Source organism: Colletotrichum fructicola, assembly GCF_000319635.2.
Source record: "Colletotrichum fructicola Nara gc5 chromosome Unknown KSG_Nara_v1_contig05, whole genome shotgun sequence".
NCBI lineage: Eukaryota > Fungi > Ascomycota > Sordariomycetes > Glomerellales > Glomerellaceae > Colletotrichum > Colletotrichum fructicola.
In genome coordinates this window covers 5,333,247-5,461,344 of record NW_027094055.1, presented here as the reverse complement: position 1 = coordinate 5,461,344, position 128,098 = coordinate 5,333,247, and the positions used below count along the sequence as shown (strand labels likewise).

Here is a 128,098-nt window from a genome sequence, read left to right as displayed (position 1 = left end):
CCATCTTCCCATTTCCACATTCACACTTCACCACACCATTCCACCACCACCATATCACCACCTTCACCACACCATCTTCACCATCTTCACCATATTCACCACCTCCACCATCTTCACCACCTCCACCACCTTCACCACACCACCTCCACCACATCCACCACCTTCACCACACCATCTTCACCATCTTCACCATATTCACCACCTCCACCATCTTCACCACCTCCACCACCTCCACCACATCCACCACCTTCACCACCTTCACCACACCACCTCCACCACCTTCACCACACCACCTCCACCACCTTCACCACACCACCTTCACCACCTTCACCACACCACCTTCACCTCTCCTTCCACCCCCGTCCACAACCCCCTTCATCCTGCATCTGCACGCCCTCTGTAAACATCGCCCGATATAAACCCCATCTACCTACTGCCCTCTCTATCCCCCATCTACACACCCGTCTACTGGCCCCTATCTACCCCTAACCTTTTCCTCTTCTCTGTCCCTAACCTTGTCCTTTCACCTATCCCTAACCCTTTGCTTTTGTCTCTCTCTAACCTTCTTCCTTCATCTACCCCTAACTATCTCCTTCTGCTCTCTGCTCTATATCGAACCTTCCACCTCCACTTTCTCTCCATCTCTTCCCTCCACATTTCACCCTAAACTTCTAATTCAATTACTTTGCCCTGTTCTTTCTCCTTCCTTTTGCTTACCCCTCACCCCCTCCCAACTCTTCTATCCTTTAACCTCTCTTGATTTCTTCTCTCTTCTTTTTCCTTTTCTTTTTCTCTTCCTGTTTTCTTTTTTTGCTCTTGAACTGCTGTTCCAATTTCCTAAATTTTCGTAAATAACAAAACCACCCCTATCCCTGAAATATATATTTCCCATCTTCATCTTCAATTATAACTATCCCCTCTGCTCTGGCCCTAACCTTTTCCTTTCACCCGTCCCTAACCTTGTTCTTTTCTCTATCCCTAACCTTTTCCTTTCCTCTGTCCCTAACCCTCTCCCTCTGTTGTAACCCTGACCTTTTATCTCTCTCCGACCTTCGTCTTAACCCTACCCCTAACTATCCCCTTCCGCTCTATATCCAATCTTTTTTCTTGAATCTATCCCAACCCCTCCCCTCTTGCTATAACCTTAACCTCTTATCTCTACTCTCTCTCTATCTCTTCTGTCTATATTCCATGTAAACTGTCCATTGAATCATTTCGCCTCCTTTCTTCTTATCTATTTTGCTTGCTTCTTTCTTCCTCATAACTCTTCTATCTGTTAATTTGTTCTTGCTTTTGTTTGCTGCTTCTCTTCTTTCCTTTTGACTGCTATTTCTATCTTCTATTGCTTTATTTATTTCCTTCTTCTGCGCCTCTCTTTATCCTCCTTGAACTGAACCTCTTCTGAAACCTTTCCTTTCTATTGATTCTAAATAACCTTTATCTAAATTATCCCTAAATACTCCTGTTCTTTCTTTAATATTTCCTGTATATGTAAATATTACTGTTCTCTCTGCTCTATCTCTAACCTTTTTCTTTCTATCCATTTCTAACCCTTTTCCCCTATCTATCTCTATTCTACTTCTCTCCCCTTTATATTCAATTATAACCGTCTCTTTCTACTCTCTCCCTTTACTCTCCTAACCTTAACTTTCTATCTCTTATTTTCCTTATCTATCTCTAATCTTTCCCTCCACTCTATCCCTTCTCCGTTCCTCTACTCTTTAACCCTAACCCTTTGTTGCAATTTTCCTTCTCTGTCTCTATCCCCATCTGTTCCTGACTACTTCCTCTTGCTCTAACCTTAACCCTTTTTCTTTTTTATCTATTTCTGCCTGCTCCTCTCATAATAACTCTAACCTCATTTAAACTTTCCCTTGAACTTTTCTGTCTATATTAAATGTGAAATTGCAAACAAATAACGTAACCTGCTGAATAACTTATTTCTCTTACTCACCTCTTTATTTTAACTTCTCTATTTATTGATCTTTTTTGTTCCTTGCCTCTCTCTACTTTATTTCCTCTGTTCTAAAATTCCTTCTGGCTGGTAACTCTGAAACCCTCTTTTCTTATCTTTTATTCTCTCCCCCCCCCCCCCTTCGCTATTTTTGCTACTCCTATCTTCTTATGGTTCTGATCTGCGGACTTCTTTATCTTTTAACGCATTCTATATAACCTCTATTGTTAAAATCCTTTTATTTACTGTCGGATTTCTTTTCCTCTATTGCTACCTCTTAACCCTAACTTTTTCTCTTTGAATCTTTTGCTTATTTTACCTTATTACTCTACTTTTCCTTTTTTTATTGCTGCTTTGGTCCTTCTGATTCCCTCTGTTATTTTTCTTTCTTTATCTGTCTTTCGATATGAACCTATATGATCTCAAAATGCCTTGTACCTTTACTTATCTATCCTACTACTCTGATTATACACTATGTGCTATGGTATTATGGACACTTCTTAATACATAAACTATATCGTCTTTACTACTTATATCTCTAATGTAACCTGCTACTTACTAATTATTCTCATAATAACTATAATAACTTTGGAATATATATCGAAAACCATCTTGTATACTGCTATTGTTCTATCTTGACGTACTCTCTGGCTTGATATTACTTCCTCTGAACTTAATGTTGAATCATATTAAACTGGTTCTGTTTTTTTCTCTTGTTAATATGGCCTTACTAATGGATGATATGTCTATATATATGTTCTATATAACTTCGAACCTTTTAACTATTTCTTTCTTACTATTTCCTCTTATTACTCTTTTATACTATTCTGCCTTTGGCTTTAAACTGACGTTCCTTTTGCATTTCCTGGATGGTTATTATTGTTTTGGGGTCTATACCCTTATCATTGTATTATTTCATATCTAACCCTTGATTCTAATTAACCCTAATATATAACCCTAACTTTGGACGGTTAACTCCATCTGTTTTATCTTACCTTGCTACTTATACCATGTTTTTTATATGTGTGAATATCCCCCCTCTTCGCTTGTTGTTGTTCATATACCTCTGGCCTCATGCTATTTGATGCATCGTCTGTGTCTACTTTAAACCTCTTATCCTTACTTTTATGTTTCTTTTCCTTCATCTCTCTCTTTTCGTTTTGTTGGTTTTTTTCTTTCTCTTTTTTTTTTCTTCCTCCCGCATACCCTATGTACTACCCTATCCTCTTTAAAACTATTTGGTATAAATGCTTTATTCTCTCCCTTCTCCTTAATGGGTACGAACTAAATGCTATTTCACTTTGGGCAAATGCTTTGAACTTGACTGTGCACTATATTGCCCTGTTACTAACCTTAACCTTAATCTCTCTGCACTATCCCTAACCCTTTTCTTTCATCTGTCCCTAACTGTCTCCTTCTACTCTGACCCTAACCCTTTCCTTCCGTCCCTAACTATCTCTTTTTTGCTCTGACCCTACCCTTTTTCTTTCATTTATCCCTACCCCTCTCCCTCTACTATTATCCTAACCCTTTCGTCTCTACGTTTTCTTATCTAATCCTAACCTTGCTCTTTCCTCTGTCCCTAACCTTTTTCTTTTACCTGTCCCTAACCCTTTAAAATCTATCTGTCCCTAACTGTGTCTTTGTCCTCTGACCCTACCCCTTTCCTTTTGTCTATCCCTAACCTTTCTCTTTGATCTGTCCCCAACTTTTTTCTTTTATTTAACCTTAACCCTAAAAACTTTTGTATAACCCTACCCTTTTTGTCTTGTATAACCTTAACCTTTTGTCTTTACTTTCTCTCTTACCCCTCTATATATATAACTTGAACTTGTAAATAAATGTAAATTAATATGTTTCCCTCCTTCTCTATAAACTACTTTGCCTTCCTATCTCCCCGTCTTAACTATCCTATTTACTAATTTATCTTTATTTCTTTTCTTCTTATATTCTATATCACTCCTTACCCTAAACATACCTTATTATGCTTACCTCTTTTGTTTACTGTGGAATTGTGTTCCTTCTATTGCTACCTTTATTGTCTTACTGCCTCTCTTCTTACTTTCTACTTACTTCACCCTATTCCTATTATTCTGCCTTTCTTTTCTGACTAACTTGTTATCTGACCTTAAAACTAACCTGAAACCCTGACCCTTACGTCTATATATGATATATATATATATATATGTGTGTGTATTGGTTTACCTTCTCTACTGCTCCTCTGGACCTTTTGTACTATATCACTCTGGGTCTAAAATCCCTGGTCTCCTTACCTACTTACTATTTCTTTCTATATTATACCTCTTACTTTTCCTCTAACTCTCTCCTTCTGGCTGCTTCTTGACTGCTTATTCCCTCTGTTACTATCCCCTCTTTAACTCCCCTATAATATTAACCCTTATGGTGGTAAAATGCCTTATGCCCCATTGCATCTATCCTACTACTGTGATTGTGTGTAACCCTTGATGGCATTACGAATCACTTCTTGATACATGACCTGTATGTTATTTGCTGCTTGAACCCTGTAATAAAACCTGCATTCTGCTTATGTTTTATTGATTTATACTATAACCTTGAAATATATAAACCCTGATTATATCTTGAACTATACTCCTGTTATCTTATATTGACCTCCTCCACCCCGCTTGACTTTGCTTTCTCTTAACTCTGTATGTAACTATATATGAACCGGCTCTTGTGTTTGTATTATGGATATTGCCTTACTAATGAATAAAACGTCTATCTATCTTATGTATCACTACGAACCTAAAAATTACATCTTTGTTATTGTTCTTCTTTTCTTTATTCTGGGATGCTTATCTCCTTTTGGCCCCCTGTTGAATATCCCTATTATATTTCCCGAATGATTATCATTACCTTGGCGTCTGTGTTGATACCCTTGTCGTTATTTATTCCATATGTAATCCTTAATCCTAACCATCTTTAACGAACAACTCTCACTTCGGACGGTTATCTCAATCTATCTTACCTTAACCTACTTATATTACGCTCTATTCCTGTATGAATGTTCCCTCTCTTTGCTCCTTTTTATTTACATGCCTCTGGCTTCGTATTGATATACCGTCTATATTTGCTTAAAACCTTCCATCTTTACCTTTGTGCTTTCGCTTCCCCCCCCTTTTCCCCCTTTTTTCTTTTCTCTTCTTCTCATCAATTGTTTATTTCTTCTTTTATTATTCTTATACCTTCTATATCACTCTAACCTCTTTAAAACTATTTGGTATATATACTATATCCTCTTCCTCCTCTGTGATGTGTACGAACTGAATGTTGTTTCACCTTGTGGAAATGCTTCTAACCTGACTGTTTACTGTATTAACCTGTTACGTATGTATACCTTGTTTTCCTGCTCTTTTGACTTGACCTCCCCGCCCTTTCCCTGCCCTTTTTCTTTCAACTGTTACTAATCTTTTCCCTCCATCTATCCCGAACCTGTTTGTTTGATTTTATCTCTAACCCTAACTCTGTCCGCCCCTGCCTATTTCATTCTATGTGTCCCTAACCTTTTATTTCTCATCTATCCCTTACCTGTATTTCTATCTTCTTTCTCTATCCCTAACCTTTTCCCTTCATCTGTCCCTAACCTTTTCCTTTCATCTGTCCCTAACCCTTTGCTTTTATCTACCCCTAACTATCTCCTTCTGCTCTATATCTTACCTTTTTCTTACATCTATCTCCACCCCTGTCCCCCCTGCCACCAACCTGACCTTTTATCTCTACTTTCTCCTCATCCCTCCTGCCTATATCGAACCTGAACTTGTCATTTAATCCCTTTTCCTCCTTCTTTGTTCCTTTTTTTGCTTATCCTTATCCCTTTCCCCCTCTCAACTCCTCCACCTATTAACCTGTTTTTCTTTCTTCTTTTCTTTTTGATTTTATTTTTCCCTTTTCCTTTTTTTTGCTTTCCTTAACTCCTATCCCTATCTTCTAAACCATAAAACCGCCCCTCTCTCTGAAATATACTCCCTAACCCTAACACCTGCCTCTCTTGCTTCCATCCTATTCTCCTACTCTTATATGTCTTATGCGTTTTGCTGTGTAATTATGTCTGCGTAAACTATACTATTTACTTTGTCATTTTAACCACTTTATTTCTTCTCAACCTTTGCCCTCTTCCTTACTCTTTCCCTTATGTTCATTCTTAACCATCTTTATCCCTCTGGATTGACGCTAAATACGTCTGTTCTATCCTTAACGTTTTCTTCATATCTAACCCTAACTATCCCCTCTGCTCTATCCCTAACCTTTTCCCTTCATCTGTCCCTAACCTTGTTCTTTTCTCCGTCCTTAACCCTGTCCCTCTATTATAACCCTGACCTTCTATCTCTTTCTTCTGCATCTATCCCTAACCCTTTGCTTTTATCTTTCTTGAACCTTTGTCTTATCTCTACTTTTTCTCTAACTCTTCTGTCCATATTTGACGTGAACTTATCATGTAATCACTTTGCTTCCTTCTTTGTTTATTATTTTGCTTCCTTCCTTCCTCCTCTTAACTCTTCTACCTGTTAACCTGTTTTCGTTCTGCTTTTGTTTCTTTCTTTTCCTCTTCCTTTTTGACTGCTATTTCTATTTTCTATTGCTTTGTTTGTTTTGAACTTTTGCTCTTCTCCTTATGCTCCTTTGACTGAACCTCTTCCTTACTCTTTCCCTTATATTTATTATGAATCACCTTTCTCTGAATGAACGCCAAATACTTCTGTTCTATCTTTACCATTTCCTTCGTACTTGATCACTACTATTTCCTCTGCTCTATTTTAACCTTTTCCTTTTTCTTTTTTCTATCTAACCCTAAACCTTTTCCCTCTACCTATCCCGAATCCCTCTTCTCTTTATATTTAATTATAACTCTTTCCTTCTGCTCTCTCCCTCTACGCTTATAACCCTAACCTTTTGTTTCCAATCTTTCTCGTCTATCCCTGACCTCTCCTCTTATCTGTTCCTGACGACCTCTATCTGGATTAACGCTAAATACTTCTCTTCCATCTGTAACGTTTTCTTTCCATTTCATTCTCACCGTTCCCTCCGCTCTATCTCTACCCTTTTCCTCCTATCTATCCCTAACCTTTCCCCCCTATTTATCCCCTCTCCTGTCCTCTTTATATTGAACTGTGACTGTTTCCTTCTGCTCTCACCCTTAACCCCAAAAAAACCCTAACCTTTTGTCTCTCATCTTTCTTATGAATCCCTATCCTTTCTCTCTGCCCTATCCCTAACCTTTCTTCCCCATTTGTCCCTTCCCTATACTCCTCTCCTCTTCATCTTGAATTATAATCCTAACCCTTCTGCTCCCTCACTCTATTTTTATAACCCGGACCTTTTGTTTCTAATCTTCCTTGTCTATCCCTAACCCTTCCCTCTTATCTGTTCCTGACTACCTCCTCCTGCTCTGACCTTAACCCTTTTCTTTTATCTATTTCTACCTACTCCTACAATAATAACTCTAAACTTCCATTCCTGTCCGTGTTAAATGTGAACTTACGAATAAATAACTTAACCTGCTATATGACTTGTTTCTCTCGCTTACCTCCTCGTCTTAACTTCTCTGTTTATTCGTCTTACTTGTTCCCTACCTCTCTCTACTTTATTTCCTCTGTTCTAAAATTCCTCCTAAATGGTGACTATGTAACCTTCCTTTATCATCCTTCATTCTCTTCCCCCTCCTCGCCATTTCTGCTAACCCTATCTTAATATGGTCTTGACCTGCGGACTCCCTTATCTTCTGACTTATTCTACATAACCTCTATTGTCTTTATCCCTTCATTTCCTGTTGAATTCCCTTTCCTCTATTACTACCTCCCTTCTCTTACACTTTCTCTTTGACCTTTTGACCTACTTTACCCCATCACTCTAACCTTTCCTTTAACCCTGATTTATTATCTAACCCTAAAAATTGCAAACTACACTTCTACTCTAACCCTAAATTAATATCTTTGCTCTTCTTCCCTGCTTGATCTCTCCTTCAACCCTAAACCTCTTGCCCTCCCTCTTCTTCTCTTTTTTCTTGCTGCTCTTCTACTCCTTATTCCCTCTGTGACTTTTCTTTCTTTGACTCTCTTTTCATATTGAACTATATGATCTCAAAATGCCTTATACTTTGACCTGTCTATCCTACTACTCTGATTATACACCATGTGCCATGGGCTTGTGGGCACGTTTTAATATTTAAACTATATTGTCTTTGTCACCTATATCTATAATATAACCTGCTGCTTGCTTATTCTTCTTGTAATAACTATAATAATCTTGAAATATGCATGGAAAATCATCTTATATACTGCTATTGTCCTATCTTAACGTCCTCTCTGGATTGATATTGCTTCTACTGAACCGTATGTTGAATGATGTATAAACTGATTCTGTTCTTTCTCTTCTGAATATGGCCTTACTAATGAATGAAACATCTATGTATGTCTTATATAACTGCGAACCCTTTAACTATATCCTTCTTACTATCTCCTCTCGTTTCTCTATTATGCTACTCTGCTTTTGGCCATATATCGACGTTCCTTTTGCATTTCCTGAATGATTACCATTATCTTGGCGTCTGTACCCTCATTATGTTACAATTTTACGTATAACCCTAAAATCTAACTATCTTTAATGTATAACCCTAACTTCGGATGCTTATCTCTATTTATCTTACCTTAATCCTACTTATACGTTTTATATATGTGTGAATGTTCCCTCTCTTTGCTCCCTCTTTTTTATATGCCTCTGGCCTCGTGCTGTTTGATATATTGTCTGTATCTACTTTGAACCTCCCGTTCTTACTTTTATGTCTTTTTTCCTTTCTCTTTTTCTTTTTGTTTTGTTGTTTTTTCATCTTTTTAATTTTTATTTTGATACCTTATATATCTCCCTGTCCTCTTCAAAACTATCTGGTATACATGCTTTGTTTTCTCGCTTCTCTGTGATGTGTACGAACTGAACGCTACTTCACCTTGCGCAAATCCTTCGAACCTGACTATGCACTGTGTTGCCCTGTGGTGTATGTATACCTTATTCTCCTGCTGTTTTGGTTGACCTCTCTGCGCTGTCCCTGACCCTTTACTACCACCTGCCCCTGACCCTTTCCTCCTATCGATCCCTAACCTTTTTATTTTGTTTGGTTCCTAACCCTTCCCCTCCGTCTTCCCCCCCACCCATCTCTGCTTATCTATCCCTAACCCTTCCATTCTTCTCTTCCTCCCCCTTGCTTACCCTGGGTCCCCTCTATCACTCTTTGCTATCTCCTTTATCCCCTCTCCTGTTATATAAACCTTTCCTGTGTAAAAACGTCTCATACTCTGTTTTCTATTCTGCTTCCCTACTACACTTCTCTACTCCTTCCTCTCTAACTATAATACTCTCTTCTATCCTTTAACCTGTTTTGATTTCTTCTCTCTTCTTTTTCCTTTTCTTTTTCTGTTCCTGTTTTCTTTTTTTGCTCTTGAACTGCTGTTCCAATTTCGTAAATTTTCGTAAATAACCAAACCACCCCTATCTCTGAAATATATTCCCTATCTTCATCTTCAATCATGACTATTCCCTCTGCTCTGGCCGTAACCTTTTCCTTTCACCTGTCCCTAACCTTGTTCTTTTATTCTATCCCTAACCCTTTCCTTTCATCTATCCCTAACCCTTTCCTTTCATCTATCCCTAACCTTCTTCTTTTCTCTATCCCTAACCTTTTCCTGTTCCCCTGTCCCTAACCCTTCTCTTGCTCCCTCTGACCCTAACCCTTTCCTGTTGCTCTCTCTCTATCCTCTCTTACTCCTGATTATCTGCCCTCTTAAAACGCCTTTACTATCTACCTGCCGTCCTTTCTCTATCTAAATTCCTGTTTTTGTATTTTCCCTTGTCTCTGCTTTGCTCCTGCTTTGTCTATATCCCTCTAACTCTTGCTTTGTTACTAACCTCTTTGCTATATACTACCCCTAACTCTTTTTTCTCTTCCTTCTTCTTTCTCTCTCTTGCTCATCCTTTATTCCATCCGTATTTTTCTCCTCCTAATCCTTTCCCTTGGACCTCTACTTTAATTCTCGTTCGTCCTTTGTATTGTAAACTACGCCCTTCTAAACCTTACCTCTTCCTTTTTACTATCTCTTCCCTTTTATATCTTCACGCCTTCTCTTATCCTTAACTTATACTTACGCTTTATCTTACTATATTTTTATCTACCTCTTTTAAACTTTAACTTGTTGATTATTTTTACTCCCTTTATTCCCTGACCCTTTCGTCCCTATGTACTGAAATATTCTCCTTGCCATGAACTCCTTATTCTATAATCTCCTCTATCTACTTATCATCAACCTCTCTCCTATCCTTTTTGCTCCTTTAATTAAACTTATTCCTTGCTTCTAACGTCCTTATAATTCTAAATACTTATAACCCTGACTATATCTTTCTATTACTATTTTATTCTTGCCCCTTTCCCTTACTTACCTCTTTCTTCTATTTATCCCTAACCTTTTGCCTTTATCTGTCCCTAACCCTTTCCTTTTCTCTATCCCCAACACTCTTCCTTTCTCTATCCCCAACACTCTTCCTTTCTCTATCCCAAACACTCTTCCTTTCTCTATCCCCAACACTCTTCCTTTCTCTATCCCTAACCCTTTCCTTTTCTCTATCCCTAACCCTTTCCTTTTCTCTGTCCCTTGCCTCGCAATATTTACTCTCCTCTTCTATCTCTCCCTATCTATCCCCTTTAATCGTACTACTTCTCTGCTCTATTCTCTCCTGCTACTTATCTCTATCTTCCTTATACTTATACTTTTGCCGAACTATCTTCCTAACTATTTCTTATTTTATTACCTGCTATACTCCTACTTACCTGAACCTTAAATACCTACCTCCTTCTCCCTAACCTCTCTCTCATCTTTATTCTCCTCTACCCTTGTTACTTACTTGTTCTAACCTGTCCTGTTCCTCTACTTCTTCTTAACCCTTATCGTACCTCTCTAAATCTAAACTCTTCTATCTCCTCCTCGATTTTTACTGGCTTTTGCTGTACTACTCCTCTATTTATAAACTTTGTGGAACGGCTTATCTTTATGTATATGCTTATGACCCTATCTAAATGATTGTCTTTTTGTTTCCTATTGTTTTTGTTGCTATCTTACTCTCTCTTGTCTACCTCTATTTGATATCTACTTCTTATATCTCTTACCCCTTTTTCTTTTGCCTTTCCTTCTCTTTCTTTTCTCTTCCTATCTTATGTCTCTTTTATCCAATCTTGACCTTAAACTTTGGACGTCTGCTTTAATTCTCTATTTTGCTTTATAATATAAACTATATGCTCCTATACTTAACCCTACAATTTGCTGTTATATCCTCCCTTTTATATCTCCCTCTTTTCTCTACTCTTTAACTTATGCCTATATTTGATTTTCGCCATGTTACTATGTACCTCTTCTACACGATGTATTTATGCTATTCTATTAATGCTTAACCCTTATCCCTAACTTATTTATCTTATTTATATCCTGTATTTCCTGGCGTTTTCGTTTATATGTACTGAAATATTTCTGTTGCTACTACTTGTTTACTTTGAACTCTCCTTCCTCTACTTATTTTAAACTTCTACTTTATTCCTATGCTTTATTAACTAAATCTCTTCCCTACTATATATATCCTTATAATTCTAAACACCTTTTATCTGAATTACGTCCTTATGGTGCTCCCCTATACTTAAACGTTTCCTCTAATCTATTCCTAATTTGCTTCTTTTACCTGTCCCTAACTTATTCCTCTATCTATCCCTATCCTTTTTTTCTTTTTACCCCTACTCTTTTCTCTTATTTATCCCTACTTCTAACTATCTATTCTTTTCTTTTATCTATCCTTAACCTTAAAATATTGATCCTCTTTAACTTTATATCTTCTTAACTTTGTAATTCTTTCCTTTATGCCTCTATAACTTACAACTTATACTGTCTTTTGATTATCTTGTAACCCTTTTCTTACTAATCTAACCCTCTCTTACTCTCTTTTCCTGTTTCTCCTTCTTATATGTATGCCTTCTTCTATCTAACTGCCTGGCCTGTTTTCTCTTGCCTTCTCCTCTTATAACCCCTCTGTTATCCTTATTATTCTCTACTCCTCTCCCTTTATTATCTTATCCTTCCTACCTATGTTACCCCTCTTGTTATATAAACCCTTATACCTCCTCTTATATAATTGCTGGCTTATGCTGTATTGCTCCTTTATTACCTCTACTACTAATACCTCTTTTCTTCCCTACTCTCTCTATTAAATTAATTCTTTCCTTATTATTATAACTTTTAACGCCCTGCTTTATCGACTATCTACTGCTATATTGTAAATCCTCTTCTAAATAACTAACTAATATATAACCTGATTCCCCTGTACTCCTGCCTACTGGTAAAATGTGTCCTGCTACCCCTTCTTGCCATGCCCCTGACCTTATGATAAAATGGTTGTCTTTGGAACCTTATTCGGCTTGTTCTGTGTTAATTTATCTGGTGCTTACTATTCTTCTATATCTTGGTGTTATTTAATCTGTATATATTATGAACTTGGAATTTTGTATAATGCTGACTATCTACTTGTATTTGTCGTCCTGTTTACCCCCTTATCTTCATCTATATCCTTATATGCCTTTACAATTCTATTTGAATTGGAACTTTTGACTCTGGCTTTGGACTGGAATCTCTCTCTCTCTTACTTATGCCTGCTTATACTGACTACCTTACTTTATTAATATAAACACCCCTCTTGTTTTTCCTTTACTTTATCCTTAACTTTTATTCCTACTCTATTTTTAACTTTTTCTCCACTCTAACTCTTACTTTTATTTCTGCTCTGTTCCCAACTTTCTATTTCTACCCTATCCTTAACCCTTTTTCCTCTCACCTTTATTTCTACTCTATCCCAAACCCTTTTCTTTTAACCTATCCCTAACCCTCTTCTTTATTCTAACCCTTACCTTTATTTCTGCTCTAACCCTAACCTTTTTCTTTTAACTTATCCCTTACCTTTTCTCTATTCTATCCTCAACTTTTATTTCTGCTCTATTTCTAACTTTCTTTTAACCTATCCCTAACCCTTTTCTTCATTCTAACCCTCACCTTTATTTCTGCTTTATCTCTGACCCTTTTCTTTTAACCTATCCTTTATCCTTTTCTCTACTCTAATCCTGCCCTTTATTTCTGCTCTATCCCTAACTCTTATTCCTGCTCTATCCCTCACCCCTTTTTTTTACTCTATCCTAACTTCTAATCCTGCTCTATCTCTAACCCTTTCCCTATAATATATCCCAAACTTTACTTTTGACCTATCTCTAATACTTGCCTTTATTCTAACTCTCACTTTAATTCCTGCTTTATCCCTAACCCTTTCCTTTTGACCTATCCCTAACCTTAACTCTGTACGATCTCTGACTTGCTTATGCTCTCCCTCTGTGGGCTGCTATATGAACCTTCCTCCTTCTTTCTTACCTAACTCTGTTTACTTATTATTCCTCCTTGTTATCCTGTCTGTATATGTTTCCTTTCTCCTTCTAACTCCTTTCTTCCCTTTCCTACTCTATTATATACATTAACCATCTACCTTATGAATCTGCTATCTTTGGTTTGTTACTTATTAACTTCTCCTCTCTTACTTACTCTTCTAACCTTTTGGTTTATAACCTTTCTCGTCGTACTTTCTTGTTGTTTTGTGAATAACTTATAACTCTTTTTTACTATCTTACTCCCTTATCTCTTTCTCTCTATTTACTCTTTAATCTTCTTTACTATGACTCCTATACTCTTATGAACTCGCCTCTACGGACGAACACCTTACTACTCGGCCCTTTTGTTATACTATGCTACTATGCTATCTAATCTAAAACTGGTCCTGTTATCTTCAACTCTGTATCTGTCTATATTATGCTTATATTCCTATGTTCCCTTTTCGCTCCTATCCTTGCCCTCTTTACTTTTGTCTCTTTCTCTGCTCTTTATATTCCTCCCTTCTTCCCTATCCCTTCTCTCCTCTCTATGCTTTACCCTTCTTGCCTCTACTTTCCTCTGCTCCTTGGATCCCCCCTTTCTTGTTGCTTGCTAATTGTATATCCCCTCTATTATCTGTTTCTCTACTCTATCTCCTACGTTTTCTCTACTCTATCCCTCCTAAACTTTACTTTATTGCTGACTTCTATTTCTGCCCTATTCTTAACCCTTCTCTTTGCTGTATTCCTGACTTTGATTCCTACTCTGACCTTAATCCTTCTCTTTAACCTATCTCTGACCCTTACTGTGTACTATCCCTGGCTCCCCTATACTCTACCTCTATGGGCTGCTAAATCAATCTCCCTCCTTCTCTTTTACTGAAATCTGTTTCTTTACTCTTCCCCCCTTGGTCTTCCATCTGTTTGTTTTCTATTTCTCTCTATCTACCTTCTTTCTACCTCCCTTTATCTTTAACTACTGTCTGCTGTATAATTCTGCTATCTTTGGTATGTGATTCTTTAATTCCCCCTCTCTTGCTGACCTTGCTACCCCTTCTTGGCTGTAATTTTTCTCGGCGTACTCTGCTCTCTGTCTATAATAAATCTTTTACTCTTTCCTATTATCTTAATACTATTCTCTTTCCCTCTGCTTGCCCCCTAATCTGCTTTATTATAACTCCTATACTCTTACTAATTCGCCTTTGTTAACTGACCTCTTACTGTTCTGCCCTTTTGTTCTGCTACGCTATCTAACCTAAAACTGGCCCTGAAATCTTTAACACTACATCTGCATTATATTTACGCTCTTACATCCCCTTTTTACTTCTGTTTTTTCCCTTCTCTCCGGCCCCTTTCTCTGCTCTTTCCATCCTTCCACTGTTGCCTATACCTTTTGCTGCTCCTTGTATTCCCCTCTTCTTGCTCCTTGCTTATTATTCATCCCCTCTGTTACTCTTTGTCATCTTCCACCTCCTGCTCTCTTGTGCTATTAAATCTTTCTGTGTGAAAAAACATCTGATGCTCTGTTTTCTATTATCCTTTACTACTATACTTCCCTACTCCCTACCCTAAACTGTCGTACTCCTATGTACGGCCCCTACTCGCCCCGCCTTGCCCTGCCTGATCACCCCTCTGCTACGCCCTCTACTGCCCTCTGCCACAACTGACTCGTCAACCGGCACAACTTGCTTGACTGCACCCCTCCCCATTGGATCATCTGCCCTAACCACTCGTCGTCGTCCTCGGTGTTGTCACGGGCGTCGTCGTCCTCGGTGTTGTCACGGGCGTCGTCGTCCTCGGTGTTGTCACGGGCGTCGTTGTCCTTGGTGTTATTGCGGCGCTCGTCGCCCCTGGTGTTATCACGGCTCGCCTCGCCCGCCGCCCTGCCCCTTACAACCACGTCGTCCGCCCATAAAAATGCGCTCTTCCGGTCCGTCTGATGGATGATGCCTCCTACCTGCTGCCAAAACGGCAACACCAACCATAAATACCACACCAACAACTCGCCGACCTCGCGCGGCAAATACCGGTGTATCACCTTGGCCGTCCCCGTCTGGCGGTAATTCTTGTGGTACGACGTGACGAAACACATCATGCCGTCGTGTGCGAACACGTTCCTGACCCCGCCGTTGGCCGTGTTGCTGTGTCTGATGCCTGCTAACTCGGGCGCCCGCGCCGGCTGCCCTGCCACCATGTGCATCAACATCCACAACCGCTCCCGGAACGATTCCAACGCTTGTCTGTATGCCTGCACCGTCCTCTCGCGGTACGGGTGGTGACTATTGCTGTGGTTGGACGTGGCCTCCTCCGCCTCTCCTGCTGCTGCCACTGCCGCCGCCGCCGCCGCCGTCCCTCGCGTCGGGTCTAACCACGCCCGCCGCCGTGCCTCCGACTCTGCGATGCGCCGTGCGATCCACCCCTTCCCCTTGCCCACCCACGCCTCGTTGCGGTCATCGTGTAAAAACGAATACCCCGGCCGGTCCTGGCTGTGGTCGTCGTGCATGCTCTCCCACCTGATGGCGGGCAACGCTGCTGCCAACGCTGATCGGCCTCCATACCCATCGCCATGCTCATCGCCGTGCTCATTATCCCTGTCCCCATCCCCATCCACCACCGCCAACTGCGCCAACAACGACCGCGCCTCCTGCGCTAACCCGTGGAACATCTCGGCCAACTCGCACACCCGCACCTGCACCCGTCGGAACGATATCCGGTCGCCGCTCCAATCCACCATCCCCGGCGCCACCGTGTTGAACCGGATGTGCATCCCGTACGTCCGCGCATCGTAAATCCAATTCATCGCCCTGGGCTCGTCGTCCGGCCGCCCGGGCATCCGCGTCATGAACCGCCGCACCTTGTCGCGCACCAAATGGAACACGCTGCTGGCCTCCTCGTACGCCGCCTCGGCCCCTTTGGTCGCCGTCAACTCCGCCACCTCGTCCTGCCGCTCCAACCACGCCTGGTACACGACGAACATCTTGGCCACCTTGATCACGGCCGAATAATTCGTCGTGTACTCCGTTGCCTGGTGCCAACCGCCGTCCTCGCGGATGCCCAACACCGCCAACGCGCCGATCATCGCGCTCTCCTTCTGGCTCTGCTTGTACGGGTCCTCGATGATGGCGATGATGGCGTCCAAACACATCCTCTCGACCTCCTCCGCCTGCGCGGCCTGCCTGCTGCCGACGTCCGCCTCGACACGGCTGGTGAACGCATCCCACAACGACCCCTGCCGCATGGTGAACCGATACGGCGGCCGCTCGCGCTCCGGCCACTCGTCCATGCGGAACCATATGCTCACCATCTTGCGCCAAACCTCCTTATACCGCTGCCACGTGTCGTCCTCCATGCGGTTGTCGAACGGCCGCACTGGCTTCTGGCTGATCTCCTTCCGCTCCGCCTCGAACAACACGTCGTGCCCGACCTTGTGCGGTGCTGCTGTTGCGCGTGCCTTGTCGGCGACGCTGTTGAACACGGCCCACACGAACCGGAACGTCTCCTCGCCATCCTCAATTGGTCGCGTGGCCTCCTGTAACTGCGTCTTGTTCAACCCTTCCAAATCCCTCGTCCACCCGGCGCGGTACAACCACCCGTTCGGCTCCAACTTTTCGTCTACTATACTAACCTCCTCGCGCGCGTCGGCCTCGAACCGCTTCTCTTGGTTCTCGTGCAACGCGACAAACCACGCCGTGTTATCCGTCCCCAGCTCTGGTGGCTCGCTTTGAACGGCCATCCCTAACCCCCGCCCGACCTCGAACCACCGGCTCCCGGCGCGCGATGGGAAAAACCGCTGGCACGGCACCCCCGTCGTCCACGGTAAATCCCTTGCTACCGTGGCCCTCTTACGCACATTGCCCCCCTTCTGCCAATCATTGTGTCATCCGTGCTCGGCCCGGCAATGCCTTTGGATGACTTGTGGCCGCCGGCACATATACGGACACTCTGCGCATCGTATGCCGTCCGCCTTCGGTGCCGCAATGTGTGGGATGGGTGGCGTGCTTGGGTCTGGATACTGTAATGTGGCTAAATCGGCTTGGGTGCGGACAATCCTTGGGATACTGCGGATGGCCTCTGCGATATGGGATCTGCTGGCGACGGGGATCTCTCGGTGATGTATCCTCAAATGTGACAATACTTCATCGGCAACCACGGCAAACTGGCGTACCCTACAAATCGCAACGGCATACTGGGGATTATGGACGAACGGCTCCATCCCAATGACTTGTGCTGGGGGATGAATAATGATGAATCTATTCTGCTGTTAATGGCTTGTTAAATGGCTTCCTCCTATGCTAAATACTAACATTACCTGCCTCCTGAAACTATTTACTTCTAACCTGTCTCTGCATCCTGCCCCCTTGAATCATCTTCTCCTGCTGGGTGGTGTGTTATCTGATTCGCTGGATGGCGCGCTCTTCCCAACTCGATGGGTCCGTGCGCGCCCAATCACCAACAACATCCCAATTTCCTCCTCATACGAAACCGACCTGTTCCTCCTTTTACATGCATCGAGTACCTTTGAAAATATACCTCTGACTGGATCTACATTATGGCTTTTGATGCATCCTACTTTCGTTTATTTTGGGGCTGAAAATCACTATGAACTCTACTACCCTATTTTCAATGAACCCTACCCTATGCCTTTGCGGACCCACTTTAATTTGGCTGGCCGTCTTGATGTGTCAGAAAGTCCGGGATGGAATTCGGAAGTTCGCCGTGGATAACCGCTGTGGCGGTGGCCCTGATCCCCTGGGATTAAGGACAAGTTTGGCATGATGACCTTGAGAGATATTTGCCATAAAAGCGACCCTGAGAGGTATTAAGCAGAGTTTTTCCAGTCTGGACAAACCCTGATAGCTAGGGTAACTAAGCCCTACCTTGGGACATAAAAGAAGTCCTAGAAGATCCTCGGTTGAAGAAGAGGAGAAGATTTTTCATAAGACAATACACATCACTTTTCTGGTCCTATGACTTGGTGCACGATTCGACAATTAACAGTCTGAAGAGCCTCAACCCGATCGCCAGTGCGTCCATCGGAACGGACGAAACGAACGCCAAGTCACGAATAAGGGCTTCTGTCATCTAACAGGACCCAATACACTGGACACTTGTGTACAACGTCTACTTCCTGTTATAAGTACCTCACAATGGCTTTAGACTCAAAGAAGCTAAGTCTCGATGGACCTGACGACTGGGTCCTTTGGATCGATCAACTACGATCAAAGTCACAGCTGTATAACCTTTGGCAATACTTGAATCCCGAATCAAAGCCTCAAGGTAACCTTGCTACACGACTACGCCCACCTCGCGAACCAAATATTACCGACTTCTCGATAACGGCACAAGCGAGGAATCGGAGAGCACAAGCCCAAGAAGAGGAGGGAGTAGACACTCCTGACTTAGCCTCAGAAGCATCGCTAGATATCCCAGAGACCATTCGAGACTTATCCAGTGCTGACGCAGCTATATATAATCACCAGTGGACTGAGTACAACAATAAGGCTAAACAACATGAGATCCTGATTAAGAATCTTGCGACAGTTCAGACGTGGATTCAGACCACAGTTTCAGAATCCCTTCTTCGAAGCTGCTGTACTGCGGACAAACCTATTGACGTCTGGATATCGAACCTCAAGGACAGAGTGGGCATCAGTAGTGTCGACCGGCTGAGAGCCGCCCACGTCCAGTATCAACAGACCCTCACACAACCTCTTAGAAAGAGACTCTCAACAAGGAAGGAGGTTGAGGATTGGGTGACTCAATGGGACCAAGCCATCCACGAAGCGAAAGAAGCTGAGGTAGCAGGAGTTACTCAGTCAGCTATATGGTTTCCTGAACTTATATCAGCCCTTCGCCAGAGCCCTATCTGCACTTGGGCTGATTCCTTTGAAGTTCTGAAGATATCTGACGCTGATAAGGGGACTCTGACGCCTGGCGAAGTTATCTCAGCCATCCGGACCCATCTCCGCGCGACAAATGAGGTCGCCACCACCAAAGGAAAGATCGGAAGAGGAGTCTTTGGCCCTACGACAGAGCTGAAAAGCCAGCAAGAGGAAGGCCCCCGTCGGGGGAGTAGCTCCCGAGGAAGAGCAAGGGGACGGGGCCAAGATCGAAAGAGACCCTACGAGGGAGACCAAGACTCTCGATACAACCAACTCTGTGAAGCGTGCAGAGGTCGACACCCACTAAGCCGTTGCTACTACGCCTTTCCAGAAAAGAGGTACCAAGGATTTATCCCTAATAGTATCCTCGAAGAAGCAGTTGCCCTAAAGATGAAGGGTGACCCAGACCTTATTGATCGAATAAGGAAGTGTAAGGTCAATGACGAGAGCAATTGACTACATGGAAGATGCCGAGGAAAGTCGTTATTTCCTCCTGCAGCCTTTCATGTGGGCGATGAAAAGTACCCCTTGATCAACTCAGCTATTCTGGATTCCGGAGCCACAATTCACATCTTCAACAACCCCTCGCGATTCCACAACCTAGTTGGAGCTGCTACTGGAGACTACCTGTGGGCTGGAACCCAGCCAGTCCCTATTGAGGGCTATGGAACTGTCGACATATACCCATCCGCCAACAACAACTCTAGCACTCGAATACGACTATACAACGTGGCTCTATGTCGCCAGATGGCGAGCAACCTGGTCTCATACAGCCAGCTACGAAAGAGAGGAATATGGTGGGACTCAAGCCCTGGGAATAACTGCATGAGGAAATCAGACTACACCTTCTTATGCAATATCCAAGAATCCTACGGTCAACAAGTACTTGAGTATCGAGAGCCAACTTCATATGCAGGTTCTTTCAACATCACAACTGAGAATCCGCCACAGCCAGCTAAAAGAAACCGGTATACATCAACAACCCGCCGGAAACCAATAAGTGGTGATGCCCTCCTTTGGCACCGAAGACTCGGCCATCCGGGGCCTCAAGTACTCCGCCACTTAGCGAACGCGGCAAGAGGAGTCAGACTGCAAGGAGCTCATAATCCTATCACCACTGTCGACTGCGATGCGTGTGGAACAGCGAAAGCCTACCGAGTAGTCCGACGCGCCCCTCGAGAGTCAGTCAAGAGGGCCAAGTGTGGAGAACGAATAGCCATAGACTTCCACGACTTCAACCAAGGGTACCGGGGCTACGTCTCGGCCCTGCTATTCACAGACCGGCCCTCAGGATACTCATGGGACTACTACCTCATAGACCGAACGACTACAACACTAAAAACGGCAATCAACGAATTCCTCGCTCTCATGAAGACTCAGTATGAGATTACAGTGAAAACTCTTGAGTGCGATGGAGAGCTGCCACGCCACCCCCAGATTGAGGATGTGTTACGCGAAATTGGCATGATCCTAGAGGTCTCAGCGCCAAATACCCAGGCGCAAAATGGGGGAGCGGAAAGAGTAGGAGGGGTCATCAAAACAAAAGCAAGAGCTATGAGAGGTGGTGCGAAGCTACCGGAATACCTCTGGCCTGAGACTACCGCCGCCGCCACCTATCTCAACAACCGGACGCCGACAGCGGCGAGGGGGTGGAAGTCGCCCTACGAGTTATTCCATGAAGCCTTTAGAGAGGACGAATCAAGAGTTCCTGACTTATCCCACCTTCGCTCTTATGGGTGCAAGGCATATAGCATGACGACAGACGCACAACTACACTGCAACCGTCGGAGGAAGCTCTCACCGCGCGCCTGGATTGGTTACCTGGTCGGGTACTCCTCAAGCAACTCCTACAGAATCTGGAACCCAATCAACAGCCAAGTCTTCACAACCCGGGATGTTATCTTCAACGAATCAGAACACTTTAATGGTAATATAGCATCACTGAAGGATGACTTACTACAGCTAGATCTCGAAGAAATCCAAGCTACAATTGCTCGCTTAGTCTCTGAATCTCAAAGGCTAGAGCCACTACCACAAGATGCGGACGAGGAAGCTGATGAGATCGAGGAGGGCGCAGCAGCGCCTCAAGAAGTCATCGCTGCAGCAGCTAAGAATACAGAACCACTCCCTCAGGGACACCCTGAAGGCGAGTATCAATATACCCAAGCTAAGTTTTCGCTCTTACCTACTCCTCCACAGTCCCCACCAGCTGCGTTTTTCGCCCAGCTCAAGGAGGTCGAAGAGAGGGGGTGGGAATATATTGATAATAGATACGAGAAGATATCTCGCGCTCCGCCTCAACGCGTGACGCCGCGAACCTCGTTCAAAGCCGCCTTCCTTGCAGGAGCAACCAAAAGAATCAAGAGACAACCTCTGATGTTGCGGTCGTGGCCTGGCCAGCCCGATACGGCTCCAGAGAGTACAAAAGAAAATACAGGGTTGACGTCGTTGAGAAAGACTCCCAGTCCAATATTGGATGGAGAGGCATGCCGAATTGGCGCCCACTGGAAGAGTCTGCCTCCGCTCCCCGCGTCTCACGATAGGTTGAAGGATCATCCTTGCGGTAAAGAATTTAGAGAGGCTGAAATAAGCCACCTCGACGGTCATAAAAAGACTAGATCGTGGGAAGAAGTCCTACGAAGGAGCGCAAAGGGTCACAAGATCCTAGGATGCCATTGGGTATACACCTACAAGCTTGATAAGCACGGCAGGCTCATGAAATACAAAGCGCGCCTTGTTATTCGAGGAGACCAACAACCACGAGACGTACGGGAGACGTACGCAGCAACTCTCGCCGGAGCTTCGTTTAGGACTCTGGTGGCTATAGCTAACCGATTCGACCTCAAGTTACTACAATACGACGCAGTTAACGCCTTCGTGCATGCTGATATCGATGAGGAAGTATATATGGAGATGCCGCCAGGACACCGCAAGAATGGATATATCCTGCGCCTAAGAAAGGCACTCTATGGCTTACGCCGCTCTCCTCTCCTTTGGCAAAGACATCTTGAGGAAGGACTCCGCCGTTTGAGATTCACCCGAGTAAAAGGAGAAAACTGCTGTTGGAAGAAGGGGAAGATTATGTTCTTCTTCTATGTTGACGACTGCGTCTTCGCCTTCCCTGAATCTCTTCATGAAGAAGCAAATTCGCTAATCAAACAACTGCAGTCAAAATACCACCTTGAGGGTGGAAAAGAGCTTCATTGGTTTCTTGGAATCGAAGTTTTACGGGATCGAAAAAGCCGTCGGCTCTGGCTCTCACAGTCGGTTTACATTGAAAAGCTCGCGAAATTATTGAAGCATGACGACCCTGCCTGTGATGAATATACAGGAAAAGGATACCTTATTCCTATGAGCCCCGAAGAGCTTCTCCCTTATGAGGGAGAGGCCACGCTCACAGAAGTCAACCTATACCAACGAAAGATCGGTTCAATCCTGTACGCAGCAGTAATGACGAGACCTGATGTCGCCTTCGCCGCAAGCAGACTTGCTCGGTTCAACCAAAATCCAGGGCCTAAACACCACAAGGCGGCAAGTCGAGTGATACGATACCTTCTAGAGACTCAGCACCTCTGCCTTGAATATGGTTCAGACCCAGGGTCAGACTCGGAAGGCCTACAGGTGGCGTCAGACGCCAGCTTCGCGGACAACTCCCTGGACAGGAAGAGCTCCCAAGCGTTCGCTATGAAGGTATTCGGTGGGCTGACAATGTGGAGAGCAAATAAGCAAGCAACGGTTACAACTTCAACAACAGAAGCAGAGCTTCTTGCACTATCCCAAGCAGCTCGCGAGGGACTCTTCATGAGCCGACTTCTTTCCTCCCTGCACATCGATCTCCCCTTAGAGAGAGGAGCCAATGCCTCCTACGGAGACGAGGAACCCCTCAGGCCTACGGTCACAATACAATGCGATAACCTGCAGACTATTGGCCTTGTGACGAAGGAGTTAGTACAACTACAAACGAGGCTACGTCACGTGGATATACATAACCACTGGCTTCGTCAGGAAGTAGAAGAACGACGAATACGGGTTATATACACTCCTTCGACAGAACTTATGGCCGATGGATTCACAAAGGCACTCCCTCTACAGCCCTTTCAGCGTTTTCGAACCCAAATCGGCCTCGTGGATAAATCAGAGGCCCTGGCCGCAAGTCGTCAGAAAGACCTTGAAGAGAACTCAGAGGTCTGGAAGAAGCTGGCTCAGGAAATTGACGTATGGGCTATGGAGGAACACGATGTAAACAATCAGGCTCAAGAACGGAAAGAGTAACACACGATTACCTACAAACTGAAGAGCTCTGATGGAAGCGAAGGACTATGGATTTGGACGATTCAGACTTCAGGGGGTGACCGGACATGAAGATAGGCTACAGCGGACGCTATAGCCTAAGGGGGTGTGTCAGAAAGTCCGGGATGGAATTCGGAAGTTCGCCGTGGATAACCGCTGTGGCGGTGGCCCTGATCCCCTGGGATTAAGGACAAGTTTGGCATGATGACCTTGAGAGATATTTGCCATAAAAGCGACCCTGAGAGGTATTAAGCAGAGTTTTTCCAGTCTGGACAAACCCTGATAGCTAGGGTAACTAAGCCCTACCTTGGGACATAAAAGAAGTCCTAGAAGATCCTCGGTTGAAGAAGAGGAGAAGATTTTTCATAAGACAATACACATCACTTTTCTGGTCCTATGACTTGGTGCACGATTCGACATGATGAACCCGACATCAGTTCATCGTGGACGTGATGTCAGTTCATCGTGGACGTGATGTCAGTCTGGGTATTGAAACGACTGCAAATCGGCCTGGCTGCGGATGATGCCGGGAATATCGCCGACTAATCCGGCGACCTTGCTCCTGGCCTTGGCGGTGATTGACCGATGGTGATTGCGTAAATGTGCTGTGACTTCGTTGGCTACGACTGCATACTTACATAACGTGCATATCAAAATGGAATACTGCGTGTCGTGAACGAATGGCTCCATCTTTGGCTATATGTATTGGTTACTTTCTTCTATCTACTGTTTCTGACTGATTCCTCCTGTCCTCTCTTTATAAACTCACCTTCCTGCCCCTTAATTCCATATACTTTCTCCTTGATCTACTTTCCTCCCTGCTTACGTTCCATCGCTCGGTCGGGCTTTCTGGCCTGGCTGGTGGCCCTGTTATGTGATTGGCTGGTTAATGCGGGGATCGGGACGACATCACAAAAATATCTACTACCCTATTTCCCTATTTCTGGACTCAAATGGCGAAACAAAACACTGAAAACTGAGTTCCCGTAATAACCCGGTTTGTGGCTTCAATTGCATGCTACTTTTGTCTATTTTACTCTGGGGAATCTCTACGGCTTTGTACCCCCTCTACGTGCCGGCTTTGACCCCCCCTCTCTCTGGCCCCACTTTCAATTCTGGTGGTGGCCACAACGGCTTTGACTTCAAGCCATCGCCCACGTAATGGCAGGGTTAGGGTTAGGGTCAGGGTTCCCTTTCGGAACGCGTCGAGATTTCAATTGAAGGTGGAGACACTGAAGTCAATCCCGGCCAATCAGAGGACCCAGGGAACGCGTCGAGATTTCCAAGTCGGGCAGGGGGTGACGGGTGGGGCTCCGGACAAGTCGGGCCAATGGCTGTACACGGACGGCCGTATCTCGACGCGTTCCGGCATGGAATAACTGAGTAGGGTTAGGGTTTCATTTTGGAATGCGTCGAGATTTCAATTGATGGTGGAGACACTCAAGTCAATGCCAGCCAATCAGAGACCCTAGGGAACGCGTCGAGATTTCCAAGTCGGGCAGGGGGTGACGGGTGGGGCTCCGGACGGGTCGGGCCAATGGCTGTACACGGATGGCCGTATCTCGACGCGTTCCGGCGTGGAATAACTGAGTAGGGTTAGGGTTAGGGTCAGGGTTCTCTTTCGGAACCCGTCGAGATTTCAATTGAAGGTGGAGACACTGAAGTCAATGCCGGCCAATCAGAGGACCCAGGGAACGCGTCGAGATTTCCAAGTCGGGCAGGGGGTGGCAAGCGGGGCTCCGGACAAGTCGGGCCAATGGCTGTACACGGATGGCCGTATCTCGACGCGTTCCGGCATGAAATTAACTGAGTAGTAACTATGTCTAATCGGCTTATGATGGAAATAACACTTTATGTTGTTGTTCTTTTCCTCAGCTTTATAACTAACTTTATTGATTCGCCTCCTGATTCGAGTGCTAAGTACACAGCTTACTTACTGCTCCTTTGCTTAGCCTCCTGCCAAAAACCTATGATAAACCCGCTAGCTAAATGACCCTCGCATCTTTAGATACAGAGACACTGCCACCTGCTGCGGCTCGAAGGCGCAAAAAAACAAGAATCACCAAAGAAGGGCGAAACATACAACACCGGGCATTCGCCGGTCGTCACCGACCCGACTACTACTCCAGCCCTCACTGGCTTGTCTATGGGAGAGCGGACGGGATCCCGAATTCTCCAGTAGGTATGGTCGTATGTGGCAGAAGGGCGGCCGGGCTGGCTCTTAATCCTAACACTACCCCATCCCGTCAACTAACTCCTCGCCTTAGGTCAAGGACTTTGAGAAATAGTTATGCGCTAGAATTACTTCAGTATGCAGTTGTAGTCGCTATAAGCCTTAGCATCTTTTTGCTTTTCTACATGCTCAAGCTCTACGACCAGTCCATCCAGCTCCTGAGGGTTCTCTATATACACAGAGCCAAGCAGCGTGGTGGTTATTTAGTGTTCTGCATCCTCGCGAAAACAAACCCCACGGTAGCTGTCAGCGCCTCCGCTAACAGCTCGTGTCGTGGAAATCCTACCACCAATAACTAACTATCTAGCCCCTTTCCTATGAGATTGGCAGACTCAAGACTAAACTCAAAGCGTTAGTTTATGTCTCTAAAGGAGCGTAGTGAGATTGCTTATAGTATAGTCCAAAACCCCAAGTCGTAAGGTTAGCCCGTCCAGGAACGGGGAGGAGCTGTGTGTTACGACCCGTTATGCATGGATAACAGTTAACCGCGACCCACTCGGGCGTCGGGCGGCTAGGACAGGACATTTGTACTCTGCAGGATCACGGGAACAACAGGGACTCACTCAGGAACGGAAGAACTATGGTATAGGTCACGTGATGATAAGGAATGAGCATAGATAAGGGACCCACAATGAGCGCTCAGTGGAGACTAGAATGAGCGCTCATCCCACTCTAGAATGAGCGCTCATAGTGACAAGGGGCACAGCGCTCATGAACAAGCAGAACTGTTCATATAAGACTTATATATATAGTATGACCCTGAGCCTGGCTCATGGTCAGACTTCCATAGCTCTTCAGCAATCAACTTAGTATTCATCCTCAGGATACTCTCAGCTTACCTTCACTGCGAATTACTTGTTGAGTCTAAGACTGATCACCTTAGCCTCTGAAGATCTGATCTACTGTTAGCCTACGACCTATGACCCAGACCACGACCAAGTGTACTGTTATTACGTCTCAATCTCCAGCTTCTGTTAGCAGACCCTACTGTCGGATAGCTGACCGTAACACTGTGATGGCTCTGGCAACTGGTGCCCTTCATCTCGACTCATCTGAGATTGCAGTGAACAAGCCGAACCTTGACCTGTACCCTAAGAGGCACCAGGGAAGGCGTTTAGGGTTAGGGTTAGGCAGGGGGTGATAGGTGGGACAGGACGAGTTAGACCAACAGTTATACACCGACAGTCGTAGAAGATCCAGGTGGGGTCGTTAGCTTTCCTTTTGTTTCCTTTTTTTCCCTCCTTTTTTTTTTCCCCCTTCCCTCTTTTGCGCTGTGCGGTGAGTGTGGTTGACGTCGTCCGCGACCGGCTGCCCCGCCCCGACCGGTCGTACCACCCCGCTCGGTGCCGCCGCCGCGGCCGCGTAATCTCGGCCATACCCACTTCGGAAGCATGCGACAACGTCGTCCATAAGCATGCGCTACACAACTGAGACGCGGTGCGCCTCGCTTGCTCTGTGACCCGTCGGGCCCCCTCGCCGAGCTGGACGTACGTCGAAAAGGCCAAGTATAACAACGGTGAGAGATAGAATCCCCAGTCGAGGGCCTATCAGCTTAATCGGTCGAGCACTCCTCTAGCTAAGGAGAAGATCCGGGTTCGAGTCCCGGGTGGGCCTCTTTTTTGCCCTGATCTCAAATATCCAATCCGTTTTGTCATAGGCCTCTCCGTTGGCAAGAAATCCCTTGTTTTAGGGTTTATTTCGTTTATACTCTCAGTTCTAAGCCATCAGAGTGCGATACCTTACGTATACTTGGAAACATGTTCATGAAATTTCCTCTCCTGCAAGGAACCGCCTAGCCTCACATTACATACTATATCTTGGTCTCTCGTATCTCCAATCCCCGTTTATACTCTCCTTCCTCAGGACAATAGTCCTGTTGGCAAGATACACACAACCTTTCGACACGACAGTCGACGTGTCCCCCGCGTGATGGCTCAGCAAGAGAGGCTGGTGGAGAAACGCATCACCTGGACGAAGGTAAGGTGGTCTTCGCTGTGGTCCTGGTTGTATTCATGTGCCTACCCAGCATAGGTATTCCGATCTGACCCCAACGCCTGAGATGAGACGAAAGCCGAGGCTAGAGGTATAGGTGATGGCTATGAAAACCACTGCGGACCCTCCTCCCCTCCTAGACCTTCTCTCTTTATATTTTGTCCCAGTGATTAACTTGGGGCTATGCATCCTTAAGGCTTTAGGTTGTAATGCGCTTAAGCGGTCACCTGGCTCCCATCGGATTCGCCCACCGAAATTGGAAGAAAACCCAAAGCATCTGCATCTCCTACTCAATTCCCATCATCTCCCTTCCCTTCCTTTATGCGCCTATTTATTGTATTTGTATAACCCTATCGATCCTTGATGATGCTCGCGCAACGCTCCGTCCAGATGCTGTCCTGGCTGTTGAAGACCACGCCGATAAAGTCGTCTGGCCGTTTCATGGCCGACCGTAGCTCTCGGAATGTCTGGAGGAGGTCCTCTTGAGGCCGCAGCTGCAGGTCTGTGTTTCGGGGGCTGTCGCGGTTGCTTTTTGAGGTGACCCAACCCAGCTCACGCAACATCCGGTTGCTGCACCCCTTATGCTCTACAGCGCCATTAGCATCATAAGCCTCACACCATCCCTGCGTTATACTGTACCAATCTTCTTCGTCATCTCGGCTACATCATAGGCCGTCCCACTTGAACCCTTCTTCCAGGGGAAAGAGGCGGGGTACAGGAACCACATCATCCTCGTGACCATGACGAGGGCCAGCTGGGCCGGGTCCTTCCTCTTGGCTGCGGTCCCGAATTCGCGCGACCCAGGCGCAACCTCTGGCGTTTCCGATGAGGAGCAAACGGTCAATGTGATCATCAGCATCAGGCAACAGAGGGGGTCGTCGATGTTGTTAGAGAGGCAGTTTATCGCCAGCTGATAGTGGTCTAGAACCCGTAGGTCGCCCTTGTTAGAGAAGATCGCCTTAGCCTTGAGAAAACCGTCCGTGATGAGGCTGGGGACGTCGGTGAAGGGGAAGCCGCAGCCGAAGCTGATGGTTCTGCGCGTCTGCCTGAGCGCCCGGTCGTGCGCAGCTTTCTCGTGCTTGATTTGAGCTTCCTGCGCCGCGCGCCTCAGGGAGCCTGGCGGACCGGTTACTACTACGTGCGCGACCTCTCGACCGCGCAGGCTGACGACGGTGGTTGACGTTAAGCGGCCCTTGACGGCGTCAGGCACCCACTCAACACCGGCCGCGAGGAGTCGGCCAGCTATCACGGAGACCCACTCATCAGGCTTGAGTCCGTTGCTAGCCTGGTTGCCGCTAGTTATGGCCGCCTGCAGATGGTCCGGCCATGTCGCGTTGACTGGCGCGGATGCTGCCCGCCCCTTCTCGGTAGAGATAACGCGGAGAAGCTCAGTAGCAAAGTCATGCCTGGTGCGCGTCCTCGACAAGGTTATTTTTATGCGCGAGCCGCCCGAGGTGAGACCGTCAGTTAGCCGCTGTAGCGCGATATGGGTGAAGGCGTCTGGCGCCGCTTCCCACGCCTCAACAGCCGACTTACACGCCTCTTTCTGCTCCAAGGTGATAGGTATGCTACTAGTGTCGCTACTACCTTCTTGCAGCCTGCGCCGTAGTTGGTTAGCTATGAAGAGCTTCGTCTGGGGGATCCACATCTCCCGCAGGAGTTCCGTCACATATTCTGTCACAGCTGCATGGCTCTTGAATGCGTCCCGGCCTAGCTGGCTGAACCAGATCTCGGTCTCCCGGTGGGAGGCAAGGCGGTCGCCGTAGTGGTGCTGTAGCTCGCTAATATGGAGCAGTATAAGCCTTCCCGTCTTCGCGGAGCGGGGCCACCGGCTGGTGTCCATGAAGCAGGTCGCTGCCCCGGCTGGACCGAGGTCTAGTACGGCTGGGTCGATATAGGGCCACGCCCCAGCTAGAAGGCTGTCGATGGTGCCTAGCGGCCGGAGCACCGTCTTCGGCAGGTGGCGCTCATGCCCGGTGAAGATATACCCACCAAGCCGGTCAAGTACTGCAACAGCCTCAGAGTGTGCGAGGTCTAGGCCGCGCTCGCCGCCAGCAACGTAACGCCGTTCCATCTCACAGATAGCAAGCTCAAACAGGCGGCAGTAGGCCGACATGATACGGGGGAAGATTCCGACTGGTATAGACCGAAAGATATGGACATACGACTCATGCTCTGTGAGGAAGAAGCGCATGAGTTGGAAAATGGGGCGAATGACGTTCTCGAATGTGCGCTCAACGCTGTCCATATGTCGTATGTTGAGTGATACGACCTGCTCCATCCGGTATGCTACCTCATCCTTCTCGATAGCGATGTCCAGCTGCCTGCGCTCTCGCGCAAACGGCTTAGACTCTTCGGGCTGCTCAGGCGTGAGGTCGCCACGGATACGACGTAGTAGCCTCTCCCGCCTGTCTCTTGTGTACGACATGGCGGATGTGTGTGACGTTGGGGCTGTTAGCGCTGCTGTCGCGTACCCCTTTGTCGCGAGGAGGGCGCTGGCGCTATGGCGCACGCTTCTCTTGATGTTGGAGTAGCCCTGGAAGTAGCCGAACGAAAGCACGTCTGCGCCCTCATTGCGGTCGCTCATATTCCCCTGTAGAGCGGTGTAGAGCGAGTTAAGGAAGGCGGGCGGCTGGCTGGAAGAGAAGTTTCCATACGTGGGGTGGAAGGCCTGCGGGTAGAAGGTGTAGTCGCGGTTCCCAGGGTACTCTCGCGCCACCATGTTCCGGTCGGCGAGGAGGCAGCGCGTCTGTGAGCCGCCCGACTCGCTATTGATACAGACTGCGAGGGCGTAAGATATAGCACTGATACTGCTGAGATCAAAGCGGGCGTTGAGCTCCACGATCATGCTCTGTAGGTCCCTGCTCTCTCTGAGCATCTGCTGGTACTCCCAGCCTTCCACTGTATCGCTATGTGTACTTTGTCCCTCGTTAAGAGAGAGCTCTTCGACCTCCTGCCGAGAATTTCCATCTCTGAGGCCCTCCTCCTCGGCATCTTGCTCGGCGTCCTCCACCCCCTCCTCCTCCTCCTCCTCCTCCTCATAGGGTATATGTCTCTCGCGCGGCAGGTCGTAGATAGTATCGCTGACCTGGATCTCGATATTCGCGCCGTAGTCATACGCGTGAAAGGCCGGCTCGTGGCGTCGCCAGAATGAATTGGGATTGTGGGTGCTAGCCCAGGCGGCCCAACCGTCCATGAACTGCTGCTGGAAGACCTGCCACTTAGCCGAGCTTATGCGCTGGGTACTCTTTGTCCCCAACCGCCAGCAGGCCTCAACCCCCTCGCCAAGCAGTTGCGGCGACTGGAAGACGCCCACGATGTATGCGGCCAGCTCGCGGGCTAACCCGGCCGGCATCCCGCTCTTGTCCAAGGCTGTTGGTCTCTCGCGTGGGGCCCCGCCCCTGGAGGTCGGCTCGTGCGCCACGGGGTGCATGACGACGAACCAGACCTCTCGGGTACCAGCCTTAGCGACCCTGAACGTGCGCCCGGTGATATCGAACGGGATGCCGCCGATATGCTTTGCGCTGTAGGGCGCTGCGTATGACTCGAGAGAGAACTCGATGTTGTTGAAGACGGGCCCGTCGCTTTTCGTGATGGGGCTGCGTGGCTTGCCGACGATGCTGAAGAAGTCAAGGAAGAACTGCGGGAAGAAGGCGTCCGTGGCCTTCGCTGGCGCGCTACCTCCATCGCGAGACCCAAAGTCAATCGTGTGCTTCTCCTGTAGCATCTTGATAGCATCGGCTGGCTCGAAATCACTTCGGAGGACCTTTTCGATAAAGCGTCTGGCTGAGGAGAGGGGTGAGAGGCGTCAGCATATTCTTCTCACTCCTAGTTTAATTCCTTCCGTATATACACCTCGCAACCGGTGGTGCCCTGAGGAGTGGTCCACAGCCCAACGGTGGCCGTTCCGCCCATTATCGCCTTCATCCTCATGTTGGCGGGTTGAGTCCTGGTTGCGGGCGAAGGGACCGTTACCGTCCAGGCTAGAGGTATCCTCTGTATCGGCTAGGCCATCACTATCTACTAGCGACTCGGTGATAACATCTCCCTTATAGGTTAAAGACATCTTAGTGTAGCTGCGGTGGGATGCTAGGTGTTACTGTTCACGGTCTTGGGTGTGCGTAATGTATGTGTGTGCTAGGTGAGGTCTCTTGTACTATACTCTCTGGGGATTCTATGTAGGACTACCTATATATCCTCTACTAGGAGATTACTTACTAACCACTTATCCAGTAGGGTATTGAATACTGCTTGTTGTCCTGCTCCCCATGTAACTCTCCCCCACTATAAGTCCAGGAGGGCAGATATGCAGCATGGGCCGCCTGTGTTTTATCGGGGAGAGTGGAGGAATCCTCTTGCCCTCTTACGAGACGAAAGCCCTATTAAGACGGCTTAATATCCTGTCAATAAAAACAAAACCTCGAATTGGCCTGACAGTGGTCTGCCTAAGAATGTACGGTCTGCACAAATGCCCTCCCGGGCGTGAAGCTGATGATGACGACCTCAGTAAGGGATAGACTGGGGCACACCTAGAATTTGGGGGCCCACTTAGTGTGAAACTAGACAACCTTCTTTGTATGTGCCCGCCGGGCGCAGGTATTTGCTGAGGCACAGGTATTTGCTGAGGCATCTTCTATTGGCTACGTTTCAAACGGGCTGGCTTGCAGCGTTCTTCAGATCAACTTTCCCAAACGAATTGTCTATGTAAGGTATGCAAGGGATCCCCAGGCCTGCAGACGCGACCACGACTGCTACTATACTGCTCTGGCTGGTTTCCTAGCTCTAGGCCCCAGCTTCCAGCGTGGAACTGGTTTCTGGCTGGCGGTGGTCGCTGGCCCCTTGGGCGAAGGCAGAGGGCGCCGCTGTTGATGTGACGGCGGCGGCGAGGAAGGGGGGGAGGGGGAGGAGGGAATACTGTTGCGGCGCCTGGGCTGTGAAACATCTCGAGCATCGTCGTCGTCATCATCATCATTGTTATTGTTGTTGCTGCTGCTCTGTTGGCGCTGGCGCGCAGACTGCTTAGTGGTGATGGCGGGCGCGTCCTGTGTCGGCTGGTCCTCGTCGCCAGGGCAGTCCAGCGCTGCTGCAGATCCGTTGGAGGGCGTGAGGTAGGCGTTTACGAGCTCCTCCACCTTCTGCTGGGTAGCTTGTCTAGCGGCGACGTCCTGCTGGCCGGCGAGCTTGAACAGATTGGCGCAGAACCCCTGCACGAGGGTAGAGGCCTTGGCCTGGCGCTCGCTTCTCCTTGTTGCGCACTCCGTCGTCCACAACGGGCGTAGCGTGTAGCCCTCCCTGTCGGTTGACTGACGCACCATCTTCAGCAGACGCGCCCACGCCACGTGCTTGAAGCGCTGCCCGTATAAGCCGTCTTCGCTGTCCTGCCCCTCATCGCCTATCGCGTCATCATCCAGGAGTGGGAGCAGCTCCAGCGCCCGGAACTCGGCTAGGTTGTCCCGTACGAAGTCCAGAATACGTCGCTGGAGCTGTACTGCTGCGATCGCGGGGAAGGCCCCGGGAGCCCAGCCCCTATGGGAGGCGAGCTCGTCCAGCGCTATCGACAGGTGCTCCCGGAGGAGGGGCTTATTCCTATCCTTGGGCCTGACGTCGTCGACGGCTGCAGCTTGCTCTGGACTGATCCAGCAGATCACGTGGCAGAGCACACGGACGGCTGTCTGGATCTCCGTCTTCTTGCAGTGGAGGATACGCCTTAGGTCGGGGAACGTAAGCACCAGCGAGTTTGTGATGGCATCATGGACGAGGTGGTAGGTGTGATCGTCCATGTTCGCGAGGAACCCGTCGACCCGTGTACGTGCTTCAAGCACCGCCTGCTGCTGTCCGGACGTGTAGAATACGCTCGTGATATTAGGGGCGGCTTGGCAAGTTGAGAGCCTGTCCCAGTCGGCGGGCGTGATGTAGACCTGCTCGTCCGCCGGTAGGTCGGCTAAAACGCTGAGAACCTCGTTGAGGGCATCAATCCAGTACTCGTCGATGCGGAGGCTGGCAATCCACTCAAAGTATGAGATATTGAAGGTGTCTAATCCCAGCCTTGTGCAGCACCACTGCGTTGTGACAGGCCGCCATCTCTGGTGGTTCCACAACGTAACGAGCCTCCGCGTTGGGAAATGCTTCTCGCCGCCGAGGCGGAGTGCCTCGACGACGTGCTGGTCTACGGCGGCGTCCTCCCCGCCTAGCTGTCCGTCTGCCTGCCCTCCTATGCAGGCGATGGACGCAAGCTGCGTCCAGATCTGCCCGTGATTGTCGGGCAGGCTTGGGTCGCGCCTGTTGACGCGGAGCTTGACGTTCAGGTCGCGCGGCAGGCGGTCTTTGGGTTTCCATGTCGTCCGTTAGCCTCTTGTGAACACGGGCTCATGCTTTGTGCTTGGGGGCTATACCTTTGTCGTACAGCTCGCACGCCCACCATAGGTCGGAGCCTGGTGCGCCCGTCTCCTTGACGTACTCGCGTAGCGCCTGGATACGGTGCTGGCCGGCCATGACCTCGACCTTGCCCCCGCTCACTTCGGCCCAGTGTAAAAAGGAGAGCTCGCAAGGACTATCGTTATCATCGTTGTCGTCCTCTCCGTCGTCCTCCTCTCGCCCCTCTATGTCGCCACCGTCCTGCTGCATAAGGCCGACTGCCTCAGCGCTGCAGAGGACGGTGATCCGGTTCTCCGGCGCCCGCCGTTCCAGCCCGCCGCTCCTGAATGCGTGTAACAGCTCCTGGACGTGGGCTGCGTTAATGGGGCGGTTCCGGCCGACGCTCCAGGCTGTGTCCAGCACGTCGATGGGCATCCTGGCAACGGCGAGGAGGAAAGGTCGCGCCCGTTCTCGCGCGGACGATGTTTCTGTAAAGGGGGAGCTGATCTCATTTTCTCTCCTGGCCCGGACCCGCCTCCTCAGCCCTGATGCTGATGGCGCTGTTGCTGCTTTCTTATTATCGCCCTCATCACACTTCCTCTTCCGCTTCTCGCTGAGCACTCTGGCCATTGCGGTGATGTGTATTTTTCAACTGCCGCCCGATAGCCTGTGCTGGCCGTTCCTATTGTTTCTTCGTTAATTTTCTTGTCTTTCTTGCCCCTGGGGGCTTAGGGATAGGTGGTTAAAGGGGTGGGAGTGCTCCTGATCAGATGAGATGTGTGCACAAATGAGACGGGAAGATAGGATGATGGATGCTTGGAAGGGGTGTGTATTTGGCAGGGCGGCTGGATGCGATTGGTCTGAGGCTACTATAGTACACTAATCTTCTATGTTTTTATGTGCTGGGTGGGGGACGGCTATGCAGCAGAGGGAGCTGACTCACCCCACCACAGCTAGCGTGTTCTCGTCCAGCAGCAGCAGCAGCAGCAGCGGCGGCATAACTATAGGTCATGCCGTAAGGTAATAAATAGATCAGGCGTCGAAATACACCCATGATAGGGGGTGCTATGAACACTTATACGCACTATTAGTCGCCCTCTGGATAAATAGCTGTCCTACCCCCATAATCGCACGTCTTTCATACTCAGGATTGGCGCCCTTAACTGGCTGGGTCACTGGCTGTGCTAGCTCCTGGGACGCCCTAGGTATCTGACGAGTGTAGGGCAGTAAGGACAAGCTATGCCTGCCTATACTGCGTGTGCTCCCTCCTGTTTTCTGGTTGAGGAACTAGTCTGGGGAGAGATGTTGAACATGGGGTCTGTTGTAAGGTTGGAAATACACTCCTTAGAGCTGAGGTATCATGGCCCAACCCATGCATGACTACAACTAGAAAGAGAAGTCGTAGTGATCCGGCTACTTGTTTATACATAATGATATGTAGATATATTTAACCTGCAGTATAGCGCGTCTTATGTTGACCTTTGCTCCGAGGTCTTGTCTAGGTGGCGGTGTTGATGATCGTGCTCTGCGGAACAATAACATCCTAACGTTGTGATAAAATTCCTTGGAAAAAATGTTGCCTGTTTATATGATGGCCTGTTTTGCCTGTTTGAGTTCTAGATCACTTTGATCGCTCCTATCTAAACTATCCCATCTGCCCTTATCCTAGGTAGAACGTTATGCGCAGGGCTATTTGCGATTTGCTTCCCCAAACTCATAATTTCAGAGTGATCTGCTCGGCCGGTTGGATACTCAACTGGCTATTACATAATCAACGGCTGTCGGGCCCTGGGCTATTCCGATGGAGTGGGTCGGGACCAACAGGGCCCCGGACCTACCTGAGGTCCTCCCTTGGCTCTCCCTTGCCCATTAACGATGAATTTGCGCTGTCTGAGTTGCACATCTTGCTGTATACCACAAGCAAACATGCTTCCTGTTACCCTTTACAAATGTCTATATACTGACTGAGGCTTTGCGCGCATGTCTGCTCACTGGTGCCCTGATATACTCTTTATCTGGGACGATGGAGTTTGTGATAGTTTGTCCTATGGTTAGCTGGCCTTCTTGTCTTGCCCCTACTTGACGCGTTGGGCCCCTACTTGACGCGTTGGTCTCACTCTTAACGCGACATCATACACTAGTCCGCTTCCGGCCAGGGTCTTACTTCTCGCGGACAAACACGCCTAGACCAAACGCGTGGATAGCTAAGGCTATCCAACCCTCTTCTATCTCCTACGCGTCCCCCGTTTTCTCTACCCTCGATCTCCTCTTCCTCTATTCATCTGTTCATCTATCTATCGGTGAATATATTTATTGCTACTCCTACTGAGGCTGTTTATATGTATGGTGCTCCCTGTTGGCCAGCTCTATATGCTTATTGGGATTGGCGTTCTGTGCTCTATACTATCCTCCTACTTCTAGGGATTTTGCTATCTTTCGAGCGATTGTATCCCTCCTTTTGAGATAGACAGGACCGGGCTAAGCAGCAACTCATACAGGCTCTGGGAGAGCTATGCAGGTGGGCACATCTATAACTTGAGCGTCTGCGAGGGCTAACGGTGGGACTGGCCTGCTAGGCGTCTGGATATCGATGCTAGGGAAGATGTAGGTAAGTAAAGGCACAGACTCTTTTACGCTTTCCAGGCGGAAGCTTTCGAACGGAGCTTTTTGGGAGGCTATCAAGCTTCCTAACATCGGCTGGTTGATGCCCCCGAGGGCATGGCATGGCACTGGTTCCTCTATTAACTTCGCTAGCCTAGCTCACTACTTCTACTACTACTACTACTACTATCTATCAATCTAACTATCCTATCTACATACCTTATGTAGCTATATATGTGTTATGCGCTGTCCCTTGCTTGTCCCCTCCCTACATGCTCCTGTAGCCCTGCTCTACATGCCACCTTCTGCCTGCCTGCCTGCCTGCCTGCCTGCTATCCATGAACGTCCCTAAGCCTCTCCGACCTACTACCTTGCGTATCTACCTCTGTGTTGCTTCGTTGAGATGTAATACATATCCCCATTTTTTTTTTTTTTTTTTTTTTTTTTTTTTTTTTTTTTTTTTTTTGGTTTTGGCTAACCCTACCCTGGCCCGACCCGTGCCGTGGGGCCGCGCTACCTGAGCCTGGCTCATGGTCAGACTTCCACAGTTCTTCAGCAATCAACTTAGTATTCATCCTCACGGATACTCTCAGCTTACCTTCACTGCGAATTACTTGTTGAGCCTAAGACTGATCACCTTAGCCTCTGACGACCGATCTACTATAAGCCTACGACCTACTACCCAGACCACGACCTCAGTGTACTGTTATAACGTGTCAATCCCCAGCTTCTGTTAGCAGACCCTACTGTCGGATAGCTGACCGTAACAGCATAGCATTCAGCAGGTGCGATGCGATAGGTATTATTATGATACCCTCACTAAAGAAGTGCAGCTCTGCCTGACGTTTGGGCTTTGGATTGCTGACTTGTATGCGGCTTGCAAAAGAGGACGTCGTTAGAGGGCTTGGCTAGTTCACGGGACAAGAAGCGGGAGGATCCGGCTTATGCACTCTAACGGTCTTGGCAAATCAGCGGGACCAATTTGAGATAAAAGCACCTTCCGCATTCAGGATCGCCCTAGAAGATGCTTGCAACATTATTGGAAGCCCTACGGCTTTCCGAAGGCCAAGAAAACCTTCGCAAGTTACAGACCTTGAGCGTTTTGATTGAAGGAGCCTCAAGTGTAGGAAAATTCCGCGTGAAATGCGCGGATTATTTCAGAGCAGTGGCCAGCCTGAGACTGCTTCGCGCTGTTTCAGCCAGGCAAGTAACCTATCTTAAGAGAAATCCGGATGCTCAATCGGTTCGGCAATTGAAGGTAGAGACATGTGGGAAAAAGGCCCTTCGATCCCAACGATTGGCAGCCAGTCGGGAGGGCTTCGCCTCCGAGTGACCCTGCCCGCGCAATCCGTGAACTGCAACCCTTCTTGAGGGATTTGAGCCAAGATGTTGGGAATATCGTATATCCAGAAGTCGCTGGAGCGACGATCCTCTTGGCGTGAACAATAAAAGAACAAGCGATTGTGCGGCGAATCAAGGCAAGAATGAAACGAACGGGCGAGCGTATTTCCAGCGACACAGCACGGGGGCGAGCTCGCAGATAAGCACTGGCCAGGCGCAAGATTGGTGCTTTATCACCCCAACGAGTCGGAAGAGTCTATTGCCGTTCCCAAGCAGGAGCTCCGCCGCCGCATTGACGAACGGCGGCTCTTTCGGACGACTTGGGTGGCGGGCGGGTTAATAATTATCACCCTCTCGCCTTGCCTTCGGCTGGCCGGGATCGGAGCCACTGCAGCACGGGCCATTATGGATCTCCATCTGTCGGTAGATGGCCGAAGGGTGCGTGAATCCATCAACTAATGGCAATCTGTCAATCTCCAAACGTCAATGCCTGGACCGGAGCAGAGGGGATGTACGTGTGAGATATATACTGATTCTTATTCGCTGCCCCGGGCTGCAAGTTTGTCTCTCTCCATGGGGAAAATCATGAAGCGGATGCTCCACGGGGAAAAACGCATCCCCGGCCAGGGTAGCCGCCCCATTTGAGGCTCGGTGGAGCCTCAACTTTTTCAAGGGGACGCCCTGAATGCAGAGTGCCGGATATGACGACGACCATCTTTCAAGGACTGCAATAGTCTTGCAGACTGCGGCCTCCAGAATCTGATCTGCTCTATCTGTCTTGCTGCATTGTCAACAATATGCCTCATGCTCCCCAGTCCTCCACTCCGCAAACCCCGAAGTGGTTGCTCCAGACTATGGGGCAATGAAGATTCGAGCTATGGGGTTGCTCCACCTGAGAGAAAATACTTAGTGATGACCGGAGCCTCGACCTGTTCACATTTTCCTTCCCTCCTCATCCTCGAGAAGCCCATTTCTCGACCATCACCCATTTCCGTCGCTTGACATTCCATTCAGCTTTTGTGTCGCTGCTATGGGTATCCTCACCGTTGTTGAAGAGCGGCCAACGCCACCGTCGGTTTACAACTGGCGCATCTATGTGCTCGCCATCATCGCGTCCTGTGGATCTTGCATGATCGGATACACCAGCGCATTTATCGGAACAACGGTAGCTCTCGACTCTTTCAAGGACGAGTTCGGACTCAACGACATCTCCAGCGCGGCAAGAAACCTTATCAGCGAGAACATCGTTTCTCTGTTTGTTGCAGGTGCTTTCTTTGGAGCCCTCCTCACATACTGTCTCAGCTACTTTATCGGTCGCAAGTGGTGCTTAGCGATTGGCGCCACCACGTTTTCGCTCGGTGCTGGACTTACCTGCGGTGCTACTGGTAACACTGGCTTGGGAATCTTGTACGCTGGACGCGTTTTTTCTGGACTTGGAACTGGCGTCGCGTCGGTGAGTCCGCCTCAGATACCGCTCAGTATGAATGTCCAGTCGTTGACGATAAACTTCGCAGAACATCATCCCTATTTACATCTCCGAATTGTCGCCTCCTGCTATCCGTGGTCGTCTCGTTGGTCTTTACGAACTTGGGTGGCAGATTGGTGGTCTTGTAGGGTTTTGGATCAACGTAAGTAACGAACGAAAACTTCATATGGGAAAATGCCCCCCTAACACATGGCGTAGTTCGGTGTCGAAGCCCACGTCCCCCCTGGCCGAACTCAATGGATCATACCCTTCGCCGTTCAACTTATTCCATCCGGTCTGCTGTTGATTGGCTCTTGCTGGATTCGAGAGTCCCCGAGATGGCTCTTTCTCAAGGACTATCGCAAGCAGGCGATGGACAACCTCTGCTGGATTCGCCAATTGGAACCGAACGACATCTACATCCAGGAGGAGATTGCTGCTATTGACAAGATCTATGAGCTTCAGAAGTCCACTGTGGGACTTGGCTTCTGGCAGCCTTTCCAGGCACTTGGTCAACGCCCTAACCTTCAGTGGAGACTGTTTTTGGGTTGTATGCTCTTCTTCTGGCAGAACGGATCCGGAATCAATGCGATCAACTACTATTCTCCCACCATCTTCTCAGTAAGTCTTGTCTCTTGGCCATTTCCTGGGAGGTTGCGTTGCTGACTGTCGTTCGCCAGAGCATTGGCATTGATTCGAATACTGTGAATTTGATGACGGGCATTTTCGGTGTCATCAAGGCTGTCATGACCTTCGTCTGGCTGTTGTTCCTGGTTGATCAGCTTGGAAGACGTAAGCTTCTACTGATTGGTGCCATCACCGGCTCCATCTGCATGTGGGTCATTGGCGCGTATGTCTGCGTCGTCGAGCCGACGAAGAACCCTCAGGATCACTTGACCGGCAGTGGCTATGCTGCTATCGTCTTCTTCTACCTCTGGACTGCAGTCTATACCCCGACATGGAACGGCACCCCTTGGGTCATCAATTCCGTGAGTCAACCCTTCCAGAGTCTCTCAACCATTGGCTAACATTCTATACAGGAATTCTTCGACCCCAACTTTCGTTCTTTGGCAGGCGGCGCCACCACGGCAAGCAATTGGCTGTTCAACTTTCTCGTATCGAGGTTCACGGAGCAGATGTTTGCGGCTATGGGCTATGGCGTGTACTTCTTCTTCGCGTCGCTCTCCTTCTTGGCATTTTTCTTCGCCTTTTTCCTTATTCCAGAGACCAGTGGTGTTCCGCTTGAGAAGGTTGACCGCCTCTTCGAGATCAAGCCTGTATGGAAGGCGAACGAGACGTTGATGGCTCAGTTGAGAGAAGAGGAGGTGCAGTTCCGCACAGACGCCAAGGGCGAGGCTACGCACAAGGAGGTTGCTAACGGCAACAAGTCTGAGTCTGACTCAGCTTAGGTCCTGATGAACGCGCACAGTAAATAGAAGCCAATGATTTTGGAAACGCGGAATTCAAAACGAATTAATAATCGGTATTCGAACGGAACGAACACATACATTACCTTGAATTCAGTGTACGTTAATGACACCTGAAGCTTTTCGAAAGTCTTAGCATAAGATTTGCATTTCGTCACCTATCCTAGTGACTTCCCACTTTTTGCATCACATCCTTTGCTCAAACCCGTCCTAGGTTGATTGAATCCTGTGAAAATTATCCACCATTGGTCAGGCTGATTGAAATCCCGGTGGAGCATAATCTGCATACGTTGATGTTTTGACTGGGTTGTGGTGCTTGGGTGGCGATGCCGTCAGTCCAATCTGGTCACTTTATCTTGATGCAGTATACTCAAAGGCAATTCATTTAGCACCTGCTTTCAGAAGCATCAGACTCTGGGAAACTCCTCACGGAGGAACTTAGGACGCAATTGCTTTCTTATCTCGTTTGCCATGTTCAACTACCCAGCAAACTATTTGGCGTTGCGTGTGAACTGTAACTTGCTGGACGACTATCGCGTGATGAAGGCAACACCGCCGGCAGGCGTAATCTTTGAATAGGCGTTCCGACAAGCTGCATGCAACTTCGCATGTTTGATTCAACGCCAACAGAATAGCTCTCTACCGAATTGGCTTCATCAAAACCATGAGAGGCAGCTTCTCCCAGAGAATGTACGTCTTCTGCTTCGTCCAGTTCGTGCTTTCGGCACAAAGAGATAGATTAAAATGCCACAATGTCCTCGCCAAGATGTACCGCATTTCATGCCAAGCCAGACTATCATGTATTAATACTTTGATTGAGCAGCGGGACTTGTACATAGCTGTTAACTGAAAGGGACTTACTTCATTCCGATGCAGTTCCGGGGCCCAAGGGAAAAGGGCTGCACGACATCTTTGGCGTTTGGCTCAAACTCTGGTCCAGGCAGCCATCTCTCTGGAACGAAAGCCCCAGGGTCTTTGAAATTACGCGAGGAGTGATTGGCGGCAAATTGAGGCACAGACACACGAGTCTGCAAGTTTTAATTAGCGTGATAAACACGGAAGCAAGGTTGTGTTCTGCTCACCCTGGCCGGGACCCAATGTCCAGCAACGGTGCCACCGCCTTCGGGAACCTCCCGCCAAACCCCGACTGGTACAGGAGGATACCACCTGAGTGCCTCATTAAGTACGGCTGTCAGATAGGTCATTTTGGAAAGCCTCTGAATCGTCAACTCTTTCTCTGACTCAACCTGCCGAATCTCTGTAACTAGACGAGCAAGCTTGTTCGGATTCTTGAGAAGTAAATATGTGACGCCGCTTAGGATGGTTGCTGTAGTCTCGGATCCCGCCACCATGAACAAAGACGAGTTTGTATACATGTCGCGTTTGGTGATCTGTCTGCTGCCAGGTTGGCTCAGAACCAAGTTCCAAATGTCTGCATCCTCCTTTGTTGTTTTGATGCGGCGATCCACACGTTCAATAGCGTGTGCGAAGTGCAGCTCCGAGGCTTTCTTGAGGTGGTGAGGTGTAACCATTTGCACCAAATTACCGAGCCATGGCCATTCACGGCCAATCTGGGCAATCGCGTTGGCCTTGAGATTTCCAAAGATGTTACCGACCCATTCCGAATAGCTCGAGCTAGCTAAAAGCCCAAGTGGTTCGCCGAAGGCCAATTCGGCCATGATGTCGAATGTTGTGAGATTGTACAACTTGACCATATCGAACATCGTTTGTGGGTTCGTTTTGATGTCTCTCAAGATACTCTCAATTAGCTGGTCGACATACTTCGAGATGAGCGGGCTTTGCGCTTGAAGGCTTCTTTCTGAAAATGCAGGCGAGAACACTTTTCGAAGCTGACTGTGCTCCGCGTCGGGTATTGTTGTCAATAGATTTCGGTGTCCATTTGGATCCGGTCCGTACACAAGTCTGTCTTTTGGAAAGCTCCTCTTCCCACCAGTCTTATGGGAGTATATGTCTTTCCACGCCTGGCCATCGATAAAGCTCAACCTGGTAGCTCCCACGCGAACCACGCTCCCATATGTGTTGTGCAGAGAAACGAGCCACGGAACCATGTCTCCACTTGTCTGTATTGCCATGAACGGTATGTCGGAGCAAGCAGCGTATTTGGGCCCCGGGAAATGTGCAAGTGGGTGGAAAACCGCGTTGTAGGTGGCATATAACATGCCCAGTCCTACAAGCTGCATTACAGAAGATTGCCGTAAGCAAGTATTATAGCGATATGTCTCAGCAGGCACGTACCAAAAAGGTGATGAAAATGACTATTTCTCTTGAAGGCAGTTGAAACACGCTGTGATGGAGGGAGCTTGTAAGAGTTTGCCACGCACTCCCTCCAACGTTGTTTGTGTCTAATGGCATCATGCTCCTGGAAAAAGATTTTGTTGAATGCTGGTTTCTCGTTTGAGTAAGATGTGTGACGTGCCTTTGGGGAATCTGTGAGTCATGGAGGTCTTTATGTGGATGAAGAGCGTGAGTTGTGCTGAGGTTTTCAGTGATCTAAGGCGTGTTGAGATGAGAGAACTTCTTCAGTCGGAGTTCCCGTCATCCGAATGGAGGATCGGAGCGGACAATAAATTTGAAGACACCGAGCCGGGATCACGGGTTGAAATTGAACTCCCCGAATGAGAAGACTCCCCGACAAGCAAGACAGTAGACAGGCAGCTGTTTGTGGAAACCAAGGTTTAGCTTAGGGATCTAAATAGGACGCTTTCTTGTCGATCAATTAGCTGCAAACAAGCCTTCTCAAGGAAGGGGGTGATTCGCAGGTATCACCTATCGGCTGATAGGTTTCCCGCGGGACTAGACAAGGATCACGAAGCTGTTATGAGAGCTATCGCTTGGAGCATTTGAAAATGAATTGCATCACACTTCGTAGGAATCTGTGCTCTTTACTAATATTATGGCGTATTTGCAGGCTCTAGGTCTTTGCCGTGTGATCTGCTTTGAGGCTCAGTTATGGGAGTTAAGAATGCCCAATTCGAGGTGATTGTGTCCATAAACGGCAGCTCCCCGTCTTCAATATTAGTAGCAACCCCGTTGTCAACCCCCAGCGGGTACGCCCATTCCTGAGGTTCAGAGGGCGCTGGGATTTCAGAGTTTGTAACGATGAATGGGAAGTCCTCATCTCCGATGTTATCATTCAATCGAGTTTGTGCTCGCAGCTTAACGATGTACTCGGGGTCTTCGGAAGATAACCCGGAGGTGGAGTGAAAATCTCGTCTTTTCGCCCACGCCGTCAGCACAGCCTGGCCGAGAACTAAGCAAGATCTTTCGGAGGCCTCCAAAAGTCCAGGGCGAAATCGGTAAATAGTCGCAATGTTTTCCCATGCTCGGTCCCCCATATAGTGATCAACTCTCTGCCCGAGAAGTACAACCACGTAGAGCAGGATGTCGTACTGGAAGTTAAAATCCGCGAACCAACTAAACCCATTGCCCTGAGAGTGCTCATATAGAGATGCGATATGCTCCAGGAATGCGGCAGCCCCCAAGAATGCACCCTCCGCCTCATGAACACCCTCGGCTTCTGGTCTGGATCTGTCATTAAGCCCCCTCATCAACTGGCCTTTCTGCACAATGAGTCCTGCTCCTAAAGCTTGAGCAAGAACATGAGCTTGCCCCGCGTGTGTATTACATCGATACTCCAGAATATGTTGCAAGCCTTCTTCAAGAATATCGAACTGGGTAAGATAGTAGCCCATTTGCTGATTCCTCGAATTGACGAACAGAGGGGGATGAACAGCCAGACTGTTGAGCTCCGCGGCCATTTTGACGGGCTCTAGGCCCGGCGTGTCCACAAGAAACTTCGTCAACTTATTTCTGATCAAGCAAATCACCATCTCTGATGGGCCATCGCGATCCAAAGTCGGCAGAGTTGCTGTCGGGAAGATATCGGCATCATTCAAGTTACTTGGCTCTTGAACATCCCAATCTCGCGGAAGCAAGGAATGCCCAAAGCCAGAGAAAAGCGCAAACTTCGAATCAAGTGACACAAGTTGCCACCATATCCTTCGCCGCATCTCGGTTTCAAAGGGCCCAAGACCAAGAGCGCGCCCATCTCGATGAAGACCCATTTTCTGAGCGATCCGAATGACAGTGCCACTTAGAACCCATGAACTATGGCGATCGTCTTTCGCCTGCAAAGAGTACTGCTCCACCGGTCAACGAACGAAATCTAAGTGCAGGACGGAGCATACCATGTACAGGCAAAGCGTTTGCAACACTACCAAATCGTCTGTTCGCATGAAGTCCAGACGTCGAAGAGCTTGCTGTGTGGCTCCAGAAAAGGTCACTGTGGCTGATTCTTTGGATATTCCCAAAGACTTGTCGCATTCGTCCTCAGTCATTGAAATTACTGCCATCAGGAAGATGGAAAGCATAAGCGACATGATGTTGGATGATAGACCACGATGGCCGTTGGTGGCCTCGACGACAAAAGGCTGAAAGCTTGGCACATGAATCACCTTTGTGAATGGATTCACACGGTCTAGAAAGGTCTGCCAAAGCTTGAACACAACGGCCGGACTTGGCCAAGCATGTGCTGTGCTTGTGCTAATGTTTTCTCCGTCAAGAATGAGATCAGAGTTTGACATTGAGGGCTTGGGATACAGGGCGTTGTTGCACTCTTTTTCGTCCAAGTTTATCAACTCATGCATCGCTCGCAGCTATTTCATCGACTTCAGTAATCATGCACCTTGATGTCAACCGAGACCTTCTTACCTCATCATTCACCATACCTATCAGGTAGTTATCCATGAATGTGACTTTTCCATTTGGATTCTCTACCAACTTTCCATCCGTAGTCCATTTGGATACATGTGATGGCTCCGTCGGAGTGTGGGAGTGTGCACTTTGAGGCGTGCCGTTTTCTCTTCCAGAATCATTACGACGATTATTAGAATTGTTCAAAAGCTCTTCACATCGTGCTAAGCGGGCTTTGAGAGCTTGATTGTACGGTCTCCTCCCTCGAGCAGGAGCTGGTGTCCCTGGGACACACGGAGTGGAGGACTGCAATATTTAGTTTATGCGTATCTTTATTCTGAGACGAGTTGCTGGATCGGTACTCATCCATACTTTGATGCAATTGTTGCATGGAAGATCTCGGTTGCATTTGATTTTTCGTCTTTGACAAGTCACACATGCAATCAGGCGTATGCCTGTGTTCGTTCGGTGGTCGTCGGGGGAAAACGACTCCGATTCCGAAGGCCCCGATAGGAATGAAGCCATATCCGTAGTACTTGTCGTCAGGCGTTTGCTCGAGAGTTGTGCTTACGTCAATTCAACAGAGCGATGAGGCAGGATTGATGCTTGACAAGGTAAAAGGTACTCCATTCAAGGTCGCGAAAATGAATGTCGGTCGGTTCTGTACGTGCGATTGTCCGAAATGGAGCATATAAGGGTTTCGGGATTGAAAGTTTCTCCGACGCTCCGCGAATAATTCTCCTGGCACCAAATGGATCATCCGACACCTAGCGCCAGACGATGCACTGCAGGCGGGAAAGCTGAGGCCTTTTGAGGCTTGGACTATGTCCGACTTTGACGGCCATAACATTTTTCATCTGATCTGCATCTGAGACACCGTGTGGTATTGCAGATAAAAAAGCATATGGAATCTGCACTACAAGAGACTCTTTCTTTCCTTCTAACTTTTCATCTTCGCAGTTTGCCGCCTGAAGGCGCAACTTGTTGACTGTCGTATGACTCTCACGGGGAATCATTCAAGGGCCAGGATAGCTCACTACAAGAGACTTCACGATTGTCAAGTTGCACGTAAGTCTGCGCAGACCTGTACGAATTGACTCAGATGTATTACGGTGTCTTGATGTCGAAAGGTAGAGGAATAGAGAAATGGGAAGCTAAGGAACACTTGGCAGGCTCCAAAGTATATCCCAGGCGCGATCCTCTGGGTCAAGGATATCAGACGAGCTTCCCCATAGTCCGAAAGGAGCTAGACTCCTGTCCAGTGGCAGAGAAAGCCAGTCCCCTGATGGGAAGCAAAGATCGTTGGTTGTTGTACCACTGAGGGCTCCCACCTCGCCATCGTTCCACTCTACAAATGATGGAAATGATGAAAAGTCTCTTGGATTGGTACAGGGGGCCATTCCTTGACGAAACCTTATGACGTATGCCTCTAGAAGCGATCCATACCTCAAGGCAATATGCATATCGTCCAACGTACCAGTCTTAAAGACACTTATGCTCGTTTCCAGAACGACTAGTGATGCCTGCAGTTCTGTTACCCTTGTCCCCAAGCTAAGTGCCTTCAGTAAAAGTATTGAAGCAGTGATGACGCGCAAAAATATGCGCACAGGGCAAAACCGAAGCGTTCCAGATTCATAAAACCTGTTCATAGAGGTAAGGATTTCGCATGAACCATCAATGACTTCTTTAATGAACTCCGATTCGACAGCATTGACAGGCATATTTAAAATGGCTGCGTTTGCCTGTGCTGATACCGGCCTAACGCCGCCTAATGCACGGTCGATGACCCCTTGGATCCCCAGAGAATTCATGAAGATGCGTGTGTAATTGTACTCAATCAAGAGCTCTTCTTGATAGTGTGCTGGAAGAACTGAGTTTCAAATGGTCAGGCCAGGTAGGGTTGAACTGAAGAGTGGCACAGCGAACTTACTAGCTGGTTCTATGTATGTATACTTCCAAGTACGGAGTTGATGCCTGAAGCGACGCACGATCGTTGTATAGCGACCATTCCTGAGTAGTTCTCTTGTTCCCATTGGTGATGGAAACAACATGTCATTCACTGTTCGCGATATATTTGTCAAATCTAGCCAAGACGACAAAATGCTGGAATCGTCGCCAAGACGATGTTGTTGAGAGAGCACGGGGGTATATTCCGCCGGTATCATCGAAGCGCAGCCGAGTCGGTTTGAGTGTTGTTCTACCAGAATGTAAAGCAGTTGGCAGAGAGACTCCGGGCGTAGCCCAAAATCTGTGGGGGTTGTAGTAGCGTGTTCCGGCTCGCTCATGTTGAATAACCCTAACTCTAGAGACAGGGACTGCGCGCAACCAAGAAGCATCCAGGACATGCGGTCTGATGTTTTAGCGGGAGCAACAATATCTCGGAACCATTTTACATTGATCTCGTCCGTTTTGTCCGCTCGGTTACTGTGTTCAGTGTCTCTCGGGTCGTCTTCGGTCAGCAGCAATGACGAGTCCCATCCATCGGCACCTGGTGGAAAGTGTATAGCTCGTGAGTGCCACTCTACCATCAGAAGCAATGCCTCAATGGAGCCTATTGTACGAGTCTTAGCCTTTGATCTTTTTTCCTGGCCGAATATTATCCTCAGGATGAGGTGTTGGCAATGCTCCCACAGTCTTTGGTGGATCAAAGTGCTTCTTGCAATTCCGCCTGTTCCTGGAAGCACATGGTATCTTGAAGAAATCAAGAGTATCACGCAGCAAAGAAGTGGCTCCTGAGTAATTAGGTTAAAGTGCGCGTCATGGCTCGGGTTGAAGTTTCTCGAGACTAGTGACAGTGGCGCCAAATGTTTGAAGAATCTCCACCATGATCAGTTCGTGCTGCCAAATCATGTCATAGGGGCCTTACAGGTCCATGTAAGTAACCGCTTCTTCAGATGAAAACCATCCCATTTTCGTAAAACGGAATGCATTCCACATTCTGAGCGTCTTGGAAGATGGCACGGGAAGTTCGTTAGCCTTTGCTGCTACAGAAGGTGCTTTTTTCGGGGTGGATAGATCGATCACTGTCTGCGGGGCTGTATTAATAGTGGAAAGTTCGGCCGGCGAGTCCCCGTTCCTATTTTCAAGAGCAGCTTGAAATAGTAACTTCAGCGCATCGTTCCCATTGGAGACAAGCGTTCTCATCAATGTTCCGTTCAAATCTCCAGTAACATCGTCTTCTCTTTGCTCGTTATCATTGTCAAGTCCAACTGCGTCAGGTCGAAGAGCTTCAAACATTGACTGGGAATTGTCCGACTCTCCATCTGCTGGCGACGTTGTATTGGCGTATGGTGCAGGCCAGTTGCCGCTGGCGACACCATTGACAGCTGGTTCACTGACCACTTCTGAGGCAGCTTGCGAACCGCCATCCTTCATGTTGAGGTGGGCGGAATGGGGTAATTCTTCATATATTATCAGTGTGGTTCTCATGATGTTCGACAATGCCAGAAAAAAAAAGATTACCTTTGTCTTTCATTGTGCTCGATCCAAGTTCACATGGAATCCGAATTTCATCATCGGCACGACTGGAATGGGACCTCTCCGCAGGAAAGACGCATTCCCTTAGTTCTCTTTTGCATCGCAAACAAGATTTCCCAGGCCCGTCAGTGATGCATCGAATCTTCTTCCTGCGGCAAAGTTTGCACGCCTTGTAAGTACGGCGGAAATTTCGAATCGGCCTTTCGTTCTCGGCGGGAGAGACGGATGCCATAGCCTGTAATGAGCCGTCAATGATAGAGATGGATCTTGCTTGTTGGGTGTGATGTCGATGAAAGCGAGAATCCGGGGATGGAAAGTGACGGCAAGACTGATTGCACCGAGATCGTGCCGGGTTTGTGTACGAGCCGTGACTTTCCGGTGGAATGGCCGGAAAGCCACGGAGAGCAGTGGAGAAATGTCCCGCGGTGGACAACTCGGTTAGTCTATGTTCATGGCCCGCGCCATTCCCGGGGTTAGAAACACAATTCTAGAGGGTATGATTGGTTGTCTTAGCCATTTGCGGGGCTCGCACCGCCCCATTGCCGTTAAGATCCATATCGAGATCCATGCTCGTGTGTCAATTAACACCTTAATAAGCCAGCTCGGCTTTGGCGGTCAAATCTTGAGTACTTGGGGATTGACTTATTGGCAAGTGCTGATTGTTGAAAACGGCCTCCTAATCGGGAATGACGCAACTTCCACTAATGCCATCGTATCTACGAGATAGACAGCCCTTGCAGCACCAGCTAGCCCAGCTACCTAACCACCTACGAAGGCAGCCACTCGTACTCTCAAGTTAGGTAACGAAAGCTGCGATGCTTGTCCCCAACCTCTGTCACATCGATCACAGTGTTTTCGTCCACTGGACCGAATTCAAGGTCCCTCTTGTGATTCTCATATTCCAAAGCGAAATGCAACCCTATAGCTGCAATGCCTGTTATGCCCGTCAACCCGCAACCAATTGCTGTTCCTTTGGTGTAGAACGGGCTGTCCAACAGGTTAGCTTTATGACACTCATGCGCAACATAACCTTGAAAGAGCTACTGACCCATCAGAAGTCGGAAAGACCACACTGCTCATGAATGAAGAACATTGCCCAAGTGTTGCTAGGATTGCGAGGCCTGCGCCCTTTTTTGAGTCACCGCCCTGGTTGTTCAACAACCATGTGATATTGATGCACATGGCGGGGAAAACTCCACAAGAGGCGAGAAATACACCGGTGTATCGTGCCGCAATTTTTGATTCATCTCGAATTAGAACCAGAATGAGATAGCCGGCAGTAGCCATGACGCTTCCACCACTGACGATAAATCCACGCATGCCGTAACGGTCGCTAGCCCAAGCTGCTGCAACACAACAAACAAAGGCTGCCAAATACGGCGGAGCTGTCAGACCTTGCGCTGTGACAGACGAATAGCCCATATCGCGGACAATAGTTGGGAGAAAGTTTGACAATGCAGCAAATGAGTAGTTGTTGCAAAAGTGAATCAGCGTATGCACGTAGTTTTGGTAATCAGTCATTCCTGCAAACACTTGGTCCCATCTGATGGCAGACTTTTTTGTGTTGTCTCGTTGTTGCAGTCTCTCTACAGCGAAGGTTTTGTCCGCTTCCGATAAGAAATTTGCTGAACCAGGTGAGTCGGCTAGATAGAACCAAGTAACTGCACCGAAGGCAATCGTTGGCGCTCCCTCTGGTTTCGTTAGGTCAGTATTCTTATTGTTAGGATGGAAACTTGCCGATAATGAATAGATATCGCCAAGGCTCCAGAGACCCGCGAATCTGTGTGATTCCAAAGGCAAGGGCAGACGCGAAGCAATTTGCCAGGGGCGACATTCCAATCAGGAGAGATACTCTGAATCCCAGTTCGCGCCGCTTGTAAAACATGGACAGAAAGTACGGGGCGCCGGCGCCGAAAGCTGCCTCAAACAGGCCGAGAAAAGCACGCGAGGCTGCCAGAGACCCGAGATTATGCGCAGCACCTGAAGACATTGCCGCAGTGCCCCAGCTAATAGTTTCATAGGCATCAGCGATATCCCCCAATGATTGAAAAGATGTTGAGGGGCAACCCACAGAATGCATAGCACTGCCACGTACTTGCTGGCAGGGAGTATTTTCCAGAGGAGATTGGTCCATTCAAACACGACGTAGGCGATATAAAATGAGTTTAGAACCCAAGCCCACTCAGAATCAGAAAGCTTTAAGTCAGATTTGGCTCCGGCGGCTTTTGCGTTACCGATGTTGCCACGGTCAAGGTAGGAGAGGATGTAAAGGCAGCACACAATTGGAAGGAGATGTCGGTCAAACTAAGAACTCCAGTCAGATTATTTCGGTCTGCGGTGTATTGGGTCAACGTACTGATCTTCGAATGCGAATGTCGGTCTGCTCCGATATTGCTGCGTTATCTTGCACGGCTGGCATGTCAACATCCTCGACTTGCTTCGCCTTGACTGATAATTTATCTTCGGATACGGCTTGCGCCATCGCTTGCCGTAAGACGCAGACTCTAACTGTTCTTAGTAAAGTAATGCAAGGTACACAAAACGAACTGGCTCTTGTAAAGCCTGTGAATGGAGAAATGAATAATGGGCCATGCAAATATGTTCTATTCCACAAGGAAAGCCACTGCTTTATACGTGTATGATATCCGCACTTCTCCGATCGCAACTTCGATCTGCAGCTCCCTCACTCAATGCAAGTGAATGCGGGGAATAGACTTATCAAGTGGAGGCTTGGGGAACATTTACCCCAGATTCTCTGATTGATCTACACCAACCCTGGTCGCACGTTTCCCTGAAGTCAACCGTGCGTCCTAGCTTATCCGTTCCTTTCCGTTTAGTGTTCCGGATAGTCAAGGAACACAAACAACATCTCAAAGCCTTACGTATCGTTCATGGCAGTTATAAATGGACACGTAGGTTTTCGAAAATGGACCGAACTTGGCTTCTAATAAGGCAAACAATTTACAATCCCAAAGACATACGCAAGAGAAGCAACTCAACCGCATCTCCTTTATCATGTCGAAATCAATTGTCAACAGCTTCCCCTACCCCTTCAAATTCAACCCTCCGGTTGTGGAGAAGAAGGGAAAACCAGGGCAGACGGAGAACTTGACTACGACGCTTGTGAATGTTCGAGGGAAGATACCCTCAATCCAGGCTTCTCGCTTGCGGACAATGATGCTAGAAGCACACAACAATTGCGACAAAATTCTGGCCCATGCGTGCACTTACGATGGTCTCTCATCTCGCCTAGTCGAAGAAGCAGGCTTTCCCATGGTCTTCTTGGCTGGTTATGCGGTTGCCAGCGCCTACGGGCTTCCCGACACCGGTTACATTGCCATGTCGGAAATGTGCGACAAGATTGGAGAGACTGTGCGTCAGGTCTCTGTGCCAGTAATGGCTGATGGTGATACTGGCTACGGAAGTCCGCTGAACGTCAGGCGAACAGTCGAGAGCTTTGCTGAGGCTGGGGCTGCCGGCGTGATGATTGAAGACCAGACTTGGCCTAAGCGTACGATATGCTCACCATTTCTTGTGGCTCTCTTCTCACTTTGACACGAACAGGTTGCGGCCATACGAAGGGCAAGTCCGTTGTGTCACGAGGCGAGGCGTACGCTCGAATTCAGGCGGCATGTGATGCCCGTGATCAGGGCAAAGATATTTTCGTTCTTGCCCGAACCGATGCTTTAGTCGTTGGATGGGATGAGGCATTGACGCGAGCTAAAGAGTTCAAGAGAATTGGAGTCGACGCCGTCTTCGTCGAGGCCCTACCCGACCGAGACGCTATGCGCAGGTGCGTTGAAATACTGCAACTCCCTACGTTTGCAAACAGTAAGTGAACCACACTCTGTATCAAGATGCAAGATCTCTAATGTGAAGCAGTAATCGAAGGTGGAAAGACTGAAAACTTGTCAGCAAAAGATCTGGCTGAACTCGGGTTTTGTGCCGTGGCATATCCTTGGACCCTCGTCGCTGCGAAGTTGAAAAGTGTGCGTGAGACGCTCGAAAGCTTGAAAAGAAGCATGACAGTCGGTGCACCACCTATGATTCTGTCTTTTGACGAAGTCTGTGAGGGTGTAGGTTTCAAGAAATACTGGGAACTGGAAGATCGGTATAAATATGATGACGATGGGCCGATCAACGTTAACGTATCTTCGCCCTGAGGGAGAGCGAGAGTCAAGCTTTCATTGGTGACAAGGAGGGGAGCAGAGTACAATTTGACAGTGATATTCTTTTTCAATTGACCTCTTTGTCGTAACGCTTTGCAGTCATTTAATCTATCACCGTTCCGGCGCTTTGAAACCCACCAGTGCTAAAACCGCGATTGCCTCTACAAGGCTCGTCCAGAAACATGCTCCCAATTCGGAACGGTCGACAGGATATCTAACCTGGGGCCACAGCACCGCAGCACATGCTAAGACATGTGGGTGACGCTGGCCTTCTCCCCCTCCTTTTTTCCGTTCGTATCTATGACGACCGGACCAGCTGCGAGATCCTCCGCCTTTGGGTACGCAACCTTATGCACGGTGTACCAAGGTCGATTGAACAGGCTTTCCATGGACTCTAGAGATCTTCCAGAGGTTTCCGGCATGGCAAGATATACGTAGACAAGGGAAACAGAGCAGATGACCGCAAAGAATATAAAGGCACCATAGCGCTCGGTAGCGGCCAGAAGTGATGGCATAGCTCGCGAGCAGCCAAAGTAAAAGGCCCAGTGAAAAGCCATGAGAACAGATACGCATAGAGATCTGATACGGATCGGAAAGACTTCTGCACTGACGAGGTAAGGGATGGAAAACCATCCTATAGACCACGCGATGGCATGCAAGTAGATTGCCGCGATGGCAGCTTCGCTTGCTCGCCTGGCTGCTGGGTCTGCAGAAATGTCTCCAGGGTCTCGTCCATTAGTCACTTTGAGATAGACGCCCACAAAAAGAAGGGTCGTGATCTGGAGACATATTCCAGTAAGAAGGGACCGCCTCCTGCCGATGAAATCGATGACGAATACTGAAAAGACCAAGACTGAGACGAATTTGAGAATCGCATAGACTCCAGTAGCAAGAAGACGACCTTCCTCGCCTTGGATGCCTAAATATCCAAAAATGGACGGACTATATTGAGTACTGGATTTCGTCATGGGTCAGGACTGGCGTACGTTCTTGGGGTCGTGATACTCACATTGCGTTTGCTCCGCTCCATTGGGAAAATAAATGCGCCAGAAACATTAAGATGAATCGTCGTCTATTAGGAATGTCGGCCCACATCTCCTTTGCTAAATCAAGTATCGAAGCGCCTGATACAATCTCCAATTCGTGATTCAGTTGGGCCTCCATTGCTCGGAATTCGTCTTGCACGTAGGGATGATCGGCTGGAAGTTGTCGAAAGTCACAAAGGACCTTGAGAGCTTCTGTTGATTTTCGGCGAGACAGCAGGAAACGGGCAGACTCGGGAGTGAAGAATGTTCCCAGACCCCACATTATCGCAGGCGCGATCTGGAGGGCGGTTGGCAGCTGCCATTGGATTTGGGAACCTGAATAGTGTTTCGTGATGCCGTAGTTAAAGAAGAAGCCGAACACAACTCCCAGCTGCTGACAGCAGGTGTATTGAAGAGTCAAGAGACCGCGTATCGACCGAGGGGCAATCTACACTATCGATCAGTTTGCGAAACACGGTGCCTTGAGATAGCTCGCGTCCCTACCTCGGAAATGTACACGGGAGGCAGCACCGTTGTAGCACCTATTCCTACACCAGAGATGATTCTCGAGAAGTATAGACCCGTCATATTTCCACTAGAGAATGTTTGCCCCAAGATTCCGGCAATGTATATCAATGTGAAGATTTGCATTGTTAGCCGACGGCCCAACTTCTCAGTGAGGCTTACGCAGGCCAAACAACCAAGGACAGCACCAGCCGTCGCGATAGCCACAATCCAGCCTTTTGTATTCGAATACTCGCTTTCAGATTGATCACCTATCCCAAATCGAGTTTTGAAGACGGACATTGTGACCAGGGATGCGATATTGCCTGTGGCGAGAGGCTCATTAGCTGGATACATGCGTACACCGATGTATTTTCGGTACACACCTTCGTCGAATCCTTTCGCGACCCCTGAGAAGCTCCATATCCAGGTGCAGACAAACAAGTATCGATTGAATATCTCTCTGGGGCTGTTTCGTACAGCAGCTGTTGTGGCACTGATGAGGGACATTTTGAGCAGCTTGATGAGCTACACTAGGTGAGAAATACTGGTAAACCAGAGCTTGGTTATTAACATTAGTGATAAGCACAATCGCTTCCTGATATCTTTGTCCACCCTTGTCATAATTTCACAACCTTCCCCGGACCCCGCGAGCTGCTGCGTCCCGGATTCGGGGGATACTACGCGGAAATCCTAGGCAGCTCACCATTTAGGGGGTATGATTCGGAATTGCGCCGAAGGTCAGGCCCGGGTCCTGTCCGACGACACTAATTACCGGAGGATTTCCGTCCCTGCCGATCCCACATACTTAGCGAGGATCTTATGAGAGAACTTGTCCATGAAATTTTGACTATCTGTGATTTCGGATTGGCTCCTTGACGAAGTCTTTAAACCTTTGATTGCGCCTACTGCCAGTTGCCAGTTGGACAACATCGCATAAACATTCACATACGTTTCTCGCAATGAACTTCTATCCCGTGCCACCGATCATACAGGCCGAACTTTACGTTCGGATTCCAGACGATATGCGTTGCCTTGGAAAAGACACCGAGTGGCGCGGTGGCTTTGCGCGACAATTCCAACATATTTTTCTCGAGGGACCAGTCGTCGATAATCTTGGCAACCTTTATATCGTGGATGTTCCCTACGGTCGAATCCTTAGGATTGACCCGGGGAAGACCATTACCGTTGTCGCGACATGGGACGGTGAACCCAATGGGCTTGCTGCAACTCATGACGGTCACTTGGTCATTGCAGACTACAAGCAGGTACGCAGAATTCACCGCGCCGATTCGCAACATCTTAGCCTTACCAAGTTGATCGTGTTCAGGGAATCCTCTCCTTCGATCCATCCAATCAGAAGATCAAACCACTGATCACCCGGCGTCATCTCGAGCGATTCAAGGGCCCAAATGACTTGATTGTTGATTCTCGAGGAAGTATTTACTTCACTGACCAAGGCCAAACCGGTATGACAGATCCAACTGGCAAAGTGTACAGGTTGTTGGCTGGCGGAAAACTGGAGACAATTGTTGAGAACGGCGTGTCGCCAAATGGACTCGTTCTCTCGCCCGACGAAAAGTTTTTGTTCGTTGCGATGACAAGATCTAACCAGGTTTGGCGTCTCCCTCTTCATTCTGATGGGACAACAACCAAAGCTGGTGTGTTTTTTCAGTCGTTCGGGAACGCGGGTCCAGATGGACTAGCAATTGACGAAGAGGGGAGCCTCTTCATCTGTCATCCCAGTCTAGGATCCATCTTCGTCGTAGATTCGAATGGCATCCCCAAAGCACGCATAGTCAGTGGGACGAGTGGCATCAACTTGACGAACTGCTGCTTTGGCGGGCCAGAGAACAAAACCGTTTTTATCACAGACAGCCTGGAAGGAAATGTGCAAAAGGTCAACTGGCATTGCCGTGGCGCAAGATCACAGCCAAGACTCAGGACGTAGTAGACCTGCCAAAAGTGCGCCTGGGCAAAAGAGAACTTCACCCCCAAGCGAGAATTTTGCTTTCTCCCAAGCAAATATCATATTGACGTTGCAATGCGTAAATGTGCATCGTATGCTTACATTTCATTACTCACGCGGCACCAAATCTCCAACTGGACGCAATCACACACTTCCGTTCGTCGGCATCGTCGGCAATTCCGAACAGGTGTTCTCGTTTGCATCGCGGCGCAGTGTTGATGATGAGATACGACTTTGTCGAGACACCCACGGAGACATCATTTGCCGCCAACATCCCTGAAGATTGGCACCATCATCCTCGATTGACTGTCACCTGCATCCCTGAGCCATGTGGTGAATAGCCAATCGCAAAAGCGTAGAAAAGACAAAGTTAAAGTTAGCCAATTGGATCATCATTTTAGCTGAAACATCAGACTCAATTTCAGGTCAAAATGTTGGGATGAAACGGAGCTGGGTCTCTGCAGTATGTGAGCATGTTTGCGGAAAGCCTTGGTTTAAAACAGCATGTGTAACATGCGCGTGCGCGCATAGCCATCACCATTTGTAGCGTCAGAGGCAAAGAGAGAGCACGGTTAGTACAGCAGGCCGAATAAAATCATAGAGTTTCCCCCCAGAATACATTCATTTCAGCTGCTTATTGCACCTTCAGACCATCTCATGAGCTGCATGCAACTTCGCACCCAGTATGGCTTCAACTCCCGAATATCAGCCCTTCCTGAAATACTCGGACGACCCGGCGGCCGAGGAGACCAGTCCTCCACAGCATCCCGTTAAACGCCGTACGACAGTACTATCCCACGTGCTGGTCTTCGTTGCGACATCTTTAGTATGGGGTTTCGTCGTTTTTCTCATCGTCCCTTCACCAATGCCGACAAGCTCGACGCAAGTCTCGGCATCGACTCACCCCACGATACTGGAGAATCACCTTGCCGGCATACGGCACAACGTCACATCGGGCAAGCGTCTTATAAATTGCGGCAACTCGACCGAAGAAGCAAAAGCCCAAGGATGCAAATATGACATCTTGCTCAACCACTGGGTCCCCGGACCTTGTTTTGACAAGGAATCGGTTGACGAATATCGCGATGACAATAGCTGGGGCGCATTCTCTGATATAAACATGACGCACCGCCTGACTATTGACGAAATGTCAAACCGAGACTTTTACTGGACGTCGATTCGCGATCACATTAACCATTGCGCTATCATGTGGAGGCGGCAATTCTACGTTCTCTTCGACGAAAGGCGTGCCATGGATACCGTCGTCACAAGTCCAGGGCACACCGAGCACTGCTCCCAATACTTGATGGACGTCACAGAAGGAATGTTTAAGGAGCCGACGAAGACAATGAGGGGGTTTGCTGGTTGTTGGATTAAGGATTGAGACATTCCGATCAAGCAGTCTAGGATATGTTAGGGTGACTTTGCAATTCGAGCTTCGTTTAGGAATAACACTGCTGTGCTACGTTCCGCGGTGCTGTAACTCTCTCCGCTGGTATGGCCTTCGACTCTGCGCACGGTAGTTCCGAGGGGACTGGGCCTGCTAGCCAGAGCCCCGGCGGACGCTTGGCGACAGCGATTCCCGCAATGAGATGGATACAGGTCCTGAAAAGGCGCCGTCTTCGGTAAGCGAAAAGTGAGACTAATTAACGCGTTGGAAGCCACGAGTTCCAACGTCCAATCAGAATCGCGGTAGATGCCCCTGGAGAAAGCGATCTTGCAGCAGCGACATGTCTGTCAGGAGATCCGCGCGAGACGCAACCTGCGCGGGATGATCCCCACCCATACACTGAGCGGGGTGGGGCAGAAGACTCTGGTCAAAATAGCCGAACCAAGCCGATTCCTCCACTTTGACACACCTCGTCGGAGTCAGTCCGAAAGTCATGCCGCAATCAATGGCTTAACATATGAGGGGATCACAAGTGACATACCGTGCAGTGGTCTTCTCATTGAAGGTCATGACCAAAATGAACCCCGCTCCAGATCGACTGCCCCGGCTTCCCGCCTGTCAGTTGTGTTATCAGAAGAAAATCAAAGTATGACTCCCTAAACTTCAAGAGGGTACCTAGCCACAGGTACTGCAGAAGTGATTTCATAATTCACCTAGGGCGGGCAGCTAATGTCAATCTTTCAAGTGCGACAGTACAAGGCCAGCATGCACCCCTTGTTCAAGAACGGGTAACGACTGCATCGTGCTTAACTCTGGTGGCGAAGAAACACTCTCTCGAGCGTAAGAGTTGGCCCGCCCCTCGGGCCCTCCTTGTTTTGGCGATAACATGATATCTAACGGCTATTTATAGAGAGATTGATCGTTTAGAGCAGCGTGACAAAGAATTATCTCAAACGTTACATACTTTTCATGTCGATGAAGCCTCAACAAGCAATACCACTGACCAGCCCACCGCGGAGGCCGGTCCGACGGTCAACTCGATTGAGAACTCTACTGTCTCACACGGTGAGGGACTAGGGTAAGTCCATACCTTAATCATGATTTCTTTCTCGGAAGGTTTCTAAAAAGCTTGAGATTTATGGCTTCGCTGTTCACCGATCCAGATTTGAGAAGAAATAATATCGAACTACTTCAACTGCTGGCAAGAGTCCCAGGCGCCCCTGAGCCTGCAATTCAACCTTGCGGTCTTCCTTCTAATGAAGATGGCGAGTTCCTGTTCGAAAAGTAGTATGCCAGTCATTTCAAGCAATACATTGAACCACTGTTCCTGACACAATGACGCAGCCTGAGTTGGTCTCACGTGCAGAGCCCTTTTCTTCGTCGAGACGAGGTCAAGTCTCTCTCAGGCCGGGTCTTTTTACTCGTGCCGGCTGATCAACCCGCTTCAAATCACGATTTGTTTCGCGCATTCATGATTCTCGCAGTGGGCGCGGTATTCCCATTCAAAAACGGTACTCATAGCCAGCACCCGGAAGGATACTACCTCGCCGCTTTGCAACACATGGGGTCGGACTTTCTTACACGAGGCTTGGCCTCTATCCAAGACCTTCTTTTGATATGCCGATTTGGTATATACCATCGTATAGGTACGTCTGGTTCCAATGCGTATTGTCGCCACACTCTGTGCTCACGCCGTTGTTTGAAGGCACGTCAATCTGGGACGTGATTCGGCTTTGTGGTCGTCTATGCATCGAACAAGGCCTACACCTCAACGAAAATCCCTCTTCGAACTTCATGCAGGCCCAAATGGAACGACGAGTATTCTGGCAGTTTTACATGATCGACAGATATAGTTCTACATTACTTGGAAAACCCTTCGGTATCGATGACCGCGACATTGAGACCAGCTTTCCAGCAGATGCAAATGACGAGGATCTCGTTACTGCAAATCAATCTTCAAGAGATTTTGCTGCTTTTCGGCTGTCGCATATCACGCTTGAGACGACAGAGATGACCGTTTTTTTTACCTCCGTGCGCTTGCGACAGATCTCGTCCAGAATCCACACCGAGTTCTCTAAGCTTGCGCGCAACTACTTCGAGTCTTCGCAGAGTCATTTTGCTCCCGGATATATATACACAACTCTGAGCCGCCTGATGCAGGAGCTACAGCATTGGAGAGATGATTCTCCGGTCTTTCAACAGCCAAAATGTCTTTATGAGTCGCAGAGTTGGTATGATCTATTGCTAGCCAGGGAGGAGCTTTACCTTGTCCGACGAGCCATTGACCTCGTGCCCAAACGAGACAGAAAGACACCTCGTCATATCTGCATTTTATGCCTCAGGACTGCACTTCGAACCATTTGGATCTATTCAACACTGTGTCACCAGCGCCCACTCATCACACACACACGCAGCTATTTTCATATGATGTTTACGGCTGGTCTATCTGTACTGTTTTGTGTTTCAACGGCAACAAAGCTAGAGAAAGAAGACATCTCAGATGCCACAGCCGGTCTGTTTCAATGTGAAGAGACATTGAGGGACATGGCCGAGCAGCTACCAAGTGCAAGACAATATGCTGCTGTTTTCGAAGCTCTTCGGCGCGATACCACGCGGAAACTGAACAAACTTCTCGACACATTACAATCAGACAACGCATCCCAGAACATAGGGCCAGATAACGTTACCCCAGCTTTCCGACCATCATCATTGGATAGACCATCAAATGCTTTGAGAGTCCCAGACTACTTGTTTCTCGGCTCGCGGGGCTCCTCGCAATCCAACATTCTGGGCGCGAATCTCGATGCGACACTTCAAGAAGACAACTTTGGAGGAAGCATTACAAATAATGTCGCGTTTTCGTTCCCCATGGAGAGGGTTGTCCCAGGGGACACTGCAATATCACTCAGTAGTGTGAGAGACAGTCAAGCGGCGCTGGGGGTATCAGATGACTTCTCGCCAAGGAGCGATCTCTTTGACTGGGCATTCCTGAATGATGAGACTCTGTGGAACATGGAGTCTGTCTTGGGAGAATATGTGTATGGAGACCCAGATAGACACATCGGAGCTCTGGATGCTTTCGATTTTCAATAGTAGTGTATAAAATAGCTTCCCAAAGTTTACCTCGTCTGGACTTGCCTTCCTGTTTGCTCTTAGATTCATCTCACGTGGATACACAACATCTAACTCTAAGCACGTTCTAGGAATACCACTTAGGCACAGCATCATGAATGACACGTCATGCCGCACTTCTTATTACGATGGATGTTGAAAAAAAAGGATCATCATTAATGAGAGGATTTAGATACTGAATTCAATCACCTTATAGTTCTTTCTAGAATCGACTTCTGGCATAGTCTAACAACTTCGTGGCTGCTGCCATGCCTGTTTGGACTTGAGTCTCTCTGGTTGCTGCCCCAATATGTGGCGTGCTGAGCGCACCAACGTCCCACAATGTACCGTACCTCTCTTTGCTAGGAGGCTCTTCCTCATGACAGTCCAATCCAGCTCCCCAAATGAGTCCTTCTGCAAGGGCACATTCTAGTTCACTTTCGTTAATAATACCTCCCCGAGCTGTGTTGATAACTATGGCTGTATTTTTCATGATTTTGAACTGTTCGTAACCAAGAAGATGTCTGGTAGCGGGTGTCAACGGCATGTGAACCGTTACAACGTCGGAAGTTGATAAGACCTCCGATGCTGACTCGGCGCGGGAATGAGGAATTTCATTCCAGGCGTCAAGAGGCAAATAGGGGTCGTAAGCCACAATGTCCGCCTCGAACGCTCCGCGAAAGATTTGAGCAACAGCCCTTCCAATGTTGCCCATGCCAAGTATGCCGATCGTCTTCCGGTGTAGGATAATCCCTGAGCACGTCTCCTTGGGCACAAGAATGCCCGCATTTTGCTTTCCTGCGATGCTTCCCACTTGTCTTGCCACGGCTGTCGTCAAAGCTAAAACCATTTCACCCACCGCACGCGCGTTGACACCGGGGGTGTTGAAGATTTTAATGCCTCGCGCAGAACAAGCATCACCATCGATCTTGTCAATTCCGACACCTTGCTTTCCGATGGCAAGAAGATGTGGGCAAGCAGCGATATCTTCGGCCGTGAGGCGTGAGGATCGCATGAGAAGGAACCGAACATTTTCCTTCCACTTGGCATGTTCAGGTTGTCCAGGTAGAATTGCGTTGAAATTTTCTTTACAAAAGCTGATGACCTCGGGTTGGAACGAATCCAACACGTAAACTGTCGGCTTGGAGCGGGAAAGCACGCCCGTGCTTGAATCAGATATAATTCCCGGGGCCATGTTGAGAAATGAATTGCGAGGAGGAACAGGTGAGATAGCCTAGCGACCGCTGGTCAAAGATGAATCCGGGGTTTGTTCCTCCCTTGGTTCTGGCCTTCGTGTTGCGGTCGATGAAGTTGCCTTTAAACCTGAGGACTTTTGGCTTCGTTTCGTGAAAATGGCGCTGTGGAAATCAACGGTCACACAGCTGGGGCGAAGGTGGCCGGTCGCCTTTGATACCTGACGGATCCACCCGGAAGGCCCCCGATATTATCGGACGGCCTCCGGCGCTGCTGTCTACCTCTGCCTAGCCTCACTCTGATGACGGAATGCCACCGAAAATCCCCCTTGTGAATTGTTTCGGTCATGTATGATTTGGACGCGGTTTCGGAGGGCCGAAAAATGTGCGGAGGTGCCGAAACTGTTACAGAATCTCTCGGCATGAGTCCGGGCATCATGGCGCGACCAGCAAATAAAAATTCATATAACAATACCTCTATCATACGCCGTTGAAGATGCTTGTACACAGAGCATTTATCAGCATAATCATCAATATTCAAAATTTCCTCTTCCAAAATGGCCGTTTCAATCCCCCATTCGCTCAAAGAAAAACTCCTCCGTAACGAGGTGGCATCAACTCTTAGCGTCAAACTAGTCAAGTCGGTAGAGCTTCCTATGATGGCTAAGACCGCAGGATTTGACGGAGTTCTCATCGATATGGAGCATTCCTCATTCGACCTCGAGACGACCTCCCAGTTATGCATTGCCGCGCTGTATGCTGGCATCTCGCCCATCGTACGCGCTCCGAGCAAAGATCCTTTCTTCGTCTCTAGAATTTTGGATGGTGGCGCACTTGGTGTCATTGTGCCGCACATTCGCAGTGTTCAGGATGCACGCGACGTTGTTGCCGCTGCCAAGTTCCAGCCCATCGGCACGCGATCGTCAACCAACGGGCTTCCTCATTACCAATTCCGCACGATTCCCGCCAAGGTCTCCAACCCGGTCACAAACGACGCAACTTTGGTCATTCCAATGATTGAGACTCTTGAAGCACTAGAGTTGGTTGATGAGATCGCAGGGGTAGAGGGCGTAGACTCTCTGCTCATTGGTACCAACGATCTGACGGCTGAGATGGGTATTCCGGGTGACTACGAAAACCCTAGACTCACAGAGGCCTATAAGCGAACAATTGAGGCTTGCAACAAGCACGGAAAATGGGTCGGAGTTGGAGGTCTTCACTCACGAATGGATTTGGTCGAGAAGTTCTGCCAAATGGGAGCCCGCTGGGTAATGGCTGCGACTGATGGCCCATTGCTCACCGCCGGTGCCACGAAGAGAGCTGCTGAGATGGCTAGTCTGAGCGTTAGGGCGACTTCAGCTACGAATGGCAAGTCATAAATTGTCAGTGACCATCGATCCGATGCTGTTGTTTAGCACAGAACACTGTCACTGCAGGGTGCCATAAAGCATGGTATGATGGGATGTAAGCGGTTCCAGATTTCCTCGCGGTAGATGTCTCATTCATCATTCAGAGATTTGAAATGTTGGCATGCAATCTTCAATATCTCAACTTCATACGCGACTTGTTATGATAAGATCGCATTATCTTTTATTTTTCCTTCCCGTGACTCTGACTCCATTTCGGTTTGCCCGCGCTTGCAGGGCCGGGGCAACTTCGTGGGATGTATCCGTAGGTGTGACCTATCAGGTCCTTCCCAGGTTCCCCATGGAGGCTTGGCGTCAATCCCCGCGAGTGTTGTGACTAATTACGTAATAAGTTCACTCCTGGTGTGTGGGGAAAAGGGACATCGGCAAACAATCGGAGGTGCGAGGTCCTGGGCACCGCAAATTCCCCATCACAGTTGATTGCCAGGGCCGATGTTCTGTCGACGGACCACCTACTCTGCTTGAGTCATCCATTGGTCGGCATACCCTTCATCTGTGTCAATACCTGGTGTTAGGAGAAAGACGGCCGGGCCATGAGTTCGGCTTCATCTACAGGTGCGCGGGAAGCTTCGAACGCGAGGGAATCCCTCGAGCCGCCTCCAACGACCGCCCAAACCCGACCGCAAGCTTGCGAGAGATGCTGGAAGAGAAAGCAAAAGGTATATGGCCCCCGTGTCTGCACTTGACCATTAAAAGCTAGCATTAGCTGACAATAATCAGTGTGATCGCCGTCTGCCGGCATGCAACTCATGTAGCGTGCTAGGGGTAGAATGCATCCCACGAAATCAAGATTTCAACACCATATCCGAGCTCTCGCATACTTCTGTTGTTGGGTATCACATTCTGTTCCCCTATCTACTAACATGTCTGCTAACAGACCTCAGCTACGTAGCATCATTGAAGAGGCGGGTTGCTGATCTTGAAGAAGAATCTTTTTCTAGAAAACGCTCGCGCACATACAGTTGTCGAGCTGATTCAACTCTGGATCAGTCTTCTGATCATGATAATGGCGCAAGATCTCGGGATGCTACATCAGTCCTGTCGAGTCAGGCCATGCATCCTGCTGGCAGCAATGGACACGACAACGACGATTCATCAGTGAGGGCCACTATGGGAGCAATCGGCTTCTTATCACGCAGCGCTATGGCCGAACCTCGAGATAATTCGGATGATCTACCAAGAAAGTTCTCTTTGGCCGAAGTGGTCTCCGGGGCGCTAGCTATCGATGGGCGCGACCCGTCCACGGCCATTCCAGCACCCCAATCGCCTGGTATTACCAACCACCTCGCTTCCGTGAGCCAAGTTTCAACGCTTGAACATGTTCGGAAGTTTCTCGAATGGTCCGCCCTGTTGCCCTATCTTGACGAGGACATATTTCTCCGGCAATGTGAGAGTATAATGGCTAGCAGAGCGCAACCTCAACCTGCACAGAACTCCCAATCATTGCATAATTTCAATGTTCACATGGCCTGCGCCATTGGAATTCTGCTCTCTCCAAGTTCGACTCATCTCTCACTACTTAGTGCAGGCCTTCATTCTACGGCAATCAAGGAGTTACCCTCCGTCCTGCGTACGGAAATGGCCCTCGAGCACATACACTGCATGATAATGCTTCTTATCTACTCTTTGTTCAACTCCTCTGGTGGTTCTGCCTGGCATCTTCTGGGTCTGGCAGTGAAGACGTGCATCTCCCTTGGCCTTCACCGGGAGCCAGATGCCCACTCCAACTTGACGATATCAGAGGCCACCAGACGGCGATGGCTATTCTGGACTGTTTACTACTTTGACCGGTATGGTACTTTGCTTGTGATTCACATTCTGTTCTGGGACTAAGCTTAGCTCTAGGATGATTAGTCTTGTGATGGACCGCCCCGTTAGTATTCAGGATGACGACATCTCAGTTCGGGTGAGTAGAGCACCTAAAGAGCAAAATACAATGTCAGTCGTTCTGAAGCTGACAAAAACAATACAGCTCCCAATTGAAGATGGCCATGTGCCCGGATCAGCGGATATATCGTCTAAGAGGTTGCCTATCAGTCGCTACCTCATACTGTATTCACAATTAATCTCGAGCATCCGAGCAGGAAGAAAGGACGATGTTCTGCTCACTTATAGTAACATTATCCATTGGAGAGACCTGCCTCCCAATGGAGATCGTCATTCGTCATCTAATCAGCAGCTTCCGGACCTTTTTCATCAATTGTCTTGTCGAGCTTTGGTACATCTCACCTCGTCAACGCCTCCAACACATGAGAGTATCGGTCCATTGCTTGGCAGCACTCAAGATCTTGATTTGGACACTATTAATACATCTCGGCAATTTGTCAATCGATGTTACGACCTATTTACCCAAGGCACTTTCATTTGCAATTTCATTGATGCATACGACGTCTTTCAAGCTGCCGTTACTTTCGCCTGTCTCAACTGGCGTATTGGCCGGGAGAATTCTGCAGGGCGTCGACTCGCTGAAGTGACGGAAATAATCAACAAGTCTTCGACGCTTGTAACGATTGCGGCATCAAGATTCCCTGCACTTGCAGCTTTTCAGCGGGTCTTGCTAGGTCTCTCCACGCGTATGATGGATAGTCACAATGCGATATCCAGTGTGAGACATCTATTGCTCTCTTCAGTCCCTTGCCAATCACCCGTCTGCTAACATGTCTGAAGACCAACTCTTGGGTGAACTTCCCGCATATTGTTCCACGTCGATCTCAACAACTCATTCGATGCACATTTTCTTAATCAGGGGAAACGCCCTGTACTGATGCCCCCTCAGGCTTTTCTATCCTCCGGCTGCAAATTGGAGTTTGCATCGCCCACGTTGCCAATAAGTTTTGGTTAACTGAAAGCTGGGTGAGTTGAGCAAAAGGCCAGGTCCCCCAAGCCTCTCTTTTCGCCAGTCAACCCCAATCCACCCAGGTGCCGAGATGCCCGGGCGGAAAATCTATTCAACATACACCAAACTTCCACAATATACTTTCTCTCGCTCCTCTGAATTCAAGGATTTGGTCTCTCTCTCACTGAAAAGCCGAAGCCTGAACACATGTTCCTGCCTGTTGGTTTCCCATCGTGGCACGAGGATGATTGATGAACGAGCAGACTCTCTAGGGTTGCTTTAACCGGAGTGATTTTCTTTGGCCAGTTTCAAGTATCTGAGGACGTTGTAGTGATGCATCTTCCTCCTAGATCAAGATAACAGTTTGTGGGCGGCAGTGTCACATAATGGAGGCCAGATTCAAAAGGTGGGTGTGTATCAATACAGATGTCGGTGAGCAAACATCAGGCCATGGGGGTCAATTTTCGGCCATTGAATTGAGTAGTTCCCCATTGGCAGTCTTGGCGTGACATTTACCTCAAGCGCTTACCCACTTACGGTATTGGTTGCCAATGCGGACCAAGTCCGAGCAGAGTCTCTGCCTTCCGGAGGCCTTCCGATAGTGGCAGTAGCTAACCCCAGACAACCCGCAACAAATACATGATCGTTGGATTCGCGGGGAAACGGGGTCTCAATGCGGGGAAACTGGAGCTTTGTGGCTGTAAAATTGGCCATCATGCTTTTCCGAGTTGAGCTCGTGGTCACCTCGTGGTCAGGTCGTTCGAAGTCTCAGTCATGACAACCTGAAGTACAAAAGGGTCTCGACCGTTTTTAAAGAGTGCCTTTTCCAAACGTTTCCTACTTCCTACCTCATTCCCAACTCATCTTACTTCAACTCACAGACATACCTCGGCAAACATGACGCTTTCTCGTAACTCGACACGCGGCTCAGTCGATGTCAAGGTTGGGATCGAGTGGGAAGAAAATGCCCCAGCCCGCGACCCTCTACTGGAGCGGTACGACCTCATCAGGAATAAGACCCCTGAAGAACTCAAAGCACTCGACAAAGCCGTTCGAAAACGTCTTGATTGGAAATTCCTACCCATGGTTTGTGCCATGCTCATGATGAAGTGAGTTTCGGACCCCGGGTCTGCTCCATCTCAAGCCTATTTGTCGACAGAGAAGTCATTACTAACCATGTCAAGTTACTTGGACCGGATCAACGTATCGAATGCGCGACTAGCCGGCATGCAAGATGATCTTCACATGTCCGACACCATGTGGTCCGCCGGCATTTCCCTTTTTTACGTCGGATACATCATCTCGCAGGTTCCCGCAAATGTCATCATTGCGAAAGGCAAGCCGCGAATCTTGCTTCCATGCTGTATGCTCGGGTGGTCTGTCACCACCTTATGTATGCCTGCTGTCACTGCCGGCTGGGGATTCCTCTTGTGTCGCTTTATCGTAGGGCTAACAGAGGGTCCGTTTGTCCCAGCTGTTTCTCTCATGACGTCGTCATGGTACACGAAGCACGAGTCTCCCCTCCGTATGGGAATTTGGCACGCTGGAAACACCATTTCGCAGGCTATTTCGGGCCTTCTGGCTGCCGGTATCCTCCAGAATATGGACGACATAGCTGGAATGTCAGCATGGCAATGGTTTCTGCTACTTGAAGGTCAGTTGCTGTGCATATGGTGATGTTGTCTTTTCTGACACCGGTCCAGGTATTGTTAGTATCACGATTGGTCTAGTCAGCTTCTGGTTTATCCCCAACTTTCCCGAGTCAACTGGCATCTATTTCCTCACTGCTGAGGAGTCACAAATGGCTCAATACAGACAAACTGTGTCGGCTGGCGGTCGAGCTGAAGATGACGAGGGAGATTACTGGGGAGGGGTGTGGATGGCACTCAAAGACCCGTTCACGTACCTTTTCTCTGCTATCCACTTTTTTCTCATCATTGCGCAGTCTTACAAAGACTTCTTCCCTTCGGTCGGTTATATCTATCCATACTTATAAAACCTTGACTTGCACGTTTACTTACATGTTCTTTAGATTCTCGCCACTCTTGGGTTTGGGGACACCACCACGTATCTCATTCAAGCGCCGCCTCCAATCATTGCCTTTCTTGTAACTCTGGCAGTTTCCTGGTCATCTGGGAGAATGCTTGAGCATGGCTACCACATCATAGTGCCAATTCTGTTGACATTGGTTGCATGTGTTGTAATGATCACAACGTTGAACGTTGGGGCCAGATATTTCTGCATGATCTTGTTGGTCACTGGCCCATTTGTCGGCCTTAATGTAAGTGTTACGGACTGTTCCCTGCGCGTTTAAGTGTCTGTTACTGACCACAATAGCTTCAAATATCTTGGGAAACAACTGTTGTGCCACGACCACGGACCAAGAGGGCTGCTCTGATCGCTATTGCCAACTGTGTCTCGTCTGTCTCTCACTGGTTCACCCCGTACTTTTTCCTTCGAAACCAGGAGCCATATTATCAGACGGGAGGCGGCGCAATCATTGTTGGGTGTGGTTTGACAGTAATCTTTGTCCTCGTTACTAAGTGGTACTGTCGGAAGAAGAACAAAGAGTTGGATGAGCATGAAAGAGTCTCCGGCGAATCCAATGGATGGAGGTTTGCATCTTGAGAATTGTCTGTGGCTGTAAAATTGTTATTACTCTCAACCTATTCGTACTGAACTGCCATGCCAAGACTACTATACCTACACATGTCCCCTAGATCAAGACCTACTGTTTCAAAATACGTCATCCCTCTCCTCATCCAGTTCCAGTGGCTAGTATCTTGGATTGGTTCGTGCATATAGACTTCGGTGCCGGTATACTTTAGCTGAGCTGAGATGACGGATAGGACATTTCATTGATTTTGATTCTGGGGAAGAACAGCACGCTACTAGTGTACTAGAACGACATTCCTTCCACCAAAGGTTCCTCCTTGGGAAATTCACCCAGAAATCAAATTGCTATCGAAGCCCCATTCCGAAGTTGACCTAAATTTAAGAAACTTTTGTTCTGGTGTTTCCTACTGGATACGTGTGGTAATATGCGGCGGGTCTGGATTCGATCAATTGACAATTGTCCATGGATGGGCACACGGGCGAATAAGGTGGAATTTTGTGGAAAGGTCTGCGTATTTAAACAGCCTTCCCAAGAGATATCAAGTCTTGAGGTTCTACAAGGTGTATTGATATAGCGGGCTCTTTTCCCCCATTCCGTCTAGTTGTTCTTGAGAGTACCTCTCCCTGACTTCGTGCTGAGACAACTTGGACTTCTTGTTGTTCAATCTCCACAGTAGAAATTCCAAAAGAACAGCGGATATTAGACCTAAACAGATAATACCGAGCGAAGTGCCATATCCTGTGGGATACTTCGGGCCCTCCTTGTCCAGGAAGACATTGGTTCCAATGAGGCCTAATACTCATTAGCAGATGCAGGATGAATCCAGCGAGCGATTGCGCACTTTCACTTACTGCCCAAATTACCAGCGGCAAGCAGCCAAGCTATACCAATGGACCGTTTCCACGAGAGAGCGAGGTTATTTCCTATCCAGGCAGTTATGCCAGGCAGAAGCGGATATATGCCGATCTGTGCCAATATGACACTGACATACATGGCTGGGACATTATTGGCTACATCCGAAGAGAAGTGAAACAAGATTCCAAGTGCCACTGCTGAGATAGTCATCGGTCCAATGATGAAAGGCATCCGCCAAGAGAATCGGTCTGAAAATCTGCCTGTGAGCCATGCCGATATGCCACCGCAGAAATACGGTGGAATCGTCAACAGCTGCGCTTTTTCCGTAGAAAAGCCAAGCTGCTTAATAATTTGAGGCATTGTGAATTTGAACGCGACGTTCGGCATAGAGTTAGCCCAAGCAAGAAGGATGCCAAGTCCTATCTTCCAGTCGACAAGAGTGTCCAAAAGTAGTCGCCAAGAGAGCTTGTCACCTTCCTGGGTACCAGATCGAACGCCAGACAGACGAAGACGTACATCGATGAATCTTTTATCGTCCTCGTTAAGCCATTTCGCCTTCTCTGGATTGTCGAGAATAAGGAAGGGCATTGCGGCACCTGCAGCGATCGTCACTGCACCTTCAAGGAGGAATATCCACCTCCAGCCCTCAATGCCGCGAACACCATCCATTCTGGCTATTGCAAAGGCTAGAAGTCCGCTCAACGCACCCGAAAATGCCGATGCAGTATAGAAGATGGCGAGACGCTGTTGCAGCTCGTGTCGGGGATACCACGTGCTCACAATGTATACAGCGCCTGGGAAGAAACCTGCCTATTCGCCATGAACTTCTATCAGCACTTTCTCATCTCGGCATAGCATCTAGAAAGGGACTAACCCACCTCGCAAAGACCAAGACAGACCCGGCAGATCACCATCCCTTGAAAGTCTTTCACAACTCCCATGAGAGTCATTACAGTTCCCCATGAAAGAACGAGGGCGGATAGCCACATGCTGGGACGGACCTTTTTGAGTATGATATTCGAAGGAATTTCTAGTCAAGGAAATTGATTAGCTTCAATGGGTACTGGGTCTATCACTTAATAATGCATGCAGCCCACCAAAGATGATGTATGGAACGAAGAAAATGGTGCTCGCGATATTGTATTGGTTGCCTGTTAGCCCCAGATCTTTATCCATGCCCTCAATCTTCGCATTGCCGATGTTTCCTCGGTCAATATGAGAGAGAAGGTATAGAATACCCATGATTGGAATCAAGCGATAATCAATCTAGGTGGTACCCTTCTTAGTAACACAAACAAGTCAAAAGTCTTTGCGCACTTGATGTGGCAAACGGCGAGTTGTGAATCCAGCTCAACTGACCTTTTTGACAATCTTTCTACCTTTCTTTCCCTCATAGATTCTCATAAGTTCTCTATCCTCTGACGATAGACTTGCATATGGGTCGGAGCTTGAACCTGACTCCAGGTGTTTAACGTCCATTTTGGCCATTTCACGGTTGCGGATTTCCGATTGTTGTACCATGTTTTCAAATAGGAAAAATCAAAAGGCGTAAATCGCATGGAGGATCCGAATTTGATGAGCTTGATTCCGGGGGGAAGGGGGCATTTCACATTTTTAAAACTGGATATCCCTTGTCACGAGTTGGTGAGCCGGGCGGGATCCTTGTTGTTGCTCGTTCGAATCTGCTGACCCTCAGCTTGTACCAAGATCATGCATCCTTTCCCTTTTGATCCTCCCCGCATTCTATGTCAGACAAGCGGGAGAGGGCGCCGATAATTCCTTCGTCTGTGAATCGAAACATCCAGCCCGCTGACTAGACTTTAGCCGTTCCCGGCAGGCTCGATGCAGGTGTTCGGCTAGAATTCCCTCGGGGCCTTTCCGACGACGGGGCGACTCCGGTGTCACGCTGGAAAGCTTCGGGGCGAGTCCAGATCCACCAAAGACCACCTTCTACAAGCGACTGGTACACACCGATGGTGAAAAAACGCACGTTGTCAGCCGAGGGGGCTAAGTACTCCTCCATATGTAGATGCTGGGTGCTTCTCGCTGTATTTTATTAAGTTGGGCGAGAGACGTTGTGCTGAACCCCTGCAGAGTTGTTCCAGCACACCGAGTGTAACACGTCTATGCCTTACGAGTGCAATCTCTTCACCTGTCAGTTTCTCTGGGGCAACTTTCAACGGCCAGCTTCAAAATGACGACGATTGATTTTCCACCGTTTAAAGATCTTCCTCTTGATAAGAATGGACCACGCGGCAATGCGTGGGGTCGTTGGGGCCCCGACGATCAGCTAGGCACTCTCAATCTACTCACAGACGACATTGTCGCCAGTGCAGCCAAGGAAAACATCATTACCGGCCAACGGATTTCTCTGAAGTACGTCACAGGCTTGAATCAACACCATTGGTTATTTGCTGAGTTAAGTGGGTTTGAAGCTGGTCTATGACTGGCGCCTCGTACCCCAAGTTTTCCCGGAAGCTTCTCGAGTTGCACACCATTACTTGCCGGAGGGCAATCCGTTCGCAATTGACTCTCCCATAATGAATCTAGTCTCAGCGTTCCCTGTTAATGTTCCTTAAGGCGCAATGTACTACAACAGGCAAGTGAGAAGACGTTGAGATGTGATACACGGTTGTGAACGAAGGTGAGTCAGCGGGTCAAATTGCGGTGTGTCCAGCTAAAACTCAAAGTTTCAGCGCACCTTGATACCTATAAATAATTGGTTCCTCACTGATTGAGTTTAGCGTCAGCGGGAATTGCTCCCTGTGAATCATCGATTGGCCATCAGCGTCACCCCTGCGTTAGACTGGCCCACTCTCAGTCGGGACGGAATATCGGAAAATGCACAGGAGGCGTTCATGAGCTTGAATCCGATGACAGCAGACTAGGCAATAACCATAGCAAACATGTCTGTCATTTTGATTTTGATGTAAGCTTGCGGGAGAACAGCGGATTTTGTGCGCAGTACTGGGCTTCTACCTCTGAGTAGACGATGAGTCACGCCCATTCACTGTAGGTTTGCTTACAGTCACTGAGATTCGATTCCGCGCTCACTCGCAATGTCCGATGAGGGATTGGTCTAGACCTCATCAAAGAGGAAATGTATATGCTTGCTTGTTCCACTTAAAGTGCCCAAAGTTCATGTCCTATCGACAATAATATGAACATCATATCGCTCATTTGGAGAATTGCGCAAACTAATTTTATTCCTGAGGCCCACATCTACCAGCCTTCTCGTTGATGGCGCAGCGTCTCTCACCATTTCCAGCTGTCATACATTAGCCCACTGACTTCGAGAGGGGGGTATACGGCTGAAGGTGCATACAACCTGGACAAAAGAGACGCCTTCCAGTTCCGTCATTTAAACATGCCAGACAATCTGAGTCTTTCGCACAAAGGCCTTCGGAAGGACGTTAACATTAGATTCCATACGTTTTAGGAACCAATTACTTACCACCCACACTACCCTGCCCCAATGCGACTGTTCCGAAGAGGAGGAGGGACAGGGAAACCGGGACAATCGAGAACTTCATGGTCAAATGTGTTGAATGATTTATGATACTAATAGTACAGAAAGAGGCAGAAACAACCAGCGACTCCCTACGTATTTATAGGTGCGCATGATGGCTGTAAGCGACGTTGTTCAACACAGCCAATACAGCCTGAGAATATGAATTGTAGGGCGTACGGATACGGCTATTTTGGAACCATGGCCAGCGAATAAGGTTTTGTCTGACACGTTGCGTACAACCGAACACAGTGCCCGTACTTGTGACGCTGATGAAACTCACTTCGGCGTCTTTGTAGCGACTTGGTAAGGACTTAGGTCTGATATGATCATCGGCTTCATGAACTCGCGATACCACCATATTTCTACTCATGTGAAGTCATAGAATGGATACTTATGAACTGGGTTTTCTTTTGTACAGAACCTATTCAATAAATACAAGGGCATAAACTACTTCAGGCTCGACGCGACATCTTCAGATCATTGAGCAAAAGAGACCTGATACGGCGCATCATAACGATTGAAGTACCGGCCAACGTCACAATCAGCTCCAGGGGGCAGGATGATCTCCAAGTGATCGTTCTTCGACTCTTCTATCCTGGCTCTAATCCGGACCTTGCCCTGGTTCTTGAAGTTGTACGTGATGTCGTCGTCGCAGTCACCCTCGGGATCGCACGAGTCTCTCTTGGCCTGCATCTTGACCATGATCGTGTTGCCGTTCCACACGAACGGGGTGGTGGCACCGACATCGTCGGGGGCGTTGAGGTTTTTGTTGTTCGCGAAAGGGCCGTTGTAGAAGCCGTTGCGCTCGCACTCGGCGGCTGCGGAGGCCATGCCGAGGACTGCCAAGAACGAGAGCGAAAGCGAGAGCTGCATTTTATGGTCGTGAATTTTGAAACGGATTTGACTTGGGAAGACCTATACGTTACAAGAGCATGTTAATACACATAGACCACTGCTTAGTTGTCATATGGCATCGGCGCACACTCACAAGAAACGAGAGGAATGAACGTAGTTCGGATGAAAGACTGAAGGTAGAGACCGATGGGTGAGTAGGGGAGCAGAATGCACAGCTGCTACTTGAGGGCACTTTATACTCGAAGTTGCTCCTGCGGCCTCGCATCGTGAATATTCCTCAATTCCGTAAAAGTAAGCTTCATTTCCGAAAGAAGCTTGGTTCGTCTCGTTCTATGAAGCTTATTAGACTCTTCCAGTCCCCAATTCAGGGCTGAGATCGTCTCATCAGGTAAGGTTCGCGCGCAAAGCCTCTCTGGATGGTGCATACTTTGGCGCCAGATTTCGCATAGATTGGACTCGACTCGTCAGATCAGACGGAGAATTACTCTGGAATGTGCCGAGCTGATTAGTATTGCAATCCGGCAAGCTGGGGCTCAATCAGAGTTCAGGAAAGTTGCCGACTGTGGACAAAAGCAGAAAGGTTGTGCCGAGAATCATGACTCAAGCCAGCTGCGAAATCATTGGGAGAAGTTGTCGTTCGTCTACTCTGTGAACCGTGCCGTCTCGGGTCGAGATTGCCATGGGCAGACGTCTTATACCATGGGCGGTACGCAGCTTTGGCACCTGTCAATACGAAGCCCCGTTTCAGATATTGGGCGCAGGCTTTTGATTCTACCTCCGCAAGCCCCTATGGGGCTTTGCCCCGGATAGTTCGCCGATCAACTTTGAATGAACTTCGATACATGAGTGCCTGGACAAGCCCTCCCGAGCTTGGTGCAAGGGGAGAGAACGCAGATGCAATCATGGAGCTCACTCACACCTGACAGTTCAATAAGGTGAGTCGTCCAGAAGACATGCTAATAATAAATTGCTACGGATCTCCAGAAAGCAATGCGAAAGCAGAATTTGCCTCACATATAACTCCGGAAGAAGGGTATTTTGCATGTCAAATACAAAAGGAATGAAGCAGTCGAGTTTTACGATCCTCCCCCTTAATGCTGAGTGAGAGCTTTTCACTGGATCGCCGGCGCCATCGTAAGAACGACGTAATGCACGGCAGACTTGTCATCCTTCAGCGGTGTCCAGTGCGTCATAAACTTTTCATCTCCCCGAAAGAGCGCACTGCGCCGAGTCTGCAGCCGGATCTCCATCGAGATTGGTGACCCAGAGCGGATAGCGCTGCGGACTCGGGCCTTGTAGTCGGATTGGTGGTTTACCATGTTTTGCTTGAAGAAGCGGAAGATTTCCTGGCCGGTAACTAGGCCGATGGTGTTGTTGGCGGGGTGAAGCATCTCCATCACGCCCTCAGAGTAGAACCTGATGATGAAGGAATCGTAGCTCAAAACCAAGTACTAGTTTATGAACGTCAGTTGTGATGATTGTTAAGTAGAATCAATATATCTTACCTTTGAGTACGCAGTGTAAAACTCTTTCATCTGCGCATTCAGACTTTGACCTTCCATGCGGTGCAGGAGCTTGTTTTCCATTCCTGCTTCGGCAGTGACCGTAGTCGGCCCGTTATTACTGTCCACACGTACTCCCAGGGCTTTGAGGAATGCTTTCCGCGCAGAAGGCATAGAGCTGGCTCGGTGAATGGGCGGTACGTTCGCTTTAGTTTCGTCTTGGGTATCGTCATTGGTCGAGGTTGAAAGTACTCTCATGACGTCCACGTTACTGTGTATGGTTGTGGAGCAGTTGATCTGGCCACCAATGAAGAAGGCTAGCTTGCCTGCCTCATTGTAGAGAGGAGCTGCAGATTAAATGTTAGCCTCTAATAGAAATTTCAGAGCGTTCGCGAGATTCTTTACTATCGCCGCCTGGTAGAATGAGCTCAAGAGAATACTTACCGACATAGAGCAAATTCCAGAAAGGATCGCCATTCTTCTTGTAGTTTAAAATGAGCTCGACAGACTCCTTCCGCTCATCGATGGCATTTTTCAGTCGACGAATTGGCACCCGATCTGTGTGTGCTCCTTGCAGAAATCTACAGTTTCGCGGGATGATTTCGGGGCGCGTGTATCCTGTGACCTTGACAAAGCCGTCCGAGGCAAATACGATCGGGTTGTCTGCAACTCTGTTCACGCGCAACGTTAGCTTCGTAAATCTGACTGCTACTGCAGAGTAAACTTACGATGGGTTTGTCAAACAGAAGCAGTCGCCGAGTCCCTGATATGTGTGTCGGTTTGTAGCCAAAGCCCTTGTCGCGTTGAGCGCCATTTGATAGCGCACGAAACGGGGATAAATGTCCAAGAAAACATCTTGCTCGACACTCTCCTGAAGATCAGAGAATAAAGATTCCATCGACGGGAGCGTCTTGGTCATAAGTGACTTCATCTCGACGTGGACCTGCTTCCTCATTTCGCCGTTGACATTGATCTGCTTCGACGAGCTCTCGGAGAGGTAATCCTTGTGAATTGATGTCATGATGCCCGCGAGATCATTCAGGGTCGTATGGTACTGCTCAACCTGCAGTTTCAATGACGTCAGTGATCGCGTCCAAGCCACGGCTCAAGATACGATAGTTGCTTACCTTTTTCAGAAATTCGACACTTTCGCTGCAGAATCGAGCTTCGGCGAACTTTAGCAGTTGGTGGGAAGTTGTAGGGTTGTGTAAAACAACCTGGAAGATTCCAGGGCCAAAGAAATCAACGGTGCGGTTCGATCCGGAGCCATTGCTAGTGACGCTATGCTTGGATGTGGATTGCCGCGAAATGGAGATTGAATCGTCGCTCATGGCCCGCCTATCACCCGTCCCTGGTCTGTAATCCGGCGTGAGCCTCGCCGCCAGCCCATTCTTTACGCTGTAGTCTTGATCCTGATCGTCGTCCATGTTGTACACTTTGTATGTCGTGCGGCGTGAGCGTGGGGGATCGGGACGTCTCTGGCTGATTGGCGGTGGCTCCGCATCCTGGTACAAGCGATGCTGATCGAGAACAGGTGTCCGCAGCTCCCGTTTGTGCGCCGCGAGTGATGCGCCGGCGCGCGAAACGGGTGGAGGCTGGGAAGATTGACGAGACGACTGCCTCGAGGTTACGGGTCTGCTGCTGCGGCTGTGCCGGTGGTGCGATGCCGGTGGTCTGGATGAATCTCGAGACTTGTCTTCTATCGGCAAGTGGATGGCAGTAACTGGAGTTGCCACTACAGCATCGCGCACCTCGTCCCGAATTTCGTCGTGATAGTTGCGGTCGCTGAAGTCTTCGTCGTCCTCCTCGTCAGATTCGTCGTAGATGATTCTCCTATGAGGTCGGCCGATGGGCGGAGGTGTTGCTGAGCGAGCAGCTCGCGGTGAGGAGTGAGCCGCCCCTCGGGGAGATTTAGATGAGTAATAGTCGCCCTCTCCAGCCTGCGCCAGAATTCTTCTTGCGGCCTCGATGTCTTCAGCGCGAGGGGGCCGTTGAGGAATGTTATAATCTCGACGAGACGCGATCCGACCGCTGCTGTCAATGCTGCCTCGATCGGGGCGAGACGAGCCTCGAGCAGGAACGGCGACGATATCCCTATCGGGCCTTGAATGGGAGAAATCGGGGGGCATGAGGTCGCCCCGAGACAAAGGACGGGCGGGAGGGTTAAACTCCATGCTGTCTCGCCCCGGGCGGGAAGCTTCCCTTCCACCTGGCCCTTCCACTGTTATGTCCGTATCCCTTTCGGAGTGGCTTCCGACAGCTCCCACCATGATGCTAGACTCGGACAGAGAACGGCCTCGCTGGGGTCTTCGACGGGCCTCGTCCTCGCTCTCATCTTCGGATTCGTTACCAAACGCAAGCCGTGCTGCGTGAATGGCCCCGTTGTCTACCCGTGGTAAGACCTTCGCGAACAACTCGTCGTCGACGGTCCCGGTGGGAATAGACTTCGCCGCGTTGCCGTTCCCGGCGACGAGAAGGTGGGCAGCGTCGTCATCTACATCGTACCCGGGCGCCATGGCTGAGATGAAAAAAAGAAAGCCTTTCGCGCCGGGCCCAACAAAGCAATTCCGCGTATAAACCAATTGTGTAAAAAGAGTGCTCGAGGGTCCAGCTCACCAATGAGAGCGAAACCTTGCTTGGGTGAGTTTGGCGCGCGATTGTCTCACCCCGCGGCCATGTGAGTGGTGGCAGTAGTTTTTTTTCAGAGGAAAAAGAAAGGAGCTCTTCCGGGAAACGAGGGGAAAAGGGAAAGCGGCGCGCCCGTCGTCTTCTTGAAAGATCGGAGCAAGCCGCGGCCAGGATTTGATATCTCCATTTGACATGCACGCTCGAGCGTTGCTCGTCTGTTAGTACACGGCCGGCACTTGGCAGGGAGCAGGGGAATGCTCGCCACAGAGAGAGGGGTTGGACCCATCGAAACCTGTTTTCTCCTGCTGGAGTGAGGGCAGTGGTGATAGTCTTGCTGCTGTGACTGGTTGGGAGAGTGGCTGAAGATGGGACGACAGAGCACTGGTCATCGGTCGAAGATCCCTCCTAGCTTGTGCTCGGACCGCGGACGGGCAGATGTGCAGCCGGGAGGAGCTTGCAAAGTAGGGTGACATTTGTCTCCGGAACTTGGATCCGTCAGAGGCCTGGGAATCTGGTATCTAGATGTTTTGCATGAAGAATTTGCTGATTGTCGTGGGAACCCCCCACCACCCGGGACGACGCTGGAAGCTCATCTTCGCTGCGCTAATTTGTCACGATATGCTGTTTGACTCGCTTGCCCGTCTTTATTTTGGCCGTTTGAGGAGCTGCTCGAGACCCTTAAAGCTGTCACAGGAGTGGAGTTGCTCGGAAATGGCCTCCAACGCCCACATCAGCTCCATATTGCGTCAACAGGGATCCTAGGATCATCGATAGCCGAGGCGCGTGGCTTTTGTTTTTCTCCCAAGTCAATGACCGTTATGGTTGATGCATCGTGCCGCCAGAGTCAAAGCCATACCAAGACTGCATATGCGCCCAGTTATCACTGGCACCGTTACAGGCACGATGGACACCCAGCATGCGCATGATTTGCGATTGGAAGGAAGCCGTGATGTTGCAGTTGTTACTTTCGGCACACTTCGAAGTCTGTTGGATGCGACCGTGAGATCGCCGATTCGCTTTCGGCCATGAGTTAGCAATGCATCCTTGGCTTTAACGAGTTGCATGGTGGTGAGGAGCAGCCCGTCTTCCGACTTGTTGGAGAGAACCCTTTTTGACTCCACTCAACTGCTTTGCGAAGACCTCGGTCCTCCCAGAAGCCAGGGGAAGAAACATTCATATTGTTTCCAGCCGTATCAATAGCGAAGCGAATTAAGGGCCACAGGCATACCCTTCTCGGTGAATGTCGCGATTTTTGCAGCGCCAACCTTCGACGTCCGAGCGTTGTTCTGAACTCGCTGTCAAGGAGATGAATGGATGACGCGGAGTTTGTCAATGTAACCCTGCGCCACATGGGTGCGGCCAGACCACGGTGCTACCATGACGACACAATGGAAGGGCTCGAGCGTTTCTATCGGTATGAGGAGATTTGGGGGCCCATGACTTTGCCTCCTTTCTCGTAAACGAAAAGGGGTGTGGGTGTGTCTGCTAAACATTTCTACACAGCTCACAGAGCTTCGACCACTCCACCGCCATTGATGTTCTTCAGCTCCCATCCCGACTGGCGTCAAGCAGATCTCCAGCCCCGACTCAAGAGGCGTTCGTCTCAAGTTGAAGCTTACTTTTACCGCCGCCATACATACTTTTCTCGCATGGCAAAAGGTGGGCAAAGCTCACCCGGAGTCCTGGTGTCTGGGAAGTGGGCCAGAGCTCCATTTTTCTCCCTGTCAAAGTTCCGAAAATAGTGACCACACCATGTTCAAGTGCCGTCCATCACTGGGCTGGCCGGCGCCGGTAGCAGTTAGCATGCAACCTGCCGAGATCTAGAAAGTGAAAAGTGACTGATAAGGCATAGGGTCTTGAGCTATCATTTGACAGAAAGTTTGTTTGCGCGACATCTCTTATTCGCAACTGCAGATGTTAACGGCCGCTCCAGCTTGAGATGCGAGTACGATGAGCACCCTCAAATATGGGGTTTCACATGAAATTGTCGCGAATGACATTGGCACGCTATGATCACGCGAGCAGTTCCTGTAGTTTGGTTGAAGCCGTGTTTCTTATCTTTATGTGCGGAGCTGTGACGTGCATGCACCCTGTGCGTTGGGTTGAACCCACGAGTCCCACGGCTCATCGATCTGCGGGTGAGAATGCTTATCGTGATCGGTCATCCACAACCGTGCTCAACGTTCCTGAGGGCATCGATCGACGGGGTAAGCGCCACATCAGGATGATGCATGGAGTGGATACCAAGTGTCTGCGTGTGAGCGGTCGTGGGTGCTATGGGTCTTGGGCTGCCAGATAAGTAGCTGATGTCTCTCCTGATTAGTCCTGAGTGGCTACCTGCGAGCTATGTCACTTACAACAAATCCTGGCAGACTGATGAATTGTATTAGTCCTGGATAGAGAAGATCTCTCGTCTCAGCTTGCTCTTTGCGTGATGCTAATGATGTGGACAGAATCCAAGATCTAGGTCACCAGCGATACCTCACGAACCAAGGCTCTGCTCTGTGCATTCGTAGATGAACTATTTTTTGATCTAGAACATCGGCTGCACAGTCACCTAATTTAGTTTTGTAGAAATGGCTATCAATTTCTAGAAAGAGGTGGGTCATGATAGCGTGTGATACATATGTGTAGTGAGGCTTTTTCTGGCAACCGCCGTTTACCATACTTTACAAGCATACCATGACCGCTATTACTTGATGCTGTCTTTTTCAGCACATATACATCTTCAGACACTCTCCTATAGAATATTAAACTTTCTGCGGTTTCCAGCCTACCAGTGCTACTCTGGCAGCAATAAATAATACTACACCGACAGCACAGCACACTCCACCAAAGATCTTGGTGTTTTGGAACGATCCGCGACTGCTGCTGATGATGGCGCCACCAATTGGCGAGCCGGTCAAAGCAGCAATAGAAGCAACAGCATACGCAGCACCGGTACGGACCCCTATATCCTGAATGGGCGAGATGTGCGCGACGAGCACGGGTGTCAAGCCAATACCGGCTCCGGATGCTACTCCGAACAGGGCCGCAAAGGTGATGTCTGCGGCGTTTCCGGTCGCAGGCAGCCAAAAGGCCAGGATCAGAATCATGGTCAAGAAGCTCATTGTGATCATCATGTTGAAGTGGCCAACCTTGTCAGCGAGGGCGTTGGGTACTGTGCGTCCGATGATACTGCGAGTAACGAGTCAGCAACGATGGATAACAGTCCGCACAACGGCGGGAGTTTCTTACCTGGCGCCGTTCAGGATGGGGACGAGGTATTGTGACAAGCCCTCCGACATGCCGCCTGCGCGAGCCTCTACCACGATGAAGGTGATGGGAATGAACATGCCCCCTTGATAGAGTTAGCTTGAGAGCCATGATGCGTCGCTTCCGGAGAAGGCTTACAGTAGAAGAAGTAAACTGCTGCAGTAAGCAGTGAGAAGGGCAGTTCCCGGAAAGGTTGAAAGAAAGCCATGACGCGAAACGGGCGTTTGGTTGGCGAGATGCGTGAGCGAACGGTGAAGTTGGCCCAGATCAGCAGAGCCAGAATGAGAAAGGCACAGACCCTCATAGACCAGCCGAAGCCGATCTGCGGGATGAGATGAATCAGCATGATGGGAAAGATGACGCCTCCGAGGGACGAGCCGCAGACCGTGAGCCCAATGGCGGCGCCACGTTTCTTGAAGAACCATGTCGTAACCTGCATGGAATGAAATGATTCTGTCAGCCGCGTGTCACCCACGTGGAAGGTTTGAACGAGCTTGAGATGTGTTGACTTACACAGGTAAACGCAGGATAGAACACCATGGAAGCGCCAATTGCAGAGCAGATAGCTTGGCTGAGCAAGATTTGGTAATACGTTTTTGAGATGCTGACCATCATCAGGCCGAAGACGTGGAAGAACGTGCCAATGGCAAGGGGAAGCGCCGGTCCATAGTCGTCAATCACTTTGCCGACGAACAGGCCGCTAAAGATCATGAAGAAGACTGCCCATGATGAGAGTGATTAGCACTTTTCGGAAACATTTTCATGACAGAATAAGGAGATAACAAGAGACGAGACATGATAATTGAAGACAAGCGCGGGGCCGATCTTACTTTGCAGTGCAGGGATCCATGCGATATCTGACGGCGTGTAGTCGCGCAATTGATTTTCCTGGTAATAATCTTGGAAAATGCCGACGCAATTCACCCATCCAAAGGAAACAAAAAGGCATGCCGAGGCGCCAGAGACAGTCAGCCAAGCCTTGGCACCGCCCTCTGGGAACGCTGATTTATCGAACCCTGCCGGGCTCGCAGGACTCTTGACGGCCTCCGCCTCGCCATCGCTGGCAGGCGGCGCTTGACGCGCGAATTCCTCCTTCTTTTCTGTGTCGGACATCTTTACTCCGATGTTGTGCGACGCTGTCGATGATGGTTTGACGAATGATCGATCCGATGATGCGGTGTTTGTGGCCGGCGACGGGAGAAAGGGAGAGGAGGTGGGAGAATGGGACTTCTTCAGGACCGGCGGTCCAGCAAACAAAACAAAAGTCCCAAAGCAGTCAGACGGATGTAAGAAATTACGGACTTTGGTTAACCGCGAGATAAGCGCGAAATGGATTGGTCAGAGAAAGAAAGCTGATCTATTGGCGCAGTGTGCCGTAAGCAAAGACGCCCGGTGGCTTGATGACATTGTCTCACCAACCCTTAGTGCGGTCCAACACCCGTGGGCAGCGCCGGCGCCTTGATCTTTTGTGATCCGACCTCCGAGGCCGAGGGACCGGGTGCCGGCCTCGGTCTATTGCGGCGGCCGAAGTCACAGGTTTGGCTCGATGAGGCCGAATAGCAGCTTCGGTCCTTGTGTTGCCATGACCGTCCTGCAACAGAGCATTCCCCAGAGAGACTGCCAAGACAGCCCCGTACCGTCCTACTGACGTGTCTCGCGCAATGACTGGTACACGATACATCGTGGCAATTTCGAGAATATTGTGAAATTCTCACTTGGACGCGGATAACGGGACTTGATTAGAGGGGAACGGGTGGGAAGACACGTCGATAGATAGGGCCGTCGGTATATCACTATTGATTGCCTCATTCCCAATTCGACCGTACTTTACTTCTCTTTGCTGGCCATTATCGGACATACCTGAATTTTCATAGAATGGTACAATTCAATTGTTGCCCTCACGCAACCAACGCGTCCATCCGCTGACACCAATACTCCACAGAGCCTTTGTTCTCATAGGAACCTTTTTCCCGCGTGAAAGGCTCCGGTCGGACTGCCAGATCGATACCAAGTTTCTTTACATTCTGTATCTCTTCAGCTGTCAGCATTCGCTCGTCCATCTGACGAAGCACCTCATCCATTCTGTCGATCCAATGTAACCGATAGAACTCCGCCAAAGAGCAGCCCAACTCTTCCCATCTCCTATCAAGCTCAACCATGAGAACCTCGAAGGATTCAAGATCCCCTTCGTCTTCTTCCAAGATTTCAAGAATTTCCTCATCGTCGTGTTCTTGGAAGCCATCGCAACAGCAGGTATGCCGAAGGGGCAGCATGGCAAAGGTGCACGCCCGCAGCCATGTTTGCTTAATGTGCCGCGGGAAATCAAAAGCTGCAGCCGCCAACGGAGCATCTACAATTGCAGATGTCTCTTGGATCAAAGGTCGGCATCAACACGCCATAGCGTTCCAAGAAGCGGTGCAGCAAGTGGAAGGAGCTGTTGTCCTTCGCAAAGTTACTACAAGACCCAACTAATCTCAGCACATGATGTGCTGCAGAGTATCTGGTCACGCAATTGGATACTTGTCTCTGTAGGCTTGCACCACGTTGCATGAACCAAAATTCAATGGACGCTTCCAAATTCCAATCAGAACACCACAAGGTGTTACAGGGGTACTTTACGGCTAAAGGGGCCAAACCGTTGATGTCCGGGAGATCGATGTCGCCGAATCCCTTGGCATAGAGGGAGTCTGCTAGTTCACAGGCACCAATGGAATACCCGCTGATTTTTGCATAGCCCAGAATGTGATAGACAGACGCACCCTTGCGCCATATCTTGTCACTCGGCTCGTTGGATGTGACCCCCAAGTGCCACTCTGTGGCGTGCAAGTCCGTTCGACAACGGGGATGAACATTAACGCCTTTCGCATCGAGTGCTTCCAAGACTTGCCTGGTGTAGTAGTCGAGAACCGTCTTTTTCTTGAGGTCCATCCGATCGATTTGATCGCAGGTTAAGTGCATGAGTCCCAGATGTTTCAGCTCTTCCCTGCGAATTTTGAGCTCGTCTATGATCAGGTCTCTTGCCTTGGCCGAAGCGCCTAGCATTGCATTTACCCAGTTGTCATGCAAATTGAATTGGAGTGAAGAGTGCTTTCCGGCTTTCACGAGTAGATCAACGGCGTTTGCGCATGGGCAGTCATCCGAACAGCCCTGCGGGCTGTAGCCTATGCATGTCTTCCCACTCCAGCTGAGAGCGCTGCTAAGTAAAGTGGACTGACTTTGATCGAGTAGCTGGAGGCTGGCAAGGCCATAGTGTTCGACCATGATCTGTAGGCCTTCAGGCCATCCCACAAGATAATTCAGCATCTTCTGGCCGAATGGGTCCATCTCGGACAACTCTGACATGTTGGTATCTTTCTTGAGGCTGTCGAGCAGCATTGTTTTGTTTTGCCGGACGATGGCTCCCATGAGGTGGCCTTCGTAGGCTGCAACTGATTAGGCCCTGTCGAATAATCAGGTCTTTAGTCGGGATACTTACCTTTCCTCATCTTCAAAGATATAGCAGACGCCCTTCTGAAAGCTTGCATTGCTTCTGCGTCGCAGTTTTGAGGGGGCATTTTCGCATCTTGTAGAATCAGCGGAGTTACGCTATCATCCGGCAAAAGGATATCGAGCGCGCCCACGTTCTGCGCAAGAGTGTCCAAAGGTGTAGATGAGAGGTAGATGTACAAATGAAACGGGTATCTGTAGATCAATATTAGCATTCTGGCTTCTGGTAGGGCACTAAGAAACGCACGATCCATGCTGGTCTGGTCGGTCCCGTGGAACTCCAGCATCAACCAAAAACGCAAATACCCTGTTTCTATACCCTTGCCAAGTTCTATTGGCCGCTATGCGAGACATGGCTCCCAGAAGACTGCAACCATAGTTATCAATTTCAAGGGGAGACGATGTTTTGGCCATGAACGTAGCCTGCAGTGTCTTCAAGCCGCATTGAATCAGACCACTGCACTCTTCTTCACTCCACTCCCGATGAAAGAATGCGTCTTCCAACAGGCGAATGACATTCAGAGCCGGGCTTTTCTGGCGGACGGGATAGTATGTAAAGGATGGCGATATGCCAAAGCCCCCCGCACCGAAGGTGGCGGACATCGAGAACGTGATAGCGGCAGGAAGAATGGCTTTCAGGGTACTTGTCGAGATACCGATAGACCATGTATCATTCAACGTCGTGCATACGCTAGCGAAAGAGCACCAGGACGCATGAACGTTGCCAATTAGGCTTTCTTGCTCCCAGAACGCCAATCCAATCCGTTGTCTCCTCTGTCTGCATACTTGGCGTGGCTTGCAGGTGCATTGGAATCCAGGATAGGAACGGCTTCGCGAGAACGGACGGTCGGAATCGTTTGCTGCATCAGCCGCCGCATTTCCACTGTCAACTTCTGCAACATCGCAGAAGTTCTTCAAAACGGCTGGTTTGGAGATCAATCGTGGCAGGACCGCCCTGCCATCGGAACATGAAGACATCAAGGACGTTAACATCATTTTCAATTCTTTGAGATCTTCTAGGACCAGCGTCGTCTCCTGTTGACTTGAGGCCACAGGCAGATTCGCTGTTTTTTTTTCGATGTTGTTCAAGGTCGAATTCAAAATCATTCCGTTTGAGTATTTCTTCTGGGCAGACGGCTGAACAGCCAGATGCATTTGAGAAACTCCCCGTGACAATGAGTCGAGGCCAATTTTCAGCCCTTGTAACTCTTCACCATGAGCGATGGAAAGCTTCCTATACATACGATTAGAAACCGATCAGAGCCAAACTGTAGGCACTCAAAGTGTCACATACAACTGGACCTGTAGCAGGGCCGCCTGAAGAGCTCTGTTGGCGGCATCCAACTGCGCGTTGAGTCGATAGAGATGATCTTTCTGAAAAGGATACAGAAGCTTCGTTTTCTGTTTCTTTGCCCTCTTCATGACCGGATTAGGGGAGTTGGCATTATTCCCGGCGCGTATCTTTTCAACAAAGTTGCCGAGGATGGAAAGTTCGACCTCCGCTGTCGTCATCGCCTCTCTAACAGCGGTGATATTCACGCCGGTAAGTTGATACTGAAGTGACTTGATCTGTTGCAACAAAGAGTTCATAGACTTGCAACATCTCGTTGTGTACTCCATGTCTTCTTTGCGGCACTGGACTCCATCGAGATAATTGCTGATGCTGGCGCCGACTTGAAGCCCTAGGGACACCACCCCAAGGACTGTTCCCAAGACATCAGCCATGCTCGGCGTGTTCGCGTTTCCCTCTGTTGTTACGGTTATTTAGACGAAGGTCGGTTCTCAATGAAGAATAGAAGTCAAAATCAGAAGACCAGGCGATCAAGAAGTTTGCAGACGACTTTCACAGAATGAAGTCGAGATGTCGGAGAGGTCGAGGGAAGGGCTTGGGCATGACGAAGACCGGTGAGATAAAAGCCTGCGCGACCTCTCGAAATCAGGCTGTCAGATACACCTTGACATGGCCTGGGTCCAGTATCACAACCCCTGGATGTTTGCTACCCCCAGAACCAGTCTAGCGTACCAAGTATCCGGCATTCTTTATCAACTTAACAAGACCAAACCTACTTTCTGTTGCGAAGCTTGGTGTAGCTTACGTGCTAAAAGTCTTCAATACCACGCTTGCAAACATTCAGGGGCTCTATCATACACGTTCACCACGCCAGCCTGCGGCACAGCTCACAGCCGCAGAATGAGGTCATCCAAACCCGCATTACCTCTTTCGGCTTATTAGTCCCCCTTTCAATTAAATGAGAAGACCGGAAGTCTAGTAATTGAGTATTTCGAACGTTTCCCGGCAACAATCATCAAAGGCTAACCACCATTCTCCAGCACAAGACCTCGTACAAAGACTGGCCTTCACAGAGTCTGGAGCGCGACCTGCATTAAGCAGGATTGAATGGAGGGCATGCGAGTGAGAACACTATCAATTATTGAATTCATCTATCTTGTCCTATAGATAAGGGTGTCAACCCCAGTTGGTTGCGTCTGAGAGGACAGTTGAAAGGTTGAAAGGAAGTCGTGGTGCATATGCAAGTGAAGCAGACCCAACGCCATTTATATGCCATGTGATTTTTATCTGATGCTCATGAAGTCGTACTGCATTTACTGGCTGCCGACGTAGTTCTCGCTGGTAGCGTCGCCGACGGTGATGGTGACGTTGTAGTTGGTGAGAGTGGTGCTGGAAGAGGCACCGTACAGGCTGTAGACGCCGGCGGAGACGACGTACGTGCCAGCGGCGAGCTCGGCAGGGATGGTCACGGTCTCGGTGATGTTGTCAAGAACATTGGACTTCTCTGTTGGGCACAAGATTAGAACAAATTCGGTGGCTTCCGCGGGGTCCGTGGGGAGGCTTACCAGGTCCGAGGTAGAAAGAGCCGATGACAGTGGAGAGGGTGCCGGGGTAGGCAGAGGCCTCGGGGGCGATGCCGAAGGCGATGGCAACGTCCTGGACGGACTGGATGTAGTTCTCGGTCTCGATGATAGCGTTGACCTGGTCGCCGGCCTTGACGGTCTCGGGGAAGGCAATGCCGTAGATGCGGGCGTTGGCCAGGGCAAAGAGGGAGGCGGCGGCGGCGATGGAAGCGCGGAACTGCATTTTGAATGGTTTGTAGGGGGGTTGGTGATCAAGGTAGGTGGATTGTTGTGGTTGGTTCAGGAGTTCAGATGAGTTGGAAGTCTAGATGCGTGTTGGTGTGGACAGGAAGAGATGGGATGGAGAGGATTTGGCCGATCTTTAAGTATTCCATCATAACATCGAATGAACATGGAGACTCAACCCCAGCCGCCTCCATATCTCCACGGAAATTTTCGCATCACCCGACGTCAGGTTCCCAGCACTCAGCCAACATGTCGGTAGGGCGGCGCACATCATCTGGGCATGACATCGTTGGGTCCCCTCAATCCTCCCCCGTGCTAGCCGAGCGAGCGGCTCCCGACTTCAGCGGGGTGGCGCTGCGGCTCATGTCGCCATCGGAACGTTTCCTGGGTCACTTGGAAGGCTTTAGGAGTTGAGCGCAGCCTGCAGGACCCCTAGAGAGTTTCCTAATTCGCCTATTCTTAGCAGTTTCCGCCAATTTAGCGGGCTCTTGGTTCTTCCCGGGGAACATTGCATAGTTGAACCACGTCAGTCCCGGAAAAGGGGGCGGGAAAAGAGGGAATTCGGTCGGTCGGGGGAAGCGTGCCGCTGACACGCGCGGGAAAAGCGACGGGGGCTGAGGCCCAAAGGTGGCACTAATCAAACTTTGGCCTACTTTCCCCGAGTGTTTTAGTGCCGATCCGGCCGATCTTTATAAATAAAAACGACTTGTTTTTGACAAGCTCTCGTATTGCCCCGAGGGAAGAAGGGAGCTTCGCTGCGTGGCGTTGCTTTTTTCTTCGCTTCGATTCGAGTAGACGGCGCTGGACCGGGCTGTCCTTACCGCCTACCAACGGTAACGTTTCAATGGGCCAAACAGAACAAACACGTCAGAGTCAGACAACTGACTAGCATACAAACATTGATATCTGTGCTGGCATAGTGCTGTTCCTCCTTATGTGGAGAGGACCAGCATGGCGCAATGAAGTGCTGAAGCTGAGAAATTCGGGTAAGATGCGCCGCTTTTTAGGGGTCTAACCAACCGGCTGTCGGCAGTGATCCGGTGTGCACAACTGTCCGCTGCATGTCGCTGGGAGCAGAAGCTCTGCTTGACGATCTTCTCGTATTTGCGGGGCCAATGGTACCTGTCCAGCGTACTGCCCAATATAGTCAGGTTAGTATCTGACGCTCACATCTACAGATTAGTCACCTTGCCAGAGTGGTTAATGGGCTGGCCTGCTATTATCTGCTATCAAGCCAGTGTCTTCGGACGCGCAGGTTCGAATCCTGTGGGTGACGTTTTCTTTTGCATTTTCTTTTCATACCACTCACTTCATTATGTTTTTTTTGTCCTCAATTCACACTGCCTCTCCACACCGCTTGCATGAGCATTGAGCATTCAGATTTATCCACGAGTCATTTGCAAAGCTGTACGCATAACGGGCGATGCGAAGATATTGTATTAGATTATTTTTCATTACTGTTTCTATAGCAGCACAGCTCTACCGAGATTCAACGCTACTTCCTGTTGCTGGTATTGATGCCTAGCTAGACGCGTCCTGTATTGCACGCTCACGTCAATGAGCCACCAACATGGCATTGGTTTCGCACATCCTTTGACGCCGTCGCATCTTTTCTTCCCCTCCAACGCACAAGCTTCGTGGCTTGGCACACTAGATCGGCCCGTGGACGCACGTCAGATGCCCCTACCATTGCGCCGCCCGAACAACGGCGGAGAATGAGACACCCCAAGCTGATCCTCGAAAGAATACGAGGATTTGCCTCTTGGATTGACGAATGCATTGAAAGTTCTTACTCTGCACTTCAATCAACTGCTTCTCATCACGCCTTTCGGCATGCGGCCTTTGGGTCGCGTGTAAAGCTTGCGTTGAGGCGCAGAGCCAATTCACAAAAATTCTTGTACATCTTGAGTGGTGCGATTGCCTGGGGGCACGTGCCAACTCGTAGACCTGCGATCAAGTCCATGCCTTCCAAGCCGAAGCTCTCGATTGCCTTGTAACTGCGGTGTTCGATTCGACCTTTAGAGCACAATAAATGGCAAGAAGATTTGATCGAGAAGAATCGTTAGGTTGGTGACGTAGTCCGTATTGTTTCGGAGGTTCACTAGCTCAAGGGTCACTAAAGGACTAAGCCCAGCAAGGCGGCTTAGCTGGTGATCGCGGACTTCCCATCGGATCCGACCTCAGACAATGATCATGCTAAGAATAGAAGAAGCCTGGGGAGACACAACTTGATGCAGGGATTTGATGGCATCAGAGACAAAAACGGCAATTACCAGAATGAGATCGATCTGCATTTCCTCAAGTCCCAACACAGCTTCCCGTGAGTTGACACTCGGCACCCATGTTTTTCTTCAATTCTTTGTTCAGCTTTTGACGAACATCTCGTATTCGTCGGCTGAAGACTGACTGCATGGTTGATCCAGGAGTTTCCTCCCACTGCACTCCGTAAGTAATGCACCCGAGCTCCATGGCCGTTGCGACCTCGAAAAGTTTAACAACAATAACATCGCTACTATTGTGCAGCGCACCCTTTTATTTCTGCGCAAAAGTCTAGCAAGGCTTGTGACTGAGTGGCTGTTGGTGCGCAAAGTCTTCTTCAACCCAATCGGCTTCCCCTTCGAGATCCTGAATCGTCTCTCCGGCTTTCACCGAGGTGGAGAATACCACCGAGTATCTGTTACCGGGTTAAATGCTCCACAATCTCGGTGGGCCACTAATGGCCAGAACGTTGCACTCGGTGAGGTGAGCACACCGAGACAACAGAGGCTACGAGCAGGAAATTGAGACGATGGGCTTCAAAAACTTCTGCTCTCTTCCAAGATGACTCGCGTTCTCTTTCCAGTACTATGAGAAACAAAGATGATTGAGTATTATCCAAGAGGTCTTCTGCCCTCAAGCAGTTTGAGTGTCTCGAGAGTTTGGAAATCCGCATTCCTCGTCACGAAAGATGCATAAATCAGCAACAAAAATGATTCATCGACGTCAGAAAACATCCGAACATCCATAATCTCAATATGTGATTACAAGTGCAGGACCTATCATATCGCTTAGTTCAACGCGTCTGAAGCTGGCAGTTGATTCGCTCAACTCCACAGTCTAGGATTTGCCAAGAACGATCCTTCGTCCATCATGAGGTTAATTCGTAAAGCCTGATCCGTCATAGGGAGTCGGAGTATGTGCATATAGTAAGAGAAGTCCGAGAGATAAGCCGTCCATGAGAATCCTACCGGTCAATTGTGTTCCACGAATGATCTCAACATACTTACTTTGTCGTTCCACAGTCGGTTGCCGATTGCAAGTTGGAATAGAGCAATCTGAGACCCCCTTTCACAAATTTGAATATTCGTTGGAAGCAATGGTCCGGTTAGTCCAAATCATGCTTACTGTTATCCTAGGAATACTCCCTAGTTACTCGCGCGTACGACCACTCGCCCGGGGATAGCTTCGCGATCGACACTCACATCTAGCAACGGATGTAACCTCCGCCTGTGAGACGCAGAATGCCAAGGCCTCTGACGTGTTGATTTTAGCTTCTATTGCGCCAGTATTGGTTATGAGAAGCCTGTATAGATGTTGGAAGATGACGATTCGTGGACTTGTCGTGACAAGCACGGTAATTCGAAACCCACCAATGTGGAATCAACCTCGCACTTTGAAGGCTTGTTCTCCGGCGAACATGAATGGTCGTATGTGACAATGGGACAACGATACCCATCCCGTAGCTTTGAAGTATATAAGATAGGTCAATGCTATTCATCGTGTTTGCATTCATCAGCACATTTGAGAAACATATCAGCTTTTATCATTCCTGAGTCGCAACAGAAATCTTCACTTACACAACTGTAAGCGCACATGCCAAAAATTCATCCTTGGACTCAAAGACTTTATGAATGCACTCTGAGCTAACCGACAAAATCTCGTAGCCTTTCGACAACCACCATGAAGTTCTTCGCCGTCGCCGCTATCACTTTCGCGTCTGTTGCCGTCACCGCTCCTGCGCCTGAAGGGCAGACTACGTCCATCAAGCTAAGCAAAGACTACGTCGACGCCATCATTGCCGCCTACCCTGACGTTCACAAGCGCGATTGCAGCTTCGACTTTAGCTGTGGCTGCATCTTTTGCACCTAAGGGAGATCGTCTAAGGAGAGCTGAGAGTTAGGCTGGACGTTTACTCGGTTGACCTGTCGGCCGTCAATGCAGTCGTGTACAACCTCAACACCCTGCGGCGCGCATCAATAGCTTGGATTATTTGAATGTAATACATCCATCAGTCTGGTGATACTGTGAATGTTGTGCAATGTTGGGAGTATGAGATTTATCGGCGAGTCACGCATGAGGCTACAGTATTGATGGTGACATCCGTTTGTATCATGATTAATTACTTGGCTAAAAAGAGTCCTCAAGTTTGTGAACAAAAAAAGGTTCCCCATTTAGTCGTGATGTTCCCGTATTCCGCTGTTGCAAAATCCGAGCGGCCTGTTTCACGGGACCATGATTCGTGACCGTTAATCATCGGGACCTTCCGCTGAAGTACTTCTGCCCTAGCCCGGACATGCACTGCCCCTCCTCGGCGCCGGCCGATCGAGACCCAGAAAATCTCGGAGCACGCTACGGCGGGAGCACCCGCCCGGAAGCGGATCATCCGGATCAGCTTCGGAAGGTTTTGCCGCACTGGGCTGCCGAGAGCAAGAGCCGCCGGAAACAAGGCTCCGGCCTGTGCATCTGAGTTCACGCTCTGGACTTGCGGTCGACAATCGGACGTCCAATACTTGCAGAGGATATGCGCAATGCCACCGCATGCCGCAATCATGATGAAATTCGCGTTGCAGGACACGCACATGCTGCATGACGTCACGAATACACCATAGACATGATCACTATCGAACTGAGGTTTTCCAGAGACCAAAAACAGAAAAGGAATCGCAAAGACACGAAGTCCGGCGGTGAGCAAGTCTAGACGAACATCGACAGACCCAACCGTGGAACTAAACCCAAGGATCCCGCTTAGCGAGCGACATTGCAATCTCGCTCACAGTGAACAATGGCAACCAAGTCGGAAACGAACCCCGCCGCCGGCGACCCGATTACCACTAAGAACCAGGTCCTGCAAGCCGGCGCCTCGGCCGTCCAGGTCTGCTTTTGCCTGCCGATGCGACATATGGATAGTGAACTCCATCGTGCTAACCGGACAACCAGGACTTTGCGCCGCTGAAGAACGTCTGCGCGCACCTCAACGCGTTCCACGCCTACGCATCGGACCCGTCCCGGGTGGTTGAGGCGAACCACTATTGCGGACATTTGAACGACGATGTCCGACAGTGCATCCTCTACGACAGCCCCGAGCCCCACGCGCGCATCATTGGCATCGAGTACATGATTTCACCGAAATTGTACGAGACGCTGGACCCGGAGGAGCGGAAGCTGTGGCATAGCCATGTGTACGAGGTCAAGTCGGGGATGCTCATCATGCCCCAGCCGTCGTTGCCCGATGCGCTGTGGGAGGCGGCGGAGAACAAGGAGATGGAGGAAATCGTTCGCGTCTACGGCAAGGTCTATCACCTCTGGCAGGTTGACAAGGGCCATCAGCTGCCTCTAGGAGAGCCGCAACTCATGACCAGCTTCACGGCGGAGGGGCAGTTGGACTTTGAGAAGTACGTCAGTGATAGAGACCGGCGGTTCAAGACGGATTATAAAGAAAAGCAGGAGGCGCGGAAGCATATTGTCTCGCCGTCGGTCCATCCCGACGCTGACCAAGCCTGGAAGAAGGCACAGCAGTAGAAGGGGGAGCCGAGGGGGCTGAGGTGCAGAGAGTCAAACACTAATGAGGTTAGATGCGACAGCCGCTGGGCTGGGTTGCAGTACTGGCTGGAAATAGGCAATCTGCGAGGTTGATGCATCGTGCCGCCGAGAAAGGGGACCAGCCGCTCCTAAATCCCCGATCATAATCATCATTGGTCCAGGCGTCGACTTTTTGGCATAAGGTTGCAAGCGGGTCGAACAGGAGAACGGCGACGCGAACGCTCGGCGGGGTTGGAGGGGAGGGGAGCATAGCAATTTTGGGCAGGTAATTAAGAACTAAAGTTTTACAGTTGCGGAGGGCAGCGCGAGACGAGATTGAAATCCATGTGAACACGGAGGACGGGGGCGCCGGTCGCGAGACTGAGAGAGAGAGCGTTCGAGTTTACGTGTGTGGACCAATATCATGAAGAAACTGGCCAAGTGACGACACCACAGCGAATGGCTGTCTTGCAAAGGACGCAAAGAACCCCGAGCTATCTCCTTTTTTGCGACCCTAGTGGCTCGATGTCGATGCTTCAGATTCGTCTCGAAACGTCCAAAATCCACCCACGAGCGATGCAGCCCACCCACTTGAGGCTGCCGGTGATCGAATGACACCTGCTCTAACTGTGGGCCGAGGTGAAACGTGAAGGGTAGATCCTGGTATTAGGATCCCTGCGCTGCCGGGGGGAGGCGCTCTCCTTGCAGCAATCTTGTGGATCTCGCGCTTCTCCTTTCCGTCGCGGAGAATTTTTATTTGGGGATGGTGGTTGTCTTGGTGGTGGTTTTGGTAGTTTGTGTGAGTGTGCGTGAGGTGGCAGCCGTGTTGGAGACGCGGGCGGGAATTATGACCGGAATTTAGCAGCCATGGAAACCAAACTGTATGATCATGACAAAAGCGTAATGGCAAGGCAAGCAGGAGTGAAGTCCGCCAAGTGGCCAAGCAGTGTGCATCATCCGAGTGACGGACGGCCTTCCATGCAAGGTACCATACAACGCTCTTTTAGTCCGTCCGGCGGTCAGGTACCCGTTAATCTATGTATATTGCATCCGTTACCTTATGTCGAATACGGGGATTCGTGTGGGCAAGATAGATTGCTCCCCGGACCCCCGAGGAGATTGGCTTTACTATCGGTAGGGCCGCTGCTGATGATTGACGCTGATTGACGGCGACTCTCCACGCTGATGCGCTGCTGAAGCAGGTTGCTCGTTCTTGGCTTCTGGAGTTCACGGTCGCAACACCACACATAATCCCCGAGTCGGTCATCGGTAAGTGGTTCCCGATCGTCATAAACATCGACAATTGACAGCTTCTTGGAGGAGGCTCAGCTGGAGCTGGGCGGGATTGGGAACTGGGACTAGCGGCTCGCATCTTCTTGCCCTCGTCGTCTGGTCGAAATCTTTAAAACAAGACCAGCCACGATCTGGATGGATCTGGGCGGCATCTCCATCCGTCGCCTGTGTGGCTTCTTTTGGGCTAAACAGGCGACCCCTTCGGCCGGTCTCCGAGCGTCGGTCTCACCCTTGAGGGCGGGACGAAAAGGTGACTGCGTAGGGGAAAAGAGAGAGAAAGGAAGAGCAAGAGTGAGTGTGTGAGAGAGTCAGCAACACCAGACGAGTCCACGTTCTGTCCGTCCTACCCGCAGCCGCAGCCGGGACGCCACGATGCCTGCCTGCTTGCTGTCAACGTCAGGATTTCAGGAATGGGACGAAAAAGAATGGGAGGAATCTTCCAGCCCCGGCTTGCTGTTCGCTCTCGCCCTGCTTTCCACTCTCTCTTCGCTCGCCCTCGGCCGCCGCCATCGTCGCGCGCTTTGGGCTTTGCCTCTTGGCACGTGTATCACACCTCGAGTCTGTGACCCCCTTTTGGCCGAGAAGAGACGGGTCGACCCTGGGACAACAGACGACCTCGCAGCGGTGCACCCAGAAAAAGCAATGGGCCGCAGCCATCTCGCAGGAGGAGGGCAAAGAAGGTTCCTCTTTCGCAGGCATTATGACGGTGTAGTAAGCTTCATTATCCTCGCTCGCTGCCGCCCCCCTTCGTCCCCTTTTGGGCGCCTGGTGGTGGTCTGGCTGCGTTTTGGAGGGGCGCTGACATGCCCTGGCTCCGTTGTCAAATTGCTTACTAGGGCATCTGGTAATGCTCTGTGAAACACGCTCGCCTCTTCAGAACCAACCCCTCAGCGCCTAATCGTCCGACCTCCCGTCTGTCTCGGCCCTGCCAAACACGGCTAGACGCCGTTTGTGAAAACTCGCCGTTGACTCGCGGGCAACCGACTTGACCATCCCGGACGAGAGCGGACAAGGGCGGACTTGCATGGGCTAGAAGGGTGGGAGGCAGGGGTCTTGTGTATGTTAACAGACAGGGATCCTTCGCCAAACTCCAAGATCCACCAACACCACCACCACCAGAGGCAGACTCAACCACCCAACATCCACATCCAACGCACTCCCAGAGCCTCCTCCACGTCCTGAATGCGCTGCCATATTGGCCATACTATGGTAATGCCCCCCATATGCCACCCGAATGCCTCGCTACCGGCCGCTGACAAGGCCTCGACCAACACGCGAACTGCACCATGCTCACCCTGACCAACCCCTGCCTCGCCTCACCCTTCCCCTTCCCTCCCCTTCCAGTGCCTATTCCCAGGCTTCCCTCCATCTGCCAAGAGAGGACTGGTTCAGGGTCAGGTCGCGACTCCGCCCAGCACCACAGCCTTGCGACAGGAGGTGTTGCAGATGATCTGAGCAGATCAGCGTACATCATTGATGGTGGGCGTTTGACTACGTTTACGTCGTTTCGGCCCTCGTCCGCGACGTTATGTATAAGATGACCTTCGCGGCGTCGTCTCGTCTTTTAGGTTTCTCCCTCTTCCTCCCTCACCCACACAATCAATATCATTCACTTGTGCCTTCGCTCTCCCAGCGGGTTTCGCTCTTCTTTTCTTCTCTTCTCTTCTTCCTTCACTTCGTTCCTTTAATCGTGCTGGGCACATTGAACTTAGTCTCTGCGAGACAAGATGCTTTCTTTCAAGGATATCATTATCGGCGCGTCCATGCTGGCGGTGGTTCGCGGCCACGCGGCTATCATTAATGCTCAGGGCGATGCCGGTGGTCCTGCTTCTGTTGGTTTCAAGGGTAAGTGAGCTGGAAAACAAACAAATCAGTTGGTGATGGCTTCAAAATGAGATTTCATCATCGGGGGATTCACTGGGCTTTATCGTGGAACTCATTTCACTGACTCCAAATTTCAGTCGACCCCAACCTTGCCCGCAACTGCACGACCATCAACCCCTGCCAGCAGGACGCCACCCTGATCCGCGATGCCGAGATCAAGGCCAACACCGTGAACGAGTGCGGACGTACTGAGATTTCCGGCAACATCGATGTCGGCGAGAACACCGAGAACGCCCTGGCTGCCGGCGCCGTTACACAGGTCAAGCCTGGCTCCAAGGTCACCGTCACCATCCACCAGGTGAACGCCGACGGTGCCGGCCCCTTCGCCTGCGACCTGGACCCTACCGGCAACTCCCTCGGTGCCACCGGCCAGACTCCTCTCGAGGTCACCAACAACGTCCCCGGAACCAACGGCTTCTCCCAGGCCAAGGCCCAGCAGTTCAACATCACCGTCACGATGCCCAACGACCTCAAGTGCACCGGCGCCTCCACCGGAAACGTCTGCACCGTCCGCTGCCGTAACAACGCCGTCGCCGGCCCCTTCGGTGGCTGCTTCGCCGTCCAGCAATCCGATGTCACCCCCACCCAGAACACCCCCCAGAACATCAAGACCGCCCAGGACCTCGAGGGTGTCCTCGCCAAGCAGCAGCAGAACGCCGCCGACCTCCCGGCCGCCATTAAGGCTAACCAGATTGACGGCACCAAACAGGGCCAGGACAACATCGCTGCTGCCAACAAGCTTCTGGGTGTCCCTGAGGTTGTGACCAAGGAGTTCCCCGCCACCAACACCGGCCCATCTGTCGACGGCACTGCCGGCGCCGGAGGCAACGCCAACGCTGGAACTGGAAACGCGAACACCGGCAACACCGGTAACACTGGCAACACTGGCAACAACAACGCCAACACCGGAGGCAACGCGAACGCCGGCGGCAACGGACGCCAGAGGGGCAAGAACCGCGGTGGAAAGCGCGCCGCCAGACAGAAGCGTGAGGAGAACAGCGGACTGAGATGGGCCAAGCGCTACGTCGTGCCCGGAGCCGACTTCCAGCCTGAGGTTGCCCCATGAAGAGCGAGAGGGCTGAGTCCGCAGCAGACAAGAAGACTCCAATTAGAAGTTTCAGCTTCTACCTAGAGCGCGTTGCTTTCCCTCCTTCCTCCTTCATCTGTGCCTCTCTCAGCGTTGACGTTGTGTGGTTCCCGACGACTCCCCCCCCTCCTCCCTAATCAGTCTCCCACCTCCTTGTTTTGCACACAATATCAACACATCCGGAACTCAAATTTGTCAAAGGAAAGCATTCTTGTGCTTGTTGGAGCGGTTTGCAACTACAAACTCTTTTTTCTCTATTGTGTGTAAAATTATAAAAAAATTTCATAGCAATGATTTGATGTCAAATCTTCGTTGTGCCTGGTTCTATTCTGAGATATGTGTGTGAACTTTGCTGCTGTGTGAGAGTTGGACTCACTTCTCATGTGCAGATTTCACTGTGAGTTTGCTCAGCACAGATGAATGAGATGTGAGTTGAGTGGGCAAATGCGAGAGCGATTGGGGTGTGCAGCTCTGCATCTCATCCTCGGAGCCGGTAAAGGTGGCCGAGCTGCTCTCAGGTACAATTCCGAGGGCACCATAATCCCACTTATGGTGCCCCCCAAGAGTTGCCTGCCCACCACCAAAAAAGCATTTTTGACCGTTCCTGGGCGGATTTTGAAACCTGGGTGGTGGAGTCGTTGGTTTTTCCCTCCCGTCTGCCTCTCCTCTGAGCTGGTTATTTCCCTTGGTCCGCGTTAGGAGTGCCCGTGCTGAAACGCACGGATTCTATGGATAGCAAGCGAGGTCAGACGGAAAACGAGCCACGCTCGTACGATTTGAGCCGTGCAAATGGGATGCTACTTAGCACGGCTCCGTCTCACAGTGCAAAGGCCACGCGGAGTTGTGCGTGGAGGGGCTTCGGTTTTGGTCATATCCGCTTCACTTTGGTATTTCCTGTTGTTGAAGAATAAGTAACTCTGTGGTGGCGACTGCTTCAACGAGTTGCATCGGCCGCGGGCAGTCTTTCGCGAGTCGCATTGCCTTTGAGTTTCAAAGAGGGGAAGGTTTTCGCGGCCTCCGACATGCGACTTGCTTTTCTCCCACTCTTCCGCTGAGAAAGAAGCAATCATGACATGCCTTGGCCACGCTATCTCCGTGGTATAAAATCAGACTTCTGCCCACCTTGATTGATCAGCCGTACAGCAACTGCCCCCCGTTAGGTCCCTGATTTGGGGCGTGAGGAGACAAACCCTCCTGCGACGTTTCTCCAAGGTTTTGCAATGGCCCCGGTGGTGCTAAGCCCTACAGGTGGACATCAAGCTCCGTTCAGGTTCTCTTGGCTTCAACTGCAGGTGCGAAAGAAGATCCAGGTCCTGCGTTAGCTCATTGGAGGGACATGGACAATCCTGTAACTCGTTTTCAGGAACAGCAACACAAGTGACCTATCAGAAGCCCCAAAGGGCTCTTATCATTGATGCCATAGCTGAAAAGTCTCCAGTCTTTTTTTCCCTCTTGAGTTGCTGTGAAGGGCTGGGAGAAAAGTAAGTTGGCACACCAGCCCACAATTCTCTTGGAAGTTCAGTTGTACCTTGCAGAAAAGGGAAAGTCAATGACGTTCTCCTCCACACCAACATAAACGGGCAACCTCTACGGACATGTACTCAGTCGTCATTTTTCAAAACGCAGTCTTCAGGAAGATCAATCACTTTATCGCCTCGCGCATTGCGCGGCTGGTATCATTGAGAAAATATCCGGTCGCGCTGGAGCTATCCGCGACTATGCCTTCTCGAATGTTCGGGCGTGGCTCGGCGTCTGGTGTTCAAGTCAAAGTTTCAAGTGTTTCGACGACAGACGTGGGGGACCCGGGTGAGGCGAGGAGAGCGAGAGCGGGAGAGGCTGACTGACCTCGGTGTGCCGAGAACGAGACATCAGATGCGCCGGCACATCCCAGCGATCATGTGAGTCAGGTACGTGTATGATGTACTCTTAACCTTACATCATCACTTTCTTTCTTAAAAGCCCTTCGCGTTTGATCGCTGTACTCTGTTGCTGTTTTGCGTTTTTACTCGCCTTTTGGCTTTAAACTCTCGATGCGCTCGCTGCATGTTCAAACGAGTTCAGGCACGAAACAAACGACATCAGTTTTGGGTTTGAGGTCGCAGTTCTGACAAGAAACTGACAAAGGGCGATAAGGGGCGAAGATGAGTCTGACAAGCTTAACATTGTAGCTTATTGCTATAGTCCCATGAATCCCCGCCTGTCTTGACTTCAAATCTTGAGCCTGCGACGATGAGCTTGCAAGTGCATGCAGTGCTCGTGGTGGGCTCGTGGGAAAAGCGAGGAAATGCGGGCGCTGTGCATCCATATTTGACTCCAGACTAGGCGGCAACTCTCTTGTGCTCAGGTATAACATCGATGCCTAGTCTGGCCGCTTCTGACAAGATGTCAACCGATAAAACCTGTCCATATTTGGGACCACTTCTGCAAGTTTATACTTCAGTTATCGGCTTCATCGATCAATCTTCCGCCAGCGTGCGGCTGCTTCCGCCGTTTGGTTCGCGATGACCCCACTTGGCAGTCCGGTTGACGGAGTTGCGGCACGATGAAAGCGGGACGGATATAAACAAGACAAAGTGCTCATGGACTCTCCACACCCACCGCCTTCTGCTTCATTAGCGCGAAGTCTCTGGAGTAGGGATTGAGAACAACGAACGTTCTCTTAGCAGTACGTCGTACTTTTGTGCTCAAACCGTTATACTTTACAGTGAAAATAACAAGACCCGTATAGCTAACGATCGGAGGCCGGAGAAACCTTTATAGGGGGCGTTCTAGGTACTAACTTAAAGAAGCTCCGTATCCCCCGGATAACCTCCACTTTACCCGATTAGGTTAGCTATTTTTGTCCGTTTTCTGTTGTTTTTTATCGATAGTATGAGTACGTTAATTTTTACGAAAAAAACGCGATTTCTCAATCCCTACTCTGGAGGCCCCGAGTTGCGGCTTTGGGCCAAGTTCAAGGTCCGGGAATACACTCAAGATTTTCCCACTTCCGCTTCCTTATGGCCGAGCGCTTCGCACATGACGGCATCATCTCCGAACGTCTCGCAGTACCGTTCAACTCGAACTAGCGGTACTCGGCTCGGAGGCCAAGCGCCGCCAAGGCAGCCGCAAAGCTTGACTGCTCACGCCGAGTGAAGGAATTGATGAAAAAAGATTGCTTGCGCAGATGGCGCGTATATGAAGGCGATCATTGACGTTCGCAGACGACGGCGCGCTACCCTCCGCGAATTTGGTGCGCGTGCTAGGGGTTTTGTCTACCAGAAAGGGGCCTTTTGCGGCAGATTGATATTAAGGTCTACTTTTTGCAGATTCGGGGTAGCATTGACTACGTAAGTGCGGATATTGCCTCTGAGCCTCAGCCGGGACAAGCCCGAGATCGGGGTAAATCACGACGGCTTCGGCTCAATGGCTCCGATAGGTGGACTGGTTTCTCACGGTCCGCCATTCCGTACGATGCTCCGTGGATCCACGGCCCCACCGCCGGCATCACAAGCCGGGAGAGCATGGGCGGCAGGCATTGCCCGAGTTGGAATAGGGGGCCAAAAAGTAAAATAGACTAAGGGGCATAAGGGGTAAGAAGGGAATAAACAGCAGCGAATGCAAGACTTAACTCTGTTTTCTTGCATAACGCAGGCAATCCAAGGTTAAAACCTAAGCCATTTTTTTGCGTTAGATGCAAGGAACAGAGTGAGGAGATTGGACCCTGCAGTAGTTGAACACTTTAACCGGAGCCACAGCCACATGGCTATGAAAAAAGTCCCCGGTACTCTGTATTTTAAAACATCCCACGTGCTTGTCCGTGGCGCCATTGCTAGTACTGTTCAACACCACGATGGGTCAATTTTGTTATGAGAAAGATTGAGGCAAAAATATTAAAAGTGACGGGCGGTAGTGTCGGCGAGGAGTTGTGTTGTCAGATCTGACGGGTGGTCTAATGCACTCGAGTTGCGGCAACTCACACTTCGCCTAACGGCCTACATTGCCATCGTGCAGACCAGTGCCGCAGGTAAGGTGGTTGAGTTGGTCATCTGAGGCCGTCACATCCGCATCTGTGGCTTCGGTACTGCGCTGCAAGTGCCGCGCACTCCGGATTCTGCAGGGGACGAATAGATTACCCAACCAATCGCAAAGAGCCACGGCCACGCCAGCGGAGGGCGGTGGGAGTTCTTCCGTCCAGGCGCCCCTTGCAGGAACCCCAACTTGGCTTTGCGGAGTAGACGCACGATGTCACCTCACTCTAAGAGGCGGCAACAGGTGCTTCTCTGAGCTGTGAGCTCGCTCATACCACCTCCAATCCCCGCATCACCAGCTCGCCGGTCCTGAGGTAATTAATCAATTTGTTGCGGCCGGCTTGCCGTCAGACATAGTGACAGAGCCAAGGTTGTCGCCCTACAAGACAAGCCTTCACAAGCCTTCGCCCAGAAAGTGCCCAGCTCTACCAAAGTCCTGGTCTCAGACCATGTTCGTCCAATATGGGACCGCCTCCTCTTGGAAGAGCGGGAAGACATCCGATCTTTTTTGGCGCCTTGGTCCCACCGGGACATCGCCTCTCCAATGAATCAGAGCCACCCGGATGAGTGTTCCCAATTGAAAGCATCACCACTCACTTAGAGGAACCTGACAAGCCCCTGGCCGGAGATTAGAGTGTTCGGGGGGACATGCGAGAGAGAGCGAGGGGGCTCAGTCCAACAGCACAGCGCCCATCTCATGATAGTTTAACCTTGAATGGCACTTCGAAACAGTTTTCGAGAGTCTATATAAGCTGGCCGAGGCCATCCCCTCAATTAAAGGTTTGCTCCCCTCCTCATCCCAAGCCACTCGGACATTCTTTTCTGGCCCTGCCATTCACTCTTTTTCTTCAGACCGTCTGAATATTTCCACTCTTTTTCTATTCTCCTCGTCCCGTCTTTATCGACTGAACTCCCAACCTTTTGCCGCTTAAACCAAAACCACCATGTTGACCAAGGTTTCCGCCATCGCGGCCCTAGCGGCTGCTGTCCGCGCGCAGCAGGTCTGCACCCTCAACACTGAGACCAAGCCTGCCCTCACCTGGTCCACTTGCGCTGCCGGAGGCTCCTGCACCACCAACAACGGAGCCATCACCGTCGATGCCAACTGGCGCTGGACTCACCAGACCAGCGGCAGCACAAACTGCTACACCGGCAACAAGTGGGATACCTCCATCTGCAGCACTGGCGAGGACTGTGCCTCCAAGTGCTGTCTCGATGGCGCCGACTACTCCGGTACCTACGGTGCTAGCACCACGGGCAACTCCCTCAGCCTCAAGTTCGTCCAGCAGGGTCCTTACAGCAAGAACATCGGTTCTCGCATGTACCTCATGGACAGCGCTGGCGAGAAGTACGAGATGTTCAAGCTTCTCGGCCAGGAGTTCACCTTTGATGTCGACGTCTCCAACCTTGGTGTAAGTTCAACACACCCCGCTACAATGAGTATAAAACTGATTAGGATTTCAGTGCGGCCTGAACGGCGCCCTCTACTTCGTCTCCATGGACGCGGACGGTGGTGTCGCCAAGTTCCCCACCAACAAGGCCGGCGCCAAGTACGGCACCGGATACTGCGACTCCCAGTGCCCCCGCGACCTCAAGTTCATCGACGGCAAGGCCAACGTCGAGGGCTGGACGCCGTCCTCCAACGACGCCAACGCCGGCGTCGGCAACATGGGCTCCTGCTGCTCCGAGATGGACATCTGGGAGGCCAACTCCGTCTCCACCGCCTACACCCCGCACCCCTGCGAGACCATCGGCCAGAAGAGCTGCTCCGGCGACGCTTGCGGCGGAACCTACAGCACTACCCGCTACGCCGGTCAGTGCGACCCCGACGGCTGCGACTTCAACAGCTACCGCATGGGCAACACCTCCTTCTACGGCAAGGGCTCCCAGTTCGCCATCGATACCTCCAAGAAGATCACCGTCGTCACCCAGTTCGTCGAGTCCGGCGGCGCCCTCACCGACATCAAGCGCTTCTACGTCCAGGACGGCAAGGTCTTTGCCAACTCCAAGTCTGACATCGCCGGCGTCGACGGCAACTCCATCACCCCCGGCTTCTGCACTGCTCAGAAGAAGGCTTTCGGCGACGAGGATGTCTTCACCCAGAAGGGCGGTCTTCCTCAGATGGGCAAGGCTCTTTCTGAGGGTATGGTTCTGGTCATGTCTGTCTGGGATGACGTGAGTTGCAAAACCCACCATTTGTTTATGAGGAAGAAACACTTGGCTAACATGTTTCTTACAGCACCACTCCAACATGCTCTGGCTCGACTCCACCTACCCCACCGACAAGACCGGCCTCGGCACCGCTCGCGGCACTTGCAGCACCAGCTCCGGTGTCCCCGCCGACGTCGAGTCCCAGGCCCCCGACTCCACCGTCATCTTCTCCAACATCAAGGTCGGCCCCATCGGCTCCACCTTCAACTCTGCCGGCACTGCTGTTAGTATCCCTGTGCATCCCTTTCCTTCTTTCAACTGATGCTGACACTCATTCAAACAGTAATAAGCCATTTTTCGACTCCCGTGGCCACCGGTCTAAGCTCAGTGACCCGCGCGTGGAAGGTGGCTGAACGGCTAAGGGCACACTTTCTTGACCATTCTGGTGTAAATGATTTCTCCTGTACATACACAGATGTCTTCGGCTTCTCGGATGCAACGAAGAGTCACCGAATAAAATTCTCTGCTAGTCTTTTGGACTGGCCTCTTTCGATAATAATCATTGTTCGCGTGATATGACAGCGGTGGTCTGTGTAAGCTGCAGGCTTCGTATAATTAAACATATGTAAACATCACCGTTTATTGGGCTACCGTATTGCTCGTAAGCAATGTAAATTGAAGATCATCTACACCTACGGAGGTGATTCAAACGGCAGAAACCTTTCGCAAGAGCCTGACCATCTCTTTGAGAACCACCGTTGCGGGTACCTGAGAAGAGTTGACGACTCAGAGTCTTAGACAGTGCTACCAGTCGAATAGCATCTACTCATCCATTGACACAGCGACCACGGAGAGCGTTACTGGAGATTTCTGAGACCTAGCGCCGATGAAAGTCAACTGATATGCCAAATGCATGCATGTAGGATCGCACTGCAAGAAGCAATACGGGAAGAGTTTATATATGTACATGACTTAGGGGCTACCACGTGATTTCTTCGCTTGAACTGCATGATAACCCACACTGAAATAGAGACAAATCCTACCAGTAATGACCAGAGATTCACAGTTCTTCTGCCAAGAGTCCAGTAAAAACAACCACTTTCCTCGACTCGAAGCAGCCTGCAAAATGAGGACACGCACAGCAAGGACACGCACAGCAAGAGCTGTCTCTTTCAACGCGTCACCCTTGGTTGGAATATAACCCGACGGCGACCTGAAGAAAACTTCAAGTCTGGTGTGACGTCGCTTGACAAGTTGATAGATGTATTGGTCAATTAACACGGGCATGAAGTGAAGCCTATGTATAAGCTATCGTATCCACCATCAAAACTTGCCGATGTAAACGTGCCACATTCTCACCTTCGGTTAAGAAAATGGACAATAAATGTATTGTTTGTTTACATCCAGCCATTAGTGACGCAAATCAGACTTCAAATGAGCCCGGCTATGTACCGGTGTGAGCACAGCAGTCATTGTGTGAGAGTTGATGACCAAGCTTACCACAGTGGGCATGTGACTGCGTGCTTCATAAGCCATGGCTCAATGCACTCAGAGCAGAAGATGTGACCGCATGGTAGCTGAGCTACCACAGTTCCAGCAGCAAAGTCATCTAGGCAGACTGAGCACGTCGTCGCTGTGGCGAGCTGGGCGGCTGTATCAAGCTTGCTGTGAGCAAGTTTGGCCAACGGAGGTCTGGTTGGCGCGGGAATTGTGCGGGACCGAGTGAGCGGTATTGAGACTGGAAGCCGGTACTGGTTCTGGGGCATCCTTTGTGGCGTGGATGTCGGCAGGAATGGGCGGCGATGAATGATCACCTTCTTCCAGGCAAACATATACAGGCCCAGGCCGATCAACAACGCAAAGGCGACGCAGAGGGCGGCTGCGACAGCACCGGGTTGCTTGGAAGGCTCCCAGGCCTCTGATGACTGGCTTGAGGCTGCATCCGGAGTGCCTGTCGGACTCATATGGAGAATGGCATGAGAAGCGTGGAGGAGAGGGAGGCAAAGACGAAGTGAAGTGCTGGATCAGGATTTTCGTCCCAAAGCCACGATTCCTGGCCCTATTTTAAAGCTCAACGACCAGAGTACAAAAGTGCCCATGGATACGTATTACCGAACGCATTCACCGACTTGTTTTCCATGTGATGTCTCGGCTGAGGGATTAACAATCATGATGCTCGGTTTGCCATATCTGGTGTTGATGACCAGGCGTCAGATTTCTTGGCAAACGATTGGTACGGCGTTGCTATTATCTGGGGGACTCTGCGCCCGTTTCCCATGGGGAAATTGGAGTTTGTAGGTAATTTTAACGTAATGAATGTCCTTTGCGTCCGAAAGGGAGAAAGGGCGCATCCCCCTTTTTGTATGAGGCATTTTCTCTTGGCATTCTCCCCCGTCGCTTCAGGGCTCGTGTAAGTGACGTTCTGGAAGAGGCCGCCTGCACAAGACGAAATTGCAAGAGCTTCAGCATATAAAAATTTGAATTGAAATTTTGGATTGTCGGTGAAACAGATACTGTTGCATTGCATCTTCTTTGCATCCCTTGTTTTGCCCCTGCGTGCATCGCCTTTCTCGTCACTTGACGTCGAGCTGTTGTACGGCCTATTTCTCATCATTGCCATGGAAGACTCCAAGAAAATGACAGAAGACACTCGCCCTGGCGGGAGTCACAACGCTCATATATCTTTTCGCGGTGACGAGGAGACGGGACATCAAAGTCGAGGAAGACCGGCCAACAACCAGAGTTCCGGCCGTCCGCGATCAGCACACTCAGCTGCTAGCTCCATGTCCAGGCGCCGACGACAAAGCACTTCGGAAAACTTTGGTATCCAAATCGGCTATCGAACTCTTTCAATTCATGTCTCCGAGTCCCAGCACGCTGCTGCCAATGCAGAGCCTGACCTCAAGGCGGCCAAGGAAGGCGACGATGAGTACTTTGCTGAGCTCAACTTCCATACCCTTCCTGGTGCTCAGGTCTGCCAGCAACTCGGCGTTTCGCCAGATCAAGGACTTCCTGAAGACGAAGCGTCTACTCGTCTTCAGAAGAACGGACCCAATACCCTCCCAGAGCCTAAGACAAACTACCTCAAGAAACTCTTCGTCTACGTCTTTGGTGGCTTTTGCTCCGTTCTCTGGATCGGCGCTATCATCTTTTTCATCTGCTGGAAACCCCTGAGCGATCCTCCCTCCGCCCAGAATCTTGCCATGGCTGTCTTGATCCTTATCGTCATCTTTCTCCAGGCTGGCTTCTCCGCCTTTCAAGACTGGTCCACTCAGAAGACCATGAAGTCCATCACCAACCTCCTTCCCTCCGAGACACTCGTCATGCGGAATGGTTCCGTCAAGCGAATGAACGCATCGGAGCTTGTCGAGGGCGACATCGTTCACCTGCGTACCGGCAGCAAGGTCCCAGCTGATCTTCGACTTCTTTCCCACTCAGGCGACATCCGTTTCGATCGAGGCGTCCTCACCGGCGAATCCGACGAGGTCGAAGGCGCCATCGACTCGACCGACCCAAACTTTCTCGAGAGTCGTAATATTGCATTGATGGGCACAACCGTCGTAAACGGCCACGGCATCGGTGTTGTGATCTTGACTGGTGCTCAATCGGTCATGGGAAGAGTTGCTCGAGCTACAACAGACGTCGGAGAGAAGGTCACACTGATTCAAAAGGAGATTTGGAGATTCGTTCGAATCATCGTCGTTCTCACAGTCATCCTGGCGCTCCTGATCTTTGTGGCCTGGATCGCTTGGCTGAAGCGTGATCACCCTTCGTACATGAACCTGGTTCAAATGTTGAACAATGTTATGGGCTGCGTCGTCGCCTTTATCCCCGAGGGCATGCCGGTGGCTGTCGCATTGACACTCATGATGGTCGTCCGAAGGATGAAGGCGGTCAACATCCTCCCCAAGGGTCTCTCTACTGTTGAAACTTTGGGTTGCGTCAATGTCATATGCTCTGATAAGACTGGGACGTTGACACAGAATCAGATGACTGTCAACTCTGTCGCGTTCGTGGACCAGCTCCTCAGTTCACCTGACGTTGTGCACCAAGCTCTCAACACGGAGAAGCCCGATGCGATCTTTTCTATGCTACAGAAAGCTTCCCTCCTATGCAATGACGCATCATTCGGAGCAGATTCGATGCATCTACCCCCTCGGGAGAGAATAGCCGAGGGCAACGCCACGGACGTAGCTGTCCTCAAGTTTGCTGCCTCAGCCCGAGACGGGGACGCGATCGTGTCGAATTTCCCACGAGTGTTCTCCATTCCATTCAACTCCAAGAACAAGTGGATGCTTACACTGGTCCACGAAGGTGCCGCGGAGAAGGGCAACTATTTCCGCATGTTTGTCAAAGGGGCACCTGACGTTTTGTTGCCAGCCTGTTCCAGCTTCTGGTCGGGGAGAACACAATCAACCGAGGCCCTTGGCGCAAATGCCAAGACGTCATTCAAAGAAATTCAGGACAAGCTTTCTCGCAACGCTGAGAGAGTTGTGGTCATCTGCGAGAAAGTCTTGGAGACTGTTCATTTTCCTGGAACCAATGCCTTCAGCGACGAAGTTGCGATGAAAGCTTTGGAGAACCTCACTGTTGTGGGCATTCTGGGTATCATCGACCCTCCCCGGACGGAGGCCGCCTCCACCGTCGCCAACTGCCGGCGTGCTGGGGCGAGATTCTTCATGGTCACTGGTGACTACGGCATTACTGCCGCCGCCATAGCCCACAACATTGGCATTTTCACCACATCGGAGCCCGACACCTTCGACACCATCAGGAGGGGCATGACGCCCACAGCCGAAGAGCTTCGACGTGAGCGCCTTGCTGGAAACGGCCGCAGTCTCCTTCTCGAGGGAGCTTCCATCGCTCGTCTGATGGCACAAGACTGGGACATTGTCTGCGAGTACGACGAGATTGTCTTCTCGCGCACGACTCCTGAGCAGAAGCTGCGCATCGTCAATGAGTTTCGCGACCGTGAGAATGTGGTTGCGGTGACTGGTGACGGTGTCAATGATGCTCCGGCACTTCGGGCTGCTGATGTCGGCGTAGCTGTCGTCACAGGCAGTGATGTTGCGATTGAGGCAGCGGATCTTGTTCTCATGGATCAGTTTGACTCCATCGTCGAAGCCATTCGTCTCGGACGTCTCGTCTTTCAGAATCTGCAGAAGGTCATTGCGTATCTTCTTCCTGCAGGCAGCTGGTCTGAGATCTGGCCGGTGCTCGTTAACGTCTTCTTTGGAGTTCCTCTACCGTTGAGCGTCTTTCTCATGATAGTCATCTGCGTCTTCACCGACCTGTTCCTCTCTCTGTCGCTCATCATGGAGAAGCAAGAGTTTGATTTGCTTTCTCTACCCCCTCGCAATGCCAAGCGTGATCACCTCATCAATCTCAAGATCTACGCGCAAGCATACCTCTTCACGGGATTCATGGAGACGGTCTGCGCGCATTCAATGTTCTTCTTCTACATGTGGAAGTACGCCGGCTTCCCAATTCATGAGCTTTTCTTCTTGTTTGAAGGCTATGCTGAAGGCTACCATGGGTACACCCTCGATGAGCTCACCAACTTCAATGCAACCGGCCAGTGCGTCTACTTTGTCACGTTGTTGTTCCTCCAGTGGGGCAATATCCTCGCGGTTCGCAACCGGAGACTCAGTATCGTTCAGGCAGATCCGATCACCAAGGAGAGACGAAACCCGTGGCTTATTGCGAGCGCTATCATCAGTCTCGCGATCGCGATTTTCGTTACCGAAGTTCCCGGGATTCAGAAGCTTTTCGGCACAGCTTCCGTTCCAATTGAATTCTGGCTTATTCCCGTGCCTTTGGCGTTGGGCATCTTGTTCATGGACGAGATTCGAAAGCTGGCTGTAGGACTATTCCCACGAGGTCCGATTGCTAGAGTTGCGTGGTGAGCGATGACTCGGAATACAATCGCAGAGAAACAGGTTGCCTAGACACGTGAGCGGCCAGACTAGAATTCAATATTAATGTTAAAAAGTCTGAAGCCGGCTTCGATATTTTGAACATGATGGTGTGCTGCATGCCCATCATTACGCTCGTAAGACCCTTAGAGAGACCTGGCTCAGAGCTCACTATTCCGTCGGCTGCCCCTGAGCCTGAGTGTGTTACAGATACCGACTGAGCCAGACCAAACTTTCGGTTTCCCCGGCCCCACAATGATCAGCACACCAGACAAGTAGAGTAATATCAGACCAACACAAAATAGTAAGGGTTCGGATGAGGTAATTCGAGTTTGCTTGGAACTTGTACTCTAGGGGACTAGATCGAGCCGTTTGTGAAGTCACAGGCAATGACGGCGAAGCGGGAAAGATTGGCGTCCCGAAAGCTGCTATTTGAATCCGGCAAAAGCAAAATATGTGAGTATTTTAAAGTTCACTGTAGTTTATTTGAGGTCGCTCCACTGTTTTACGCACATTGCGATGTTCTGAAGTCTTTGCTGCCTTCGGCAAAGGACATGAAAATAGAGTTCGAGGAGCCACTTTGTCAAACCCCACAATCCGGGCTGCGCACCGCATAATTAGGCAAGTCTGACGAGTATCGTAGGGTTGAAGAAAGGCACCGCTCGCCAAGATGAGCCGAGAAAACGGTTGGAATGTGATAGATAGTTCATCCGCAGTTGTCAGTAATGCGAACTGGGATCAAGGCTGCTTTATTTAGCACGAGGCCTTCCAAGCTGGCTAAAGTCGGGGAGCAGGTTTCGCATCAGCAGGGCATGTCCTGTTTCACATTGGGAGGCTGTCTTCTAGAAGCGTTCTTGATGGCCCTTACTGAGTCAGTAACGCGGATTTTATTGTAAATTCGCTGCGCCATTGATTGCGACGTCGGCACGCTGTTCAAGGCCGTCAGGTAGCTGGTAGGGCTGTATCCACCGTTCCCGTTCTCCGGAGATGAATGTCTACCGGACTACTCCACGTCATCAATGATAAATAGCCCATGCCGCTGGTCATGCAAGGCCCTTTTCATCAGCCAGCCTCTTGACCACATTGTTTGTCTACTTCTTGCATTCTTGAAGCTATTCTCCGAAATAGAGATCCCAAAAACATTCAACAATCGACATCACTCCCACGTGTAATCCAGCAAAATGAAGGCCTCCGCACTCACACTAGCTGCCGCTTTCTTCAGGTACGTTCGCAAACTTTCCTCGCCAGAGCATTATTGACTCACCATATGTAGCACCGCCCTCTCTCAAGAGTTATTTAGATGTCGCTGCGCGGACGCGAACGGCGAAAACGTCCATGGCATCATACCCCTTTGCGCAGAAAGGGGTGGGAAAAATGCAGACCTTTTTGACGATCTGTGCATCAAGCTTACCTCCAAGCTCACCGACGAGGATTGCGCCAAGATTCAGCTAGGTTCCAAGGGCGACTGCATCGTGGACGTCCAGGAAACAGGAGGCACTACCTTGGTCACGACAGTCTACGCATCAGCCACGGTCACGCCCACGGCGAAACCCAAACTCTGAGCGGCGAAACCCAAACTCTGAGCTATCTAAGTCATCAGTGGGAGGCGAGATATGATTCACGAAACTCCGAAGGCAGAGAATGTGGCATTTACATTAGCTAGTACGAAAGCGCGGCTAGCGGTACAACGGCACGCAAACATTTTGTACGACGATTTTCTACTGAACTTGACGTGGTTAGCATGTACAATACTGGTTGTTGATTTGAGCTTAAAAGTTACACGAAGTATCATTTTTGGGAAGTTGCAGTGCAGTTGCCAGACGCCTGGCCGGTGGGGAGATAACCCCCTCTACTTGAGCGATAAGTCATTCGATCAGACACGACGTTATGAATTCAACACTAGGTTGCATGTATCGACGGGGACGTATAAGCTTCATCGAAAATCTGAGTTTACAAAACGTCCGCACGTTAACGACATTCCAACTTCTAGTGATTCCCCTCCAGCGGGGGCGGAGGCGGGGGTGGCAGTCCTCCGTCGCCTTTCAACTCCTCCTGTGAAATCTTCCATTCCTTCACTAACCCGTCTTGCCAAGCCTGCACTGAGATCCACTCCTCATCACCAGCAGGAGTTATTATGAACACACTGTCGTCCCCTTCCATGGCCTTCACCGAAGGCTTTCGGACTCTCTTGGCCAAATCCCCGAAATACAAGCTGTCTCCTTGGGGAGGAATACGTAACCACTGATGCTTTGGGCTGCAGACGACCCTCGAGTCAGAGTCAGGATCGCGCAATCGAGCGAGACACTCTTCGCAAAAGTCTCGATTGGCGCAGTGCGTGCAGTGAAAGAAATTCTGGTCTCGGTTCGCCAGATTGGTGCATTTCTTTCCATCGGGACTACTACCATCACAATGAGCGCCCCATCGTACGTTCGTCATGTAGATCTCGATCTCAGGGTCAAACAGCCTGCTTCGAAGCAAAGAATGCGCGTGGAAAGTGGCCACATCTCCGTTTGGCGTAGGTTGGTTGTCGCCGTCGGCTGCGTTCTGTGTCTCTACATTGCCGTTGTCCTTGTCGTTATCCTTGCTTTCAGCTGTGGCAACCAGATCCTCGAAGTAAGCTTGGGCAGCATCGAGGCGTTGGTACTGTTTGTAGAGATCCGGAACCTGAGCCCTTGTAGCCTGGATGATGTCGTGCGCTAAAGTGGTTACTACCTCCAACACCCGCTGCCTGTCCTCTGGTCTGACGTCTTTCAAGTCCTCAGGACTGAATTGCAGGGCCACAGTGACGGTGTCCGGTGGGATGAGAAGAGACAATGCGACGGCAGCGTATTCTAGATCATGGCATTGCAAGAAATTCTGGAAGAGCATATCGAAACCCACGCAGTCGTTCTCGGGAATGTCGTCCGAAAGAATTTGCAAAGCTTCCTTGACTCGATGTCGGAGAACCTCTCGGGCGCTTTCCCTGTCGTTGTTCCGCGCGTAGAGAGCTCCCAAAAGTCCAGTAGATTCCATATCGATGTTTGTAACCTCAGAGTCGTCCTTCGCCATTTTGGTTAGTGCCTCCATGTGGTCATGTTGCAACCCCTCGTCCAATAACTTCTCGAAATAGTGGTTCGAGAGTGCTGATGTAGCTTTGGAGCGCGCCCTGAGCGCGCTAGGTCCGCCGCATCTCTTGAGAAAGTCTCTGCTTTCCGTCCAAAGCCGTATGGCCTCTTCTGTCGGATCTCTGCCATTAGTCGAGACCCCAAAGTTGTAAGCTCCTACACCTTGGTAATACAACAACATGCCCCTGATTTCATCGTCGACGTATTGCACACTGGACATCTTGTTGGCATCCCTCCGGTGAAGGATCGCAGTGGCGGACTCCATCGATTTCATGATCTCCTTGAGAAGACCTGAGTCCTCCTTGGCTGAGCGGAATACGCCCCAAATAAGGGAATCATAGCCATCCTCAAGCATCACCGATCTGAAAAACTCAAGTGCCAACTCTTGGTCAGTCTTCGAAAAGATCTTCTCCAACACCTGTATGACTTCTGCAGGGTCAGCGAGACTCAAGGTCGCTTGGAGAAGACCTATCTGGCCGCATATGACTTGTGATATTTCCTTGCTTTCACAAGCAATTGAATAGTGGGTCGCCGCTTGACGCACGTTGTCTATCTTCACAGCAATTCCCGCCAGCATGATATGCATTGTGACAATTTCCACGTTGTTTCCCTCGGGGTGCGCGTTGTCCTGCGCTGCTCTGTCTAGAGCAATCTCAAGCTGTGCGATGGCGTCCGCTTGCAAGTCTAGGCAGTCATATACCACCCCGAGTTCACGGTAGCACAACCAGCTCGGATTATCGCATTCGATAGCTCGCTTATATAGCGAAATTGCCGCCTCATAGTCATTCTTTGCCGATGCGGCCTTGGCCAGACCCTCATACCACAGAGAGTCCAGATCAGTGTCTGGCAGACCGAGTACATCTTGACACCATTTGTTTGTGGTTTCCCAGTCAAGATTACCCTCAAGAGAAGCAATGTATGAGTCTACTTCGTATTTCTCCTCGTTGGAATCGTCTGGAGATATTGGGGACGGCGCGGGTTGAACTTGGTCCTGACTTACGTCAATATACAGATCTGAATGGAGATTGGCTAGTTGCGGATTACTTACCAGTTCCATAAAGCGTTTCAGCCATTTTGAAGCGTTGTACATTTGCCAGCTCCTCTGTCTCAAGAGGCCCCGCAACACCGTCTTCACCAATTCATTCAAGTAGCCCGTAATAGGACTGGAAGCCCTCTGGACAGCCGTACGCCATTTCCTATCCACCTTTCGCACCGCTGCGGAGTCCATAAGCCACGTTTGGATGGCTCTCATCTCGTCCACAGACCACTCAATATCCTGCCAGATTTTGATGTGGCGTTGAAAGACTGTGTCGTCTTTGAAGATTTTATACAGACCCTGGCCAATTTCTGAACGCTGATCATCTCTTAGCATTCCCTTGTCCTCGTCTTCGAGCTCGCGAACGCGATTGAGGTGGTACGGTAAAAATTCAACAACATAACGGCCAACATTCTGTGTCGCATCCGTGGGCTCGTTGCTCAAGTACTTGAAAGCCTGAGTGACAATGGTGTAGTTTGCTTCGAGCTCGTCAACGGCAAGAGGTCTCTTGCTGCTGTGCGCTGGGTTGAAAGCCTCGCCGTCGAAGTTGAACTTGAACTTATTTCGAATTGCCATGTCCGCAAGGTCCCACAGGAAATTTCCACAAAGCTCTTGGTCGACATTGTTGATGGAAATAGTCATACTGATGGTCGATCCTCCCGTTGACTGTTGCGATTGTCCGGAAGAGGTGTCAACCTTCTGCAAATATTCCTCCACTCCGTCCTGGAGATAAACGTAATATTCATCTTCAATGCTCAGTATAGCCGAGCATTTGGTCCGAATTACGTACTCGAGGGACGTCAGTGAAGCAATGTCGGAGGTCAATACCTATAATCCGCATGAGTCTATGCGTCTTACTTCGAACACGAACAAACTTACCATGGCGGCCTCAAGCTGTGCTAAAGACATGTAATCATGGCTGTACATGACCCATTTCAGCAACTCATTGAGCTCTGAAATCTCGTCTGCGGTCAAGGAGCGCTCCAGGTCTTTGATAGCGGCTTCTAGGCTGCTCATTGTCTGATCAAGCATTTCGTCGAGCTCCTGAATTGCAGTCCGCTTGCTCAGTTGTCGCATCAACCTGTCCAACTCGAAGCGCAAGAGTGAGTACTTTCCGTCAACCTTCGGAGGTATCTTCTCGAGAATCTTTGCCTTTGCCCTTTCCTGTTCAGAATTTGGCTTCGTGCTTTGCAGCATTCCATTTTTGTTGAGCGTATCTTGAATGAGGATGCGCATGTCGTCTTGGTTGTGCTTCTCCATGTCGATTCGAAGCGCTCCGCTGACATTCGCGTTCTTGTCAAACAAGCTATTCGTGCCGCTGATCAGTAGACGCGCCCGCCCGGCCGACTCTTGCTCCAGCTGAAAGTCGGAAGCAAAGTCCAGCAGCATCCCAGCTTGTGCGTCAGGTAGGTTCTCGACGCCGTCAAACACAAAATAGTATGTGGCTCCCGAACCAGCCGCCCCAATGTTGAGTTCCTTCCACAGATCAATCAGGTCCGAGCTTGTCGAGGAGCGAAAGACTGCCGGCTTTGTGTCGCAGGCTTTGCCCAACGTCTTCAGTACCGTGGCATCGACCCGAGCAATTTGAAAAGCCATGTACTTCAAGGCAGACTGCACGGAGTTCTTGTTGTCATCCGACTTTCTAGCACTCGGTGGAAAGAAGTAATGCGCGACGTAGGTACGGTCCTTTTGCTCCTCCAGACGCTTGGTGATTTGAGCGCAAGCTGACGTCTTGCCAGAGGATGGAGGACCAGAGACGATGAGCACGTCTCTCTCTTTACCCGCAGTCCAGGAGAGGTATGCATTATGTTTCCAGATCCATGAACCGGTGTTGTCGAGACACTTGTTGGCGAGGTCGACGCATGTCTGCGTGGTTGTCGTGTCAAGGTGAACCGTCAATAGCACACCTAGAATATCGCGAATCTTGGTCAGAGTCTTGGTGCGATCTGAGTCGTCATTCAGAGACTGCACGCCCCTCTGCGTCTCTTGCACCGTCTGATGCGTTTCCTCGGCGATCTTGCCGAAAACGACAATCTTCTCGAGTGCAACGGCTATGTCCTTCCTCGTTTCTGCAACCACAGCAAGCGTCACGGTGCCTTCAACGTCACGTTGACCCTGAAGAAGCCCCTTGAATTCGGCCATCTCGTCGCTCAAACCCGAGTTCTCGCCCAAGATGAGCTTGGTCTGCTCCCAGAAGCGGTCGCGTTTGCGACTCTGGCGATACTTGACGACATGGGCGCAGATCTTGACGAAACTAACCAAAACCAGGTGGATTTGCTCAACCAGCAACGGATCAAGATTTTCCACAGATCGGTAAATCTAAAAATGAGACAGTGCCGAAGAAACTTCGCTGAAGACGCTATCAATAGCGTTGTTGTAGCCCCTGATGGTTTGAGGGATATCAAAGACGAAGGAAAGCGCTGTTGTAGTAATGCTTGCTGCCACAGGAGGTATGGGGATCTACAAATATTGAGTCAATGTTGAACAGGTGATGCAGTCGTTCAGGCATTCAAACCATACCAGAGATGAAGCTTGGGCCGCAGCTCCAACAAGCAACTTCAAGTATTCCAACGACTTGAGTCCGACCGTTTTCGCAGTGTCCCACTTGTCTTCTGGCTTTGACTCTGAACCTGAAGCCCTCTCGCAAGTTTTCTCAATTCTTCTCTGAACATCCTCAAAACTCTGAACTTCACCTCGCGTCAATGACTCTCCACAGATGCTTTCAAATGATGCAGCGGCTTCAGCCCATATCTTATCCATCGATATACCTCCCTTGGCTGTTCTGCTCTGGGGCAAATTCGGCTGCTGATGGTTCCTCATTCCGTGTTCTTGGTTGGTGATGGAAAACAGGGAGCATGGGTACTGGGGAAGCTGAATCGCACCTGGGCTCCGATATTTAAGATCTCATGAAGGGAAACCTCGGCATGAGCAATGGATCTTTTGTAAAAGCTGAGAACTTGGCCCACATCTTTTTCCTGTCTGTTTGAGTGCAGCCTAGTGTACGTCGCAACTAAGTCGCCAATTCTGGCGAAGACTGCAGCCTAATCCTACATGCATGCTGAAATTAGACCCGCTGACCGGTCCAATCCGCTACCATAATCAGAGGCATGGGGGTTGATCTGCGGCACAGAATCGCAATCGGCAAGTCGTAAATGCCGGAGTACAGTTTGGTAAAATGCTGCCTGTACTGCCTAGGCTCCTGGGACTGCAGTCGCCAAGCGTACCTAGTACCTTATTATTGAAGATGTAATCGACAGCAGAAACCTCTGGGAGTAGCGAAGGCTTTCAGCTGTGCTGCGATAAGCCACAGGATAAATGCCGTGAATTCCTTTAAGTGATGTTTGCACTACACAGCTGTGAACTTGATTATCCCTACCGACGCTTTAGCAGTCCAGCCGCCAGTGATGCACCCACCCACAGCTATCGATAAGTGCAGCCAACGCTGAGTGGTGAGAACGAGACGGAGACCGAGTCAATATCAACGAATCATGTGTGCACTGCGTGTCCGAAATCCGACGCAAGGCTAGACATGGCCATGAAGTGAACGCGGGGTTGAAGGTCCTGTTCCCACTAGTATCCCGCCTTCATAACGCCATTGCGGCGCTACTTAATCCCATATTCTTGGCCATTAGCAATCATCATGTGTTATCGGATCATCGAACTGTACAGCGCTTGCAGCTGCCTTTACTACGAGCACGATATTGACAAATGCGCGAGCTATGGCAGACCTGGTCATTTCGTTCAGAAAAGAACGATTTTTGTTGGATACACATGCCAGAACCACATTTCATCGGCTGAATCCTATCCGGACTCTGGCATCGCGCTTGGCCTCCGACTCGAAGCAACAAATTCGTGCCGTGTTCCAGGCGACTTGCCAGCTTCCAGGCAATCGCAAGACATACTCTCGCAGCAGAAGGGTCTGGTGCAAGAGCGAGCCGATGAACTTGACGAAGGATACGAGGAACCCAGTCCGGCCGCTGACCATGAAATCTCGGGAGGGGCCCGCCAGCAATATCCAGTTGAATCAAGCCACAACGTTCATGCTGGTCGCTCATTATCTCACGAAGACATTACCAAGCCAAATTTGAAGACTAGTCTTCCGTCGAAGTCTCCGAGAAAAGGTATATCAAAAAGCTTACATGGCATCTACCATCATCTCTCAAAGCGTGATAGCTAACGACGGCATCTTTGTGCGTACAGACTTGGTTGGCCTGGCAGCAATTTCTCTCATCGAGGGCGACCTCAAGCTACTTTGGCGGAAGATCATAAGCCAGGCCTTGTCATTTGAGGAGGCATTGAAGATAGTACGCCGACATGTGTCGTTGCACTTCAGCTATCTGGAATCCCTCGCAATCACAAAGACGCAACGCACTCTGGTCATCACTCTGAAGCTCGTTGAGAAAAAAGTCAGCGCCATAATAATAGAAGCTATTGAAAGCAACGCCGAGAGTGAGGATGAAGCATCGTTGAAGCCTTCTGCAAGGCTCGAGGGATCTCAAGAGCTTCTCGATCGACAGGGTTTTCTGGCTCACGGGCAGGCTATTGAAGAACTAAAAGCAAGACTCAAGGATACCGTCACTGACGAGAGCTCTTCGTTCCCAAAATCAGCATTAACAACCTATTATGCTGGAATCCGAAATGTCTTGGATCGTTTCTCAGCAAAGCTGACAAGGGCATGCGGAACCAGCGAAACGGGGGGTACGCCAAAAGCTCACATAATGGAATGGACTTGCGTAAGTTTTCTTCACGTCTATATTGTTATGTATACTAACTATTCTCTTACATGGAAGCCCTCCTGTGGTAGACGACTTAGAGACAGGTACGTCGAAAGGCAGGATGAAGCAATCGAGAAGTTGAAGATGCTCCTCAATGCATATTCATCTAGAAGATGGAAAGAAGAAGCGCTACCTATGATTGAAGCAGAAGACGCAGGACGGACTCAATCGAAACGCATTGGGCATCTTCTACCCAGTTTTTGGAACTGGGTACGTGGTGGAATCCCACAAGCGCTGCCTCGACATCGACCAGACCAGCAAAACAAAAGTATGACCGCCGAGAGTTGTCAATCATTGCGCTCTCAGCCACAGCAGGCGGATACTCCAACTCACAAATTCGTCCTCCTTTGCATTCCCTACATGAGATGGGGTACAAAAGCCCATCATCCCGACGTATGCGCGATTGAGTCAGATCAGCAATTCTTCAACTTTCTACGCGCATCCTATGGCACCTATCGTACGCAAGGTCGCTGGAATTGGCTGAGAAATGTGAAAGCCATTGATCTTGTCAAGGTATGAAGTCTCATTTACGAGAATCAAAGTCAGTCCGCATGCTAACTTGATTAGTTCGAATTATTCCGCAACGAACTGGCCAACGTCTACGACTCTGCGTTCTCGCCTGTTGGCAGCGACTTCGAATATAAGCAATCTGATACAGAGCCTCCTATTGGACCCAATCTCATGATGCATCTCTTCGAAAACCCCAACCACGCTGATATCTTTCCTGTTCTGCTCCGAAGAATTCCAAGGAAGACGAAAGAACGGCTTCGCCCGTGTCCAAAGAAGGGCAGTTCAATTGGATGGGGTGTGCAGTTTAAAGAAACGTTGAATGGGATGTACGTCTTTGCTTTTGGATGCATAGGCTTCATGTTGTGCCTGGTAATTTCAGTGGTGTACACTCTTATGAAAGACGACATACAGGGAGGCTTTGCAATCGGTGGGTTTGTCTTGGCTTTTCTTCTTTTTTGCGGAGGGACTTTGCATCCGTACGTCGCTTGAGTGAGGAGAATCTTTGAAGTCGTTGGCAACAGTTCGGGCAATAGGATATATGTCTGCTCTTCCCGCTGCAAGGCATAACTACTATGTCTAAACCTGGGCGCTCTTCGTTCTTCAGCCTCAGGGTGCTCAGGTGGCCCTGGACAAAAAGCATGCGCAGAGTTTTTGCAGCCTACCTCCTTCAACTAGATAACGGAGAAGTCCTCATCGCCTGGTGCTGTGACAGAAACCACAAGTGCAGTGTTTCTTCCACTTCGGCCACCTTGCCTGCTACCTCTCCAGCACCTCCCCGCCAGGTGATTCTAGGGTCGGTTGTGGACCCACCTCACCATCAACCAAGGGCGTGGTGGCAGAGTGGTCTAATGCGCAAGACTCGAAATCTTGTTCTTTCGGGAGCGTCCGTTCGAATCGGGCCCACGTCGATTTGTTTTTCGATTTTTAGTAGTCTTGAGTCTTGATGCGTGATAGCAGGGGGTGTCAGAGGTGAGTAAAGTCATATCGGTGGCTCGTGCGCTGTCCCACCCTCTTCAGGCTCGTCGGTGTCTATTTCGAAGTTTTGATGCATGCAACAAGTGCATGTCTGATTATTGATGTGATGGCGGTCATAAAATTGTCGCCGTTGTCGTGTAACTCATTGTGGTTGGAACTGATCAGCCAGTAGCTGTGAGAAGCACGACCAGTCCCATCCGACTCCATCGGACATGCTCGGCGACCACTCATCACCCGGCATAGGAATGCCGCCCATGGGATCGTATCCAAAGTCGTTGGCGCCGGGGATGATATAGTTCTGGTTGAATATCGGTGCTGCCGACATGTCAGGAGTAGGGCCCGCCTCTTTCATTTGGTTATTGTTGTCCGCCCAGGTATTTGGCGTCTGGCTTGTGCCGTCGCCTTGGGCTGCCCAAGGATTATCTTGGCTTCCTTGTGTTGATGCGGCTGGAACTGCTGGCGGTATGGGTTGTACGGCTAGCCGTGTCGTGGCAGGCGTTGACTGCTGCAGAATCGTGTCGATTTTGTGCAAGAGGCCGTTGAATAGGGCGTCGCCCCGGAGGCGAGAGTAGGCCTCCTTCATTGTGTCCGCCGCAGTTTGGATCAACTATGCCGGGTGTTAGGAGGCCAAACAAGAGGCATGAGTATTGCTTACATGAAAGTCCATTGCGGAGATGCGGGAGTCGGGATGCGTGGCGACATGGACTGATAGCGTGACGAGAGCATGAAGGGCGACAAGCAAACTCGGATACACAGAGTTTGACTTGGAATCGAGAGTCTCTACGAGTATGCGGAGCATCTTTCGGGAAGCATTGGCAGCGATCGACGGTCCGTTCCGAACCATGTAGTCCCATGGCTTGCCTTTGGCGATGATGTTGGCGCCGCTCGATATGGCTTCTTCGCTGATGAGGAGACTATTCCTCGACAGAATGACGAGACTGAGGTTACATTAGTCAGTCATACTAAGACTCTCATGATGGAAATCTCCCTTTGTTAGATCACGCCCGAATGAGGAAGACTTACGCGTTGTTGTAATGCATCGAGATAAAAGAAGCAAACGGACATATCCTAGAGCCGATGAGGATATCTGATGTTGGTCTACGACAGACAATTAACTTCATGTTCAATGCAATGCAGAAGTGTTTCGGGTCGTCCGGCACGTACCGAAGTTCGTCGGGAACGGATTCGCCCCATCTCGTGAGGAGCAGCTGTGCCTCTCCGGTAGTCTGAACCTTCTCGGTAATGACAGCCTGCAGCGCAGGTCCCGTAACGCCGTCTTCTTTTCTGCTGACGATGACTGATTTTCGACCAATCTCACTCAGAATTCTGGCGAGGTCAACCGTCACCGCGAACGCTTTGCCTTTGGAGGATGTCTCAGCTTCTGTGTAAGTCGCAAGTTCCTGCACATGAGCGGGGTAGCAGTCTTCGTCGTCAATCGAAGACAACCGGCCCATCTCGAATGAGAGGAACTTTTCAAAGGCATAAATAGCAAGCCAGAATATTCGGCGCTCCTCGTCGTCAAGGGCGTCTGGTTTCTTGTTTTGACACTTGCGACGACATGTGCGCGGCTTGTTCAGCCCCATGGCGATGGCCATGGAGACGCCGACGCTGAGCGTGTTCCATGCCCCGGCGCAGTCGTCGTAGCAGTGCATACACAGCGACAACAAGACAATCGCTCGGATGTTCTCGACGTTGTTGGAGACGACGAGGTGACCTAACAGTGTCTTGCAGTAGTCGAGGTACTCCCTTGGATCTACGACGGGGTCGAGGAGTGGTTCGGCGGAGAACCCGATGGACCAGATCAGGTACATCTGAGCGAGGATCGCCACGCCCCTAGTCTCGGCAAGCTCTACCGGGCCCGACTCCAGGGCCAAGTCAAGGTCCTTTTGGAACCGGTCGCGGTTAAGTAGAGGGTAAAGAATGTTGACGCCGTCAAAGAACCTGGCCGCCAACAAGCGCGCGCATCCGGCTGGAGGAAAGCGACAGGGCTCCGATGTAAGAAGCGCGCGGATTCTGCTACTAGGTGGGTTACTCGGCGGCGGCGGAAGACCCCTCCTGTGCTGCAGACCCAACCGGCGCGAGGCGAGATCCAACCAGTCGGCTAGGATCTCGACCGAGGTACTGTGCCGGCTTGGTCGTACTACGGGTAACTTTCCTTGGAACTTTCCATTACTGTTATGAGGCTCTTCCTCTTCCTGAGGAGGAGCTGTGTGAGTAGCGGGTACTGATGTTGAGTTCCTTGTCCTCGGTGTTGGTCCTGTCGTTGTGGAGTGAGATTCTTTTGAGCTCTCATCATGGCTGAGGTCAGCCACAGAAGGTGAGCTCTTATGCCTGGGAATAGCAGCGCCCACCGAGCTGTGGCAGATTTCACCGCCTCTGGTAGACTGAGGCGACGCATAGGGTCCAGCCGGAGTCGCGGGCTGCGGCAGGGACGAGGTGGACGCCCGCGACATGCGGCGCTTCGTCTCGCGCCGCTGCACCTCGATGCCGGGACGCCGGCGGTCGGTGGTGACGCACTCGATCCCGGCGGCGATGCAGGCTCTGCATGACGGCTTCTGCTCGTCGCAGCGCGTCTTGCGGTTGCGGCAGTAGTTGCAGGCGAAGTTGATTCGTCTACGCTTCGCCTGCTGGCTCTCCGTCCCCGCGCTTGACGGGTCGACGAATGAAGACGAGTCACCCGGAGTGGGTACGGGATTTGCGTAGGAAGATGACATATTATTTGTTTGATATGGAAAAGAGGGGCGTGACTTGCGCCGCTGACTGGATTGAGTCGCAAGTTGTCCTCTCGCTGCTGCTGCTGCTGCTGCTGCTCCCGAGCCAGGGAGCTGATCGGGAGTGAGCGTAGGACTGGATAAGGCAGGCGTTCGGCTGGGGCAGAATGGAGATTGCAGATACCGAAGCGTCGTCGTTATGAGAGGCTCACTCTTTTTTTGGCTTTGGGTTCCGAAACAACGGACGCGGCTCAGGGCAGAGTTGTGTGTGCGAGTGTGCGTGTGTGAGGGCGGACGTTTCGGCGATTCATGTGGAACACCAGCCGACGGCCCCTCATTCCGGCACCGCTCAGGGCTTTCCGATGGTGGGGGGTATCCATGCAAATGCGGGCATGACAGATCTTCACGGGAATTGCCTCTGACGTGACTGGTTGATCTCGCTTCTTCCCCAGACTATCCCCACGGGGTCAATTGGAGTACTGCCGTGGGGGACACAGTCGACGCCAAGTTCCCCGCGTTGAGGCGCCTCCCGTACCAATTGCCGGCTGAGAAATGGCCCATACTATCGGGAGTTGATGGGTCTGAGCCGAGCCGATGAGCCAGCCACGATGTTTTAGCAGTATTGTGTGCTTGCAGCTAAGTGTCAATGGATACGACAACAACAACTCAAGGCTGGCAGTTTCCAAGAAAACAGCAATGCATATGGATGATGAAGCGCTTTCAGATAGGGCAATAGACTTTTACCGTAATTGTATTTAGACGAAGACAGAGAACCTTATTGAGCCCAAACGTGTTCCCTGACTCATAACCTCCGACTTCACCTCAGGCTCGGAGACTTTGCAGAGCCTTTCGATACCGTCTTTTCGTTGGCCCATTGACTTAGGAGCTGAAGTTTTGGGTGACTGAAGATGTCGCAGCCGTCCGTCCCAAAAGATGATGAGCCGCGGGTCGACACCGTGGAATCACCCACCAAACCACCAGCGACACAGGAGGCGCAGGCGCACGGCACGGTTCAACTTCTTCAAGGGGGCTCAGTCGTCTTGATTCCAACTCCGAGCCCGGATCCAAAAGGTACATCTGCCCATTGTCAATGGCATGTTCACAGAAGCATCGTCGCTTCAAAACGTCGAACGGGATTGACTTGAAGACACACAGATCCTCTAAACCTTCCAACATGGCACAAATACCTCATCATCTTTGTGGTTGGCTCGTACTCAGCAATTGCCGTCTTGGTCACCTCCGGCCTGGGAGCTGTATTCCCGTCAGTCCTGAAGGAGTACCCACCTGAAGACGCAACCCGAGCAACCGATCTCCTCACTTATCCGACGCTTTTCATGGGCATCGGAAACCTCTTTTCTATGCCCTTATGCGTCCCCCTCGGGCGGCGGCCCGTCTTCCTGGCTTCGCTCGTCTTGATGGTGGTCTCGGGAATATGGTGTGCATTCTCCGGCTCGCTGAGCAGCCACATTGCAGGCCGCAACTTCTACAGCATCGCAGCCGGCCAGAGTGAAGCTCTGGCTCCCTTCATGATCGAGGAGATCCACTTCCTGCACGAGCGCAGCGCGAAGCTTTCCTGGTTCATTGGCGTTCAGACTGCGGGCACTGCTGTCATGTTCGTTGCGACAGCTTATCTAGTGCCAGCGTGGGGTATCAAGTGGTGGTACATTATTGTCACTATCATGAATGCCGTCATCTTGGTTTTGGCTGTCTTCTTCGTGGTGGAAACCAAGTATGACAGACCAGAGGATGCTGATCGTGAGTCCTTTCCTGCAAATATATGAATGAGTAGAGATCTAACGTTGTTGTTTTGCAGGCGGCGCTGTTCATCTCAAGTTCGACGACGAAGGAAACGTCACCAAGAACGGCGATATGGAGAGAGTCATCCAGGTCACAACACGCGAGAATCACGTCCTTCAACCCGAAGCGTTCGGTGAACGGACCTGGCGATCCGACATGAAGATCTTCCACTTCAAGCCCGACTGGAGTCAGACTCTCGTGTTCTACAAGGAGACGTTTCAATCCTTGTGTCTTCCGAATATTGTATGGATGTTACTCATCAACGGAACTTTCTTGGGTATCTATGTCTACCAGGCATCGACCTTTGCGACGATTCTTATGGCTCCGCCGTACTCATTTCAAACTGAGTGGCTTGGCTATGTCCAGCTCGTCCAAGTGCTAGATTGCGTCATTATGGTACCCCTTCTTGGGTACGGGTCAGATCTCTTGGCGCGGAAGATGAGCACGTGGAAGAACGGCGTCTTTCAGGTTAGTGAAGCCAATTCGATCTACCTGGCAACTCGAAACCATTTCAATTGCTGACAAGATATTATAGCCCGAGTACCGACTCATCATTCTCAGCATCCCAATCGTATCTGCAATCGCCGCATGTGTGTTTTACGGTCAAGCCGGCTCGCATCCGGAACAGTGGCACTGGATGACGATCGTAGCGCCGTACCACGTCGGGTACTTCGCTTTCCTGGGCGCGAACTTAATCGGAATTACCTACGCCATTGACAGCTTCCCAAGCAAAGCCGGGCCGCTGCTGTTGGTCATCTGTGCTGGTCGGGGTTTCATCTCGTTCGGGCTCAGCTATTCCACCGTGCCGCTGATCAACCTAACGGGATATGATGGTGCGATGAATATCTTTGCAATCATTTCAGGTGTGCTTGGGGCCATCACGATCCCGGTGTACTTCTTCGGAAGCCGGATTAGAATATGGGCGACGAAGAAGCTTTGGCCTGAGATGGCTCAATAGGATTTTAGACTACATGTAAGGAAAACTGTTGATTCAATCGAGTTTCATTTGACGTCTAGACACTGCCAACCAAACATGAAGCAAACAACAATCCTGTGCACCTGAAGCTTTCCATGTTCAAGACGGCACCATGATTGACGAAGGCCTGTCTTCGCCAACTATACAAGCTCCAACTCTCGAACTGTAGGTCGGAAATCCTAGCCATTTAATGTTATAAACCATGCAACCATGTATGAGCGGTTTCCATGACCAACGGAGCCGACCGATGCAAAGTCAGACAGTGTCCCGTGTCGGTTATGACGACAGAGCTGAAGTTTGCATTAGGAAACAGACTTTTTGTCCCTCTCAGCGCGTCCACGCAAGTGTCGGGGCCTCCAGGACAGAAAAGAACATCCAAGTCCCCCGTCATCACCAATACGTTGCCCCGATAATCTGTCTCAACGGGTTGTAGGCCAGGAGACAAAAGTTCTCCGACTGTGACGGTATCCTCCCTGTTGTAGTCCAGCGTAGCAAGAGACTGATCAAAACTACCTCCGTAGAAGCTTGCCGTCCTGTCGTTCTCATTCACAACGGTCAGATACCCCAATGAGAGTTCCTTGAACCTAGATGACACCGTGGCCGCGCTTCCGTACGCGGAAAGGGCACTTGCAGAGGTGCCCAGATCCCCCGAAAACCCGGTCAAGATAAAGGCATCAACATCGAGTGGATGCCTCTGCGCGAGCATGTTGCCAAGGGATGAACCGTATGAATGTCCGACGTATATGATCTTGTTCAAGTCTCCTAGCGTTGTTCGGGCTTGCCTGACGGTGTGAATCAGGTTGTGGATGATTTCCACTTCCAAAGGACCCTGTACGACGGCGAATGGGTCCGGGTTAGGTGATTCGATGCCATGACCAAGCCTGTCGATTGCGAGCGTATGGTACCCACGGGAAGTGGCGTAGGTCTGCCAGTCGTAATGAGAAAACCCAAAGCCAGACCACATCGCCCTGTCGTATGTGATGCCATGAACTAGCAGTTGCAGGCTCTTTGAGTTCGGTGATTCTATTCGTGGCCGACAGTGGGTAGCTCTGATAGTGAAAGTTCCGTTGATTTGTTGAAAGCTGTGCTGCGTTCGGGTAGCGTCGAAGGAAGAAGCCAAAAACTCAATTATGGCGGTTGCGTTATTTCTATCAGGCAAATCTTCGAAGACGACATTGGCAGCTTCGGCTGTGACGTTGATGGAAACCGAAGAGCAGGACGGGCGGCGAGGGAACGCAGCCGATAGGCCGAGAAAGGAGAGGAAAAACGGTACAAGGATAAGTTTCATAACGATAATGACCCAGCGAAGAGGAGTTTCAGCAAGAGATCGGGAACTTGGGGAAATCTTCCGTGCTTGTTGTGAATTCCGCGAGGGATATGTGTGCGAGTTGTGATCTGGTTGAATATTGTGGTAAAATTCCAGAAAATCGCACCTAGATATATTGTACACTGAACACCTAGTAGGCTTGGGTGGACGAACCTG

At 50.0% G+C, this 128,098-nt stretch overlaps 32 protein-coding genes across 32 annotated transcripts; 15 read left to right on the top strand and 17 right to left on the bottom strand.

Annotated features, from left to right (window-relative positions):
- Window positions 1-15,030: 15,030 nt before the first annotated feature.
- Window positions 15,031-17,139, bottom strand: CGGC5_v010276 (uncharacterized protein; the record flags this gene model as incomplete). The annotated part of the gene is made up of 1 exon (XM_066152301.1): window positions 15,031-17,139. One exon carries the CDS (start codon window positions 17,137-17,139, stop codon window positions 15,031-15,033), a length of 2,109 nt encoding a protein of 702 aa, XP_066008397.1.
- A 3,703-nt stretch (window positions 17,140-20,842) lies between these two features.
- On the top strand, window positions 20,843-23,560 carry CGGC5_v010275 (Retrovirus-related Pol polyprotein from transposon TNT; the record flags this gene model as incomplete). The annotated part of the gene is made up of 1 exon (XM_066152300.1): window positions 20,843-23,560. One exon carries the CDS (start codon window positions 20,843-20,845, stop codon window positions 23,558-23,560), a length of 2,718 nt encoding a protein of 905 aa, XP_066008396.1.
- A 4,593-nt stretch (window positions 23,561-28,153) lies between these two features.
- Window positions 28,154-31,530, bottom strand: CGGC5_v010274 (uncharacterized protein; the record flags this gene model as incomplete). The annotated part of the gene is made up of 2 exons (XM_032028475.2): window positions 28,154-28,389; window positions 28,443-31,530. 2 exons carry the CDS (start codon window positions 31,528-31,530, stop codon window positions 28,154-28,156), a joined length of 3,324 nt encoding a protein of 1,107 aa, XP_031875252.2.
- Window positions 31,531-32,557: 1,027 nt separating this feature from the next.
- On the bottom strand, window positions 32,558-34,787 carry CGGC5_v010273 (uncharacterized protein; the record flags this gene model as incomplete). The annotated part of the gene is made up of 2 exons (XM_066152299.1): window positions 32,558-34,125; window positions 34,196-34,787. The coding sequence occupies 2 exons, from the start codon at window positions 34,785-34,787 to the stop codon at window positions 32,558-32,560; spliced, it is 2,160 nt and encodes a 719-aa protein (XP_066008395.1).
- A 4,342-nt stretch (window positions 34,788-39,129) lies between these two features.
- On the top strand, window positions 39,130-40,973 carry qutD-19 (putative quinate permease; the record flags this gene model as incomplete). The annotated part of the gene is made up of 5 exons (XM_032029228.1): window positions 39,130-39,552; window positions 39,614-39,727; window positions 39,784-40,185; window positions 40,245-40,553; window positions 40,605-40,973. The coding sequence occupies 5 exons, from the start codon at window positions 39,130-39,132 to the stop codon at window positions 40,971-40,973; spliced, it is 1,617 nt and encodes a 538-aa protein (XP_031891397.1).
- Window positions 40,974-41,630: 657 nt separating this feature from the next.
- FUM2-1 (Cytochrome P450 monooxygenase FUM2) lies at window positions 41,631-42,715 on the bottom strand (the record flags this gene model as incomplete). Its single annotated transcript, XM_032029227.2, has 3 exons — window positions 41,631-41,784; window positions 41,853-42,019; window positions 42,074-42,715. 3 exons carry the CDS (start codon window positions 42,713-42,715, stop codon window positions 41,631-41,633), a joined length of 963 nt encoding a protein of 320 aa, XP_031891396.2.
- A 1,188-nt stretch (window positions 42,716-43,903) lies between these two features.
- vrtR1-1 (Transcription factor vrtR1) lies at window positions 43,904-45,758 on the bottom strand (the record flags this gene model as incomplete). The annotated part of the gene is made up of 3 exons (XM_032029226.2): window positions 43,904-45,151; window positions 45,200-45,667; window positions 45,723-45,758. 3 exons carry the CDS (start codon window positions 45,756-45,758, stop codon window positions 43,904-43,906), a joined length of 1,752 nt encoding a protein of 583 aa, XP_031891141.2.
- Window positions 45,759-47,541: 1,783 nt separating this feature from the next.
- Window positions 47,542-49,179, bottom strand: CGGC5_v010269 (Transcriptional activator ARO80; the record flags this gene model as incomplete). The annotated part of the gene is made up of 5 exons (XM_032029225.1): window positions 47,542-47,574; window positions 47,635-47,643; window positions 48,098-48,521; window positions 48,571-49,105; window positions 49,167-49,179. 5 exons carry the CDS (start codon window positions 49,177-49,179, stop codon window positions 47,542-47,544), a joined length of 1,014 nt encoding a protein of 337 aa, XP_031891140.1.
- Window positions 49,180-52,196: 3,017 nt separating this feature from the next.
- Window positions 52,197-53,344, top strand: bcpA-0 (Carboxyvinyl-carboxyphosphonate phosphorylmutase; the record flags this gene model as incomplete). Its single annotated transcript, XM_032029223.1, has 3 exons — window positions 52,197-52,692; window positions 52,746-53,012; window positions 53,064-53,344. 3 exons carry the CDS (start codon window positions 52,197-52,199, stop codon window positions 53,342-53,344), a joined length of 1,044 nt encoding a protein of 347 aa, XP_031891138.1.
- A 251-nt stretch (window positions 53,345-53,595) lies between these two features.
- Window positions 53,596-55,026, bottom strand: qutD-0 (putative quinate permease; the record flags this gene model as incomplete). Its single annotated transcript, XM_032029222.1, has 3 exons — window positions 53,596-54,304; window positions 54,360-54,823; window positions 54,880-55,026. The coding sequence occupies 3 exons, from the start codon at window positions 55,024-55,026 to the stop codon at window positions 53,596-53,598; spliced, it is 1,320 nt and encodes a 439-aa protein (XP_031891137.1).
- Window positions 55,027-57,533: 2,507 nt separating this feature from the next.
- CGGC5_v010266 (uncharacterized protein) lies at window positions 57,534-58,232 on the top strand (the record flags this gene model as incomplete). The annotated part of the gene is made up of 1 exon (XM_032029221.1): window positions 57,534-58,232. One exon carries the CDS (start codon window positions 57,534-57,536, stop codon window positions 58,230-58,232), a length of 699 nt encoding a protein of 232 aa, XP_031891574.1.
- A 583-nt stretch (window positions 58,233-58,815) lies between these two features.
- On the top strand, window positions 58,816-61,331 carry CGGC5_v010265 (putative transcriptional regulatory protein; the record flags this gene model as incomplete). Its single annotated transcript, XM_032029220.2, has 7 exons — window positions 58,816-58,884; window positions 58,984-59,078; window positions 59,149-59,316; window positions 59,373-59,525; window positions 59,583-59,884; window positions 59,944-60,348; window positions 60,748-61,331. 7 exons carry the CDS (start codon window positions 58,816-58,818, stop codon window positions 61,329-61,331), a joined length of 1,776 nt encoding a protein of 591 aa, XP_031891136.2.
- A 1,768-nt stretch (window positions 61,332-63,099) lies between these two features.
- hpcH-0 (4-hydroxy-2-oxo-heptane-1,7-dioate aldolase) lies at window positions 63,100-63,921 on the top strand (the record flags this gene model as incomplete). Its single annotated transcript, XM_032029219.1, has 1 exon — window positions 63,100-63,921. One exon carries the CDS (start codon window positions 63,100-63,102, stop codon window positions 63,919-63,921), a length of 822 nt encoding a protein of 273 aa, XP_031891135.1.
- A 581-nt stretch (window positions 63,922-64,502) lies between these two features.
- Window positions 64,503-66,084, top strand: CGGC5_v010263 (Transcriptional activator protein acu-15; the record flags this gene model as incomplete). The annotated part of the gene is made up of 7 exons (XM_066152298.1): window positions 64,503-64,628; window positions 64,690-64,802; window positions 64,854-65,356; window positions 65,498-65,759; window positions 65,815-65,875; window positions 65,942-65,994; window positions 66,054-66,084. 7 exons carry the CDS (start codon window positions 64,503-64,505, stop codon window positions 66,082-66,084), a joined length of 1,149 nt encoding a protein of 382 aa, XP_066008542.1.
- A 1,618-nt stretch (window positions 66,085-67,702) lies between these two features.
- Window positions 67,703-69,433, top strand: CGGC5_v010262 (putative transporter; the record flags this gene model as incomplete). Its single annotated transcript, XM_032029216.1, has 5 exons — window positions 67,703-67,914; window positions 67,990-68,459; window positions 68,509-68,774; window positions 68,838-69,086; window positions 69,143-69,433. 5 exons carry the CDS (start codon window positions 67,703-67,705, stop codon window positions 69,431-69,433), a joined length of 1,488 nt encoding a protein of 495 aa, XP_031891625.1.
- A 542-nt stretch (window positions 69,434-69,975) lies between these two features.
- CGGC5_v010261 (putative transporter) lies at window positions 69,976-70,946 on the bottom strand (the record flags this gene model as incomplete). Its single annotated transcript, XM_066152297.1, has 2 exons — window positions 69,976-70,214; window positions 70,274-70,946. The coding sequence occupies 2 exons, from the start codon at window positions 70,944-70,946 to the stop codon at window positions 69,976-69,978; spliced, it is 912 nt and encodes a 303-aa protein (XP_066008543.1).
- A 2,534-nt stretch (window positions 70,947-73,480) lies between these two features.
- Window positions 73,481-73,810, bottom strand: CGGC5_v010260 (uncharacterized protein; the record flags this gene model as incomplete). Its single annotated transcript, XM_032035109.1, has 3 exons — window positions 73,481-73,545; window positions 73,603-73,677; window positions 73,732-73,810. The coding sequence occupies 3 exons, from the start codon at window positions 73,808-73,810 to the stop codon at window positions 73,481-73,483; spliced, it is 219 nt and encodes a 72-aa protein (XP_031885573.1).
- A 455-nt stretch (window positions 73,811-74,265) lies between these two features.
- Window positions 74,266-74,908, bottom strand: CGGC5_v010259 (uncharacterized protein; the record flags this gene model as incomplete). Its single annotated transcript, XM_032035108.2, has 2 exons — window positions 74,266-74,703; window positions 74,777-74,908. 2 exons carry the CDS (start codon window positions 74,906-74,908, stop codon window positions 74,266-74,268), a joined length of 570 nt encoding a protein of 189 aa, XP_031885572.2.
- An 847-nt stretch (window positions 74,909-75,755) lies between these two features.
- PHOT1A (Phototropin-1A) lies at window positions 75,756-78,661 on the bottom strand (the record flags this gene model as incomplete). The annotated part of the gene is made up of 5 exons (XM_032035107.1): window positions 75,756-76,094; window positions 76,149-76,492; window positions 76,590-76,816; window positions 76,874-77,208; window positions 77,273-78,661. 5 exons carry the CDS (start codon window positions 78,659-78,661, stop codon window positions 75,756-75,758), a joined length of 2,634 nt encoding a protein of 877 aa, XP_031885571.1.
- A 2,862-nt stretch (window positions 78,662-81,523) lies between these two features.
- asaE-14 (MFS transporter asaE) lies at window positions 81,524-83,141 on the bottom strand (the record flags this gene model as incomplete). The annotated part of the gene is made up of 6 exons (XM_066152296.1): window positions 81,524-81,950; window positions 82,011-82,113; window positions 82,167-82,350; window positions 82,414-82,461; window positions 82,542-82,747; window positions 82,859-83,141. 6 exons carry the CDS (start codon window positions 83,139-83,141, stop codon window positions 81,524-81,526), a joined length of 1,251 nt encoding a protein of 416 aa, XP_066008517.1.
- A 785-nt stretch (window positions 83,142-83,926) lies between these two features.
- On the bottom strand, window positions 83,927-87,239 carry CGGC5_v010256 (uncharacterized protein; the record flags this gene model as incomplete). Its single annotated transcript, XM_066152295.1, has 5 exons — window positions 83,927-84,378; window positions 84,635-85,450; window positions 85,504-85,709; window positions 85,834-86,748; window positions 86,809-87,239. The coding sequence occupies 5 exons, from the start codon at window positions 87,237-87,239 to the stop codon at window positions 83,927-83,929; spliced, it is 2,820 nt and encodes a 939-aa protein (XP_066008518.1).
- An 879-nt stretch (window positions 87,240-88,118) lies between these two features.
- CGGC5_v010255 (uncharacterized protein) lies at window positions 88,119-88,611 on the bottom strand (the record flags this gene model as incomplete). Its single annotated transcript, XM_032035104.1, has 2 exons — window positions 88,119-88,309; window positions 88,371-88,611. 2 exons carry the CDS (start codon window positions 88,609-88,611, stop codon window positions 88,119-88,121), a joined length of 432 nt encoding a protein of 143 aa, XP_031885568.1.
- A 5,043-nt stretch (window positions 88,612-93,654) lies between these two features.
- On the top strand, window positions 93,655-94,391 carry OBAP1A (Oil body-associated protein 1A; the record flags this gene model as incomplete). Its single annotated transcript, XM_032035102.1, has 2 exons — window positions 93,655-93,744; window positions 93,810-94,391. The coding sequence occupies 2 exons, from the start codon at window positions 93,655-93,657 to the stop codon at window positions 94,389-94,391; spliced, it is 672 nt and encodes a 223-aa protein (XP_031885566.1).
- Window positions 94,392-97,411: 3,020 nt separating this feature from the next.
- CGGC5_v010253 (uncharacterized protein) lies at window positions 97,412-98,634 on the top strand (the record flags this gene model as incomplete). Its single annotated transcript, XM_032035100.1, has 2 exons — window positions 97,412-97,529; window positions 97,646-98,634. 2 exons carry the CDS (start codon window positions 97,412-97,414, stop codon window positions 98,632-98,634), a joined length of 1,107 nt encoding a protein of 368 aa, XP_031885643.1.
- A 4,975-nt stretch (window positions 98,635-103,609) lies between these two features.
- On the top strand, window positions 103,610-105,162 carry GUXC (putative exoglucanase type C; the record flags this gene model as incomplete). Its single annotated transcript, XM_032035098.1, has 4 exons — window positions 103,610-104,077; window positions 104,130-104,840; window positions 104,905-105,099; window positions 105,160-105,162. 4 exons carry the CDS (start codon window positions 103,610-103,612, stop codon window positions 105,160-105,162), a joined length of 1,377 nt encoding a protein of 458 aa, XP_031885726.1.
- A 1,064-nt stretch (window positions 105,163-106,226) lies between these two features.
- RING1 (E3 ubiquitin-protein ligase RING1) lies at window positions 106,227-106,780 on the bottom strand (the record flags this gene model as incomplete). The annotated part of the gene is made up of 2 exons (XM_066152294.1): window positions 106,227-106,260; window positions 106,317-106,780. 2 exons carry the CDS (start codon window positions 106,778-106,780, stop codon window positions 106,227-106,229), a joined length of 498 nt encoding a protein of 165 aa, XP_066008415.1.
- Window positions 106,781-107,434: 654 nt separating this feature from the next.
- Window positions 107,435-110,722, top strand: ATP1A4 (Sodium/potassium-transporting ATPase subunit alpha-4; the record flags this gene model as incomplete). Its single annotated transcript, XM_032035097.2, has 1 exon — window positions 110,264-110,722. The coding sequence occupies one exon, from the start codon at window positions 110,264-110,266 to the stop codon at window positions 110,720-110,722; it is 459 nt and encodes a 152-aa protein (XP_031885727.2).
- Window positions 110,723-111,912: 1,190 nt separating this feature from the next.
- CGGC5_v010249 (uncharacterized protein) lies at window positions 111,913-112,293 on the top strand (the record flags this gene model as incomplete). The annotated part of the gene is made up of 2 exons (XM_032035096.1): window positions 111,913-111,953; window positions 112,005-112,293. The coding sequence occupies 2 exons, from the start codon at window positions 111,913-111,915 to the stop codon at window positions 112,291-112,293; spliced, it is 330 nt and encodes a 109-aa protein (XP_031885719.1).
- Window positions 112,294-112,717: 424 nt separating this feature from the next.
- Window positions 112,718-117,691, bottom strand: CGGC5_v010248 (uncharacterized protein; the record flags this gene model as incomplete). The annotated part of the gene is made up of 5 exons (XM_066152293.1): window positions 112,718-114,826; window positions 114,884-115,699; window positions 115,751-117,190; window positions 117,230-117,331; window positions 117,392-117,691. The coding sequence occupies 5 exons, from the start codon at window positions 117,689-117,691 to the stop codon at window positions 112,718-112,720; spliced, it is 4,767 nt and encodes a 1,588-aa protein (XP_066008525.1).
- A 1,319-nt stretch (window positions 117,692-119,010) lies between these two features.
- Window positions 119,011-120,645, top strand: CGGC5_v010247 (uncharacterized protein; the record flags this gene model as incomplete). Its single annotated transcript, XM_066152292.1, has 4 exons — window positions 119,011-119,604; window positions 119,662-119,856; window positions 119,953-120,159; window positions 120,214-120,645. 4 exons carry the CDS (start codon window positions 119,011-119,013, stop codon window positions 120,643-120,645), a joined length of 1,428 nt encoding a protein of 475 aa, XP_066008553.1.
- A 628-nt stretch (window positions 120,646-121,273) lies between these two features.
- On the bottom strand, window positions 121,274-123,845 carry CGGC5_v010246 (putative transcriptional regulatory protein; the record flags this gene model as incomplete). Its single annotated transcript, XM_032035093.1, has 4 exons — window positions 121,274-121,738; window positions 121,787-122,069; window positions 122,155-122,229; window positions 122,296-123,845. The coding sequence occupies 4 exons, from the start codon at window positions 123,843-123,845 to the stop codon at window positions 121,274-121,276; spliced, it is 2,373 nt and encodes a 790-aa protein (XP_031885722.1).
- Window positions 123,846-124,750: 905 nt separating this feature from the next.
- Window positions 124,751-126,597, top strand: CGGC5_v010245 (putative MFS-type transporter; the record flags this gene model as incomplete). The annotated part of the gene is made up of 4 exons (XM_032035092.1): window positions 124,751-124,913; window positions 124,998-125,597; window positions 125,656-126,107; window positions 126,175-126,597. The coding sequence occupies 4 exons, from the start codon at window positions 124,751-124,753 to the stop codon at window positions 126,595-126,597; spliced, it is 1,638 nt and encodes a 545-aa protein (XP_031885723.1).
- Window positions 126,598-128,098: the final 1,501 nt, after the last annotated feature.